Genomic DNA, 118,975 nt, shown 5'->3' on the forward strand with positions numbered 1-118,975 from the left:
TCCTGTACCCATGTCAATACAACATGGATATGGGTATGAAAATCGAGTCGAAGCAGCCAAACTCTTCCACGAGAATGAGAAGCAAAGCACCTTCTTTTCGATGACACAAGCAATGTAATCCACCTCCCATCATGAGGTCGTCAAACTCTTGTCACCAACGCAAGCAACAGAGATGAAAGCTTGATGAACCCACGATGGGAGGTGTATAGAACTTGTGTATATTGTGGAAGGGAGTGATGAGAATTTGATGGACCCATGATGGGAGGTGTAATGAACTTGTGTATGTCATGGAAAGGAAGAGAATGGGTGGATATTGCTCTATTTGTGTAGTTGTTCTGAACAAGTTAGGACTTGGCTGGGAGTTAGATTATATAGAAAAAAAATCAACTATTATAAGTTATACAATCTACATACCTATAAGCTATATTATAACTTATAAAATCAGGTTTAATATGTTAGATAGTTTATAAGTACACATGCATACCTCGATCTTTGTTCTTTCAAAATAGTAACCCTTTGCCTGTGGTACTCTTGAGATATCTTAAGATTCTGTAAATAGCGTTCATGTGTTCTTTTGTATGACTATTCATAAATTAACTTACCACATTGATGGGAAATCTGATATCGGATGTCTGTGGGAGTTAGATTCGGTTCTGACTCTTGAACTGGTGTTGAATGTGTCTTTTTTCTTGTGTATGCACAAACTTTCTTCACTATCGGAGGAGGTGATGCAGGTGAAGGAATGGGATGTGACACAAGCGGATTGGATAGAGGGTGAATGATGTCGGAGTTTGGTCCGGAACAGTGTGATAGATGATGATATTCAAGATTCTCCTCTTGAATATTAGAACTGGAGTAGTATAACTGTTGTTTAAAGAAAGTGACATCCATGGTATTGTAGATTTTCTTGGTGACAGGTGAGTAGCATTTGTAGCCTTTTTGGAATGGTGAGTAGCCAAGGAAAATGCATTTGGTGGATCTTGGATCAAGTTTACTACGATAGTGATGGTGGATGTGAACAAATGATGTACAACCAAATACTTTTGCAAGAATGTTTTAAGGCATTACCTTGGTGTGGGAGTATGATTTGAGGAGAAGTTGAATTGGACTATAGAAGATGAGGACTTGAGAGGGTATTCAATTGATGGGATAGGTAGTTGTGGAGACGACATCACCCCAAAAAATTTGGTGCATTAGAAGAGAACATGAATGAGCGAGCTACCTCGAGAAGATGGTTGTTTTTGCATTCGGCAATCCCATTTTATTGAGGAGTGTCAATGCAAGAACTAAGGTGGATGATGCCTTTTGAGGATAGAAAAGTGCTAAAATTCGAGACAAATTATTCCATAGCATTGTCAGTTTTGAGTGATTGAATAAATGTCTGAAATTGAGGTTGAATTATAATATAGAACCGTTCAAATATGTGACTCATTGCATATTTATCTTTCATTAAAAACAACTAAGTCAGGCGAGTATGGTCATCAACAAATGAAACGAATCAACGATTTTCTACAAGAGTTTTAATACAGGACGGTCCCCAAACGTCACTATGAATGAGCGAAAAAGGTTTAGATGTGTAACATAAGCTTGGAAAGGATACTCATGTATGTTTAGCAAGTTGACAGAACTCACACTGAAAAGAACTGACATTTTCAGTAAGAAATAAGTTCGGAAATAATTTTGCAAAATAAGTAAAGTTTGACATACTTATTGCTGGAAGAGGTAGAGTGGTAGCTAGTTAAATTTTTGCATTGAGGCAAAGCCCCGTGAATATGTAGAGTCCGAAGCACAATTTAGCACTATCAATCATCTTCCCCGTTTCCATATCTTGAAATTCACACAATTTAGGAGAAAATTTAGAAAAACACTTTAAATCATGAGTCGGTTTTTCTATGGATAATTAGCTGCAATCCAATGTAGGAACGTGAAGGATTATTTTTAAGTATATATTTGGTGTTATCGTTATGGAGCCAACATCGGCGATTTTTGTAGCATACCCATTTGCAACACGAATAGTGGACATGGAACATAATTATAGAGGAGGGATATATCACCCGTCATGTGATCCAATGCGCCCGAGTCAATAATTCATCGTCCGAAAGACTTGTTTATATTTAAGGTATTAGGGAAAATATCTTCATTGTGGGATGAATAACTAGTGGGCTTTAAATGGGCTGAGGTAGTAGTGGGCCCTTTTGGGCTTAAGTAGGCCCAAATTTTAAATTGGGCTTGGTTTTTAGTGGGCTTATGTTGGGAAAAGAACCCAACATGATTCTCAGTCTTCCCATGTCTCTCGCTATTTGGTAAGTCATGAAACATCTTCATCAGCAAGTCAATGTGTTCAACGCTGAAGGAGTTGGATGTCAACGGCTGATTGTGGGTGACGTGAGCTCATGGGTGGCGCTCTGACTTGGGCTTCTAGTCATGTGGCTTCCCGTGAATCGTCCAATATTTATCTTTGGTGTGCCCAACTTTGCGACAATGGTTGCACCAAGGATGACCACGTCGCAGCTGACTATCTCCATTTTGTCGAGGCTCGTGATTATCGTCGTTGAGTCGAGGTTGGAATTGATAAGTTGCAAGTGCAGACGCTTCAGCAGCAATAGTTGACTTGAGCATAATCTTCTGTCGTCTTTGCTCACGGTGGACTTCAACAAATGCCTCACACACACTCGACAATGACTTGAGGTTGAGAATATGTGAGCACATGTTGTCTAGTGAGGAGTTTAATCCGAATAAGAACTTGAACATCCTCTTTTGCTCATTGATTTTCCGATGGAGTTCGGCGTCGGTTTTACAAGCCCATTGGTGAACATCAAAGATGTCGACTTACTGCCAATGGCGAGAAAGGGTGTTGAAATATTGTGTAATAGATAGCTTACCTTGTCTAAGGCAGTGAAGGTTTAATTTGACCTTGAATAGCTCTGACGTATTGTTCAAATGTGAGTACGTTTCCTTCACATCTTCTCATATATCCTTTGCAAATTGGTGGAGAAGAAAGTTTTCCCTGATTTCTTTGCTCATCAAATTTATCAGCCAAGACATCACCATGTGATTTTCAACATTCTAAATTTTGTATTTTGGGCTTCAGATGAGTGTGCAACAGAGGCGTTGGTGAGAAAATCCTCTTTCCCTTTGCCACAGATATACATCTTATAGGCTATAACGATTGGAGATAATTCAAATCGTTGAGTTTGTGGCCAGTGATATATGAGCCTTTGACTTCGATGGGAGCATTAGGGGTTGACATGACTTTTGATTTTTGTTGTAGCTAATAGGCGAGAACAAAACTGTGATCGCCGAGAGTTTGTTGTGCTTTGAAGAAAGAGATGACTGATGGTTTACTGTGTCGAAAGTAGCCTTCGTGACAGAATAGATTCAATGACAGATTACTCTGATACCATAAAGAATTCTACCAAGAGAGAAAAAGAAAGAACTGAGATTGAAGAATTCTTGATATTGAATTGTGTACATGAGGATCATTGTTATTTATACACTTATTCCCTACTTATTTATGGAATGAAGTACAATCAAATCAGATCTGCCCAAATCTGCATCTGTCCAAATCTGCCCTTGATAAAGCCTGTCCAAATCTGTCCATAATATCTAATCAAATAAATCTAAATCAAACTATCCATATTCATAATATATTCTGCAACACTATAAAAGCTCTGATGTATTTTCTAACAAACTGCTTCAGTTCCTATCAGCATAATGTGTTATCATGCTCTCAACCTGCTCTTTTTCTTTATTACTTCCAAAGCCTATCATTTCTCCCCAACTCTTTTTTTTTTATTTACTAAGACGTTTTCTATATTTATTTGCCATCTACTTCTTATTTAGAAAGCAAAGCTCTCTATGAAATATATATTTTTTACATGCAAAATATAAATATTGGTCGCTTGTACAGTTTAGGCAGTTTACCTTTTTATTGGACTTAATCTAATTGATCTTTGAGCAAATATAGTGTTGCAGAGCAAATATAAAGTATTAATCTGCCTGCTATGGTTCTTTCAGTACTTTGCTGCTATATTATTGACCAATTATGTTTTTTCAATGTTTAAATTGCAGGTTGAGAAATTAAAAAGGCTCCCTTTTAGAAAACCTTTAGAGGTAGCATTCACTGGTATGATCCTAGCTTCATTGGATGGTGGATTCGTTGGTGACTGCATCTCAATTTTTGAACATATGAAAGACCACTGTGCTCCTAATGTTGGAACCATAAATGCCATGCTGAAAGTTTATACTTGTGCCGACATGTTTGCAAAAGCTAAAGAACTATTTGAAGCTACTAAAGCCACACATGGTGGTTTAGAGTCCTCCGGAGATTATTCATCTCTTCAGCTGGATTCGTATTCATATAAATCTATGCTAGAGGCATCTGCTTCTTCCCAACAATGGGAGTACTTTGAGTATGTCTACAAGGAGATGATTTTGTCTGGTTTCCAGCTAGATCACAGGAAATATTCATGGTTACTAGTTAAAGCATCCAGAGCTGGAAAGGTAAGCTTCTATTTACTTTTTTTTTTTCCAGCTTTCTTAGGTTCATGAATCTCATGGTGTCTTGTTATTAAATTTTGATCGAATAGTTTTTCTTTAACTTATTTGTTGCTTGCTTCTACAGTTATCCCATATGGTACAACCTCTATTGTTGTGTCTAGGAAGAAACCATGTAACAATACCAAAAAGAAAAGACCCTGAATGGTTTCAGACATGCTTTTATATATTCATCAATTCATCAAAGGAAATTGATTAGAATCTTTTTCTTATGCTGCATGAAATTTAGATACGGACATCTATGTAAAATGTTGTAACTCTTGAAGCAGAGACAAGGGTCGAACCTCGATTATCTAGTAACAATGAGGCACCTTTGCCATGGTTCCTTGTCTTTTTTGTTTACAACTTTACATGCCGTAGATGTCAATTAAAATATTTATATAGGCCTGAGCTTGCTAGTCATGTAATCTTGTTGCAAAAGTTCTAACTATGCATACTGATAAACTTACATTTCCTCTGGTTTCTTTTCAGTGGCATTTGCTAGAGCATGCATTCGACACAATTCTGGAGGCTGAAGAAATTCCTCATACATCGCTTTTCACTGAAATGATATGCCAGACCATCACCCAAGGAGATTTTGGAAGGACAGTGAGTCTACTCAACAGTATGGCTCATGCTTCGCTTTCAGTGAGTGAAAGTCAGTGGACCAGCTTACTCGAGAGGGAGATCGCTACATTGGGCATGGGGAAGTTGCAAGACCTACTAAACCATTTGCAGAGCTGCAGCCTTGTGATGGAAGATCCCGTCCCAAATATTTTGAAATCGCTGGATTTTATTTCTGGTCGAAGACTTTTGGAGGGCACTGGCTCTTGTACACGCACAGAGTCTGTTGCAGGTTCGATCGGCAATTTGGAAAGTGACGGAAAGAATCAGGATTATCAACATGTTGACGTGCCTGGCCGAGTCGATGGCAGGCTACCATCTCTGTCATTGACTTCTAATTCTTGCAATCTCTTTGAAATGCTTGATGCAGAGAGCAGCGCGAATGCCAGTTTGCAGGAAGAAATTGACAATTTGGGAAGCCAACATTCCTGTTTTGAGCCCAACGAAGAGTCTTATTTTACTGATTCAACACTGGATTTGCTAACTTCTGGTATACGAATACCTTTCTCAGAATTGCCGCCCGCATCAGAAATACTTGAAAGATGGAGAACAAAGCAAGAAGATTAAGGTTGCACTTTGGACAATGAACAAATCATTTCCCTTTTGTCCATATTATCCATAGGAAATGATGTGATTTTTCTAAATTTTTAGTATGAAAAAGAATCATTGAAGTATTTAACAAACAATTAAGCTTAGTGTTTCATTCCTACTTAGAATTGACATTAGCTTTTATAAATCTTTTTACAGCATTCAATTTGATTCTTTAATGCATTGTTAATTATAATTAAATAAAATTTTATTTGTGATGCAGGTACGATATTGAGATGCGGATGTGATGATTGATGTGGTCTCCTACTGGGCAAGTCACGTCAAGTGGAGATTAAACTTCAGATTGATTTGACAGTGTAAGTGAACATGATCCGGTTGTGATGATGAATCAGATGTCAATCACAATCTGTCATATCATCCCGATTTCAAATGATATATTGATCTTATCTATGTCATTTTGGTTTTATATCATCGTAATCTCAGTCATTTTGGTTTCAATTATCGTAGTAATCTCATCTCAATTTCAAATATCATTTCAATCTCAGTCTGAGATACTATCTCAATCTTGGACTTTAATTTCGCATATTTTAAATATGAGTTCCTGTTCTTCACGGGCTTACCGTGGTAGTTTTAGATTCTATCTCGGTTATGTGATATCAATCTTCGACATCTTATAAGCTTTAATTTTGCATATTCTAAATATGAATTTTTATTCTTCGTGAGCTTACGAAAATTATGCAAATATTTCCAAAATACATGACAACATAAGAATGAAAAATTAATTATGAGATTGTATCTAATTACTATATTTTATATTTATTTGCATATAAAATCAAAATAAAATGATTATCGAATTTGATCTTTACATAGGCTTTTTTATTTGCCATGGAATTAATAAATATATAAAATATAACAAATATAATAAATAAACCAATTCATCCAACAGCTTGCTTTAAAGTCCATTGTCAAGGAAAAAAGCTAGAAAAAAAATATACAACATAAGATTTTTACATTTGTGGATTATACATTAAGATAAAAACAGAAATAATAATAAAAATTGGTAAATCATTGAACTTGTAAATCATCGCACTTGCTCATGTTTTGGATTACAAGCTTGGTAGCAAGCAACAGAAGTTCCACCATCTCTCGTCCGGCAGCAGGAATAGCATCACTTTTCTCACTTTTGGAGGCCTCCGAAGGATCGGATGACTCATAAAGACCTTCGTAGGCAGTAGTATCAGATTCATCCCCAGACCAACTGATAGGGAGCAAGCCATCAAGCGCAGTCTTCAATTGCTTCGTCTCTGTAATGATATTGCTCAATGCTTCCCTTGTATTTTCGATGGATGAAGCTTCAGTTTGAGCCTATGCAAGGAATATCATGTTTCATGAATTGTATTTAACAGATGAAACTTAATATCATAGTTTTCAGGCTGATACACATGTACTATGTATGTATGTATGTATATACATGTACAGAGGCAACTGAAGATGAACAGATATAGTTTTCAGGCTGATACACATACATACATAGTACATGTGTATCATTGTGAGTGTTCATCTACAGTAGTCAACATGCGGGAGGAAACCAACGCAACTGAAGGTGAACAGATCAATTGCAAGGGTGTTCATCTACAGTACTCAACAATTAGGAGGAAAACAACGATTATGATGGTGTCATTACAGAATGATGAAAAATTGGGCAAACTGATAAGATATCATCAAGCTCAAAACAAATGAGCATCACAGAAGAAAATAGAATAGCGAATGACATTTTTATCATCTCCATGACCAATTTACTAAGGTGTATCGACCATAAATAAATGATACTCTATTAAACAATAAGAGGCGATATGTTTTAAAGAGAAGAAAAAAACTAAGATCAGGAAGACCAACGGTTGGAATCTTGTCTAAAGAAATGCCAAGCGACAGCTGTATAAATTATATAGTGAAATCAGAATTATACATAAGAATTAAATGTGAACTAGATTCATCTGTCCAATGAGGATATAAAAAAGGCCATATGGTCAAAAGCACCTAAATGAAGATTCTGCTGATCAAAATTATCCATATTGACAGTAAGGACTAACCTTCAAAAGCAAAAGATGAAGTCTATGAATTGAGGAGGTAAGGTGTTCCAAATGTGCTATGCTTTCTTGGAAAGTAGCATTTTCGATTTTTAATCTGCAGTAAATGAAAAATGATCATAAAACAATTGCCTTGAGAAAACAAGTAAAAAATTAGTGCCAAACTTAACTATTGTGTTCCACTTTAATGAAAACATTGAGTCAAACTACACAGTCAATCTTAGTCCTATAAATGTCTCACATGTCTCAATAATCTAGGAAAAAATAATTTTGCTGACCTTACTAATATGTTAATATGACCCTTCATATCTGTCTGTACCTACACTTTCATATTCATAAATAATTGACAAGATTACCAATGGCATGCAAATGCATCAAGTAGTTGGTGTACAACTTGCAACTGATTGGTTATTGTGAGCATGCAAAACCATCAGCCATGAATGGCATCAATTGTGTGCCATTTTTTTCTAGCCTTTCAAAGCACATTCATATACAAGTGCAGAGTGAGTTGTACTCTGAGCTGAGTAGCTGGAACAATTGACTACACAAACATGATTATGTATATTCACAATGTTTGTTGCTTGGCATCTAAAGGGGGAAAAAAAATACTAACCTAGCAAAATTTATACAAGTAGAATGCTTAGTTTTGGCTGGGTCACTCTCTTCAATGTTTCTCGGAGAGCCATCTTGATGTTTGTGGTCAGGCACCATCCAACGCTTCAAGTATGTTTTTTTCAAAATATTCTTCAATTTCCCTTCTTGTTCTTGGATAGTAATGTTTTTATCAGAACCAACAAAACTACTGTCTTTCAAACTATGACTGTTGTTCCTGCAACGGCTAAATCATAGGAACTTTATTTGCCAAAGTTTTTTCAAAGCTGTAGGAAAAGTAGAACTGCATTTTCCATCTGGCATGGAAGAAACATGGAAAGGATAGAATAATATGTGCACATACTAAAAGTGCCATAAACTAACAAAAAAATTCAAGAATATCTTCAATGGCTTCGTAATAAACATGATATAACACTCAGGGATGAACTACAATTCTAGAATGTTCATAAAGCTAGACAGACATCTGATACTCTAGCAATGAGGTTTCAGAGTAAACCATGATATAATTGTTCAGGGATCACTTCTAAGATTTTGTTCTACCAACTTATCAATGTAGTAAAACTTGTCAGCCATGTGAAACTCGAGCAATTCAAGCTTGTACGACCATTATACAATGACCAAGTATATTTCAATGGAATATAGTACATATAGAATAATTCTATATTTTCTTTTATGGATGCTCTAATGCTGATTGCATTTTTATTGACAACCATTAACAAGTGAGTGAATTGAATGGTAATTTAAAAGTGTAAAATAGGTGTTCTACTCTTAAATAGGGGACATTTTGATAGCAAAATGGAAACTTTAGGGCATTTTAACCTTAATTAAACTTTAGGACCATACTGAAAAAGTTGTTAAACGTTTGAAGAATTTTGAAACTTACCCTAAAAATATTGTATTGCATTATTAAAGGCATAATCATTACATAAGCATATATAGACTTGTAATAAAACTCTAAACCTAGATGTACTAACTTGGAACCAAACTCACTACCTAATAATCCCAATACCCTTCACAGTTGTGAACAGTAAATATCAGCAAATAGAAACTAATAGAGATAACAGACAATGGGCAACATACTCTTTTAATAGTTCATAATCTCTTTTAAGTTCAGCCAATTCCATGAGAGCCTTGACCTTCTCACTAGTAACCTAGGAAGCATAATAGAAAAAAATCATCAACAATAGATGTATCAATTCTGGAAGGACTGTGAATGTATATCATGTCAATACAAATGCACATTGTAGTAACATGTTGAAGGATCATAATAAAAAAGTTAGTGTGTGCGTATTGAAGTCCCAACAAACAGATCCTTGTTATTTGACATTACCCTCAATTATTTTGTCAACTGTCAAAGTTAATATATTCAGTCACTACTGTAAATTGTATACAAGGTAATAAATCATCTTAAAACAAAACCTTAACACGTAAACCTAATCACACTAAGGGCATTTTGTATCACAAATGGAAAATCATCGTCTACAAGAAGAATTTCAAATAGGCACCATAATTACCAACAGGATTATCACCAGATCCTAATAAACAGCATAAAACAGAATGGATAATAGCTGAGAAAGCCAAAGAGTGTTTCTGCTAGAGACCTTGATTTCCTGAGTAACAGCTGTAGGAGGCAATCAGCACATTTTATTATTTATTTACCCAGTGAGATAAAGGAACCCAACGATCCTACATGATCCTGGAAGAATGTGGGTAAAACTTGTTGATTCCTCCCTCATGGTTAGCAATATTTAGTGTTTTGACGTTTGATCAACACACTTAAGTTAGAAATTATGATTTAAAAAAATGGATCTTAAGTGTGCAGATAGGATGATTTGTAGGTCTCATTGTGCATGTGATGATTTGAGACAACTCGATATGGACTAGGAGTTGAGTGGAGCCAAGAAAAATTGTCATTCAAGGTGCCAAGATGTCGAGTACGAAAAATTTGAAGATCCTGTGACCATGTATATTTATATTGTTTGTGCATCTTGTAATGGATAGAGCATGATGCATGATAGCATAGGTCGAAAGCTTGGTTAATTACAAACATATATTTCTTCTATGCCTTGTAACTTAATTTTATTATTGATCAAGTCCTCTCATGAAGTTATGTTTTGAAGTATCACCGTAAACCTACAGTCATATGGAATTGGATATCAGCTTTCAGGACTCAACTAATGACATAATTAAGTGATAAGTTCGACAGAGAAGGATTTTCAGTCATTTTTATCGATGGCTCAGGTCCTGCAACTTAAGGTCCCTTACAAAATTGTAAGCTGACTAAGGGGATTTTTCGACCTGATCCAGTTGACTAGACGTTATCTAATCTATTGGATTCAACCAGTTGACTTTTTATTCAACTTAGGCAGAGGTATTAAGAATAAAATGTTTCTATTCAAGTGTCAGTTGATTAGAAAACTTCATTCAATTGACTGGAGGCATTTTCAAGGTGAATGTTGCAGCTAGGTATATAAGCTTCTTTAGAGTTGTTTGGGACATTCTAACACATGAAATTCATTACTCATTCTGCTCACAAATGCCCCAAACAACTCCAAGAGCTTATAATCATCAAGGCTTAAAAATGTTCTACATTCACAAGATCTAGAAGTAATCTTACTTTCTCCTTATGCTCATCTTCATTCTCTAGGAAGAGACTCTGAGGAGAAAAGTGAGTTGTGTTGGCTCTTCTTTTATTTTTGTTCATCTTTATTGAAGAGCTTAGTTCCTATTAGGGGTGTAAACGAGCCAAGCTGCTCACGAGCTATTCGAGTCTCGGCTCGAAAAAAAGTTCGTTTGAGTTCGTTCGATTAAGTTAACGAGCCGAGCTCGAGCCTGATTTCGAGCTCGAAAATATTATCGAGCCGAGCTCGAGCTTAGCAGTATTTGGTTCGTGAGCTCGCGAATTATATATTAACGAGCCAAGTTCGAACTAAGCTCGTTTAACTTTTAAACGAGCTATTTTCGAACCAAGCTCAAACTGAATTCGTTTAACTTTAAAACGAGCCTTTTTTCGAACCGAGCTCGAGCCGTTCGCAAACTATTTAATTTCATTACGAGCCGAACTCGAGCTTAAGAATTAAAGCTCGAATCGAACTCGAGCCGAACTCGAGCTTCGGAAAAACGAACCGAGCTCGAGCTCGAGCCTCTTACTGTTCGGCTTGGCTCGGTTCGATTACACCCCTAGTTCCTATGGTTCAAGGAACTTGTTATTAGTATTATAAAGAGCAAGGTGCTTCAGTACACTCTTGGACAAGTTTATTAGGGATTAATCAGCTGCTTTATTTCTAAGGAACTTCATAGTATTTTGTTTTTGGGAAATACAAATTGACAAGATAAGGACCATGGAATAAGTGAGGTCTCCAAACCACATCAAATGTCGATGTTAGCATTATTTTATTCTAACTTTTGCGCATACTTAATTTGTTTCATCTATTGCACACGTTATTCTCGCCACACACTTGCTACTAGCATACTTCTTTAAAAAACACTATGCATCCAATGTTAACTACGACCAAATACCCAAAAGTACATCAAGCAAAACATGTGGAGGATGAAAGAAAATTAGAAAAACTGTTTAGTTTTTATTTGTTGCGTTGGTACCAAATTGGAACTAGGGCATGTTAAGTCAGTCACATACTCAGACCAAATCTTGTACCTTTGTTAATAAAGGCTTTTGTGATCCACCAAATCATGTCCCTAAGATTATATGCTGGATATGGTTTCATATCCAGCAAACATGAAGTATACAAGCTGGAGAACGCCTTAAAGATAAACTTACTTGAGACAAATTTCTTTGAAGTTCCTCTAGCTTCTTTTGCAGAGCTTTGTTAAGATCCCTCTCTAACATATGTCTCTCTTCTTGCTGTGATAAGAGCAGTAGCGCTTCAACCTGGAAGTGGAATATGGAATAAGCTTCATAAATTAACATTTAAAATATTTCATTCTTTCAAATTTGTATCTCAAGGTGAAAGTGTTGGAAACTGATATACGGATATTAAAGTGGAGCACGACATAAAAGTTTAATATTCAAGATGCAATATACCTTCTCTTGCAATGCTAGTGCAAGGGCACTTGGTGTATCACATGTGTTGTCATTGTTATGCACAACATTACTTGAAGGAATATCAATCTTCTGCAATTGAGGAGAGTGGCTTAATAAAGATCAAATTACAAAAAGATAGGAACAATAGAGTTCTTTGAGACGTAATCAACAAATCATTCATTATGTAGAATCATGAAAATAGCACCATATATTCAAGCATTCCTTGCCTCCACCTTTGACCTTTCTCATGTTATCATGTTCAGCCTAACATAAGTCATAATCAAACAAAATATATATTTTACTTTTATTTATCTACAGTTGGGATTCACATCTTAACATGTTTTTTATTTAATAAAACACCTCACAATGCTTTGTTGTATCTTTTCAGTGTTAATGGTTCCATGTAACTCATTGCTATAAGCTGTCTTATCACGTGTAAAAGACTAAAAGTAACAATGGATCACATTGCTATCACTACTTGGGGAACATTTCCTTCTTCTTTTCATGGAACTCATTTGTACTTTTGAACTTGAAAGATTTAAATCAAGGAGAGATCAGCTTAGTCTTATGCATGGTTGAATAACACAGTTAGACTGACAAACCACAACAATTGATCGTGCATGTCTGCGTGAGCTTCATCACAACACTGTCTAATGACCAATCAACGACACAAAATTCATACTACCGAATATTTTTTACCTCCAGCATTCTACAAGTGCTTAACAAGACCATGTCAAATCAACATTTTTGTAACTAGTTCACAAAATGCCTGCCATTCTAAACCAAAAGTGACCATTTTTCCATTTTGTTGTAGGTGTAGTCTCATGAATAAATATAACAGAAAGGAGACATGAAGTCCTAGTTTTTATGACAGCTAATAAATACAGTCCACTTTGAACAGGCAAAACCACAATCAGTGTTCATAATTTCATAGCATATCACCTGATACAATTGAAATATACTAAGTCTGCATAAGCACTGGAAGGTGGGCAGTGGACCACCTTATATTTAGAGTGGTCCACTATGAGCCACATGCCAACTGTAGGATGGGTGATTGTCAATACGCTGGTAATGGTTATACTAGGCGTTTTCCCTCTTTCCAGCATTATAGGCTGGTTTCAGCTTATACTTACAGCAAGGCATTCTCTACTCTCATTCTGTGCAAATTCTCTTAAATCTTTCAAATCCTTTTTCCACCATTCCTTCCATAGTACTGCTTGATCTTGAATGGCAATCCACTGCTGTCTTTATTCACTATGGATAGATATCCCAGGTTGAGGCATTATGCAAGTGAAACTACATTTTGCAGTTGACTACCTTGACACAACAAAAGCCCTAAATAATTAAGTACCCACAGGCTAGCAAATGACAAGAAACCAAGCAATGCAAGGGCCAGATAAATGAGCTGATAAACAAACCCCTAAATAATTCAAGTGCCAACAGGCTAACAAATGACAAAGAAACCAAGCAATGATAGGGATTCCTCCATGAAGCCAAGAAACAAGAAAAATGACATCGATACAGAATCAAAAGCATGAAGCCAAACAAATGAGCTGATAAACAAGAAGCCAAGAAAAATGACAGGAATTCTTCCGTAAAGTGCCCTCTCACTCAGCAATATGGAGGCCACTCAAGCATGGGACTGGTAGTGAAAGTGATAGGAGAAACACCAGAGACACCAATACAGAATCAAAACTAGTTCATTTTCATGGTAGCAGACATGCACATGGACTGACAATGCATGGGAAAAGGATAAGTAGGGAGCTATTGACAGTCATATCTAAGTGCTGCTACATGACATTCCTGTTAGGCTTTGAGTGAAAGGAAATTCGTTTCTTTAGAAGTTATATGGGAAAAAAATAGATATGCGACTTAAATCAGACCTCATGATCAAAAACAGACTGAGCCAACGCTTTGGAACCATAGAATTAAGGGGAAATTACCAGCTATGTTTCTTTTTTCTCAGGAAGATGCAAACTAAATATATCAGGAAAAAATTATGTTCACTAATAATTGGTGCAATATCTCTGTTAACACAAGCAAATGTGATCAAGTAATGCAAATTATTCAAGTATAATGTGGGCAAGAGAGCTAGGTCTCGAGTATTGTTTTTTTTCTCATGATACGAAAAGATTAGATAGAAAGAATACAAACCCTGTCCAATAAATGGGAGTTAGCATCATTCATGACATGCACATCTTTGCATTCAACGTCATCACATTGTATCTCTCCATCAGATGACACTACACTTGATTCATGGTTAATCTGAGATTCACTCAATCTTCTACAAACCTCATCAAGCATTTTGTCCATCCAAGATGATACTTCATCCAACTCTTGTATGATCTTTAACCTATGTTCCACATGATAACTTCGCAGTGCTGATAATCCTTCCTCTACCAATGAAGCCAACATAATCTGTATTCCATATCAATTTATGTTTCATAATACTTATATTTTATAGTAAAGAAAGCTATCTATGACAAAATCAAAATGCTGATATCTCACCTGTCTTTTCTCCAAAGATCGTACATTTCTCTTCAGATGTTGCTCAATTTGGAGTCCCTACAAGTCCACAAAACATTAAGATCATGGTAAAGAAGATCAAGAGTGTCATGGATTCACTTGTTTGTTCCTTTCCGTATTTAAGGCTACCATTCGCAAATTATTTTGAAGCTTGCTAATTGAATTTCTCAAAGTATCCTTCTCTTCTTCTAGGGAGGCCTGTATGACACATGCTATGTTAATTAAACAGGAAAATCTGCTAAAACTTGAGAACTATAAGGATCATTTAATATGCAAGGAAAAACAACTGATATTTGTTTAACTGTTTCATGATAAGCAGCATAACGGAGCTCTGCCCCACATGTTTGCAACCAACAGACAGGAAACCACAAGAATCAATTTCCAACTTCAACAAAAGATTTCTTCAGAAAATCATATTTTGCAACCAACAGACTACGAACCGCAAGAATCAATTTCCAAGTTCAACAAAAGATTTCATCAGAAAATAGAAGATAGAGAATTAACCTAATGTTTCAAATGACAAAGTTGATAAGTATCTAAAAAAATTAGGCGATCTGTGCAATAGGTATGCCCTTGACTGGTTTAAAGGCAGGCAAGCTTCAAATAATAAATGAAAGAACAATACTGTTGTAATTTCAAGTCAAAATAAACAAGCTCAATTTAGCTTAGGGAAGGTTGGAGCATGTTGAATTAGGATGGTAAAAGACCATGCTGCTTCATATTTTCTAGGTTCAGTAAATAAACAATCTGAACATAGCCATCGCTAAGCTCTACTTGTTAATGTTCATGAACAGATGAAACTGGGTCTAGAAGAGTGAACAGGAGTGAAAATAGTTCAACACTGGATTGGTCAAGACAAGCTAAATGGATTCAGTAATAAGATGAATGTCACACTTCATTCATATTTTACTCGATTCAAATTGATCATTCTATTAATTATGCACAAAGAAAAGGATGTAATCTGAGGCATCCTACCACGAGGGATGTTTGTACATATGCCTACAAGTATGAATACCATAATGGTCACAAACCTTGATTTGATCCAATGGAATAGGACCAGACATGGTTCAAATTCCATCCCTCACTAAGAATGTCAAACTCCAAATGGCTAAACTAAGTTACCATTACCTGTAATTCTGAACTGCTAGAAAGAACAGTAGTTATGTTCTTAATTTGTTTGGAAAAAAAATAGAACCAGAGAGATAAATGGTTACACTCTTAAGTTTTTGTAAGAACACGAACCACCAGAAATACAAATAGTTGTGCATCTTATGCTGCATTTACTCAATGGTACAAGGAAGGAAAAGAAAGAAATGAAAAGAGAGGAGAGGAAAGGAGATGAAAAGAAAGGAAATGAAATCCTCTATTCCCATTACCCTATCTTCATAGAGAGAGAGAGAGAAGAGGAGAAGTCAAATTAAAATTTAATTCCATCTTCCTCCAATAGTCGCAAATCTCTAGTTGCTTAATTGCCCGCTGTTTTCTGTTGTTGCTGTGAGAGCTGCACTGCTAGGGTTCAAGGGAGAGCCCACTACTTCCCACCCTTGCCAACGTGCTCCTTTACCCATGTTTCACCACCAAGACTCTGCTCATGCCTGCCTTTAAATCTAGAGATCCAAGTTTAGCCATCGAGTCCTCATTTGAGCTCACCGTCAAGCCCTTGCTTGCTTCCGCTGCCAAGCTCCACCCTCCAATGTCCCAGCTCCTCTAACTCTCTATGAGCTCCGCTCACCGACCAGCAAGTAAGGAGTCCTCTTTCGCATCTTATGTCAAGTCGTTCTTCTCATGGCATGCTCCTCCGAAGTTCCAACACTGTTCACTGTCCAGCATCGATCTTAGCAACAACTTCACTCAAATCAGCATGGGTGGACAACCATATAATTTCATTCTGATTCTGATGAAGGAAATGCTATTTGCACACTTTCAGGCAAACACCATTTGCCCAAAATCAATTCCATTCTTTCAAAATTTTGGAGGTAAACAGCTGAAAGCACCCATAACTTTGATTTTCTTTCTCTTCCCTCCTCAATTCTCTTAGTGCAAACACAGCATTAATGTTTTGAAAGAATAAGAATTCTTGCAACATTTTCATGGCATTAGCTTTCAGTTTTGTACTTTTTGGTGCTAGATTGATGGCATGCTTCAAACTATAAATAATACAGTATCTGTTTGCATATAATTTAAAGTAGCTTTTGATATTATGAAAACCACAAGACAATTTTTTCTGAAGCTAGTAAAGTGAAATCCAGAATCCCATATGTTATACTATGATTTGATTGTCTTTGCTTAAATATGACTTCCATTGGGTTCATGAATTTCTGAAAGTGCATGTTCATAAGAAAATAACACGGTTACTTTACAATGTATTTGGAAGTGGAGGTCTCCTCATCATTGTTGTAAATCCATCTTTCTGGAGGATCATCAAGCAGGCAACTACACATGTCTAGCAATGGTATATCTGCAGAAAGTCCAGTATCTCGTTCTCGGATCTTGTAAAACTTACTAACTACCTGAAAAAGGATACGAAATGTATAAATCAAAGAAAACATATTTATGAAGTCTATATGGAAACTATGGGCCATGCTAAACATACCAGACCATCAACTCAATAGCAATAAGAAAGAGAAAAAACACAAAGTGCTTATCATTCTAGTTTCAAAAGAATTAGTCATAACAAGGCCTCTAATTATTAGGTAATACTGAATAAAACTACATTCTAATTATAAGTAGTTTGTAATAAAGCATCTAAGCTGAAACTAGTTTTTCTATAGTTTGTTAACAATGATTTCTACCATGAACTGTTGACCACAAAATGGCCACAAAAGAAACCTAGAGCATAATATAGATCAGTAATGTCGAAGAAAAGACCACAACTGCAGCAGGAAATGGTTAGACCAAAAAGAAAAACCTCAGCAATTTCACAACCTCAGATTCAACCAGATCAACTTTCTACCCACTGAATTGATCTCAGCATCATCATATCAGTTATGGATACAAATACTAATGCACACAAAACCCTGGTTTCCTCCCTAATGCCAGCTTCAATTTTGAATTATCTCAGAATGATGGTTTAGACTGCAAAGTAACTTACAAGTTGTTCCTCAAGAAAGTTGGAGCAGTGCTACTCTTCAGATAACGTGCAAACATAATTCTCGAATGAAAATTAACCAAGCCTGTGTTAAAAAGTATTATTTCATGGAAAAGTTCACAGGTTTGAAGAATTTTGGAAATTTCAGTTCCAGAACACATGCTAGCCATTTAGTCAAGAAGCTAAAATTAAACTGAAAACAGAGGAAGTTGAAGATGATAATTGGAAAATTGACTAAATTCAAGTTGTTTTTTTAGTCATAAGGAAATGACTCAGAACATGTCACTGGTATGTAAGTAACTTGAAATAAAATTGGAGACCAAACTCCAGAAGCTAGTTGAATTTTTCTTTCAAGATAAAAGTATAGTATCTCTAGAATATTGTTTGCTGTGTGGAAAAATTTTCATTTCTCAGTCCAATGTTTAATAATTAACATGTTTCTTCACACGACCTTATATTTTACAATGAGATGCCTTTTAGTTGGAAATGGGCAAATCAGGATCACAGAGAACATTGACATTGGAGATCTATTCGTACTGTTACATCTGAATGATTTCTAGATGAAAAAAGACAAAAAGAAGTAAAACCACTAAAGCTAATATTATTGTGCAAAAGATGAAAAACATTGATAGAGTGAGCAATTGTTAAGAGTTAAGAAATTAGGGTATGAGAGGAAATTTACCTTCGGACAAGATTCACTTTGCCTTTTTAATTCTTCCAATTCCACCTGTAAGGAATTATTAAGTTTTTTTCCCTCGAGGAATGCTGATTCAAGTTCCTCTAATCTGCAAGAGATGCCAATTACTGCTTAAAATGATATTTGTACCATATCATGATCAACCAAAGAAACTAGTATATAATGTAGCAGCATGATCCAACCATTAAAAGCACAGATCACCATCGTTTCAAGATATAGGTTTCTAACTACCGGAATATGGGTTTACCCAATACTGTGTACACAAGCTGCTAGCAGATATAGAAACACATTTAAGAGTGAAGTTAAGACAAATCAGAAATGATTCGATCAGAGTATGAAGACAATCTTTTGGCCAAATTTAGTAGAAAAGCAAGAAAAAGGAATAGAAAACTTGTCAACCATCATGCCACAGAATGCCATACATTTGAATGCTATATCTGCCAAGGAAACGACTAGTAAAGCTTCATGTATTTTTCATATTATCATATTTTCTTTTGCTGCAAAAGTGGAGTTATAAAGCACTGAAGTTAGTTATACAGTCTAAGAAATTATCTTTGGTAGCAGGGCCAAGAAAGGTTGCACGATATCACAGATTTTTTTTTTCTAAAAGGAATACGTTGGTTATTTGCTGGTAGAATCTAAATTGTCACTTCGAGCTTGATGTAGAAGAGCTTCTTTTTTTCATTATACTTATTTGGTGTCCAAAAAGCTAATATTAAATACCAAAGGTTTTATTTTTCTTTTTTTGATAATCCAAGTGTCCAAGCTTCGCCCAACTAATCCTGGAGGTAGACGGCCTTCCCCCTTGGTTCACCTACTGAGTAAAAGCTAACATGTAATTTGGATAGGATGGTTGATGGTTCATCTTTTAAGTTTACATCTAAGTGACGGAATCTTCAAGCTTTGAACCCGGAGCAAATCACCATTAAATAGGTCAGTTTGTAGGCGCCAATGGTTTATATGTACAATATATTCCTGTAGGAACCAAAATGTTATATCTGGAAGCACTAGCACACATCGCACTGAAGCAATTTACTGTGAAGACACTGCATTTTCAGAGCCATATTATGTAGAACATTGTATAGCCTATTATGTGAAGGTCAGTTTGTAGGCTCAAATAAAAGTCGTCAAAACACACACCCGTAAGTAAGGCAGCCTTCTCAAAATGTAAGAATCAGATGTAATTGAAAGGCTAGGATAATCTGTAACCAAAAAGGAAAAAAAACTTTTCTTGTTCAAAGGAATTTATACTGAAGAGTAATTCATAACAGCACAAGTTTCTCAGTTTTTATGTCTTGCATGGTGTCAATTTCTTCAGAACTTTATCTTGTGACTATTAGCATGCATTAGTTTTGACATTAAACCATTAAGAAACAGATGAAATACTTCTTCTCAAAATGATTTATTTTTTCTGACATAGCTTCTTCATGATCTTTAGCCTTCTCAGCCTGTCAAAATTATACAATATATAGTGTCAAAGTATTATTTCTATTTATATCAAAAGGAACAACGAAAAATGAGAAAGACAATGAGGTTAGAACCTCCATTAGGGAGTTATCTCGTTCAGCAAAAGCAGCTACCACACAACCTTGAAAAAATTTCACTTGTTTCTCTGCTTCCTTGTTCTGTCAATCAATGTTAGAAAGCTAAGAAACTTTAAAGAAGCACAAGAACCATTCATGTCCACGAATTTAGATTCACTTAAAGCAAATATTTTATACAGGACGAAAAATAAAAATGTCACAGTTCTGAGAAAATATTAAATGCTAGACTACCTCTCTAATATTTTATAAAGGAAGAAAAATAAAAATGTCACAGTTCTGACAAAATATTAAATGCTAGACTACCTCTCTATTGATGCAACCTGTGAATCAACGGTTCACAACAAGTTTTGGATAAAAAAATTTGAGTTGAATTTTAAATTATAATTAAATTTGGAATTATATGTGGTGTTTAACACGATTTAAGTTATTTGGTAGATTCTGCAATTTCAGAGAAAAAGGTTTAGTATTCGAATTTTTTTTGGTAGACTTTACTGTTTTCTTGTCATAATTAATTAATTTCCTAAGTTGTCAAGTCTTATGAGGTAAGTGAGTATTTTTTTTAACCCATTTAATTAATTGTATTTTCCAATTTTGATTGGGGTTCACACCATTAAAAAAAAAATTCCCCAAACTCCCTCAAATATTATATATTATATATACACACACACACATACTTTTAGTTTAGCCTCTTTAATAATTTTTTAAGATGAAAATAGAACCACATTAATGAATTTTTTAGTGATGTAATATGCTGTCATAGTTAGTGCTAGATATGATATCCATCCATCATCCATGTATATGAACATCATTATCTGAAGTCTCAGATCTGTTTTTGGCCTGATTTACTGATCGAACACAAAGTTTCTTTTACAGGATAAAAATACCATGAGATTAAATTGATAGACATACACACATACTGATTAAATTGAATTTTGGAAATTTACTAATTTTATTATTCAGGAACTTAGTAATTTGAATTTTTTTTCATCGTAGTATACATAATTATAAAAAAAAAGGCAACCTGGTGCACGAAGTTCTTGCCAATGCGGGGTCCCAGGGAAAGGATTTCTTGTACGCAGTTTTACCCTACTTTGCAAGAGGTTGTTTCCAAGACTCGAACCCGTGACCACTAGGTCACACGGCAACAACTTGACCCTTGTGCCAAGACTCCCCTTCAGCTAAGAGGCATGGACACTATCATTATCTCAACAGCAATTGAACACGATATTATGCTATCTTATTTGTCTGATCTACAAGTCATATCAAATTTCAAAAGTTTGTTGTTTACATATCAACCAATTACAAAAGGCTGCCATCCCTAATAATGGAGGTAAATACATAAGGTTTAGTATGTGACCACAAACTAGATGAATATCAAATCTTAGATTAGGATATGTAGGATCTGTCTATTGAAAGAGATGTCAGTGATTTAAAGTTTCAAGTCATGTCCTTCCCGAGTTAGTCAAATGTAATTTTTTGCTAAATATTGGAACAACACTATTTTGCTTCATGCAATGAGTTGTTCTTCTAAATTCCAATATGAACCCTAAGTTAAAAGGTCACACCAACATTCATCCTGATTCCTAAATGCCAACCAGAATATTCAATGTCATCAGGACTTCAATGTTTTGAGAAAGTTTTTGAATAATAGAGCACCATATCTATAGGTTCTAAATGGAAGCAAAAATAGGAATGTGCAGTATGTAAGAACAGTTGGGAGCCTTGTGAACTACAATTTTCTGCAAGATTGTAATAATTGCAATTTTACCTATTTCATTAGTGTTTGTTCTATAGATGAACCAGACGAGTCATATCGGATTAGATAGAGGATATAGCTCTTTTACTATTTAAGAACTTTGTCACCTACACTAATCTTCAAGATAATCATATTGCAAATTACTTATACTGTTTTGATAGAGTAAATAGGTACCTTTATAACTTCAGCAGCATGTAAATCAGCTAGCTGGCTCTGGAAGGAAATAATAAAGAATAAGCAAAAACATTATCAGATTTATTATTCACAAGACAAAATATCACGAACCTTTATGTGATAAGCTTCAGAAAGCTCCTCTTGAAGGTTCTGCTTCTCTCTGATGCATCCAGCCAATTTCTTTTTCAAGTCCTCAATTTCCTGCTCTAAACCAGCTGTCCTGATAAGGGTTCCAGATAGCTGAAACTGATATTAATGAAAACCCCAAGCACCAAGCAAACTATGGGCTAAAAGATAATAATCATTCAATGCACCTCTGAAAATGCATTCGAGTTGCTACTGCAAGATAACTAGGACCAGCTTGTTGCATGCACAACTGCTCAATATCCTTCCTAAGTTGATCGCGCTCTTCAAAATACAGGTTACATGAATGTTGTTAATAAACTTATGGCTAACAGGAAGAAATCAAAACTGTAGACAGCAACAATGTAACTAATCCACACTCATACATTTTACCCCATTATTTTCACATATTACTAACATGAATACTACACATATAGGCACATCTTAGCCAGATGCATGTGTGATGTATAACCCATCATTGAAGAGGATGAATCAAAATTACAACTGAAATTTAATCTATTAATAAATAGAATGGTTGCACACACCAAAATTTGAAGAATCAATAATGAGGATAAATTGATTAATGGTAGAAAGATCAATGATCAGCTGAAGAATGAAGTTGAGAACAATAAGATCAATGAGGGACAAAATATATTATATAAATGCATGTAAAAGTTAAAGATCATACCATATTGAAGCTGTTCAATCTGGTAGCGAAGAGCGTGCTCATTGTTTCCTCTCTCATCCATTACTGACAAAAGTATATGGAAAGTATTATGTTCCTCCTAACAACTAAAAATAAAATCTAATGTCATATTTGTAGGATCCTGAATGTAGATGGAACTGAGACACTACTAGCATAGGATATTCTACTAACCAAAAATAAAAAAATTCTGAAAATAACTAAACGATAAAATGTATATTTGAATAACATAGAAGGTTGAGATGACCAATTGAACCCTCCAAGCTGTGCAAGAGTTCAAAATGAAACCAAAAATAAACAAATATCCTTCTAGACCTTTCACACTGGTGATTAGAAAAGTTAGATCTTTTGTCATTGGCTGTAATTGAAATTTATGCATCTTGTATATCTTTGCTAACCTTTGACTTCAAAAACCACCTTAACCTTTTAAATCCGATAGTTTATTGAATTTCTTACCAGACTTCCAAATCACTTATAAGTTTGCATGCATCAGATGCAATTAGACTTCAAATTTTTAGTTTATTATTAGAAGAGGATCATTGATTTTCTCGTAAAAGGAAAATTAGTAAGCACATTAAAATTCTACACAAATGACAAAATAAACTACAGTTCAAGGTTTTGTTATTAGAATATCACTCATAAGAGACGATGGTAATTGCAATACATTATACACTAATGTAACTTGTAGCCATCATATCATAAGCTAAATGAAAGTTGTCATTAAATTATTAACTTCTGAATGACATCAGGACATCTACACGTTGCAGTTTTTGACGTAAGGAACAATTTACGATGGAATAATCGTTTCATAATTTTTTAGTCGAGAAAAAGAAACTGAAAGGCTGTGATCAAAATGGACCAAAGGACAGAAAATTCTGTTTTACAGCTGAAGATAGCTTCCCCCAAAATCCCCATCCCAATTCGTAGCAATGGGTAATCCTTCACAACGTCAAGAACCCTTCTCTAGGTCTTCTTTTTATTGGGATCTACAGAGACCCTAGTTCAATAAACAACCCAAACAAATACAAGCCGGCGCCTTGATCGTATGTATACCTGCTAAACAATTACTCTACGATAACGCGCATGAAGATTCCTCTTTCTAGATGAGTCTTTTTTGTTTTGATTCCAAGAAACAAGTCTCGGTAACAACATCCAGTACGAGCCGAAGAATAGGGTAAGGGATGGAAGGGAGGGTGAAACGAGGATAAAAGGAGATCGATGTCCTCCCCAAACCGTCGGCGTCTACCAGCGGACTCTCCGGCGGAAAGGGAACGGAAAGACGGAAGAAACCTAAAGAGAGGACTTACCAGGCACGAGAACGATGAGGAGAACGACCTCGCAGACGAAGAGGAGGATTCGGCAGGAGCTCAAGATGACCGCCGCGTGACGAAACTACTATATTCTTCTTTACAGGGAATTTTTCAGCCTGCCCCTCAAAGTTAGAACAAATTGCACATGTAACCTTGGCCCATGGGCTTTAATCTCAACATGAAGAATGGGCTCGGCCCACTGGCCCATTAACTCGACGACGGAATCGCCTCCAACCAACCAGTCATCGTCCCACAAGCGTCGCGCTCCCGGCGGCGACGAGTCACCCGCCCAGGCCCTGACTCGCGACGTGGCGTCCATGCACGGTGCCTCCTCGCGAGACCCGCGCATGTCCCGGTCGCCCTTCTCCCATCCATCCCCATTCTTATCGCCCTCTCTTCTTCCTCGCAAGCACAGAGACAGAGAGAGAGGAGGGCGTACGAGATGATGTCTTCGAGAGCTCTGGTTCTGGTCGGGCTGACGACCATTCTGTGCACCCTTGCAGCGGCTGAAAATGGAGACGACGTCCACCACTTGCCGAAGTTCACTCCGCTCGTGACCAAAGAGAGCAGGGGAATCCTGGCACTGTCCGAGGCGGGGATGATAACGGCCGTCGACGTGCATGATGGCTACGGCGACTCTTATCACCTCCAGTTCATCACCATGGAGCCTGGTTCAATCTTCCTCCCTGTGCTCCTCCGCACTGACATGGCCTTCTATGTTCACACTGGTATTTATCAGTTTCTTCAGTCTCTTGATTTCGCTCTGCGTGAAGGTGTGTGGTATGAAGCTTTCGACCTTTCGTCTGCAGGTAGAGGAAGAGTGACCTTCATCAGCGAGGGCGGTGACGAAGAAGAAATGGACGTCGTCCGCGGCGACGTTTACAGGCTCGAGGAAGGCACCACCTTCTACGTGAAAAGCCACCCCGATCCAGCGAGAGAGCGGCTCCGGATTCATGCCATCTTTGACACTCCAGAGATTGATTGTTGCAGTCCCTTGGTAGGTTCGTAGATCGATCTTTTGGCATTGTTGATGAGGTTAACTGCTTCTTGGTTGCAGGGGCTTTCTGCAGGAGCTTACTCGAATGTCAGCGACTTAGTTCGAGGATTCGATGACAGCGTTCTCCAGATGGGTTTTGGGGTATCTTAATTTTGAACTTGTGACAAGATCTGGGATTGACATATGAGTGATCGATTTCTGTAATGGATATGCAAGGTTTCGGAGGAAACAGTTCGAGACATCAAATCTGGTCGGACGCCTCCTCCGATCGTGCCATCGTCTGGAAGGAATGAAATGGAGGAGCCAAACTGGAAGGAAGAGATCATGGAAGCCCTTTTTGGCGTCAGAGGAACATCCGATTTTCTGAGCAAGAAGAAAAAGATGAGCGGAAGCAAGGCGTTCAATTTCTTCAAGGCCGAACCGGACGTGAAGAACGAGAATGGATGGAGCACTGCGTTGACGCACAAGGACCTCAAAGTTCTCAAGGGCTCCTACTTTGCCCCATTCATGGTCAATTTGATGAGGGTTAGCGATCAAATTCTTGTAAATCTTGGAGAAATCTGGACTTGTGTTGATTTGCTGATGGCATTTTGAAGGGCTCGATGATGGGGCCGCACTGGAACCCTAGGGCGACGGAGGTCGCCATCGTGATAGAAGGGCAAGGCGTGGTGCAACTAATTTGCCCCGGCGATGCATCAGGAAAGAAGATCGGGGCCGCCGCCGAGATGCCGGAACACGAAGTTCAAGGTGAAGGAAGGGGACGTGTTCCTGGTGCCGCGATTCCACCCGATGGCGCAGATTTCGTACAACAACGAGACCTTGGTGTTCGTGGGATTCAGCAGCGCGACGAAGAACAACCACCCGCAGTTCCTGGCGGGGAAGAGGTCGGTGCTGCGGGTGATCGGCGCCGATGTGTTGGCGGCGGCGTTCAATGTGAATTCGAGCGTGGTCGAGGGCTTGCTGGCCTCTCAGGACGAGTCGATCATGCTTCCGTGCACATCGTGCGCCGACGAGATGGAAGCGAAGATGAAGAGGGAGGAAGAGGAGAAGAGGGCGGAAGAGGAGGCGAGGAAGAAGGAAGAGGCGAGGAAGAGGAGGAGGCGAGCGAAGGAGGAGGAAGAAGAAAGGAAGAGAGAAGAGGAAGAGAAAGAGGAGAGGAGAAAGAGAGGAAGAAAAGAGTGGAAGGAAGGGAGGAGGGAGCAATGAGTGGGTTTCCATAAATAGTAATCTCAGAATAAAAAGAAGGATGAACTTCTTTCATGCATGTTTTCTTTTGCGCGGTAGTTTTTTTTAATATTGATTTTTTAATTAATTATTTTATATGAATTACATTTTCTTTGTTATTTGGATTGAATTAGAACGTTCATGAAACGGTTTGATAAATGTTCATTTTTTATCCGTAAGAACAGTTAAATAAATAAATTTAAATAATTTATTAAATTAAATAAATTTTTTTAAATATTTGCTTACCACATAGGGGTGTTAGCACATCAAAAAAAATGATAAATCTTGGTTCAGTCTTTTTAAGTTCAAGTTCAGCTCGAGTGGCCGATTCGAGCTTTAATTCGAAAGTTTCCCACCGACCTCTAGGGTAAATAGGTTGCGAATGGTCCGGTTCCATGAAAATTTTTCACCGACCATCAAGGTAAATCGGGAAGCGCATACGGCGGCTAATCCTTTAATTGCGTTCTCCATTTGGAGGGAAATTCTTGCAAATACATCGTAGCTTAAGATCGAACTTGTCTTGGGTTACAATACGTTCGTGATGCCTACCAAACATCATTGCCCCGGGAACGAAAATTATAGTGGGTAAATTTTTTATAGTTCGAAATCAAGCTCAAACGGCCCCATATTTAAAAAACTCCCTAAGAGATTTTTTAGAGGCACGGTACCATTAAGCTGATGAGCAGCTAACATACTGCCTCAACAGAAGCTCACAAAAATGGGCATTCTGGATTCGGTCCGGCTCAATTGAGTCAGGCAATGTTCGAACCGGATCGGGTTGTAGGGTTTAACGAGAGAAGCGTTGGCGTTCAATTTTTTCCGAGCGGAACCGGCGTTTCCGTTCTTTTCGCGCCAAACCCTGGCGCGAAATCTTTTGTTCCGTTCTATTAATCATCCATATCCAAATCCTCCCGCCACTCTCTCTCTACGCTCCCGCTGCGCTGCGATCTGGCGATCGATTGTGCACAGCTAGGACTCTGTCTTCACCTCTTCCACGCTTCCGCCGAGGTTAGTTTCCCTGTTCTTCCTCCCGGCATTAGGGTTTCCTTGAGGTTTATCTTCACGTAGATTTTTGCATTTCTGTTTGGTATATAATCGAGGCAAAGTTTATAATTTTTTATCCTTTTAGGGGGTTGGAGCTTGTTTTCTCTCTCGACTGGATTCTACTTTGGTGCTTTTTAGGTCGTGATGGTTTTAATGTGTTTTCAGAGAGATCCATTTTTGTATTTCTCTATATTTCTTTTTTGATTTGAAGGAAAATCTAGTTGCTCGTTTCTTAATGTCTGCGTTATTCAAATTTGGACTGAGAAAATTGCAATTTTTCCCCTGTTTGCATATCAAATACATAGAGCATATGTCATAACCTTAACTATGTTCTCTGCATGATCCAATGGAACTACAGGAACCAAATGGAGCTGGAGCTGGAGAAGAAATTGTTCTGTTAGCTATGTTCTCGGTACGATGCAATCCAACACTATCTTCACAATTAACTACAGGAATAATCTTGGTAAGAACCAAGTGGATCTGGAGTTGAAGAAGAAATTGATCATTTTTTCCCAGGCGTTTTAGTTGCAACTTACAAATATTCACTCGTTCCCTTCAACAATGAGGAACTCAGTGTCCAGACATCACAATGTGCAGCCCACAAGACGATCTTCCAGACTCAAATTCTTGCGTGAAGTATGTGAATCAGATGTTAGAAGGGAGGATGGATCTTCAGATATTCAGAAACACGTTAACATGGCTGATCCTAGTCTTACTAAGCAGATAAAAATTGAGATGGTGGAAAAAGAAGATGAAACATTTTCATGCAAATCAGGCGAACAAGACAAATCTTATCCTTATGGTACCTCTGATGATCAAATTGACATTCCTTTGAAGGATCTACGTGAAAGGTGCAGAAAGAAGACAAAGAAGTTCCCAAAAGATGTTTCTCCTCTAAAAGTTGTCCATTATGATCACTCAAATAATGATCAATCTGTAGAACAAGAAGAGCCTGATCTCGAGGAACCTATTATTAAGTTGAAACGAAGACATTTAAAAGGATCTATTGAACACAATAAGCGAAGAAAATCTGCATCTGTATCTTTAGATCCTTTGGTTTCTACCTATTCATCATATCAACTGGCAGATATTGGACAAGGTTTTTTAGTTGCTGTAAAAGACAACACAGCAAACAAAGTGAAAGTTTCAGAGGACACCATACATCAAGACTCGAAAACAACAGGAGGTGAATCTCCTGAAACCCTAAACACCATACTTGATAATTTATTTTTTATTTTTTACCTTTTAGATATTGAAACTCAAAATCACTGTCAACCTAGTTGACAAATTCTATGCATGGCATTGTGAACTAGTTCCTTTTTGAAGAAACAAAATCTGTCCAATTTTTGCTAGTGTTTCTCAAGACAATTTTGGGGTATTGCAGGGGCACATTTAATGAAAGATGGTTCCACCATTGTCGTAAAGGAAGATCCTGTTGGCTCTGAGTCTCATAGTACATTTTGTCATGTCAAAACTGAGATTATGGAAAATTCTTCATTGAATTATCAAACTGAAGATTATCATTCTGTCTCTGCTACCTCCACAATTGGTTCATTTCAGAAAGACTATCAAGTTAGTTCAACTACCCTCTCTCTGATTGAATGCCTTGGGGCCTCTTCTGATGTGCACGTAGATTGTCCCAAAAACAACATCGTTAAAGATGATGAATTGGGTGAATTAGCTTCTGTGGTCCAGCAGTCTCCAACATTGATACACAGAGTCACTAGTAATAGCAAATGCCTGACAGTTAGTTTCACTGAAAGTCATGGTGTTCCTATGGAATCTTTTAAACTTCCACTGGATATACCTAATGAAGATGTTTTTGAAAAAAAGCAGCTTCCTCCTATGCCTAGTAAATCTCAATTATATCAAGCCGATGGAGAATCCACAGAAGATAGTGAACCTGAAAACAGTATGAGTATTCATGATATTGACAAAGAATATTCGTGCCCCTCTCCCTCGCGGTGTTGCAACGAAACAAGGAACACAGTGATGGGTCCATGAGAACTGGCTTGCAACTCATAATGTTAATACTAATAAATATTGGATGGCCTTCAGAGTGATTCAGGTTTCACCATTTCATTTGTTTTAAGTCATCACTTTGCTGTTTTTGCAAATATTTGACCGATCCATTTCCTTAGCAGTAGCAAAGTTCTTTTGCTCTTATTTCCATTTTCTGGATATCTATTAGAGGTTTATTAAATAGAGAATTTTCACCAAGCATGCATCAGAGAATGGCATGAGTTGGGAAACTTTTAAGGTTCATTTTGATAAGATAAAAATTGCGTGTGGCGTTTGAAAAAAATTGTAAATTTTCAAGAAATGATTTTTTTTTTCTTTTTTCCTTTGAGAACATATGCTGTGATTATATATATTCGTGCCTTTGCCTGGTTGAACACAAGGTGCTGCTCATTTCTCTGTCTCTTCTTTGCTCTTCCTCAATGCTGTAGAGTAGCAGAGGAGCGTCAAATTTGGGGCTGCCGTTGCATGCAAGTGTAAGCTTCTGTTCTCGGTAAGCAATTTGTTTTTGCAATTTTTTTTTTAATTCTGGTTGTTTGAGATGAAATGTTGAATGGTTGGTTTTCCTCTCAAAAGGGAGGCATTTATGAGCCTGAGGTCTTCAATCTTCAACCTCTCTTCTCTTCTCCTTTTCTACATGTTTGATGGCGTTTGTTTCTATTTGCTGCTTCTTTTGACTTAGATTTTAGTTGAAAGCTGTGCGTAAATCTTTGATGATGGCATTGTCGTGTATGCATCAATTTCCATTTAATTTCTTAGAGCTGTTCTTCGTTTTTTTGTGTGCTGTGTCGTATGATTGAAGAACCGTTCCCATCGGTTGTCTTTCAAACCGATTGTGTATTGCAAACTGCATGCTTAGGTCTTAGTGCTATTTTGAGGATTTATAAGTTCTAGAAGAAAAAAGAAAGAGAAAGATAAAAGAAAAGCCAAAATTTCTGCATGCATTACTGAATCTTTTGCTTTCCAGAAACATCATGATTTTTTTTCCCAGTTTGTACTTGTTCTTGGTAGACAATTATCCTGTTTCCCAATTGTTCTTATTGCATGACAAGTTCAGAAAATTACTTGGGAAATTATTGATTCTTTACCTCACAGGATAGAGATGATGTGGCTGGTTGATATTTCCATTGTAGATTCGACCAACAAAATTCAAAATATAGATTCGGACAATGCTACGAATGTCATTGGGTATTTGTTATTGAACTATACAGATGAGAATGTAGTGCAGCTTGCAAATGGACCTGTCAGCCAGATCATTTCTCTGATCGATGAAGCCAAATCATACCTCACTGAAATGTGGATCTTGCTAGTCCCACGCCATCCCTGATTGGTGAACAGCTTATGTACCTGCTTTCTCCCCCAACTACATGAGCTATTTATTCGCATTCCACCTTTCCCACTGCTGTTCCTTTGTTTCATCATCAGCTGACTTCCAAGGAGACACCGTTTCCGCAGAATCCAGACTTCCAAATACTTCTTCGATTGAAGAGCCTATTAGCCAAACTGCAAGTTTGGGCTTGGAGGATCAACCCAGTCTTTCTAATCCAGAGGCACCTGGGCCACTCAATGATTTGGAAACCAAGATCATTGAATTGCTGAAAGAAAATTGAGAGGCACCTGTTCCTGTTGCCTCTTTGCCCAGATTGTATAGTGAAAAATATGGTAGAACAGTACTGCCTGCTTGGTCTCTTGCGTATTGTCAGCCTAATGGGAGGGCTGGCTTTGGCTTGACAAGTCTGCTTAGCCGGTTGAATCATAAACTTCAACTTATACACATGTGCCTATTTGCTATTAGAGTTCTTCTGCTTGTATGTTGGTCTGATGCAAGATCTCTAATGAATGATTGTGAACAAATGAATTGTTATGACTGAAATGTAGGGCATGCGGGCAGCATCCAGTTCTACTTGCAGAGGATGCTACAAAGTAGATGAACTACAGTGGCCAGATTATCAAAATTCGAACTTGGAGTATCTATTAGCTCTAATCAGATATTTCTCCATTTCTTTCCTGACAGTCGATTTTCCTAGCAAAAGATGTTTCTATTATTTCAAGTAATACACTAGTCCCGCTTGTTTTCTTGTGACCAACTTGCTATGTTTGTGCATATACAATCAATGATCCTGTTCTTAATGTGATGATTCCTAATCATATATATTGGTTTGTGAGCTTCTTTCATTCGAAGACTATCACTCTTATTTTGACAAAAGAGTCTGAACATGTCATATGTGGTTCACCTGTTACGGTGAAAAGATGCCAGCAAAGATTCGATTCGGCATACAGGTAAATGGTTTTACTTTCTCTTGTTATCATTTCTATAGTTTGTTTCTGTTGTATATCTTTTACTCTTTGAATTTTGTGATTTATTTTGCCATATATCAATGAGTTTTTATTTTTCCTCTCTTTTTTGGTAATTATATACAAATTATTCATCTCAATAGTTGAGCATTTGCAGAACGAACCCTGAGGAGTTGGAGCCCAAGCGCAACAAGGAAACAAGTTGGTGGAGTTTCAGTTGTCGAAATGTGTCTCCCTACTAATTTCAATTCTTGTTCTTAACATAATGACTCCATCCATTGCCGTGCCAAATAAATCTGAAAATATTGTACTTGTTCAGAGTCAGCCATTCGAAGAACTTCACCATGCAGCTGAACCTGAGAAACTAAAAAAAAATGATAATCCCAGTAGCCACATCTCTGGGGGTGGTCGGTCAAACTGCTGAAGTTTTCCACCGACCACCTAAATCGGTAAGTACATACGGCGGCCAATCCAGATGCCCAGCATCCTTTTTGCACACTAGGAAAATTTCTGCAAATACGCCGTAGCAGCTTAGAAACTAGAGTCGGTAGAAGGTAAAATCAAACTGCTGCATCATCCCCAACCTACTATCGATGTGACTCCAGTTCTTTTGTACACTAATCTTTGTCGATTGCAGATGTGGACTAAGCAGACTGCAAAATGATCACAACTATATAGAAAAATTGGTAAGCAATGTATAAAGAAAATGCCGCAGACAATCCTTTCTCTTAAGTTGTTTCTACCCTTAGAACCTGAACATTTGCTGTTCTTCGTTTTTGCAGCGATCACATCGAACTTCCTGATGGTACTTTCATTCTCCTTGGATTATGTGGCATATCCTTAGTCACATAGAGATAGACACTGACGTGCATAGAATTATACAGTTCAAATTCCAGACTGGTACAGGTGATGTAGAGTTTTACTTTCTCTAGTCTTCAGTGATTGTGCAATCTTGACTTGCAAACTACCTATGATCGAAACCAAGGCCGCCGTTCAATTGTGTGCTCGAATGGATCCAATCAATTAGCAACCACATTGACCATGTTACTTGTGGCTCTTCATCTACAGTTAGTTATTTCCAAATTCATCCTGACCAAATATTGACACCCTGATCAATCAAATCTCGTTCAAATTTTGCTATCTGGGAGTGTTTTCAATCCAGATAGTTTTAACTCAGGAATGTAAACCCTAAACCCTATCTGAAACCCATTCCAATGCTTTACATCTCTACAGAAGGAAGCAAACTGAATGAAACAAAACAACAACATGATGATGATGATTGATCTTCATAGGGTCATACCTCCAATTAAATCTCAATTGGATAAGTTTGGCTTCACTCAGAATATAATACGTTTCATTGTGATCAACTGTAATTTTTTGATTTATCTTTTCACAGATGATCGTGAAGTTGACCGTGTGAAACTGTTGGGTAGCGGATTTTATTTTTTTACAGAAGAAAAAAATATAGTATGTCTGGGGAATTTAAATTTTTTTTTATAATTAATTAAATATATACTTGCTGGTGTTGAAGGATTGTTAAAAATATATAAAATTCAAAAAAAAAAGTCGAACAAATGAGAGACATGGAGATTTATCGAATTATTTTCTTTTGCCCCTGCAATAAATAAGTATCGAATGGTGGGACGCGAGAATGAGAAACCGAAACCGCCTCCTCGTTCGACCGATCCAACGGCGGACAGAGCTCCGGTGTTAAAACCGAGGGGCCGAGATCAAGACACGTCGACGGGCTTGCACAAGAATAGCAGCGACGCGGGGCGCTGCTGCTGCTGCTGCTGCCTCCCGCCCACGCCGCCGAGCCGCTCGTAGCAGTCGATGGAGAAGAGCGAGAGCGCGAGGGAGAGGGACACGCGGCGCGCTGCCGACGACGACGACGCCGACGACACTACTGCCGGACCCTGCCTCCTGACGCCGGCGAGCCGGTCCAGCGCCGGCCCGATGCAGAGCCGATACAGCCGCCGGTACCCGCCGAGGGCGGCCACGACGGAGCGCGTCCCGCCCGCCGCGGCCGCTCCGGAGACGGCCACGTGGCGGTGGCAGACGGCCTCCCACACGGCCTCCCGGCGGCCGACGGCGTTCCAGAGGCGGCAGACGCACCCGGCCGCCGCCAGCGAGCGGCCGTCGAGGCGCCCGAGTACCTCTGCGAGCAGGTCGGCGTTGTCATTGATGGGGAACCGCCGCCACCCTGCCGCGCCTCCCTCTTCTTCTCTGTGCGGTAGCATCACGGTCACGCGTCGATTCTCCTCCGCCCTCCTTTCCGCTGGAGAAGGGTTCTATAAATAGGAGGAGAACGAAGACAAGAAGCTTTAGCGTTTACTTGCGAATGGGTATCCTATGAAGAGGTCTCGACCGTCCGATTCCGCTGAGATTCAATCTTCACCGTCGGTGCTCAATCGAGAAATTATATTTTTAAGTTAATTACCAACGTTAATTGACTCGGAAGGTATCTTTTGGGAGGAAGGGTCCGGATGGGGCCAACCAGGAAGGGCCAAAGAGCTTGGAGATGCGCAAAAGATTTTTTTTTTTTAAATTTTGTTTCTTAAAATAAAAAAGAAAAGAAAATGCCAAGTATAACGTGACCATCAAATTCAATATTATTATTATTAAAGAAATAAGTGAGTAGCAGAACAAATATGGCAAAGCATTGGACGTGTGAGAGAGCATCTCAGTCAGGTGTCTTTATTTGGGGTTGTGGTCGGTGACGAGTCAAATCGCCCATCGTTGCACTACCAATTTCATAATCAACGTTAAATTTGCATGACAATACGTTGTACGTGACGTGACCATGTCTTTAGCTACACAGCCAATGGCCAACGATCCATCTCTAATTTTAAGCTCATCTTATCCATTTATTTATCTATTTGGAGATTAATTAATCAATTAATTCTAGTGAATTATAATTCTTTTATGATATCCGGGAGGTGACTAATTCTGCAACTACTGTACAGTTTATGTAAAATTTTCATCCATCATCAAAAAAAAAAAAATTCAAGAAGGAAAAATGAATTTTAATGGATAACTCAACATCACGAGTGATTCGAACACCATAGATATGAGATGCCCTATATGAAAATTAAATCCTTGTTGCATGATAGTCCGTCCTATTATTTACTATCACACTGTGTCCCAAAAGACTCTTTTATGATATCAATTCTTCAATAAGGTGAAATTCATCATCCCAGCTACCCTACACAATCGACCCTACGACCATCTGTGAGGAGACAAATCGAGAAGTTATAGCTGACCACTACGGGAGAGAGTATTATCTTGGCTTCGTCGAGATTTGACCTTTGTCTATTTCAGTAAGTCTGCCAGTAGTAACCAACTCAACCATATAAGGTGGAAGCTCTTTTATGATATCAATTTTAACCAAAAAAAAAAATCTATCACTCCAATGACCCCATATGATCGGTCCCATAATTATCGATAAAGAAGTAAATCGAGAAATCTAAGATGAGTGATTACGTGAAACATGAAAATCAATAGATCGAATTTGACCTAAAGGATATAATGCCCTTAGTTTAAAATCCTATTATAATGACTTAAAGGAAGAGGGGCGGCATCAGTCCTCTTTTAATTTTTTAATATAAGAGGTGTAAAAATATAATAATAAAGGGTAAATAGGAGACAACAACATGACTACTCCCTTTCAACGTAAATATACATTTTTCACCTCGTAATATGAAATTTCTAACTCTCTGTCCATATACGGGACACCTAGCAAATAAGACAGGAACTCTCATAGGATTCCTATATAATCATGCACATTGAAGGGTATATATATATATATATATATATTGTCGAAAAATATCCCTGAGAAAAACAAACGAGTTGTTACTTACCTTAGGACATTTGATCGAAAATCGAACTGATCGAACCAAACGACCAGATCCATCTGTTACACCTTCGCCTCTCTTGTCACAGTCCCTACACCTTCCTTTCCTCCAATATATGCAATGCAACAATGCCCTTCCTGTTGAAAACCAAACAAAACTGAGAGACATTTGGCTTTGGGTGTCACGTCATGCATGATTTTGTTCATACAGTAGCTTCACTTGAGACACAGTATCATTGAAGACATCCTTTTTGCAGCAGGTGATGTCAAATGGCAAATCAAAATGATGCATAAAGCTAGAGGTGCCTTCATCATGCACAGGAGCCTGTGAAGAAGCACAGTCCAGTTCAGAATCCTTCGCCCAGATGAGGAGAAATGGAGTGCATCCAAAACCCCTCTCGTGACCGTCTTCGTACCTCTGCAATCACTGCCAAAATATTAATGTCGCCCACGATAAGTCAACAGTGCAGAAACATAAATAAATTAATCATGCAAAGAGAGGCCAAATTCGAGCACACCTCCCACAGACAATCAGCAAACAACAAATTGATCTCGCAGACCTTCCAAAACCTCGGAAAACTATAAGGCTGAAAGAAAGAAACAAACAAGCAAAAAGATGAGGCATGGCATGGTTGTCACAGCAATTGTTATTGTAAAAACTGTCAGGAAAGGCAACTGTTTCTCATATGTGAGAGGTTATTGTGACTTTAGCAGGATGTACCAGGCAATATGTGTTTGAACTTGAGCCCTTGGAGCAAAGCCCGAAGCTATTTTGTATGTCCTCTTCCTCAAAGGAACTATCGCCCTTTGGCTTTATCTTTGACCACTCCAATGTCTTCACTAAGTTAATGAGCATTGGGTTTATGAGTACAGGTCAAGAACATCTCCTGCTTGTTATTATAATTGCCTTAGGCTCCTGCACGAGTTAAGACGTCAGGGACAAAATTTGAGGGCAGATAAGCACAAGAAAGAAATTATTATCCCTTTTAATTCTAGTGAATCCGATGATCAGTGACACTTATGGAACTCATAAGTTTTATTATAACAATCTGAAACTCAACAAGTTGACCAACTGGCCTCGTGGAGCATGGTATGAATATCTAATCTATCTGTCAAATGGAAATTGTCAAATAAAGAGAAGTCTTTTGTGCAAAGAATTCCATGGCCCATTCGAGGATCAGGGTGCTTGTTGTTCCAGTCCATTGCCTTTTGGGGCTTTCACTTTGATACTAACCAGCCTGCTCGTGCTCGCTTTCAGGTGCTGGTGATGGTGGCTGCTGTTTGAAAACTTTGACATGGCAGAGCTTGCCACCAACTTCATCAGCAAATGTAATTCTCCTCCTTTTTTGAGTGCTGTTGGCTGGAACAGTTGATTTGTTGTCGGTCGATCTCTGCAGTTAACACAAAATGGTATCATGTCTCAAGTTTGAGGTGTTTTGGATTGTTGTTATGAGAAGAGAAAAATAGAAGTTTTACCATTATTTTACAGAAACGAATGCAGTCCTTTTTCATTATAGATAACCATTTCCTAGTGGTCTTTTCGAGTTCAGAAGCATCTTCAGCAGCTACCTTAATCTGTCAAATTTACAGATGAACAATATGATCAGATCAAGTCATAGAATACCTGTATAACATTGGCAGGGAAAATAGCTTGCAGTAGGCTGGTAAATCAACTGTGGAACGAGTTAATACCGTGAAACAAGAAAGGTAAAGCTCGATCAGACATAAGTGAATAAAAGTTAGTAGTTTCTTAAAAGTTGAAGGCCTAGATCTGGAAGAATGTTTCAATGCAAAGTTCAAGTTCTTCATTTACAACCTAATATAGTCCTACTTCAAGAAATTATGGTAGGAAAAAAAGAGTTGACCACAATAGATAAAGATGGGAGAATTCCAGTAAAGAAATGAGGTTGTGCATCTAGACCTTGTCTTTTTTAAGTTAGGTCTATCCTTCCTTTTTCTTTCTCCAACTTACAGGAACTTCCATCCTCTCCCTTCTGCTTCCCTATCCTAGTACCTTTTCCTACAGTTTCATTGCTTTCTCTTCCGCTAATAATTGCCAAACATGCTCAGGCAATGTAATTGATGTGAAAACATACTCGTGTCCCTCTCCCTCGCGCTCTCGCTCTTCTCCATCGACTGCTACGAGCGGCTCGGCGGCGTGGGCGGGAGGCAGCAGCAGCAGCAGCGCCCCGCGTCGCTGCTATTCTTGTGCAAGCCCGTCGACGTGTCTTGATCTCGGCCTCTCGGTTTTAACACCGGAGCTCTGTCCGCCGTTGGATCGGTCGAACGAGGAGGCGGTTTCGGTTTCTCATTCTCGCGTCCCACCATTTGATACTTATTTATTGCAGGGGCAAAAGAAAATCATTCGATAAATCTCCATGTCTCTCATTTGTTCGACTGTTTTGTTGAATTTTATATATTTTTAACAATCCTTCAACACCAGCAATTATATATTTAATTAATTATAAAAAAAATTAAATTTCTCAGACATACTATATTCTTTTCTTCTGCAAAAAAAAAATAGAATCTCCATTCTAACAACTCCAACAATTCCACACAGTCGACTCCATGACCATCTATAAAGAAATAAATCAAGAAATTACAATTGATCACAATGAGACGTACTATTTTCTGAGTGAGGCCAAGCTTGTCGAATTGAGATTGAGTTGGAGGTATGACCCTATGAAGATCAATCATCATCATCATTGTTGTTGTTTTGTTTCATTCGGTTTGCTTCCTTCTGTATAGATGTAAAGCATTGGAATGGGTTTCAGATAGGGTTTAGGGTTTACATTCCTGAGTTAAAACTATCTGGATTGAAAACACTCCCAGATAGCAAAATTTGAACGAGATTTGATTGATCAGGGTGTCAATATTTGGTCAGGATGAGTTTGGAAATAACTAACTGTAGATGAAGAGCCACAAGTAACATGGTCAATGTGGTTGCTAATTGATCGGATCCATTCGAGCACACAATCGATCGGCGGCCTTGGTTTCGATCATAGGTAGTTTGCAAGTCAAGATTGCACAATCACTGAAGACTAGAGAAAGTAAAATTCTACATCACCTGTACCAGTCTGGAATTTGAACTGTATAATTCTATGCACGTCAGTGTCTATCTCTATGTGACTGAGGATATGCGACATTCTATCCAAGGAGAATGAAAGTACCATCAGGAAATTCGATGTGATCGCTGCAAAAAGAAGAACAGCAAATGTTCACGTTCGAAGAAGAGAAAGGATTGTCTGCGGCATTTTCTTTATACATTGCTTACCAATTTTTCTATATAGTTGTGATCATTTTGTTTGTAGTCTGCTTAGCCATGCAGTCACTTCTGAGTCGTCTCCTTACAGGAATTCGCATCTGCAATCGACAAAGATTAGTGTACAAAAGAACTGGAGTCACATCGATAGTAGGTTGGGGATGATGCAGCAGTTTGATTTTACCTTCTACAGACTCTAGCTTCTCAGGTTCAGCTGCATGGTGAAGTTCTTCGAATGGCTGACTCTGAACAAGTACAATATTTTCAGATATATTTGGCACGGCAATGGATGGAGTCATTATGTTAAGAACAAGAATTGAAATTAGTAGGGAGACACATTTCGACAACTGAAATTCCACCAACTTGTTTCCTTGTTGCGCTTGGGCTCCAACTCCTCAGGATTCTTTCTGCAAATGCTCAACTATTGAGATGAAGAGGGAAAATAAAAACTCATTGATGTATGGCAAAATAAATCACAAAATTCAACAAGTAAAAGATATACAACAGAAACAAACTATAGAAATGATACCAAGAGAAAGTAAAACCATTTACCTGTATGCCGAATCAAATCTTTTCTGGCATCTTTTCACCGTAACAGGTGAACCACATATGACATGTTTAGACTCTTTTGTCAAAATAAGAGTGACAGTCTTCGAACGAAAGAAGCTCACAAAGCCATATATATGATTAGGAATCATCACACTAAGAACAGGACCATACTGACTGTTAACAAGGAACATGATTTGATTGTATATGCACAAACATAGCAAGTTGGTCATAAGAAAACAAGCAGGACTAGTGTATTACTTGAAATGGAGAAATATCTGATTAGAGTTAACAGATACTCCAAGTTGTTCGAATTTTGATAATCTGACCACTGTAGTTCATATACTTTGTAGGATCCTTTGCAAGTAGAACAGCGTGCTGCCCGCATGCCCTACATTTCAGTCATAACAATTCATTTGTTCACAATCATTCATTAGATGATCTTGCATAAGACCAACATACAAGGAGAACTCCAATAGCAAATAGGCACATGTGTATAAGTTGAAATTTACGATTCAACCGGCTACTTGTCAAGCCAAAGCCAGCCCTCCCATTAGGCTGACAGTACGCAAGAGACCAAGCAGGCAGCATTGTTCTACCATATTTTTCACTATACAATCTGGGCAAAGAGGCAACAGGAACAGGTGCCTCTCAATTTTCTTTCAGCAATTCAACGATCTTGGTTTCCAAATCATTGAGTGGCCCAGGTGCCTCTGGATTAGAAAGACTGGGTTGATCCTCCAAGCCCAAACTTGCAGTTTGGCTAATAGGCTCTTCAATCGAAGAAGTATGTGGAAGTCTGGATTCTGAGGAAACGGTGTCTCCTTGGAAGTCAGCTGATGATGAAACAAAGGAACAGTGGGAAAGGTGGAATGTGAATAAATAGCTCGTGTAGTTGGGGAGAAAGCAGGTACATAAGCTGTTCACCAATCAGGGACGGCGTGGAACTAGCAAGATCCACATTTTGGCGAGATATGATTTGGCTTCATCGATCAGAGAAACAATCTGGCTGACAGGTCCATTTTCAAGCTGCACTACTTTCTCATCTGTATAGTTCAATAACAAATACCCAATGACCTTTCGTAGCATTGTCCGGATCTATATTTTGAATTTTGTTGGTCAAATCTACAATGGAAATATCAACCAGCCACATCATCTCTATCCTGTGAGGTAAAGAATCAATAATTTCCCAAGTAATTTTCTGAACTTGTCATGCAATAAGCACAATTGGGAAACAGGATAATTGTCTACCAAGAACAAGTACAAACTGGAAAAAAAAATCATGATGTTTCTGGAAAGCAAAAGATTCAGTAATGCATGCAGAAATTTTGGCTTTTCTTTTATCTTTCTCTCTCTTTTTTCTTCTAGAACTTACAAATCCTCAAAATAGCACTAAGACCTAAGCATGCAGTTTGCAATACACAATCGGTTTGAAAGACAACCGATGGGAACGGTTCTTCAATCATACGACACAGCACACAAAAAAACGAAGAACAGCTCTAAGAAATTAAATGGAAATCGATGCATACAGGACAACGCCATCATCAAAGATTTATGCACAGCTTTCAACTAAAATCTAAGTCAAAAGAAGCAGCAAATAGAAACAAATGCCATCGAACATGTAGAAAAGGAGAAGAGAAGAGAGGTTGAAGATTGAAGACCTCGGGCTCATAAATGCCTCCCTTTTGAGAGGAAAACCAACCATTCAACATTTCATCTCCAACAACCAGAATAAAAAAAAAAATTGCAAAAACAAATTGCTTACCGAGAACAGAAGCTTACACTTGCATGCAACGGCAGCCCCAAATTTGACGCTTCTCTGCTACTCTACAGCATTGAGGAAGAGCAAAGAAGAGACAGAGAAATGAGCAGCACCTTGTGTTCGACCAGGCAAAGGCACGAATATATATAATTACAGCATATGTTCTCAAAGGAAAAAAGAAAAAAAAAATCATTTCTTGAAAATTTACAATTTTTTTCAAACGCCACACGCAATTTTTATTTTATCAAAATGAACCTTAAAAGTTTCCCAACTCATGCCATTCTCTGATGCATGCTTGGTGAAAATTCTCTATTTAATAAACCTCTAATAGATATCCAGAAAATGGAAATAAGAGCAAAAGAACTTTGCTACTGCTAAGGAAATGGATCGGTCAAATATTTGCAAAAACAGCAAAGTGATGACTTAAAACAAATGAAATGGTGAAACCTGAATCACTCTGAAGGCCATCCAATATTTATTAGTATTAACATTATGAGTTGCAAGCCAGTTCTCATGGACCCATCACCGTGTTCCTTGGGGCTGAATAATACATGTCAGATGAAGCATTTAGAGGGGCTGTTCTAACTGCAAATCCTTCTCCAGACTCGTAGATTCTTGCATGTGGAATTCTGTTAGTGTTCGACAGAGAGGTTGCTCGAATTGCAGGCCCTCCGATACCACCTGATTCAGACTGATGGTGCTGAATCTGATCTGTTTCCTTAGTGTGAGTTTCATATGAGAGGTTACTTTGATTGGGGCTGATGCTAACACCAAGGTCCAGGCTAATTGTGTCACTTTTCATGTCTGCAGCTGGAAGAGGAAAGGGTCTAGTGAAACCTTTAAGAAATGCTGAACTAGGCACTGTTGGAAGACTTGCTCCATTTGTAACATGCGAAGAGGATGCTTCATGGCTGGTAGGTTTTATGGCGGGTACATCATGATTATGCTTTCCTTCATATGTCGTAATCACAGCCTTCGGATCGTGTGATGCTCTCTCGACATGTTTCCTAACAGGGCAACCAACTGATGTGCACTTGTAATAACTCCTACAAATCACAGAGTTAAATATGTCATAGATGATATATCGACCAGAAACAAAAGTCAAATTTATTGAGCCAGGAAAAATGAGGTTTAATCCCTACAAATTATTTCGTTAAAACGCGAGGGGATGCAATAGCTAATTAATTATCCTTGTCTTCTTAACAATAACATGTACACGAGAATTGCAGACACACAAGAACCCAAGTCCAAATGTAACAAGCTACATAATTGTGGTATAATGACAAACTATTCCTCTTTCAAGAGGGCATTGGAATATAATAGGAAATAAATTGTCCTTATCCATCCCTGCATGCAGGCTCACAAACAAAAGGAAAAAATAAAAAATAAAAAGACAATAAATAAATAAATAATAGAAAGAAAAAAAGTAACAAGAACTCAAACTTATATGGAATGACAATGGATAACAATCTAGAGACTTGAATGCTTGAATGGTGGATACAGTGTGTATTATCTCTTAGGTTGTACCCTCAAACGTTATGTCTTGATTCATAAGTTATCTATGATTCCAATCAAATAAAAGATGACAAGGATAACAAGAACAAACAAAACAGAGAGCCAACTCAAGCTTGTATACGTAGAACATTTCTTTTTATGGGTCTTGCTTGGGGGTCAAGCTAACAGATTGTTGTTCACAAGTGATGCATCCTAAATTCCCAATTATAACCTACAATATACCTGGAAGATGCTTATTAGACCAACTTTGTAATCCATCCTCCAGAAATACAAAATAATATAGATAAACGGTAATTCAGTTCTCTTTGTAACAAGACAATTTTCCAGAGGCATAGCAAAGAAGTTTGATTTAAAAATCAGAACCATAACTCTCCTAACTACCACTACTAGAAGCTGGTCTATGTATCTGACTAACAATAGTGCCACTCATACTCAAGAGTTGACACAAGATTGATATTGAGTTATGGTAACTTAATAGTTCTAAACAAATTAGAAATGTGTAGTAGTTTGCTAGTGGAGGAAAAATGAATTTAGCTCCAGAAGATGGACCTTACCTGGGATTAGGATTCCCTTTGACTATTTTCTGGCCATACTTTCGCCAGCGATACCCGTCATCCAAGATATCAATTTCACTCACAGTTTGGACAACAACACGTGGCTCATAGTTCATTTTGCCAAGTGAAGCAGCATCATTAACAGCTATTTCCATTTTTCTGATTAGAGTATTTCAGTTTGTTAATTAAAAATAAAAGTTAATAAGATAATCTTTGACATGTAAACTGCAAGGTCAAGCACTAAAAGATACCTGCGCTTTGACTCCATACTGTCATCTCTAACAAACTCATCAGCATTATTGAGTTGATCACCACCAGTTTCAGCATCATACTCTCTGATTGAGGCAGGAGACAACTCGGTAGTAAAATTAGGAGCAACCTGATGAGATTTGCTGGGTGCCATTTCTGACTCATCTGAAAATTTCAAGTTCAGGATGAATTAAGTTAAAAATTGTCAAAGATGAGATAACATCCATTCATTTAAATTTAAATCTTCTTACTTTCGGCGCTGATAAAAGAAGACAGATTATCAGTTTGTTCCTCATCTTGGCTGGTGAAAGTTGCACCAACAGGCATACGACGATTAGGTGGTGGCTTAGGATGATCATGGCGACCTTTGTAGATGATTCCAGCAATTTGCCCATCATGAGACCGCTCTATTTGCCTCTTCATTTCGCAGTTAGGGTGTGTGCATTTGTAATAGCTCCGAGGATATTCACTCCCTTTAACATGCTTCTGTCCATATTTTCGCCAATTATACCCATCTTCTGCAGATTTTTCAAGTATACTATATTGGTTAGATTCTCTACAATCAGATAGAATCATCTGTGTTCTATTCTCTGAACATGCTGTCTGTTGCAACTCATCAGAAAGTTCTCCAGGTGGTACACTAGCCCCCAGAGGTGATGCTTCAACCGATGAAACTGTAAGCGGTACAGGTGGAGTCAATTCATACTTATTGGTAAGTTTGTTCTGGCCTTGAGATTGACATTGGCTTTGGATGCAAGGTTGCTGTTTTTCTTGGATCAAACCAAAAGGACCCTGCAATCGATGGCATAAATTTATACTACACTAACCTAAGCTGGCTCATATGCATTGTTTGAGAGGATCCTTATAATAAAAGATAAAGCAACTGCATTAATCTAGAGAATATGCGAAAAAAATAAATAACTAAATAAACAAAGCAGAAAATTGTCAAGAATGGCATTAGTTGTATGTGAAATTTGTGCCCACATGCAGTAAAACCAAGAAACCTTTACCATCTGTGTGTAAATGTGTAGTTCCTTTGTTATCTAGATTAGGTTGCAAGGACAACAATGATTTTAGCATCTAATAACCTTTGAACTATGATGAATCTCTCTGCAAAATCTAACAAATAATCAAAACATAACTCTAGATCCAAAGAGGTAAACCGAATAGTAAGAACATAAACACAGCTTGAAATACATTCGTAACTTATTTTAAGCAACCAGATATTCCTATAGATTAGGTTTATCATGAGCAACCAGAGATTTGTATATTTGTGTAAACTGTAAACCATGATTCTTCTCTCTATGGGATAAGACCAGTCTGTGTCCTAGTCCAAGAGCAATCTTTGCTCAGAAAATATCCTGGCTAGAAATAAGAAACAAAGACCTTGCCTGAATAGGAAATTACCAAAGATCTTAATGAAGAAAAACTCAGATTATAACATGATCCAATGTGAGTTCTAAGTGCAAAATCTCCAATTCCTACATCGTGCGCACTAACATTAAGTGTATCCAAACAAACAGTTTGATCAATGAAAAGGCAGTACTGAGTATCCCAGTAGTTGGAGAAGGCACAGCCCGCACTAGAGAATGTCAAAAGGAAATTTGTCTTGTCTAGCACAGATGCCAAAGGTATAACAAATGGAAAAGGAAAAGATGCGGGCTTCATGACTAGTATTTGTGATGGTCCTGATAAACAAAGTTCTCCAGGGTGGATTGAAGCACAAGTAATAGAAATTACCATCAGCTCAGGCCCTTTACTTGTCTAGCATCTTGTTAGTTTCATTCATCCAATCTCAAATTATACTAGGATAATTGTGCATATAAAATCATGCAGACTTCTATTTTCCTGCTGTTATCTAGGTTTCAAACAATCTACAGCTACACAAATACTTGACATAAAACGACAATTTATTACAAGCATCACAAAAGTGCATGAAGGACCTTAGTGCCTTCCATTAATCTTACAACTAGCACTTTCTGGAGTTATGCTAATATTCCGATGCTTCAATTCTGAACAAGGATGACACATCATACAGAAAGGCAAAACGAATGAAGAATAATGAGAACTCTCCCAAAAAAAAGGTCACTTGAACCACAGGTCCATTGGATGAAGACAATGGAAGATTTTTATAATAAGACAAATTCCAAATAAGTCAATAGCAAAGTATCTGTTGTGATAAGATTTAACGGATAAAGGCAAGGAAACAGAATGAAATAAAGTGAGAATATGAATCCATTAAAAGCTATGGGCGATGCGTCTCTACCATCTTGCTTTCTCAATATAATATTAACATGAAGAAACACCCTTACAGGAAGAAGAGAATGGATTTGAGCTTAATAATAAACCAACTGCACAGCAAGTTAGACACCACGATTTAGAGATCACGCTAATGAAAGACAAATCTGCTTGTATGTTCACACTTCAGACAAGCTATCGACAACTATCCACGAATTGAAGATTTTTCATCAAGTACACTTAAAGGTATGACACAACCTAAACCAGAGCAAAAATCTTAAAGCTAGCAAACCGAAAGTGTAGGAAATCAGAGATTGGTGTAAAAAGCGGCTTCATTGTGCACCTAAGTGCCCACCAGATAAAAAAAAAGGACGAAATATAGCTAAAGGATGAACAAGAACTAGCAAGTGAAGAAACACCAACCTTCACGTCGGGGAGGAGGACAGGGGGTTCAAGCAGCGCGGAGGGGCTAAGCCCAGGGGGTATCGTGAGGCACGGAGCCCGCGCGATTGGGAGCCGAGCCGGCGACATCGACTTGTACCTCGCCTCGTTCGCTGCCGCGAGCAGAGAAACCCTAGGATCCGGTATCCCCTCGCGCCCATTGGCGTCCTCCCGACTCTCTCCACCGTTCCCAACGCTGCCGCACTCAAACCGTAGCTCCGACGGAGCTGAACCACCCTCAGGCGGTAGCTCACGTAGATCATCAGGCGCCGGCGAAGGATTCCTCTCCATTTACAGGTCCCAAAGGTAGCAAGCAGCGAAAGAGCGAGCTGAAATAAAACGTCGAAGCGGAAGAGAAAGAAGTGCCATAACGGCGATCAAGTGAGGACATTTCAGGAAATCCACTAGCTGTCAGAGACTATTAATGGCGGATTGATGGCGACTCAAAATGACTAAAATACCCTCATTAACCCATTTGAATTAGCCGTTTATACTTTACCCCGGAGAACTCCCGTCCATGAAGTGAAATGACCGAGATGCCCTACAAGGTCCATCGCGTAACCACACGGCTCGCACGTGATGCGCGTGACCAGTTTAAAACGGCACTATCCGTGGGAAGAAGAATGATTTGACATATTTACCCTTCCGATTAAAAATATCTATTTTTTATTCATATAAAAATAATAATAATCAATTCCATTGTTTAAACAAATAGTGACATGTTGCATTCCTTTCTACCTAAAAGTAGATTTTTATATTTTTACAATCCGATTAATTCGGAAGATAATTGATCCAACTCTCCAAGACTACAGTACAAGTGAAACAATATAAATCTCAATCAGTCTCATAGACTCAATATCTGAGGATAGCACCGATCCCATATAAATTTTCCACCGACCATCAAGGTAAATCGACTAATCCAGATACCCAACAACCTTTGATTGCGTTCTCCATTTGAAAAAAAATTCTTACAAATACGTCGTAGTTGGAGATCAAATCACGGATCTCTGGATCACAACTCGGATATCATACCGTTGCACCATTGCTCCGGAGACAACAGTGAAACAATCAAGCATTTACAGTTGAGTCTCAATTGAGACGTAAATTTTCCCTACAAAGCCTCTAAATCAGTCTAACACACATTGATCTCTCATGTGATCTAGGAACTAAGGATAAGATATGGAAGCAAACAAAGAGTTTGAACAGCAGCCGAGAGTTGGATAGATGGCCTTCCTTGATTTGCATATCAGATAAATCTGAAATACAACTTATGCATACTTAAAAATTGACCTTCAGGATAAGGATATTCGTTCAATTTCGACTTCGACGGTAGACTTTCCATTCACATAGTATTGCCTGTGGACAAACATGTAAACATCAGCCTCAGCAATGAGCTCCTAACAGAATCAGCAAGCAGAACAACATCAAGGACAAAGCCGGATAACTAAGAAATTACACAGGTTACAGCAAGCCTTGGTTTCCAGATATTGGGGACTTGAAGACACAAAGATAAGCTCAGACAAGCACAAATGGATGGAAATTCACATAGTTCTAGTTTTTCAAAAGACACACACATAGTAACTTGAGCACACACTTGAACAGTCACCATCAAGGCCTGCAACAACATCAGTTTTCCCCTCGAGATCTGCTGCGTTGCGGCAGAAATCATAGACATCTTCAAAGAATTCATGTTGCAGGGTCAGTAATAGACCAAGAGAATTTACAATCTGTGATAAAAAGCTCATTCAGACATTTCAAACATTTCAAACTCGCCAATCTGTAGAACTTGCAAAGGAAAATCTTTAAACGCTCTCCAAAAAGTTATATTTTGGTCGCCCTTTGTATATATTCATTCTTCCTGTGCCATCTATATCGACCCAATTTCCACAATCTCAGTTCAATTATTATCAAATGAGAACCAGTAAAAATAATGGCATCCAATTCAACTTCAGATCGCATATTACAGACAATTAAACAGCTACAATAATCATTCAAATAAACAATCATGTTAACTCAATCAGATGCTTATCCAGTCGTGTCTGCATACATATAAATTTGCAAGCGCTTAAACGAATGACACTAATAAAGCACAATTTTCATATACCTTGTGGTAGGCTGCATCTCCTAATTTATCTCGTAGAGCTGAAGATTTCGACAGAGCAAAGCATGGCATCTTGACACCATCATGCGGGACCACGGAGTCGCGTCCATACTGCATATCCCTCTCAGGTTTAACCATCGCCGCCAATCTGTTTCGACATAAAGGAAAGATCAAAATTTGAATGATTTTCAGGAAAGAAAACATGGCGAGGACAAACCTTCCACAGTCCTCAGCCTGGATCCAGCAGAGCAAGGCGGTGGTCTTTCCGGCGAACATCAGGCCCAGGATAACATGGATCTCTCCTGAAGGCAATCATGAACCTATCGGCACAAATTGAATCTAGATTTTGGGAGAGGGTACACGATTTATCACAGAGGGGGAAGTGGAATGGAGAGAAGAGCAGAACAGTCTCCTATCCTTTGTTGGTATTAGGAACAACTTTCTTGAGTTTAAACTAACTTTGGTGGGAAAATTCATATGGACTTTTAAAACCGAGCTTTGGCCCTTTGGAGGGAAGTAGGTAGGTATAAAATAATTTTATATTTCAAAATAATGAAATAGAATATTAATCATATTAAAACTTCATGTTACTGATATATTTTCTACATAAAGATATCTCATAAATATTATTTCTTGGAATTAAATAAATATTAGAGATGTTTGATTAAAAAAAAACTCAAGGTGTACCATGTCACTTCTACATGGATGGCATAAAATCCCAATCCATCTAATTTAACACCATTTCTACTGGACACTTATTGTGTGCTCCTTCTCATTGAGTTAGATAGTTGTCTTTTCTCATTCAAATGGGTGTATGGATTGATAAGCTTGTGGTCATTTTCCAATTCATGTGCCATGTGAACAGTCTTTTACATACAAAGTAGTTTGTCACAACTAACTACCTGTCTTAATTCAATGAATTACACCCCAAAAATATGCCCTTGTAACTTTTGCACCTTTCAGATATAAGTGGAGAATCTAATTTGTCTGGTCCAAAACTGTTTAAGATCATATAAAGTCCACAATCAACTTGAAACAATTTGAACAAGCTTTCCAATTTGTAATATTTAAAGCTACAGACTGATCGAGACTCACCTTCAGTGGCCAAACTAAATTTTCCATTTAACTTTGGCTTACTATACAATGATCAAGACCTCAATATCCAAACCAACCAAACAATACAGCATGGTCAGTAAATGGTGGAGGATGATGGTGTAACCAACTCGCTATTGCGCAATTATCACTTGCTATTTTGACCCAAGATTCAATCAACCTCACATTTTAACACAATAAATAAATAAGAGAAATGGAGAATCTTAAATGCTTGTAGTGGTGGTGGATGAGCCATCTCCATACATCAGACAAGGATATAAAATAATTATTCTATTTATGTCAGTTTATTTTGGCTTTCGTACTTCATGGTGGATCACAGCTGTTGTTGCTTTATATAATTTAAAGCAAACAGAGCCGCAAAACACATTCATACTAATTAGGCACAAACTATCACTATCTTAACTTATTCGCAAATATCTATCTCCAAAGGGATGCAGGGCCCAAAAGATTACAATAATTGTTGCAAATAATACTTGAGTTTCTGTGCAGTAAGACAATAATGACTCCTGAAATTGTTTTGTATGTCAATGGATAGATTACCAAACAAATATGCAGTGGAATTTCCAGGGTTGCAACTAGGGAATACATTACCTGACATTTGCAGGTGCTATTCATAAGCCAAGTTGTGCAAGTAAAGCATTGGCTAGCCTGTGGGATTCGATCTTATCAAGAGGCTATGAGGAAGGGTCAGTTTCTACGCATCAATGATCAATATGTGACAAAATATCTTGCTTGGGCAGAAAAAAGAAATCAATATGACAAAATTATTTGCAAACCAAATATCAATTCCGTATAGTTGTATACGAGGTATATATACAAAATATAATTGTATAGGAAGTACACAGAATAAAAAACCACTGTGATTTATCCCCAAGTCTGTCAGTTGACCAATCATTACCTGACAATGTCACAAAGTAGCAAACAAATATCTTTTACTATTCATTAATGTTGGACCCCCTATAATAATTTACAGATAAAGAAGCCCATGTTGTCTTATTGGTCAGCAGGGGAACATACCTGGAGCCCTAACAGTACATGGTTCTTATTAATTGAACATGTGTCAATAAAAGCTCATTATTCATGCTTAGTCAAAATTCTCAGCTCAATGAATTTATCAACTTATCTTAAGTCGTTCCCTAAGACTATGACCTAGACGTAGTTGGTTATTCACATCAGTCCTATTTTAAAAAGCACCAAAAACAGAGACAGCACAGTGTTAAAATAATGTCTCCCCAAGCATTGGTTTCAATGTGAAATTATTTAAAACTTTAGGAGTAGCTTTCAGATGATTCCTGTCATTAACACAACTTTGGATTGTTTAAGTTTGGTTTACCATGTAGTTAATTCAGCTCCTGCAAACTCTCCGTGCATAAAGAATGGAAAAGACAACTAAAGATGTAAAGCAAAAGTTATCATGCACACTTGATTAAAGATGAACCGAAATACTATGGGGGGACCCTCCACAAGGTTTTCATATGGAGGTCCCTTTTTCAGCTTTCTGGCCATCTCATTGGTCCAGGCCACTGAAGTGAGGGTTAATAAAGAGTGGTTATCTACAGACAGTTGAAAAGGATGCTCCATATGGGTCCCCTTCATGGGATTCCCATTCACCAAAGACGGACTTTTTACCCGAACTAGTCTAAGAACTGGCGGACGGCCATTCTGATCCCTATTTTTCTATTGCACCAGGGCAATCCTAAGGAGGGCTCCTCCATACTATTCCTGTTCGACAAAGAACAGGGTTTTAAACATGAACCAACAAGTGAACTATTGGCTGGCCCCTCCAATCTCTGATTTATCTGTTGCACCAGACGAAAATATGGTTCAACAAGTGTTTCTTTATTGAGTGAGTTCCTTTGGTCACATTGAACACTATTGTAGAGCAACAATGCAACAAGCATTGGCTACTACAAGAAATTACTCTAAACTACTAGTAAACACCATCTACTACAGACCAATCTAAATTTCATGAAAACTTTCAGTTATGCAAGATAAAAAGTCTTGTATTTACCTTGCCCAAATCAGAGAATCCTCACAAAGACCCATATTTTTTCTGTCAAAACCAATATTATTATTACACATCTGTAAAACGCAGTAGGAGTGGCCACTTACATACAAGCACACTGTTAGACTGTCAGTAACTACACAGCCAAAATTATATTCACACAACTACCTACAGTCCCACACTTGCCCTGGTCCACTCAAGACTCCATTACTTCTATTAACAGTCCCCTAGTAATGCTTAAAATGTATACAAGATAGTAAATTTTGTACAGTGCTTAACGTTACCGAATAATCTTTACCCTGCCGCCGCCGGCGCTGATTAGTTCTAGTACCGCAGCTCCCGCAAGTAGCCCAGCAGCATCGCCGCCTGCAAAGCAATTCCGATGTTGGTAAGACGATTAATAGAAAGTTGAGAGAAGGAAAAACAACCAAAGGAGATGCCTTGCGCTTTGCCCGCGATGAGCCCGACTGCGACAGAGAAACCAGCGGTGGAATTGCGCCTTCGCCCACGAGGAGCCCTTGGATACGGGGGCTTTCGGCGGCGAGCTGCAGCAGCACATGCACAGCGAATTCTCTCCCCGTTGTTGGCCCTGTTTCCATTGCCTCCACGAGCACCGCGATCCCACCAGCCTCCACCACCGCCTCCCTCCCCTCCGGTATCGCTGCCAGGCTTCCAAGCACCACCAGCGCCTTCTCGGCTGTGCCTCCGCCACGTTCCCCCACCAGCCCCACCAGTGGAGGCACAGCCCCAGCGATGACAGCCCGTTCCTTGTTCCGCCGGACCGAGCAAAGCTTGTACAGCGTGGTTAGAGAGTCCTTCTTTCCCCGGCTCGAGCCGCTCACGAGCAGAGACACCAGCGGCGGAATCGCCCCGCACGCTCCGATTGTTCCCCGGTTCTCCTCGATCATCGACAGGTTGAGCAGCGCGCAGGCCGCGTTTTGCTTGGCCACTGCTGTCCCCGTCCGCAGCGCGTATACCATCGGCTTGATAGCCCCCGCGGCCGTGATGGGCACCTTGTTATCCTCCTCCAGCGAGAGATTGAACAGCGCCGTCACCGCGCTCTCCTGCGTCTCAGGGTCCATGCTCTTCAGCAGCGGCACCAGCGCCGGAATCGCTCCCGACGCCCCAATCAACGCGCGGAAATCGGACCGATGCTTCGCCAAGAGCCTTATCCCCGCTGTCGCGGCCCGTTTCACCTCCGGGGACAACGACCCAAGCCCCTCGACGCAGGCCCTAGCCGCCGGCTCGATGCTCTCCACCGTGGCGCTCTCGAGGACCTCCAAAGACGACGAAGACAAAGCAAACACATAATGGAACGCCTCCGCGTCGCCGGGCGCCGCCTGGCTCGGCGGCGCCTCCGATGGAGAAACACAGGCTAGCCGCTGGAGCTCGCCGGAGATATCAGAGTTGAAGCTGGAACAGTCGGACAAACCCTGAGAAAGCTCAAGGATCTCGGACACAGATTCCGAGGACTTGGCGTCAGACGGGCGAGGGGGGCCAACGGCGAGCTGCTGAAGCTGGAAGTCGACGACAGAGTCAGTCAAATTCTCCGAGACAGCGGCCGATCGCGACGGCGGAGGAGCGCCAGGCGGCGGATCGTTGCGGAAGAGGTTGGAGCGGACGGTGCGCATGGACCGGCCAAGGGAGCGCTGGATGCGCGATCGCGAGGGGCTCGAGGATGAGTCGGCGAGAGAGACCATGGCGGCCGAAGAGGAGAGCAGCAGCCCGTCGGTGGAGGTGGAAGGAAGGGAGTGGAAGAGGGGGAGCGATTTCTAGAGCGAGGGTTTTGTCGATTTGTGATGAGTTGGGTGATCCTGGCAGCGTCGTGGCTTCCGCGGCTCCGCCTCCGCCTCCGACCGTCGCGGTGGCGTACAGCTGGCAGCTTCGGTCGGATGTGCACACTACACTCAAATAGGAAAATAATAATAATTAATTAATTGTGTTCAGATAATAGAAAAAAGAATACTAATGTACCGAAATTATTCTAAAAACAGGTTTTAAAGCAAAATATTATTAAAAAATAGGTTTTAATTAAAATCATTTTTAAATGTTTAAAATTATCAGAAAATTGTTATTGCAGTGGTTGTTAATTATAGAAATTTTTTACTCTTTTTTAAATCAATTTTGATCACGATTAAACAATATCATCGATCAAATTGATAACGAATTTTTTTTATGAAAAGTATTTTAATCAAATTAAAATTTTAAAAAATAATATTATTTTACACGTGGTTAAATAATACTGAAACGGGAATATTTTTAAAATAAGGGGGTTTGATTTTTGCACAATATTGATTTTGTGATAATTGTAGGTGGTTGTAAGTAGCATTAGTTGTTCATCCAGCCAAGATCAAGTGATAGGGATAGAATGACTCAATAAGTAATCATGATCAAATAGTTTTGATAATAATCGGGTCTATTTTTAAAAGAGTCGAGCTTCCAACTATCAAGTACAAAGAGATTCAAGAAAGACGTCAGAAGGATAGTCAAGTCAAGACTCAATTCAACCATTTCTATGCTCAAATTAAATTTCAAAAAATGAAAAAAATAAAGAAAAATAAGTAGGACGGAGAAAATATAAAATAATTGAATTATTTGTTTAGTACGATAATTTCTCAAAGAGCATATCTCTTTTTTTTTTTCAAGAGACGTCTTTTTGTGGTTGGTGCTTCAATAGTAACATTTGTTTGTCACAAATATTTTGATAACTATCGAGTCGAATCCGAATTTTAATTTAGGTAGATCATATTTGAATGTGATTCAAACGATCTATCAAGAACCGACTTCTTGACCTAAAGTCAATTTGACTTAGACTTGAGTTCGATTTGATTTGATCCGAGTTCCTAGCTAGCTACTTTGTGAGTGTTGACTTTCATGATTGTAAATTACTAGGGCTCAATTGCAACTTGGGGCAGCCAGCGTGTAATCATTATATTAGAGCATCTGCATTGGTGGGTTCATGGAGTGTTATAACTTCGATGAACGTTAAAACCAGTATAGCGCAAGAATTATTTGGGTGGGGCCCACACAAAGCCATGAACGCGTTCAATTCAATGAACACGTTCAATGGCGTTTTTTTTAATTTTTTTAATGCCTATGGCCCACCACAAGCTCAGTATGCGTTCATTTGTCTTTTTTTTTTATTTTTTTAATGCCTATGGCCCACCACAAGCAGTAGAGAGGAATTAACGGGTCCCACAAATAATGAAGGTGGTTGTTAAAACGAATGTGAGAGAATGGATGTGTTAATATGATGTATATGTGGCATGTGGATCCCATATTTTTTGATAAGATGATGGGTGTTATAACACCCACCAATGTGGATGCTCGAAGATGGGCCGGGCAAATGAACTGGCAACAAGCCCAATACTTGCGTTGGATCCCACACAACGAAACCAATCGCCTTCCTCACCAGCCCAATATCGTTTCAAATTTCCACTGAACGCCCAGAGTCCACTTAAGCAGACGACGCATGTACAGCTCAACATCACTCAGTCATATTGAACTCAACTTGGCCATCAAGCTTCAAGCAGGCAGGAGAGAGAGCCCAGGGGACAAAGGCATTAGGCATGGGCATAAGGTGAGAGAGGGTACGTAGAAGCCATGCCCAGTGGATCTCAAGAGCACAGCATGCAGGCATGCAGCTATCTAGTTCATCAGCAACATGTGATCGATCAGCCCCCGTGAAAACCAAAAATGATCGAGAGGTGGAACCTCAATCTCCCATAAACTCAATCAATGCCAGTCCCCTTCTTCATCCCCAACTCACATGCTCATGCATGACGATGGAATCAGGTTGGTAGCTAGGTCAAAGTTTTACCATTGCACGAACGTATACTATACCCTAAACCCTTCATGCATGCATGCTTGAGATGAACGATTTTAAACTTCAAAATTGAAACGGTCGTTGCAGAACAGTTCTTCTTCGATCCAGAGCCAAACTCCGACCGTGACAGCATTTATTTAAGCCATGCATGCACCTCATGATACACCACGCTCTGTTCGCTAGCGAACTATACATCTTCCACTCCACTTCGATTGCTCGATCGATGGAGAATCTCCGGAAGGCGCCGCTGCGGCCGTGGAAGAAGGGGCCGGCGCGGGGCAAGGGCGGCCCCCAGAATGCCTCCTGTGAGTACCGCGGCGTCCGGCAGCGGACGTGGGGGAAATGGGTGGCGGAGATTCGCGAGCCGAAGAAGAGGACGCGCCTCTGGCTCGGTTCCTTCGCCACCGCCGAGGAGGCCGCGCTGGCCTACGACGAGGCGGCGCGCCGGCTCTACGGCCCCGACGCCTACGTCAACCTGCCCCACCTCCGCGCCACGTCCGCGTCGTCCCACCTGCTCAAGCCGAGCGCCTCGTCGTCGCACCTCCACGGCAGGCCCTTCAAGTGGCTGCCCGCCTCCAAGGGCGGTCTCACTGTGACCTCCGCCGCTGGCGCCGCCGTCCCCTCCTGCGGCCTCCTCAACCTCAACGCCCAGCACAACGTCCACGTCATCCACCAGCGCCTCCAGGAACTCAAGAACAATTCCAAAAACAAAACGAGGCCGCCTCCTCCTCCTCCTCCTCCGTGCTCCTCTGCTTCCCTCTTCCTCCGCTTCCTGCAGCAATCCAGGCGGCGGGTTCCGGACGCCATTGGCTCCGATAGAGACGCAGCTGGAGATCTCGCTAGCTGGAGACCACCGAGACATCGACCACCTAGCTGTGCTTGAAAATATGCCGCCGGATCCGTTGCCGTCGAGAGCGGAGAAACCGCAGATTGATCTGAAGGAGTTCCTGCAGCAGCTAGGGGTGCTGAAGGCGCCGGAGGAGGAGAATAGCAGAGGGGCAGAGTCGGTGCTAATGCTGACGCGGGGAGAGGAGGCGAGTGGCGGTAACAGTGGCTCGGTGTCGATGGACCAGGGCAGCGCGGGAGGCTCGGAGTTGCACCAGATGGGCGGCGACTTCAACTGGGACACGTTGATGGAGATGCGGGCTTTGGAGGGCCACCCTGTGGACGAGGAGGAAGACGGCGGGGCGGCGCAGCTGGATGACGCGCACGATGACCTTGGATTGCCCGTCTCCATCTGGAACCTCTGAATCTTAACCCTGCTATAAGTTTGCATGTATTTCATCTGGGTTTTATAGTCATATATAATTACTATATATTATCATTGTAATTATATATAATTAGTGCGAAAAATAATAAACTCATCTAAGATTATAACTTCTGTTATGGGTGTTATAATTGAACTGTAGACATAGCATCCGAGTCCTATCCACTCGGTCAAACTCATATTTTGATGTCGATCCACTCGACCAAACATCGCAAAGAGTCAACCAAGTTAGGAAGGAATCAGCCGACTCAGGGAAGTGTCCATCAGGTAGAATCCATAGGCCGAATACTTAGGTCGAGTCCTTAGGCCGAATCCTCAAACAGAGTCCGCAGACCAAGTCTTCAGGTAGAATCCTCAGGCCGAGTCCTTAGGCCGAATCCTTAGGCTGAATCCTTAGGCAGAGTCTTTAGGCCGAGTCCTCAGGCTGAATACTCAGACAGAGTTCGCAGGCCGAGTCCTCAAACAGAATCCTCAGGTTCAGGCAAAGTCCTCAGGTCGAGTTCTCAGGCAGAGTCCTCAGGGCGACTCCTAACTCTAAGCTGACTCCTTTCCGTCAACCAAATTCCACCGTCTTGGTCCAGGATCGATTCATACAAATTTCACCTCTCGGTGCCCTGCTCAATCACTTCCATCATTTCTTTTGACAGTCCCACACCCCTTAATTATGATCGTCGTCCTAACACCTACGTGCGAAATGACTTTATGATCGTATGTCAACGATAAGATTTTCATTCTGATCATTCCATATCTTACTAACAAGAGCATAATCAATGACGGAACATCTGTCTTAATTAAGATGGGATGTGACTTTCTCCTCTCGCATATATAAAGACCACTCCTCTTATTCTTCAGGTACGCGCGCTCATCCACATACATACAATACATCACTGCAGTTTCTTCTTCTTCGTCTTCTCCAGTGACTGACTTGGGCATCGGAGTGGTCGAGTCAGGGCACCCCTGACTTTTCTTTTCATGCTTTCTTTGTGTTCTTAGGTCTCCTCCTTTGGTGTTGAAGACGGGTAATTGATGATGTATCCCGAGAGCTTATCTCAACAGGAACAACTATATTAATTAATTACCAACTATCTATAATTATTCAATCTTAAAAGGCAATCCAAATGAAATTTGCAGTAATTAAGTTTAGCAGTTTCCGGCACCGCCCTCGTCGCGGCGGCGCTTGGTTGACGAATTTCACTGTACTCTGATAAATTTGATAAATTTTCATTTTTATCCAAATTATAGCACCCAAGCTTTGCTCCAAGTTTTATCCTTTCGACTTCACTATTTTTTATAAAATACATTAAGGTCCTAAAACCTCAAGTTGGATCATTAATTAAATATTGTAGTTTGAGGGGCCAAATGAAAAGTTAGCCGGTAATGTCACCTTTGTCCTCAGAAACGAATTGACGCTGACGTGTATTCGGTGTAATGACCGATTTATCCTTCTGCTAATGCGAAATTTCCACTTCGACCTAACGGCCCTGATCGCGCGAGATGCTTTTTCGATGGGTATCGAGATCGGACGGTCCCGGAGCTATCACGTGTCCCAGGATAAGATTCGAGGATAAAGCGCCCTCGCATAACGGATTTGAATATCTCCGTTATCGTACGGAGGAAAATAACAGGATAAAAATCCTCCCTTTTTTTTTTCTGGATGTTTTGTTGCGATTTTCTCGCCGTCGCTTTCGATCGTCTCGTTGAATAGCGGCGATCGATCGCAGGAGTTGCGTTACTGCGGGGTTAGGGTTTGTTAACCTCGTTGGGATTAGGCAAAGCAAAGCAAGTGGCGGCTTTGAGGACTTCTCTTCGATCTGATTGGCTCGTTGACGACTCCACGGAGTCGGCGCGATTCGATTGGAGTAGACAGATCGACAGCGCCGTTTTCGGCAGTTCGTGTGAGTGCTCTTGGTCCGTATGTGATTGATTTCTTGGTGGATTTTGCACTGGCGATTCGTTGCTAGCTAGCTCGTATTTTGTTAATTAGTTTGCGAGTTATTGCTGATTTTGATTGATATGCTGGCGATTTATGCTGTTCATTTAGAATTTAGGAGGAGTTTGGAGTACGGCCAGTAACTTTTCTCGTAGTCCAGTAACTTTTCTCGGCAGTTCCCCATTGGAAAAAGATGTGTTTCCGCTTTTAATTGTAATTTTGTATAAAGAATAGAAGATGCACGTACGGACAAATCTTTAATCTTTGCAATCTGCTTCACCGCGATTGTTGGTCTCCTCCTGTTGATGAGAGTAATTCCTTAGTCTGGCATGGCGGTTTCTAGGGTTCCTCCTTCTTAATTCCTCCATAAACTATAGATTTAAATCATCTTTTCCCTTCTCTTTCATGTGCACACACAGTCGGTCATGAATGGCTTAATTAATTTGTGAGAACAGTTTCAATTTGCAAGGTTAGACGAATAATGGAATCGCATCCAGATGTTCCAAGTACGGCAGGTTCGAGCATTATGGAACAGGAGCTGTTGGCCGCAGCCAGTGTTCGACAAGGTTATTAATTGCCTTTTTTCTTTTTCTTCGTCAAGCTCAATTATGGTTAATTTCTCTGCTATCATGCCAAAGAAGTTCCTTGCTTGAAGAAGGCAATACAGGGATCGATCAAAACACGTTTTTTGTTATACAGATGGAAAAATATCAACTTGGATGATATTATGCAATTGCCTTTCTTTTAATTTCCTTTTGTCATCATTGTGCTTGAGTTCAAATCCTAGATTCCAAAACTTGAGAATAATCTCTATGTTTAACTAGTACCAGATCATGAGAACGTAGCAGGGGGGAACCTGCAGCATTATCTCCAGGGTGCTCCATCAATGGCGGGCGAGTATCTTGCACCACAGACGACGACTGATCAGCTGGAGTTTGGACATTCAAGTGTACGTTCTTTGTAGACCTTCTGCAATTCCTTAGCCAATTTTAACAGATTGCTGTTGAATTAATCCTTGTTATGCAGGTCTATGCCATGTATCCATTAACGACAGATCCTTATTTTGCTGGACTATTAGCAGCTCCTAATTATGGCACTCAAGCAATGGTAATTAAGTCCCTAATTAATTGGCAATTGGATTGAGGATGCTTAATCTCATCTACTTTTCTATTTAATTAATGAATGTTCTTCTACAGCTTCATCCTCAGATCATCGGAATGCCTCACTCTCGAGTGCCTTTGCCTCTGAACATGGCAAAGGAACCAATTTATGTTAATGCCAAGCAGTATCACGGTATTCTCAGGCGAAGACAGTCTCGCGCCAAGGCTGAACTTGAGAGAAAAGCTATAAGAGCTCGAAAGGTATGATGATATTGATCCATTCTTGATTCATAAATCAGAACAAAACAAAGGTTTTTTTTTTTTTTTGTTTTGTTTAATTTCTTCTTCTTCTTCTTCGATCTTTTCCCCACCTGTAGCCGTATCTGCATGAGTCCCGTCACCAGCATGCAGTGAGGAGAGCCAGGGGCTGCGGAGGTCGTTTCCTGAATACCAAGAAGAATGCTGATCAAAGCGACGCACAGGAAGCAGATCTCGATTCTCGAGCATCGCCTGATCGCCCAGGTACGTATAAAACATGAATTAATTGATTGATTAATCTATCCAACACTACCAAAAAATGTCTTGAAATTGTTGATTCTTTGATATGATCGATAACCAGGTGAAAGAGGGAAGGATATATAACAAATGAAGATGAGAGTCACAAACAGGCTTCTCGGCATTGACACAGTGATGGTCCAGGTGTAAATTTATGAAGCTGTCTTCAGAGTTTAATTTGTAGGTCGATGGTTGCCTAGCTATTTAATTTGATTAGGCGAGAGGATCACTTGCATGCCTCGGGCAGTAGCAGGATTCGTCCTGTTGCCACTTTTGTTAATGTATATGCTAACTGTTAAAATTAAAATTCAGTTTCAGCTTTATTTAAGAGTTTTTTTTAACCAAATGATGAAGATGACTGACAAGACGGATTTTCTACGCCGCCATTTCAAACGCACTGTGCAATCGTATCGTATCGTATCCATGCAAAACGACAACGTGAGCAAACATAAAGAAAGCATCCAGTTGGTCCGTGCGGCGGATGCTCAGATCCTTCGAGTCAATTAGGATGTATTATAGGATGAATTTATTCGACTAAGAAAATTAAATTATTAGATTATTATATATTAATCGATTCAACAAATTAAATATTTAATATTAATTATAAAATAATGAAAGAAAGAAAGCATTCATTTCAGAATCCAAACAGTGAGGGAGCGCTAGCTTGTTCATTAGGCATATTGTAGAAGTGTGATTTATGATATCGATGAACGTCCTCCGTGTGGTCATTTGTTCGTATGAACAAGAAATTTTCAGAGCATAACTAAATTGATTATGACGAAAAGAATTGTAAAAATGGATAAAAATTTGAATCTCGACGAAACTAAAATAATACCCTCCTCTATTGTATGAATCTCCTCAAATGTAACTCTCGATTTACTTCCTCAAAGATGATCATGCCGGTTTCATGTGAAATCATTAGAATGACAAATTCCACTTTTTTTTACAAAGTTCATATGAACAAGAAATAATGAGGGAGTGCTAGCTTGTTCATAGAAGTTTCAAGCTCCATAGGCCAAATTCCACACCAATCTACTTAAGTTTCTTGCATTCTGGAGGTTCAATTTTGTTGACATCGTAAAGTTGAACATTAATACGATACAAGATGAACAGAGATAGAACAAGATTGATACTACCATTAATACGATACAAGATGAACAGAGATAGAACAACATTGTGATACTACCAGTAATATACTGTCGGCCCTACGACTGTCTCTGTTTTCGTCGATTAAAATGTGGAAGTCAACGGCTGCCACACGAGCAAATATCTACATGGTGTTTTGAAAACCTAAAATCCTCACAAGATGAACTGGGACATTAGCTTGTATAATCAACAAATATAATCTGGCAAACTGCTTAAGAGACCAGGGCCTTCATTGAACACTTTCTTGGACTTTTGCAGTGCAATCAACACTAGTGTGGCTTCGGAGATTGCAGATAGAAAAATTTTCTTCCTTCTGGCGTTGCCACAAGAAGTTTGATGCTTCAATCCAGTGTGGATTGACCAAAAACTTCTTGTTCTGTGTCGCCCAATGCGCCTTTTGGGTACCTTTATCTGTCGAGATAACATGCGTCACCGATCGGTCCACTTCCATGCAGCATGTTGCTCCTAATTGTTCTGCCATCTTCCAGATTGGTTGATCCTGAGCTGGTGACTTGGATGGGAAATACTCGACTGAAAACTATTTTGCACCCTTGTAATATTTCTCGCCGTATGCCTTTAAGTAACTACAGAAAAGAAAGAAGAAAAAAAATTCGATAAGGGCCAGCTTACCCAACCGCGTCAAAAACTCCATAGGACTACATTCTAAGGTGTTAAAATTTATGGATGTCATAGAAAAAATATCAGATTAGCAGAATATCAATTCAACAGAGGAAAAAACTGGTGTGGGTGAAGAAGACAACCACAATAAAAGTAAATGAACCCTCTAAAGATGCCCACTTACCGGCCTTACATCTCTTGTTGACATATCGAAACCAAGATCCTGAAATAAGTTATTAATGAGTAACAAAGAAAGGAGTAATTGTAACACAATTCTTTTAAAAATGATGTAACTCACTGGATCGAAAAACATTTGGTGAGTTCGCCTCAGAACTTTTAGAACAGTCGCAAGTGCACCATCAGACTCTCTTTCATCTTTCATCAGTTCGGACAATGATTTAGCATTAAAGCCAAATTGGCGACAACTAGAAGCAAAGAAGTGGTATCTCTCCATCTGAATCAGATTATCTTTGTGTCTTTGCCAGACCTGCAGTAACCAGTATTTAAGCAAGAAAAATAAAAGAGTAAAGTATATGTGCAACCGCTGCAGTTTATTTGACATGCACCCTCCATTTTATTTGCTTAAGTCTCCAATTTAGTCTAAAAAGGACGAATTAATCTAATTTAAAAATATGTTAGCACATATATTATGGACAATTTCTTGACTAAATATGATCGTTATGACCATGGGACAAATAACAACTCAGATTTACATAACTTACGTTAAATTGATAAAAAAAGGGAAGGGGGGGGGGGGGGGGGGGGGGGGGGGGGGGGGGGGGGGGGGGGGGGGGGGGGGGGGGGGGGGGGTCAAATTATGGACCAAAGTGAATGTTTTAGAAAGCAAGTGAGCTGCATCAAATATCTCCATTTTAGGAAATCACAAACAGTCTAGTGGTGTACATATACACTACCCAAAATAAAAAAGGAAAAAGAAAATAACATCATGTTACAGTTGAAGCACCTAGCAAACTAGTTTGTGAAAGAAAAAAACATCTAACAAAAAAATCAGCCTATATTCTTTCAACATTCTTTCTGCCCTTGATATCACAAACATTTGCTAAGCACAAGATCATGTGCTAAAATTTTCTTTGCCTAGTAAGATATGCAGTGATTTCTATCATATTACTTGGATCAAATATCACATGAAAGAAAAAATGCAGTGTTTTCTATCATATTACTTGGATCATTTATCCTTCTTTCAAATTCATCAAACAACCCTCCTTCCCAAGTTCCATTTATTCAGACAACAACAGATCTTCCCACCTAATTATCATTTCTCAAGGCTTTTAGGCAGTCTATGGTTGGCACTTATCAAATCTCCTTTACTGCATGCCTTAAAACTGCTGATGCTGAGGTAATAACTAAGGGCGGGTAAGATATTCAGCAACCTAGAAGAATAAAGCACTAAAATAAACATAGTCACACACAGAATATTTCAGTCAAACAAATAAATAATGTTTCAGAACCATAACGAAGATTCAATCTGCATCGCACAAATCATAGAAATGCTAGATAAGATAGTTTAACACAACATGAGATATTTATACTAGCTATCATGTTATAATGTTATATATATATATATGGGTGTATTCGTATGATTTTATATGTCCTATTAGTTTCAACTTGGTAACAGCAGATAGAGCATGCCTTTTCTTCAGGTAAATTTTTTTCTCCTTCAAAATTCCACTATGGGAAGACCACATGTTTTATGTGATGGCACAACCTCCCTATAGGACTATACTTAAAAGGTTGAGAGTTTTAGCAGTATGATGCTGAATTTAACAATTTCTGTGCATCAAAAGAGTAATTTATTTTTCCTCACCTCTACTCAAGTCTCAAACTAAAGATTCTGTATTTATGAAGTATGCATGCAAAGGTGAAGCTGCACATTTGAATAGATTAAAAGGTTGTCCATATCTTCTCCTATAAGATAAAAGGTAAAAAATTCTCAACTGGTGCTACACCTTTTTTTCCTTTTCTTTTAGATGATTTTTTGAATATAAAGTTTTTTGTTTGAATCCTCTTTCAAGTAAATGGTAGACTGTAATTGTAGATGTGGCGTCGTATAAGTATAATAATATATATGTAATCTGATGTGAGTAGTATATAATACTTAATGAAACAAAGAAAACCCACTGATAATCTATGTGCCAGATATGCCATTACATTACTATTTATCATAAAATTAAAAATGTGCGGGAATAATTGTTTTGTTTTCATATGCTAAGATTATTTATTACTTTCAAATGAAAAAAGAGACCTACACAGAACTTACAGTTTCTGTGTCATCAAGAATCACAACAAGGCTTTCAGCACCAAGTACCACATCCAGGCCTTTCTGATGTCTCTGGGTGCAATCAGCTTGAGTGATTACCTTTGAATCAAAGTAGACTTTACCAGGGTCAAGCAGCTTGGCTATTTCCATAGCATAAGAACGCTCTGCCATAGTATAAATGTACATCTCAAATAAAGAACTTGCTTCTTTCAGAAAATTATGGACAAAGGGCCTCAACTTTGTCAACATATGCATAGAATCCAATCTGAATAAGCTTCTGTCTGGATCATCTACATAGCACACAAAAAAGAGGTAAAATAAAGCATCTAACAAAATTGAATGTAACACAATAAAGCAATTACTGTAATAAGAATTTGGAGAGCAAACTTCAAGAATATATTCAACAATTACTAGTTGCCTCAACATTGCCAGGTCCATATTTTAAAAATATAAAACCAACACCACAAATGTTGGTTCCAGTCTGGGAAGAAAAGGGCGAAAGGTGGCATCAGGATCTAATTGCTGGTGTAAAACAATGCCAATCCCATGAATATGGATATTAACCATGTTTTGATAAGGTTAAATCATCAACGAGCAATAAGTCCTAACAGAGTTAAATGGTAGGTTAAGATTCATGTAGTGACTCTGAATATTTAGGATTCACAGCTTGTTTGTTGTTCTAGTACATTTCAAATACTATACAACCATTACCAGCCAACATTAGTGATTTGTAGTGGCAGAAACTTGTGTCAAAAGAATTAAGTTGAAATGAATATACATGATTGCAAATTAGTTGAAGGTGAGAAACATGATAATTAATCTCAACCTATCCTATTTTTTGTCCCTCTAATCTTTCGATCTGACACATACAGTAAAACAAAATGGAGAGGAAAAGAAATTTCATAAGATCTGTAACATTATACCTTTCATCCCATCAATCTGTCTTAGCAAATATTCTTCATCAGAAATGACATCAACAAGACGTGTTGAGTTGAGTAAAGTATGGTCCAAATCTAAGATCAATATCAACTTTTTCTTATGCAACAAACTCTTCAGATCTGCACCACGAAGCCTCGCCATTTCCACATTACCTAGTCTTAAATCCTGCAAAATGGAACATGTCTTATGGTGGTACAATATCAAAATTCTTTTACCACAAAAAGGGGTATAAAAAGGCTAACAGAAAGGGTGTACAAAAGAATTCAACTCAGCATAAGATTAAACTGACTAAAGTTTAATATTAATTCTTATTTTCCAGTTACCGAAAATCTTAATGTGCGTCAGTAAAAAAGTTGTATGTGAAAAAAAGAGTGAAAATGTGTCCCGGTGTCCTATAAACAATTTTTTTTAATGCATTAAAATTCAAAACCATAAAAAGGATTCAAGAAGTTTGGCAAATGTACATTTTAATATTCTTTTTCAGCATTTTTTACTTGAGATCAAGGCATTTATTTTTATCTTGGCTGCGATTTTTGTTTCAGAATTGTAATGTGCAAAAATATGACATTATGTTTGAAAATTGAAATGATCAGCTAATGAAATTAGTTTGATAGGGAGACTACTCTGCATTGTTGCAATCCTCTCATGATCTACATGATTAGCCTATGCCTATTCGGCCATTCAACTAACATATGCATTTTCTTTGATTCTGCTTTTGCATGTCCCCCAAGCAACTAGTATAAGTAGTGAACAGCATGTGTTACCAACACAGTCTCAGGGTAGTGTAGTTAGTGACAATTTTTAGTTAACTTCCTTACCTTGTGTAGTTGTTGAAAATGCAAGTATAAGCACAAAAGTTGTTCCCTCTCACAACGGACTAGATTACCTTATGGATATAACCAAATGCGACACCTGATTCATCTTCTTCTTCTATTTGCCCGCATCTGATGCATAATCCTTTAAAGAAACCAGGATGTGGAGAACAGATTACATTCTTTCCAAGAGTAGATGTACCTGCACATCCAACAGATAAGACAGACCATCATGCAATCTTAGCTATTGCAACATTTCAAATTAATCTATCAGCCTGTAACAAGTTAAATAATAGAATGATACACAATAAAAGAAAGTTTTGATCAATTGGAAATGTCAAGACATTTCTACTGCAGAAACAAAAGTGGTTAATCAAGATAAATCACATTGTATACATCTAATCAATCGATCTTAGATTATCTAAGTATGGTGCAACTTCCCAGTGGAGCAACAAATTAGAAAGACCATTTTGTGCCCTTACATAGCTAAAAATTTCAAATTCATCTATTATCATGAGAAATTTGTAATGTAAAGTGCACTAAATATTTTTTATGAATTAAAAAGATGTTGACATTTTTATAGAAAAATTAAATTAGTTGATCAAGATATCATTTCATTATACATCTAATCACACAATCTAAAATTTTCCAAGGTAATCTTGCTTCATCTTTAGGAATGACGTTGGTTCCGATTGAACAAAAAAACAAAGTGGTCAAACATGTTGCCATGTTACATCATACAACAAGAAGACTATAGAATGGTGAATTATTTTCATGTTTGGATTACAAATTTTGAAATCTATGATCCAATTTTAAATTATTTGGCAAATTATAACAGTGTTTTTAAATGATAATAATTGTTAACTTAATAATTATCAATATTATACAAACCAATTTTATTGAACAATATGAAAAAAGCAGAAATTTGTTCAGTTGTTTGACATAACCTCCTTACGCAACCCCTGTTCCACATCAAAATATATGTCTTTTATCTAATATGTCGACAACAATCTTATAACACTAAAAGTTGAGCAACAATTTTCAAAGTCAAAGGTCATTTTTATGTCCACCCTACCCTGACAAACTGAGTCTTTTCTCTGAGTTCCTTCGAATAATATGTACAATTAATAGGAAGTCAAATCCAAACTCCCAAAGCACTGAAATATACTTATGACAAAAATTATTTCCCTTCTCAAAGTACTTAATTGTTAAATGAAAAATCTACACATTATGATAACTCATGCTTCTAGCTTGATATGTTTAGTGTGTGTTATGATAAATTTATACTGAGATTGTTCTTTCCATACTTGAAATTTTCAGCATACCTAAGAAACAATATAAGGTAAAAGCTACCATTTTTTGATAGCATTCCAATGAAATGATAACTAATCGGATATCTTCTTATGTTGCATTTAATGTTTCTTAGTATATGAAAATCCAGGTAGACTTATCGATACAAAAAGGTCTTTTCGATTGGGTGTTACACTTTTCATCCTATACTAGAGAAGAATCAGTAAGGGAATGACAACATTATCTTACTCATCAAGCTAATTAGAGATACCAATTTGTTCTTCAATTGGCTCGACCAATCTTTCAGTTTCAAGATCTTCTAAAGTCTTAAACCCCTCCAGTTTTCGTCTTTTACTCCTGCAAATGCATGCAACAAGATTAAACCCGCTATTAATTTATAGGCATAATGATAAAGGTGTAATGTATACAATGATATTAGTTTATACTTTTATCAATGTCAAACATGAACAAACAAAGTGATCGAGTAGAGAAGAATGACTATCTGACATTCCACATAAAAACATATAATAGTCATTGTTAAACTGGCAGCAACAGAAAAATACACAATGATCTGGTTAACATTATCCACTCTAAAAAAGGTGAAGATGCAGCCATAACATCAATGTGGATATAATGGATAATTAATTATCAACCAATTGTGGGAAGATCATGCAACAGATATAGGGCATGAGCCAACACATTCAAGTTCCAAATAATATCAAGCTCCCATTTTTTTCTTAGTGGGTTGTTTACGGGCAAACAAAAAATCTCTGTTCTATTTCATATGTTGTTAGAAATTAAGAATAAACCTAAAGGCTTCGACATAGAATGTAAAAAAATTTGGTGAAATTTCAATCCTAACTTATACCTTTGCTGAGGATCAATTTCCTCATTATTTGTTACATTCCCTTCGTTAGGAGAACTGTCGCAAGAAGCTAATTCCAACTCCGAGTCAAGAAAAGCTGCAAAGTCTTCACTGCTGCTTGAAGATTGCAATGGAGATTCTGCCGCTAGGCTCATGCTTAGAGCATTAAAATTATGATCCTGCCACATATTAACTGCTATCAGGAATCATTACAGTCAAATGAAAACCTAAGACAAGATAGTAAATATCATCAATGTATAAGAAAAAGGAATATATTAGTTAAGCTAAAAAAGAATCGTGTGCGGAAATCTATACTAATTTGATACTCTATGATAAAGTTTCATGGTAATATGGCATCCACAGACGTTCCTATAAGATCAGATTTAAACTACTCTCAGGAATAAACACCGAAAACTTGCAGCTACAAATTGAAAAAGAAGAAAAAAAAATACTACGTACGAGTACAATCTACCATCAAATCTTTATCCAAATCAATTTCAAAATTTTCTTCATTCTCAGTAATGTAAATCGTAGCCTTCACAATAAATAGTCTATCAAAGCCTTCACGAACGTCAACAACCTTTAAGTTTTTTCAATAATCACACAAATCAGAAACGGAAATTCGTATACGAAGGAAGAATGAAAACATAAATTTGAGGCAACACCTACACTCCAAATGAGCAAATAGCGGAGAGATGTCCGGAGTTGGAGTCGGATCGGGTGGTGCGCCGTCAGTAGGGACCAAGAAGGGGAGGTAGCTCCACCATCGGCAGGAAGCAGACGACTGTTACCTCCTACGGCGACGAGAGGTGCGGCGATGGCGTTGGAGAGGAAGCAGGTCACGCCGGCGCGTCTAGGAACAAGGGATTCGATCGGGATTAGGGTCGTTTCTAAACAAACCCGGTTCGGGTCGTCGCCAGCCGCCCCTTGCCCGGTTTGCAATCGGCCGGTTCAACCAGTTGCTGGTATAAAGGGCGACTCGCCCAATTTTAATTTTACCATAATATTTTTTATTTTTTAAATCTATCGTAATATTTTCCAATTTGCATATTAATTATTTATTTAAAAAATTAATATTTTTTAGAATTGAATTTCACATTTGACACTAAAGGCAACTTTTGAATTTTTTTACCTTATATATATATTTTAAAAAATATATAGATTAATTTGTATTATTTAATTATATAGAGCCGGATCATGTTATATTAATATATTTTTTGTCTAATATTATTGGCCATTATATTAACATATGTTTATTATAGAGGTTATCGAATTTTACAACTCTTCGTATCGTAACACTTGGTTGAGAGGATAGGACATGGCCATCAGCGTGCCCAAGCTTGCTAATTGCTACCTTGCATAACAGTCGAGCATTTCTCTTTCAAACTAAAAAATATGTTCCAACTAATGATATTCTTTTGCTGAAATTTGATATCCCGCACGACTTATCTCGCGCGATCCATACGCGACACCTCCGATCCACCTCAGCTGCCGCTGCCCCGTCCGGCCACCGCCGTCTGCCGCCTCGGGTGCAATTGACGCGCCGCTTGCCGGCACTTCGTCCGACAACGGATTCCGACCGCGATTTGGTCGGAATCCGACGAATTTGGCCAGAAACATGGTCAGTAATGGCGCGCGCACGTCGGTCCTTCCTCGACCGATCTCCGACCACGATTTGGCCGGTAGTGTTGGGCGTCGGATTCCGACCAAATCGCGGCCGGATTCCGACAAAATCACGGCCGGAGATCGACCGAGGAAGGACCAGCGTCGCACGCCCGTCCTTCCTCGGCCTGTCTCAGGCCGTGATTTGGTCGGAATCCGACCACGATTTAGCTGGAATCCCACATCCGACACTGTCGATCATGTTTCCGACCAAATTCGTCGAATTCCGACCACTATTCGGTCGGAATTCGCCGCTGGACAGAGCACCGGCAAGCGGCGTGTCGATCGCGCTTGTTGGATATGATTTTGCAAGGCAAAATTAAAGTGCCATCGATCGTTGAAAGTCTGATATGACTTCAAAATCGAAATCTACGTTTCGCGTAGATAAATCTAGACTATTAATTTGCTCAAAACCGATTATGGGTGAATGAGAAATTAATTGGCTAAAGTGGTGTCCAAAATAATATTAAGGAAAAGATGGGATTTTAGTCCCACATTGCTAACCGGCGATAGCTAATGTTTCCTTATATGTGTTGCTGTGTTAATGAAGTTAACACAAGAAGCACAGGTACTCTCTATCCATGGGCGAGCTGGTGCTCGCACCTGTGAGCCCGCCACCCGCCACGTGCGCACGTGCGCACGTGCGCATGTGCGCAATGGGCGCTTTGTAGGCGCACTTTGCACTTCGCACGTACGCGTCGTCGCGAGGAGCATTGAGGAGCTTAATTTATTGCTCCGGGTAACATTGCAGTGCCTGCGTGGCACTCGGGTGACGTGTCGGGCGCGCATGTGACGTGGCATTGCCTGTGTGGCATCCGCGTGGGCAAGTAGAGGTGACTGTGTTGTTGATTGGGCAGGCAGATGGCAACCGTCGATCAAAGAGGTGTGATGGATCGCTTGTGATGCGATCTGGAGCGGTGGATCGCGAAGAGTCACGATCAGACCGCTTGGGAAGAGACTTGATCTGAAGCGTCGGAGTGAATGGATCCAGATCCGATGGCTGATGGTAATAAGCTAGATCTGAGGGTTGTGTCCCTCAGATCTGATGGATGAGATTCGAGTGGGCTGTGTGAAGGGTTACAACCCTTCAAATTGGACGATCCAGATCGATCCAGCCCAAAGAACACATCCTCTCTTCAAACCTCTTTGATTAGTATAAATAGAACCCTCCAGATGGTGGAAAACTCATCGAATTCATCGATTCAAGCCTTCCTTGTGCATTCATCCATCTAGTGCATTCGGAGTCCAAAAAGCCTACGAGCAAGTTCGTCGGTCTCGGAATTTGGAGTGCTACTATTCCGAGGCGATCGTCGTTGTATCTTGGGAACGAGTTGCTGCTATCCGTTAGCACCAGTAGCGGAGCAATATCGTTTACGGAGATAGTGTCTAACACTAGCCTCGACGATACATATCAGTTTGCGTACTCCCGGAGCTACCGGGACAACAGTCGTAAACGATATTCGTGCAATCTGATATGGCTACCAACGACGTTCCGACGACGACGACCGTTCCGACGGCCATTCCAACCGCCATGCCGCCGACATCAATTCCGCACGGAGAGAAGCCGGAGAAATTCAACGGAGCCGACTTCAAGAGATGGCAGCAAAAGATGCTGTTCTACCTGACAACGCTAAACCTCGTACGGTTTTTGCGTGAAGACCCGCCAGCCGCTACAGATGGTAGCAAGGCTGCTAGCGATGCGTGGTCACACGGAGATTTCCTATGCCGAAATTATATTCTCAACGCATTGGACAACTCGTTGTACAACGTGTATTGTTCATTGGAGACGGCAAAATCTCTGTGGGAGTCACTTGAGAAGAAATACAAGACCGAAAACGCCGGACTGAAGAAATTCATCGTCGGACGGTTTCTGGATTTCAAGATGGTGGATTCCAAGAGCGTGGCATCTCAAGTCCAAGATATGCAATTAATACTGCATGATCTGGATGCCGAAGGAATGAAGCTGAACGAGTCATTCGCAGTGGCCGCGGTAATCGAGAAACTCCCTCCGTCATGGAAGGATTTCAAGAATTACCTCAAGCATAAGCAAAAGGAGATGGGACTGGAAGACCTGATCCTGAGGCTACGAATAGAGGAGGATAATCGAAAGTTATCCGACTCTAGAGGAACAAAGCGGACTATCGACGAGATGTCCAATCTGATTGAGCCGAACGCCAAGAAGACGAAGCAGTTCAAAAAGAAGGCTCAAGTCAAGAAGTTCAAGGGCTCCTGCTACAACTGTGGGAAGTCAGGCCACATGTCCAAGGAGTGCAGACGCCCAAAGAAGCCAACCAGCGGGCCAAAGAATGCAGCGAACCACGTCGCAACCTCTCTTGAGGACCTGGATCTCACTGCAGTCGTGTTCGAAGCCAACATGGTGGACAACCCGAGGCAATGGTGGATCGATACTGGAGCAACCCGTCACGTCTGTTCAGACAAGGATATGTTCTCCAAGTATACCCCGATAAATGGAAGAAAGCTCTATATGGGCAATTCCATGACATCCCCGATTGTTGGACTCGGGAAAGTGGTTCTGAAGATGACGTCTGGGAAGGAGCTAACTCTTATTGATGTGCTTCATGTTCCGGACATCAGAAAGAATTTAGTTTCTGGATCGGCACTTGTGAAAGCCGGATTCAAACTAGTGTTCCAGTCCAACAACTTTGTACTTACGAAGAACGGTGTCTTCGTAGGTAAGGGATATTTGGAACAAAATCTGTTCAAAATGGTTGTAATGACTGTACACCGTGATTTTCAATGGTAATAAAATAAAAGCTTCCAGCTATATTGTTGAGTGTTTCAATTTATGGCATGATCGTCTTGGGCATGTCAATAATAATACGCTGAAACGTCTCGTCAAATTAAATTTATTACCGAACGTCAATGTTGACGAAACACACAAATGTGAAGTGTGTGTGGAAGCTAAATTGACGAAACTACCTTTTCATTCGGTGGAAAGGTCAACGACTCCTCTAGAGTTAATACATAGTGATCTATGTGACTTGAAATTCGTGCAAACTAGAGGAGGTAAAAAGTATTTCATTACTTTTATCGATGACTGCACGAGGTTCTGTTATGTCTTTCTTTTAAGAAGTAAAGACGAAGCCTTAGAGGCGTTCAGAACCTATAAAACAGAAGTTGAAAATCAACTTGACAAACGAATTAAAATAATTCGTAGCGATAGAGGTGGAGAATATGGTGCACCGTTTAATGAATTTTGTTCAGAATCTGGCATTATTCATCAAACAACGGCGCCTTACTCACCTCAATCGAATGGTGTTGCCGAACGTAAAAATCGGACACTAAAGGAGATGATGAATGCCTTGTTGATAAATTCAGGCTTACCTCAGAACTTGTGGGGGGAAGCAATATTATCAGCAAATCACATTCTCAATAAAATCCCTCACAAGAAAAGTGATAAAACTCCATACGAACTATGGAAAGGCCGCGAGCCATCGTACAAATACCTGAAAGTGTGGGGGTGCTTGGCAAAGGTCGAAGTACCTAAACCAAAGCAAGTAAAGATCGGACCTAAAACGTTCGATGCGGTATTTGTCGGATATGCCCATAATAGTAGTGCATATCGTTTCCTAGTTCACAAATCAGACATTCCTGATATTCATGTGGGAACAACCATAGAATCTCGGAATGCGATATTCTTTGAGAACGTATTCCCAAATAAGAAGGGAAACGTTGAAAGTGATAACAACGGAAGTTCAAACGGAAATGACGTTACCGAACTTAGTTGTTATAAAAGAACTATTGACGATCAAAGCGAAGAGCCACGTCGTAGCAAACGGGCTAGAGTTGAGAAATCGTTCGGGCCAGATTTCATGACTTTTATGTCAGAGATGGACCCAAGAACATTAAGTGAAGCTCTCTCTAGTCCCGATGCTCCAATGTGGAAAGAAGCTGTCAATAGTGAAATCGAGTCCATCATGAATAATCATACTTGGGAATTAGTAGACCTTCCTTCTGGTAATAAACCATTAGGTTGTAAGTGGATACTAAAACGCAAGTATAAAGCTGATGGATCGATTGACAAGTATAAGGCCAGACTTGTAGCCAAGGGGTACAAGCAAGAAGAAGGCCTTGATTACTTCGATACCTACTCACCAGTGACAAGGATTACGTCCATACGAGTGCTAATAGCCATTGCAGCACTGTATGACCTTGAAATACATCAAATGGATGTTAAAACTGCATTCTTAAATGGTGAGTTGGAAGAAGAAATTTATATGGAGCAACCCGAGGGGTTTGTGGCTCCAGGAAATGAGAAGAAGGTGTGTCGACTTGTTAAGTCATTGTACGGACTTAAGCAAGCGCCTAAACAATGGCACGAAAAATTTGACAAAGTAATGCTGTCAAACGAATTCAGAATAAATGAATGTGACAAATGCATTTATGTCAAAAACACACCTGAAGGATATGTAATCGTGTGTCTATACGTAGACGACATGCTAATAATGGGTAGTAATCATGATGTAATCATGACTACAAAGAAAATGTTGACCAAGAATTTCGATATGAAAGATATGGGTCAAGCAGATGTTATATTGGGAATTAAAATTCTCAGGACATCTGATGGGATAGTTTTGACACAATCCCATTATGTAGAGTCAGTATTGAAAAGGTTCAATGCGCATGATCTCTCTACAGTGAAAACACCTATGGATCTAAGTCAACACTTAGCGAAAAACCATGGTGAACCCATATCGCAGTTGGAATATTCTCGGATAATAGGCAGTTTGATGTATCTCACAAACTGCACACGTCCGGATATTGCCTGTGCGGTCAACAAGCTAAGTCGTTTTACGAGTAATCCAAACGACACCCATTGGAAAGCATTAATGCGAGTTCTTAGGTATTTGAAATATACTATGAACTATGGATTACATTATGGAAAATATCCCGCTGTGTTAGAGGGATATTGTGATGCTAATTGGATATCGGATACAAAAGACTCCAAATCCACTAGTGGATATGTATTCACGATCGGTGGGGGAGCAGTATCTTGGAAATCCACTAAGCAGACGTGCATTGCTCGGTCAACTATGGAATCCGAGTTTATAGCACTAGACAAAGCAGCTGAGGAAGCTGAATGGCTGCGGAATTTCTTGGAAGATATTCCGAGCTGGACGAAACCTGTGCCTGCCGTACTGATCCACTGTGATAGTCAATCGGCGATTGGAAGAGCACAGAGTAGTATGTATAATGGTAAGTCACGACATATACGTCGTCGACACAATACCATTAGGCAGTTGATCTCGAACGGAGTGATTGCAATCGACTATGTCAAATCCAAAGATAATTTGGCAGATCCCCTAACGAAGGGGCTAAGTCGAGATCAAGTATACTGCTCATCAAGAGGAATGGGATTAAAAATCTACAACTGAAAACGACTGTAGCGGTAACCCAACCTTGTTGACTGGAGATCCCAAGATCTTGGTTCAATGGGATAACGAAGTTACAGAAGTTGTGTTACAGCACATGAGATATTTTATCTCTATCCCAATCCTAGGATGAATTTGTGCTGTCCTACCACATGTAGTGAGGTTAAGCTTATGCTTTTAATGACTTCTATACCTTATAAGGTGGAGTATGGTAGGATACTCTTGATAGAAGTGTCACCTATGTGAGTGTGAAGACAGGCCGCTTCAATGAAACACTCATGAATCCAAGATGGTGTCCATGGCCGAAACGGAACCAACCATGAGAACCTAAAGTAGGTGAGATAGGTCTCTGTGTGGGTGTTATTGTCTTAGTATACACCAACAGCTGAGCAGTTCAAGACATCACGTTCACTGCGCAGCCTAGTATACTCGATAGCATTCCACTACGGAAGGTTCAAAGCCACAAGCTACCTCTCCTGATGCAGTGACTTATCGATTGGACTCTTGTAAAGTGTCAGCATGCATACATACATTGCATTAATTTCCATTCATGTGGGGGATTGTTGGATATGATTTTGCAAGGCAAAATTAAAGTGCCATCGATCGTTGAAAGTCTGATATGACTTCAAAATCGAAATCTACGTTTCGCGTAGATAAATCTAGACTATTAATTTGCTCAAAACCGATTATGGGTGAATGAGAAATTAATTGGCTAAAGTGGTGTCCAAAATAATATTAAGGGAAAGATGGGATTTTAGTCCCACATTGCTAACCGGCGATAGCTAATGTTTCCTTATATGTGTTGCTGTGTTAATGAAGTTAACACAAGAAGCACAGGTACTCTCTATCCATGGGCGAGCTGGTGCTCGCACCTGTGAGCCCGCCACCCGCCACGTGCGCACGTGCGCATGTGCGCATGTGCGCATGTGCGCATGTGCGCATGTGCGCATGTGCGCAATGGGCGTTTTAAAAAAATCGATTTATTTGAGGAGCTTAATTTATTCGCGTCGCGGGCTTAATTTATTAACATTGCAGTGCCTGCGTGGCACTCGGGTGACGTGTCGGGCGCGCATGTGACGTGGCATTGCCTGTGTGGCATCCGCGTGGGCAAGTAGAGGTGACTGTGTTGTTGATTGGGCAGGCAGATGGCAACCGTCGATCAAAGAGGTGTGATGGATCGCTTGTGATGCGATCTGGAGCGGTGGATCGCGAAGAGTCACGATCAGACCGCTTGGGAAGAGACTTGATCTGAAGCGTCGGAGTGAATGGATCCAGATCCGATGGCTGATGGTAATAAGCTAGATCTGAGGGTTGTGTCCCTCAGATCTGATGGATGAGATTCGAGTGGGCTGTGTGAAGGGTTACAACCCTTCAAATTGGACGATCCAGATCGATCCAGCCCAAAGAACACATCCTCTCTTCAAACCCCTTTGATTAGTATAAATAGAACTCTCCAGATGGTGGAAAACTAATCGAATTCATCGATTCAAGCCTTCCTTGTGCATTCATCCATCTAGTGCATTCGGAGTCCAAAAAGCCTACGAGCAAGTTCGTCGGTCTCGGAATTTGGAGTGCTACTATTCCGAGGCGATCGTCGTTGTATCTTGGGAACGAGTTGCTGCTATCCGTTAGCACCAGTAGCGGAGCAATATCGTTTACGGAGATAGTGTCTAACACTAGCCTCGACGATACATATCAATTTGCGTACTTCCGGAGCTACCGGTTCCAACAGAGGTGTCGCGTACGGGTCGCGCGGGATAAGTCGCGCAGGATATCAGTTAATTGGTTTGCAATATTACTAGCTGACGTTTAAGTACTCTGTTACAATTCAAACTGTGGCTTGTAAAATATTTATCTGCTGTTGCTGCTAAATGATAATTATGGGATCCCATATTCTATAACAGAAAAAAAAAAGATTATTACATGCAAGAGAGCTCAATGAAAACTAACTTGCATTCAATATAATGACACAATCATGAAGAATTTAACATGGTCACTAGTAATGTGGATCAAAGACCCAAAAAACAAAAAAAAACCTGATTTGAATCTGTTGTTAACCCAAAACGAGTAGAGGCTGCCTTCTTCAGCTCGATCGAATACCTGATAGGAGTATAATTCAAGAGAAACATCAAATGATGAAAGGTATAGTTGATGAACATGTAAAGCAAAACACTACTGAAGATCTCAAATTTTTTGATTGATTAACTGTAGAAAATTCTACTTAATGGCCGAGCGTATAATTCTTCTCTGATGCAGGAGAGAAAGGAAATGCAAGTGTCTGCAATCAGAGACCTACTTGATATGATAATAATGAAAACACAAACAAGCAGAATCCAATAGAAGAAACTTAGTGGCCGAATGCAACCATGACACTTGCCTAAAAACTAGAAATCAAACTCAAAATGAAGAGCAAATGACAACACATTGCTAGCCTGTAAGAAGTTCAATAAAAAGCTCAATTGAGGAATAATTCATGTAACCGATCTTAAATAGTTAAAATAGTTTGACATACACATTCACATCTTCTGATGATGATGATGATGATGATCATGCCACCCTACAAAGGTCAGTCCATAAGGCAATTTGAAGTTACTAAAGCAATCTCGTCAGCCTTCTGATTGAGAACTATTAAAGCTCAACTAAATGTCCTAGACTTCTCTACAGTGATACTATGTAAAAACTTGGTATATTTGGGCGAGTTGAAGAAAACCTGACAAGACCTAAAACCCTAAAACTCATGGATCAATTAATCCCCAATAAATTTTTGAGTTTTTGTTGGATCAGCTGTGAGTTATCTGGAGTCATTATTGCACACCAGAAAAATTTATACATGCACACGACAATGAGGGTCACTAATAATTCAATTCCATGGTTAATGATACTCTTGCCATATTCCTGTGTTGCATATCAAATGGTAAAAACAAAATTCTCCTTGAACAAGTAAACTATCAGTTACATCCTGAAGTTGAGTTTCCTATTCACTACTATTGGTTATTGTTTCAATCAAATCTCAATTCTGTGATGCAAACCTGTAATGTTTTTGATTTTCCTGTGCATCAGTTCAGATACTGAGACCTTGGAGTTATGGCTCTATTAGATGAATTAGATATACCATCAGTCCCTTAATTAGAGAAAAGAACCCATCCCATAGTTGAGAGTCAAGTCCTTACTGCCCCTTTTTTTCACTGAATAGTTGTGACTTTGAACATCTAATCATAAGCACACCCCACAAATGCACAAGTTCATTCAATAAATCCAAGAAGATTGCATCTGCATTATCAAAGACAATGACAATAACAAACAGCATTTTAGCAGGTAAATATGCATTATCTTCTAAATCAAATCATAACTCACCTTAACTTGGCAAGGGTGTAGACATTGAGAAGTCTCAAGGGGATAATAAGAATCATGCCTCATCGGAGCCAACATCATCTGAATCATCCACATCCAATTCATAGCATTCTTCACTGTTGCTATCAGCATTGGCATCATCTTCGTCGGAATCACTGTACTGCTGCTCAGTATCAATGGCAATCTGATCAGTTTGCCCCTCCTTGGAATTTCCTTCCCCGAATAAATCCTCCTCCTCCAGCACCAGTTTGGAACTTCCCTTTCCTCGATACAGTAGCCCTGTTCGCATGACATAGTAGACCTTGCTCCGAAGAAGTGCAAGAGGGTGCGGCTCCACCAGCTTACCCCTGTCATAGCCCTCCCGGAGGACCACCGTAGAGGTCTTGCACTTGAGGGAGAGATAGAAGATCCCCGGGTAACGGGTAAAGACCCGAGTGAACCTGTAAGGCAGGCCGAGCTCCTCTTGGAGGTTGCGCAGGTAGTTGCGCTTGGTCTTCTTGTGGATGGTGAGGCTGAGGAGTTCATGGAGGACGCCAACCACATGCTTCTCCATGAGATCGCTTTCGGGGTCGAGTCCAGAGGCGTCCTGGTAGGGAGACACGTACGGAAGACGATGGAAGTCCTCCATCCAGGCCTTGACCTTGTTCATGTAGCCGTAGCCTCGGGGGAATTTCATGGGGAAGGCGAGCGGCGCGGCAGAAGAAGCCGAGGGCCTTTTGAGATCGTGGTAGGAGGGCTGAGAGAGGACATCACGATGGCGGAGTTGGAGGGCGGAAACGGCGAGGTGTTCTGGCCAGTCGGTGAGGGAGAGGACGGGGGCACCGTCGGAGTGGCGGCGAGAGAGGGTGAAGAGGTCAGGGCGAGCGGCAGGGAGGGCGGATGAGAAGTTCGGGGGAAGGCCGAGGTCGTAGCGGAGGGAAGCGAGGGCGGCTACTGGAAGAGCGCGGGAGCGGGCCATCATCAGAAGGCGGGCGGCGCGGTGCGCAGCGTCGTCGGGGAGGGTGGATTCGAATGAAGCCTGCTCGCGGCGGTGGAGGAGGAGGGCTGCTGGGGCGAGGGAGAACGCGGGGAGGGAGGGGAAACGAGGGTGCGGCTGCTCGAGGAAGAGGGTGGGGTAGCGGCGGAGGAAGCGGAGGACGGGGACGGTAAGACCAAGATTTTTCTGGAAGGGGGCGAGGGAGCGAGCGGGGAGGAGGCCAGAAGGGGCGGCGGCGATCGCGTCCTTGAGGAGGCAAGCCGCCTTGATGTCGGTGTCGCGGTCGATGATGTGGTCGAGGCCGCGATTCTTCACCCACTTGAGCCGCACCTTCTCCAGCCACCGCTGCGGCGTCCATCTCCACCATGGCTGCTGCCGATGACGATGGACACCGAGGGTTCCGATGCCGCCGCCGCCGCCGCCGAGCATCGCGATGGAGTCGATTCGAGACGAAGCTCCTCGCTGTGGTGAAGTCGAGTTGAGAAGAGTCCGCAGCCGTTGGATGGGATTTCCGCACTAATCTTAATCACAATGCATAAACCAACGAATCCAACAGACCAGCGCCGAGGTGGTCAGGGCCGGAGTTGATGAGGTTTACGAGTCCGGCGCGGCCGTAGAACTTGGCGAGGAAGACGGTGGCGTTGATCCACTGCAGGCAGCGGCGGAACCTGCACTTCTCGCTGCATCCTTTCCGCAGCACTCGGCGGCCATTGCAGCTCATCTTCATGGCTAACAGCGGCGGACCTGGAAATTGGAGTGTGTAGAAAGGGGAGGAGGAAGAAGAGGAGAGGACGAATTAATTGGAAACTGGAAAGGAAAAAAAAGAGGTCTTTGCTCGTGTAAGACGGCGCCGGCGACGGCGGTTTGGGAATAGGGAACGCCTGTGGGCGGCGGCTTGCTTGTAACACCGGTGTTGTAATTCTAGTAATTTTCAGGAGCTTTTTTTGTCTTCGAATTTTAATATTTATAATTTATATAAATGTAGATTTGATATTCCGTGCGACTCTCTCGTGCGCGTCCGTGAACGTCACGCGATTCACCGTCCATCACGCGATCGCGCGCTAGATCTGACCGTTAAATGTGAGAATGCATAGTATTTCGCCCTTGACCCTCGCCGCTGCCGGCCACCCTCGCTGCGCCATCCGACTACCGTCAACCGTCGACTCGGGCGCGATTGATGTGTTGCTCGTCGGTGTGTCGATGCGTCGAGATTCCGACCGGATTGTGGTCGGAATCCGACGCAATTTGGTCAGAACGCTGCCGGCAGTGGCGCGCACCACCGCGATTTGGTTGGAATCCGACCGCGATTTGGTCGGAAACAGCATGTACCACTGTCGATCGTGTTCCGACCAAATTGTGTCGGATTCCAGCTACAATTCGATCGAATCCGACGTCGACCGAAGCGACGATGGACGCGTCGATCGTGTCCGGGCCGATTGGACGGCGCGGCAAGGACGGCGTCAATGGCGATGGATCAACTGTGTCACTCACACACGCAATACGGGTAGCGTAGAATATCAAATCTCTATATAAATGGATTATTTAAGGTTATAAATATATAATTTTAATAGTTTCCGATAAATATATGATCTTTGGTTAAATTGGGTACCGTCCGTTATATATATTTAACAGCTTGTTATCTCGTAACGCGCTGATCCGAGTCGCAAACCGGTATCGGCTTAGTGAATAACGCCCGTTCCGCGCAAGAGGGAATTGGAAAGCCACTGCGACTTTTGCCCTTTCGACGCGCTCGATCCGATCGCTTGCGAGGGTTCGGAGATTTGGAGACCTTCCTGGTTTTGATGTCGACCTTGAATTCCCTCTTCAATAGGGCCTCCTTCGGCACCAGATGGTTCGTTTTACTTGGATCTTATAATCTGTGTCTTTTTTTATATGGATTTCTATGTGCTTTGTTGGTGCAATTTGATATTTCCCATTATCCTCTCATCACCGGGAAAACGTAGTTTCTATGATCTGATTGCACTGTTGATCCCGGAAAATAGAGTAATTTGTTGCGATTTTTCATCATTTCGTTAAAAGTAAACCCCTTTCAATGTCGGATGGGTGATCAGCTGCAAGGCAGTGAGTTGATCTGTTTTATAGTCATGAATTTTATGATCAATATTTATGAATTATCTCGGATGAAATTTGCTCTTAGAAGTAGCGGGCTACCATTATGAATCATTTAGGAAGAAATGCTACCGAAATCCAATTTTGCCGAGTTTTTTGGGGGCTTCAGTTATTTGGTAAGTGGATTACAGAACCTTATTCTAGGATGCTTGAAAAACTGCTAGATGAGAGAGAATGAAATTCGAATAATAATTCTCCAGCTCAAATAAATGTCAAAGCTAATGAAGCTTATCATTCTCGATCCTACATCACACTGAATATCTGGCTCATAGTAGCTTAGAAGACCTTTTCTTTGTTTTGGAAACATTCTAAAAGAAATCCTACTTTGTGTGTTTGTGGATTTTCTTTGTTAATAAATACAAAACCGTATTCATCAAGGATTAACATTATTAGACATGCCTCTTTATCATTGGAGCATATTACTTGGTGCAGCAAAACTTGCTTGAATCTGGCTATTTCACGTATAAAATTGCTTCGAAATAAAAGAGAGTTGCAGCTCAAACAAATGCATAAAGAGATCGCTCAATATATTCAGACCGGTCAGGAAGCCATAGCTCGAATCAGAGTAAGTGCATAATTACATAAGCTGAATTACTTTGTTAGTTTTTCATTTTGTTGTAAAATCTGTTTCATTTTGTCTGTTGATATGTGGATGTTTTTAGGTGGAGTATATTATCCGGGAACAAAATATACTGGCTGCTTATGAGATCATAGAACTATTTTGTGAATTTGTCCTTGCACGTGTTCCAATTCTTGAAGCACAAAGGTATTTAGTTTTATTGTATTTAAATTGAGATGAACCAAGTTTTACTGTTGTTTCTTTCTATCATTCTAGTCATCTTGTTTTCCTAGGCATTATAGCTATCGTATATGGGTCCTCATATTGATTGCACATATCTTGGTCAACATTTTCAATTTAAATATAGAATTTTCTATTGCCTAAGCTTCCGATATCAAAGATCAAGAATGGCATGAAATGGTTCACTTGCGATTTGTATTTAGTTATTCGTTGTTACACATTATATCCTAATGGTTTGCTACGATATGCAACTGATGTTATTATGCAAGTCAAAGATGCACACAGCAGTTGGTACCAACGAAAGCTTTTCGCACATATGTACAGTGGCTGTTGCAGCATATGCTATCAACCAAGCAGACGGTCAATATAGTCAAACTACTTTTTGACTGGTGGTGAACTTGGTGGGCCTTTATTGCTTGCTAAGGATCTTTTGGGAGGAGCAAGAGCAATTGTTTCTTAGTCAATTTATATAGAATCTAGCTGAGTCCTATCTAAGAGCAACTAAACTACTAAAGCATAATTCGTTCTAGGTAAAGTTTACTGTTTCAGCCTACAACTTAGATTGCAATTTGCATCGAGTTGAAGAATGTAATAGTTGTTTGGAAAGAACTTAGAAGAAAAGCTTGCATGTTAGTAACTCAACATGTCATGGGGAGGCTGTCTTTCTTTGGTTTCTCTGTTAAGTAATTTCTGTTATAGAACTTATCCTCACGTTCTTACCTTACAACATTTCTGTATGACCTATTGTTTTATAAAGTAATGCACGTGTATAAAGAGATCTAAGGAACCTGTTTTTTATTTCAAACCTAAGATGTTCAATTACTGGAATAGATTTGCAGGAAATGTCGGTTGACAATAACGAGAAATACATGGCTACTGTGTCTTTGATGAACACCCATTTGAACTTGTTCAAACTCATTTAATGTTCATTGCATTGTTATTCTATTCACAATAAACACAATTTTTGATATATAATTTTTACATGACCGTAACAGGGATTGCCCGATAGAATTGCAGGAGGCTGTGGCCACTATCATCTTTGCTTCACCCAGATGTTCTGATTTGCCAGAATTATTACACTTAAGGAACTTATTTTCTACAAAATATGGAAAGGAGTTTGTTGCAGCAGCATCTGAGTTGCGGCCAGAAAGCAACGTTAATCGCACAGTAAGGAACACAGTCCATCTTCTATTTGCTTCTTTTGCATCTTATAGTTAGCTTTCTGCTGTAACTTTTTCAGATAATTGAGAAACTTTCAGTGAAAGCTCCGCCTGCAGAACTGAAGATTAAGGTTTTGAAAGTGATCGCGCAAGAGTACAATCTTGAGTGGGATTCATCAAGCACTGAAGCAGAGCTTAGTAAAAAACATGAAGACTTACTGGTAAAGTATAATTTCAGCTTTATGATATCTTCATCATTTTATTATAAATCATCTTCTGAGATCATTAAGAGTTGGCTATTATTAACCATATGACTCCACATGGATTCGCATTATATAAGTTCCACGAATTCCAACTTAAGGCTTGTTATCTACATAATTAATTGCCTTTCCAACTTAAGACTTACAGTAGTTGTGGTTTAGGGTCCATTTGTTTTGCATAAAATTCTGATCTATGAAAATTGTTCTCTCCTTTTCCAATATATGGCATAGTGTAAAATTATTAGTCAATGGAAAATATTTTAGTTCGAAACAAAAATGTACAAGAAAATGACTTTCACTTGCATCAAATTTTGGTCAACAGAAAATATTTAGTTGATTAACTGGAAATGTGAGATAGCCCTCTACACAAATAGTGGAAAATAATCTATTTTCCAACAATCGACTCTTATTTTTACCTCCAAAAATTATTTTGATCTTTGATGCCTCTTGTAGAGCATCCTTACTCTTTTCCTGACATGATTTTGCTTTTTTAAGTTACTATTTCAACTTCAGCTACTAGTTCTACATCCCATATATCACAATTTTAAATGATAGATCAAATTGCGAGTAATACATATCGTGACACAACTATCAGTTACATCATTGATAGTAGCGAAGCATAAGATTTCCTTCAGCATATACTCATGCATATGCTATGGTCCTGCTTTAGGGAAGAAAGAGAAGTGAAATTGTTACGCATAGGAGTGAAATTGCTATATCTGACAATTTATTACCTGCAGGGTGGTCTGAATCCTACAAACTCACAAGGATTGATTGAGAGATCCTCTGTTACTTCCCCGAAGGAAGGAGTTCCCACATCCACTGCCACAGAGGACCAAAATGATCGACTGCCCCAGTCCCTGACCCGTCAGGTCAGCAACACACCCATCGTCTCCACTCAAACGAGCAAAGTCTCTTCAGCAGATGCTGTGACAGTGGATGTTGTAAATAGTCAAACTGAAGCGATATCGATACATGAAAAATCACAATCCCCTCAAAGCTCATCAGATATCCTGGAGAGAGCTCGAGCTGCAATTGCTTCCGCCGAGCGTGCATCTGCGGCTGCACGGGCAGCAGCTGAGCTTGTAAAGGCCAAATTGCCGCGCTAATCCAGCAATTTAAGCCATGAGGCAGCTGTTGTTTACAGGACTATTCCTAAATGTGAATGTGGTTGCCTGGATGGAGTGATGTTTATATTGCTTTCATGGATAAATTAGACATGAGAGAGATGGCCATGTCTCAAGATCTTGTTAAGATTGTGAGTGTAGTGATATTGCAATGCAGTATTATATTGTGGCTTTCCCGGCAATCTACTTGCTTGCTGATGATAAAATCGCGACTAAATCTATCTAGATGAACTTCGACGTGTATGAAGAGATAAGCATTGATCAATGTGATTATAAAGATGAAATGATATTTCTGATGACAATCATAACTCAAGCTCATCTCAGTGTTGATCTCAGAATTTCTAAAACATCCATATGTAAGAAGTATTCAGTATTGTTAGGGGTGTAATTGAACCGAGCCAAGTCGAACAGTAACAGGCTCGAACTCAAACTCTGTTTGTTTTCCGTAAGCTTGAGTTTGTTCGAGTTCAATTCGAGCTTTAATTCTTAAACTCGAGCTTGGCTCGTAATGAAATTAAATAGTTCGTAAACGGCTCGAGTTCAGTTTAAAAATAATTCGTTTTAAAGTTAAATGAATTTAGTTTGAACTTCAGTTCGAAAAATAATTCGTTTAAAAGTTCAAAACTTGTTAATATATAATATTTATAATTCTTAATCCCTTCGACTCCGGCTTCTCCTCCGAATTTGATGCTAGTTAATATACACACACGTTCGTGAGCCTTTATACAAACATGCACCCTCCTCTCCCCCGTCGTTGTGCACACCGTTCGCGACTGCCATCGCGCCCCCTGCTCGCCCCCAATCGCGGCCACCGTTCGCTCACCGTCACGGCCCCTTGCTCACATACTTTTATATGAATATGTTCGCGAACTCACGAATCAAATATTGTTAAGCTCGAACTCAGCTCGATAATATTTTCGAGCTCGGCTCATTAACTTAATCATTAACAAATAAAAAATGAATTTTTTTTCAAATTGAGACTCAAATAACTTGCGAGCAGCTTGATTCATTTACACCCTAAGTATTGTTCCTAATACATACTCTGCCATTCTAGTAGAATGATTGTGTCAGAATATAGGATGAATAACAGATAGGAAGAAAAAAAAGAGACAGCATAGAAAAGCTACTCAGATGGTGAAAAGCAAGAACAAGCCTTTAATTCAATCACAAGCATGTTAAAACAGAGGCCCATCGACAAGTCTAAAGACAAATTAAGCCAATCAATTCTATTGAAAAGCAGAAAAAGATAGAACATGGAAGAATTTGCATGTGTCAAGAAACAATGAATTAATAGCTTGCACAGTGAGAATCTAGCCATGATATAATGTCATGAATAACACTTGCGATTCTTTCGTCTGGCTCGCCTTCTAGGATGGCATGGTAGCCTTCTTCGTACAGCTTTAGGGTTTTATCTTTTGTGCTAGCTTTGCTGTAGAGGAACTTGCTAACTTTTGGGTCTGTAACTTTGTCCGCGGCGCCATGGAGAATGAGCAATGGAGAACAAACCTGAGAAATTTGCTGGGGTCAGTTTAGAAACTTGTTTTTTCATGTAATCATGATTCACTTAATCTAGTCCTGTGTCAAACATGCTAAAGGCAAATACAATAACAGAAACAAGTCGACAATTTGAAAAATTTTATCAAGTGAAAAGAAGTATCGGGATTACGTAAGTCATGGTTAACAAGATATTGCCCTTTTGGATGTAAGCATTGATCAATATTCGTTTAGTGGCACGCGAACATTGATAGAGAAAAACAGTAAATGCATTAGTTTCCTAGTCTCTAAATAAACATTATCGGGTAGCATGGATGACTTAGAAAGTGTGAGTTAGTTTATAATGGACAGGGAAACTACATTAGATACTTGGGAAGTTTCAACAATCAAACCTGATGAGGGTTACATTATACAATCAATTGAATTACCTTTTTAGGCTATATAATTCACAAGCTTTTCTCTTTTTTTCTACAAATGCAGTATCTTGCAAGTTCAGTCAAGGAATATGTTTGTGACAAATATTCAAGTAAAAGAAATGTTGAAGGAAAAGTAAAAAAATTACCTTGTCCAGTTGTGATTCGATGTCATGTGTAGCCTTTATTAGCTCAACAGCTGTTCTTAGCCGCATTTGGTCAGAATATGAAATCACATTGAATTCCGTCTGAAAAATCATTTGTCTCCGGGCAAATAATTGTTAAGAGAAATAGTACAAAGTAAAGAAAAATATGGCAATCTAATTAATTTAGTAAATGAGCATTTAGATTTTTCACAATCACTTGATTTGGAAGTCATTATATACGATAATCATAAACATTCAGATGCTGTTCAAATCCTCTGAATGAAAACATGAAAAACAAAATTTATTTCTTCTTTCCCAGAAAAGCCATCAGAATTGAGATTGAGATGAAATGATCTAAAACATGAAACAAATTCAATAAACAAGAGAACAAGAACAAACAATTAATACTCCAATGACCAGACAAGACATCTAAAATTAAGTGTTGAATTAAAATATTATAGATCACATGCTGAATAATAAATGTACAAGTCTAACCGTGTTTCTTTTCAAGGGATCTCTGAATGCTAGATCTCCTAGATCTTTCTGGGGGAACAACTTTGCCTCAGGTAGAATGTATGACATGAGACTTAATGCCTTTAAAACTGGTCCTGGTGGTGTCACTTCTTCTGCAATCTTACCACTTCAACAGTTAAGATTGAATTGAGAGATTCACACAAGAGAAAGATCAAGATAGTACGATGAATTATATCAGATTGTTTCACTACACACAAGACTAAAACCAAGAGTACAAATAAAGATCATCTATTCAGCATTTCAACATTTGTTTGAGAAGATATGAAACAATAATAATAATCCCATATTCCAATCAATTGCATCAAGCATCATATTTATTTGGTTACGATTGCCACATGCAAAATACCATGTTCAAACTTTTAAAATAATATTAGGGAGATTTACTAAGAAAAAAATAACAAGTTTCAAAAATTCATGCTCAGATTCAATCTGATTTCCACAGGAGGATTCCAGCAAGGCTGCTAACCCTCTTGAGCAAATACCAGGAGCTGCATTTTGAGTTTGAAATAGTAATATTAGACATATAATAGCTGATCTTGTTAATACAATAAGCAGTATGTTGTGTGGCTGAAAATGGCTTCGATAATGGAGATGCTTGTGTAGTCAGATAGGGACTATTGAGTAAGATATCTAAACAACTATCTTCTTGTAGGTATCTGAATGCAGTCGATAGAACAGGATCTTATGCTATGTTTATCAAAAGCACATTGATTTTCTCCTTTTTACATTTTTAGAAGAAAGAAAGGGTTCAAACACAACCAAGTAAACGATGATGGAGGATTTTATCTCAAAATCTTGTAATAGAGGTGACTAATCCAAGGATCCACACGCACGCACACACCCGATGCACTATGAATCTTCTCCTTCTCGAAAACCTCGAAGGCGGAGAAACCTTTACAACTCTTTAGATCTCCTCAAATATGATATGAAATATTGTTTAGGAGGAGAGGAAGAAAGTAGAGAATGGAGAACAAAAAGTTCTCAGAAGAAGCACAAAGAATGAAAGAATAGCAAAAAGATTGAGTTGTTCTCGTGCAGGCTTCTTTTATAATCTCTGCAACATCAGTCGACTGCTAGCAGGGCCAGTCGACTGATGCCTTCAATCGGCAACAAAATCTCGCATTAAAGCGCATTAAATGCTTGCCAATTTTATGCAACGTTCAAATAGCAGTCGACTGTCCAAGACCAGTCGACTGGAAACAGTCGACTCACCATAACACCAGTCGACTGACCAGTCGACTCCTGTCTTCCTCTGGCTCGACTGATCTTTCTGTGTGCGTCTGATTTATGAGCAGTCGACTCCCCTCTAGCGAACGTCTCGGTCCCAACATCAATGAATTACAAGTTCTCCTCTCTAACTAGTGGTGGTTCTGAACGCAAACGAGGCCAGACGTTTACAATCGGGGAAGATACAGGAGGAGTACGCGATGCTCAGGACTTCCAGATCGACGAGTTGTTTGGTTACACTATTTCTTTACTTGTCTTGCTTTGTACTTTCATTTATATATTTATTTATACGGACTATAAGACGGGTTTTTTCGCCTCCGAACAACGTTCAGAAAGGAGACCACTAGTGGACGGGTGCCTCCCATATATAGGTCTTGGACGTACTAACCTTGGGGGTTAGGAACCAAGTAAAATCCGTGAGTCCTCTGCATCTGTTTCTAATATCTGTTGCAAGTTTTCTGATAGAGTGAATGATCAAAAAAGCTATAATATGCTATTCACTCCCCCCCCCCCCCCCCTCTAGCACGTTACAAGATCCTATAGAATCCGATGGCACTAGTAAAGGATCGCAAGAGGAATCCGACGGTGCTAGGGTTTCAGCTCATGCTTCTCACCCACGCAACTGACGCTAGGGATTTTATCATTCTCTTCATGATCTTTTTGTCGATGGACTCGAGACTCCATCTCTGACAGAATTGCGTTGGTGAGAAAATCGCACGATGTGCGCGTGTGGCGAGTGGCTGAGCAAGGTGAACTGGACTGAATTTTTAGAGTTTACTGTAGCAAACCGGTCTGGTCACCATAGCAAATCGGACTAGGCACTGTAACAAATCAAGTTTAATGGAGTTTAAGGTTGGAACGGTAGTTGTAATTGATCCTAACCATTAGGGTTTAATGCCAATCATTCATTCCTTTTAATATTATATCATATATAACATCTTATTGGGTTTTGGGTCCAATCTAAACTCCAATTAGAACCTATACCGATTAACTTGAGTTCGGTTCAAACGAAACCAAGTTAGTTTAATTTGGTTTAAAACTAAATTGTTTGGTTCAATAAATAAACCACCTCTGATTTAACTCAAACTAGTTTTGTTCATTTCATCTTCACAAGACGAAGCTCCTCATCGCTTCTGATTTGCCAAAATATTTTCCATCAGGAATCAAACCAATTTAGTTCATTTTATCTTCGTAAGACGAAGTCTATTATTTTGTCCTTTGTCTGATCGAACCAAATTATCTTTCTCTTGAACTAAGAATCAAATTCTCAAACTAATTTTAAGTCCTTTAGAGAAACTTGTAAGCGTGTGACCCAATAGGTTTTCTGTTATAATGGTCGTTCGTAATTAACCAATAATTACGGAACCATCATAAGTGGCACCTAGTAATACATCATGATCCCCATTTGACTAAAAAATCAATGATTGATTCCAGAATTATTTCTAAACCCTTCAGCAGCTACAATGAAATGTGTCTCGTTCCTTTCACCATCTTATACCCGTTTAGTTTAGGACATGATTTATTTGTGTCAATCCCCACTAGGCTGACTATGTTACATCTAGCCTAAGCTTGCTTTCTTGTCCTATGGATTCAAGTTACTCTTGACATGTAATGCTTTAGCAAAGACTTTTAGTAACAATCCTAACAAGCGGTCACAGAGTATACATCTCCTTTTTTAAGAAGCGATGAATCTTCTGTGGGCTATCTAAATACCTTTGAGCACTTCGACTTATACCCAATCATTCGGGTCTACACCTCCTTGGGGATGTTTGCTTAAGATGTCAAAGTATAAGCCTCCATAACCAAGGTGACTTGAATACCGTAAGTCAAAGGAAACTCGTGTAGGATCTTGTACGCGCTAGAGGGGGGTGAATAGCGCGTTGGAAGTTTATGTAAAATCGTTTGTTCTATCAAAACTCACAGCGGAATGTTAGACAACAATAAAGAGGACACACGGATTTTACTTGGTTCCTAACCCCCCAGGGTTAGTACGTCTAAGGCCTATGCACGGGAAGGCACCCGTCCACTATTGGTGTCCTTTCCGAACGTCGTTCGAAGGCGAAGAAACTCGTCTTACAATCCAATATAAATAACACAAAAAATAACTTGAAAGTAAGATAGAAAAGTAAATCAAACTCTTAATCACCGATCCGGAAGTCCTGAGCACCGCACACTCCTCCTGGATCTTCCCGGTTGCAAGAACTTAACCCCGTTCGCGTTCCAAAGCACTACAGAATGAATATGGAGGCTTCTGGCTTGAATGATCTTGTTTCTGCACGTTCACCTCCTTTTATACTGCTCCTGAGTCGACTCCAGGATGATCTGAGTCGACTCCAGCCGACGTGGCAGATAGCACTTCTTACCGCCGTTTATCCACTTTTCAGTTGACTGGAGTTTACAATTTCAGTCGACTGGCCCTTCAGTCGACTGGGTTCTTCCAGTTTCAGTTGACTAGATCCCCTGGACTGGTTGGTTTGGCTTTACTTTGTTTGCTTCACTTATGTTTTCTCCATCTTGCTTCCATTTCCTGGTTCCTGCAAGACAAACATGCAAATATATAAACAATCCTAAGCCTTACCTTATGGGTCTAAGTTCGGATTTCTACCGAAATCCTAGGTTAGTCTGACGCCTCCTGTTCCACTCCGGGAACGCGCCCTTACCCACTCCACTCAAGAGAATTTAGGCTAACCAAGTCCTCTTGACTTGTTGGACTTTTGCTCGGCTCTGTCCTCAGCCCCTAGGATTTGTGTTGCGGTTTGGTTCTCTCTAATTAACCCAGACTTCTGCTATGACTCGGTCACCCAGATCAGCCCAGACTTCTACTACGACTCGGTCACCCAGATCAGCCCAGACTTCTACTGCGACTCGGTCCTCCAGACCAGCCTAGACTTCACCTAGTGCTTCGACTCTGCCAAGACTTCCGCCTGATCCTCCAAACCAAGACTTCCCTTTGCCTAGCCTGCAACTAGGACTTTCCCTTGTCCAGCTTCACTCACTAGGACTTCCCTTGCCCAATCTTCCAGATTAGGACTTCCACTACCTAGTCTAACCGACTAGGTCTTCTCGCTAGTCGTCTGACTAGACTTCACTCACTTTCACATATCCAAACATCAGATCCTGTTTGGGTCAACCCTTGGTCAAACTGACCAGACTTAGGTGTATTGTCAAACATCGAAATTCTAGGCAAGATCTTAGTGCATCTTGCACCAACAACTCGCACTTAAGTTGCACCGAGATCTTCATTAATATATTTATAGAATCATATGAAGTTTCATGGCAGGTCACTTCAATGAACTAGTTACCTTTAACTAGCATCCAAGTTTAACTCTCAACATTAAATATCTCTAGCTAGTGAAAACAGCTACTTGGTAAACCAAGAAATTTAAAATGTATTAGTCTCAACAACATCGGTGACATCCATGTTCATTAATTCCTCGACTAGGGATAATTCAATACATTCATAATTGTATATGTAGAGATGCTCACTAGTGATCCAATCATAAATTCTCTCATACTATGAATTATATTATGGACATTCAGTAAATGAGTTTAAGATTCAATCAAACACATAGAGAATGTACACTCAAATAGTAAATTTTTATTTATCCAATTAATAGTACTACCATAAAGCATTGTCTTAGGACACCTCTCAAATATAACAACCCAATATGTTCATGTAATGTTGGCAATATCTCTAAAATAATATTTTAGATACATAAATAATGAGTGATATCTAAAATGCATCATTGCTACCCAAGTGATAAGAATGTTGAGATCCAACCTAACCTTTCTATGTCTATTATCTTATATAACTTAGTCTTTTTATCTTCGATATTTAGATTGATCCATGAGGTATAGATCGTGTCATCCCCTTATCAATCTTTGTGTTTCTTGATCTCTAAGTAGACTGACTCACTTAACCAAATGAGTTTAATATCTTATATTGACTTATGTGAGCATAGTCATGCATGTTAGTAGTCCTACTTAATCAAGGAGCCCATAGATATCACTTCTGTCATATGAAATGGATAGATTACATCTCCATCACTCACATCCCTTTGCATAACTTATTATATACTCAGTGATCGAATTTATAGTCCACCTTATTACAGGTGATGTTTGTCGATACTAAAATACACAACTCTTTATATAGGGAACTATAGTGATTTCAGGTTTAAGGACTATTTATACTAATAATCACAATAAGAATATTTATTACACTTATATAATGATCCATGAAACATTTTCATGGTGGGTCAATTCAGTACATATTCTCTAACATATATTCATGTGTCAACTTGATATCTTATATCCATGACTTGTGAGATTAAGTCATCGTTGACCTACATGTTAGTCTCAACACATTAATATTGCCCTTGTATATTAAGTTTGATTATGAATAGTTAATAGTAGTGTTCTATATATATCTATAACCTCCCACTATTAATTCAACTAATTAATATGTTGTAGATTAGAACCTACTACCCTAGGATATTATTATACTTATTCATCTTGTACCGATCTGAAATAAATATAATAATCATAAATTTTATCTTTTATTAAGGAAATGTGATATAAAAGTTTCCTTGTCAATCAACTCATAATTGACTCTAAAGGCTAACACTAATAGCTTCTAACCATGGGATATGGATGCCGAACCTTATCATATGGTTATAGATTATTTGGGGCATTGATAGGCTATTGAAGATCAACTATAATAATAAAGCTACAGAATTATATTCCAGAATAATCGTAGTTCATCGAAGTCTAAACACATCGATATAAAATTTATGGTGGTTAAAGAAAGGACTTAGAGTAGTCAAATTATGATAGAGCATATAAAGACGGATTCCATGTTAGTGGATCTGCTACCAAGGGTTTTCCACTGAAGGTGTTTCATCAAATGTGTTGAATATGGAGGTTCTTCATTTTGATGAAATACTCATTTGGTAGGAATATGTATTTTAGTGTAATGCTCTACATTAATAAATACATGTATTTTTGGCTTATTATATGTATTAAAATTTTACATGTATATATGATTTTGACTCTCTGAACATAGGACATCATGATTTACTATTACAGTTTTACATACAGTTTTATAAATATGATGTGTGACTCTATTTCCTATTATGGTTTTGCATATGATTTTGTAAATATGAGACATAATGTTGAATTATGGTTTATTACTGCAGTTTTACATAAAGTTAAATAAATATGATTCAGACTTGTTTTGGATCATAAGAAAGACTCATAAAAATGGGCATATACAGATCATATTTCATGTTATTTTTATACTACACATGCACATTTAATTTGTCATTAATTACATTAGAACTATGATTACTATTGAGTCTTATTACAGCTATAGTAATTCTGACTTCTTTAGTCGTATGCTAATTGAATTAATGAGTCAGATTATTTAAGAGGTTGTTTAACCCATAAAGTTTGACATATTGAGCTCAACTAAGGTTGCATAGTATATAAGGGATCAAATATAATCCAAGTGGGAGATTCAAGGATTAAGTCCACATTAATGGCTTAAATCTCCATAAGATGGGGTTACACTTGATTAACACACACAATTAATTGCTATTAAGGAAATTAAACCTTAATTAAGTGATATAATGCTTGTAACTTAAAGGGGGTTTAAGTTAAATGAATGTGGATTGAATGTATAGATCGAATAACGTGGTTTGTTAACATTGATGCACTGTTAATGGGTATAGGCTTTATAATGGATGGCCCATATAGGATGGTCTAAGGTATATAAGAGAAAAAGCCTCATTCACTAGAGCATCTTGCTGAATTGAGCTTCTTCATCTTCCTGCTCTCTTCCCCATTGAAAAGGACTAAGAATTGTTACCTCCCATTCCTATAGAAGGCTTGCGCTGAATTGCAAGAATTCTTCTAACGATAAGTAAGAATCAATGGCTCTTGCATTGAATTCAAATTAGTCTTCGCTTTCCATGACATACAATTTTCAATTTAGCCTTATTGATGATGATAAACTTGATCCTATTTAGATGCGTCATTGATTTATCCTATGCATCGTATTATTATTCCTTTCAGTACAAGCTTCCTCCTTATCGACTCCTGATGTTGAAGTTCTTCTCATTCCGGTGATAATGGCCTAACCTCCCACTTCTTAAGCTCATTCTAATCTTGTGTCAGTGAGGGTTCATCATGAAGCTTTATTAGCATCATTCACAATTCCTTGGCATATTAATATTTACCTATCCTACACTTCATTAGGTAAAAAATTGATTAATAATTTAGTTATCTTTTCATTTATGTCAAACTCAATAATTTTTTTTTTGAGGTGTCTTCCTTTGCTATCAATTTAGATTTCAAATTCTCTATCAAGATGAATAAACTATCAATATCCATCACGATGAAATATTCATACATGACTTCCACTATTCAAAATTTTCAATTTCAAATGGTGGAGGCACTTTGATGTGAAATCCGAATCTGTCTAAGAAATTTTTTCCAAAATCACACCTTGTTCCCTCTAGTGCTAGGTTTTTTGGCCATCAGCCCAATCATGAACCAATCGGGGTAACATCACTAGAGGGAGAATGAATACAAATCATTCAATTTCTTAAATCATATGGTCACCTACCCAATGTTAATACAACTTTAGTCTATCACTAAGTTGGATATGAATACTTAAATATATTTCTGTGCCTGACCGGAATGGCTAGATAAACTTTAAATGGCATACACTAAACAAAGCATGAAATCTAAGAATCCTTAGAACAATATAATACCTATACCATAAAACGCATCAAACTTGATGCTAACTTATGAACAACTCTTTACAATGCTCCTTGTAGTTTAATCAGAAAGAATGACAATGGATTGACAACAATGGTCGTTGAAACTAACAAGCAACAGAAACACTACAGTGTGAGGGAAACTAATTTTCTCAAAGGTCCAAGAGTGATGGGGAACCAAAGCTGGATGGTACAACTTCCGATCGACTTTTATGCGTGGCAGATTTGAGCACAACTAATTGGAGAATCATGTTTAGAGAAAAATAGAAAATAATTGGAATATCATTCTAATAATAAATTAGAAAACACTATTTTGATTATTTTATTAAAAGGACATTGTTTCACCTAGAGTCTCCATAAATAATCAAATCCAGAAAAAAAAAAGTATTTGAGAAAGATGAGACAGATTAATTAAGCTTTTCCTCTATAACAACAGTCTCTTTTTCTAGTAGTTGATGGGTTTGTCAGCAAATCTTGTTTTCGTGAGATACTTCAGACTGGTTATAGTGATTTTAATTGACTATTGAATCAAATTCTGTTTTCGAAAAATTTCCGCTTCAAAAACTCGTCTAAATAACATATTGGGAAGGCACACATGAATGCAGCATCAAACAACAATTCATGCTCAACTCAGTCATCACTGTCCAGTGGATTTAGGCTCTTTAAGCATAAAATCATAGATCTCTGTAAAAAGAAATAAAAATAAAAAAATTATAGACCTACTCCATGTGAGAACTACACTTGTTAGAAATTAATAAAGCCACAAAATACATTTGCTTAACAAAGTTGATAGCTTCTCTCTGGTTGCAGATCTCCCACGGACTTCTGGAACATGAATTCAGCATCCACGAATGAAGAAACTCAACTATACAGTTGGCAAGATACTTATGCTACCTTGCTAAGTTGTCACTCCCTGAATCAGTTAATATTGTCAGTCTCCTGACTGTTTTCATGAAATCACTGCAAAAGATGAATGTGAAAACATAAGCTGTCTTTAGAACAATTGGTACAAGCTATACGATAGAATACCCTCTCCAATTGTTTTGGATAGAAAAAGTCAATTGGAAGGAAAAAAAATTGGAGTGATCAAAAAATGAGCTTGCAACTTCAGTTGAAGTATTAGGAAAAGGATTAGCAAAAATTCATGCAAATAAGAACAGAATGGTTTTAAAACAGTTATAGGAGATCCGAACCTGAAAGGTTCATCTCCTGTGTGTTTAATTGCACCAGCTGCATCCTTGTAAAGTACATGGCTCATCATCCTTGATTCTTTTATCCCAAACATGTCGGCTAGTTTTCGATAAAGTTCCTCATATGAACCAAAGTCTGAAAGGTTGAGGGTGCGGCCAACATCATCTGATTCCATAAAAACCTTACAGTGGCCAGTTCCAATCTCAAGCTCCAAAGTTCGGTGATCATCATGAAATGGGAATGCCACAAGAGACGTCTTCTGAATTACTGCAGATACCAAACCATCAAATTTGTTCACTTGCTTCTTGAGATTCCCTTCAGATGAGTTGTTAACAGTAGCACCATGGCATATCTTATTCTCCAATTTGCTAAAAAATACCTGTTGCTCAGTGAGTATTGGCTGCCCAAAGAGAATCAGTTGCGGTGACTTAGCATCAAATGATTTTGTCAGGCTCTCGGAAGGATGACCAAAACAAGATATATTATCTTGAATAATTGGATTGCCAACGCTAACACCAGCAGAAATTTTCGAGGATGGAGTAGCTTGATCAAGCTGGTGAATCCCTGGATGGAACAGATCCGTCTGCATTTTGTTAAGCTGGAGATTTGGTAAAGATACACCAAACTGTGTATGCCTGGCTCCCTGTATGCCTGCAGGAGGGCTATCAGAGAAACAGCTAAAGAGGCTGTCCCTTGGGAAGAGGTGGTTTCTGGGGACCACTGAACTCTGAAACTGGGCTGCAAATGGAAAATCAGGGTGCTGGGAAAACCGTGGCCTTTTCCTTGGCGGTGAGAGATGTGCAAGATGTATGGTTGGCATGCTCGAAACTAGTTCAACTAGCCATGGGTTGACACGTTTCACATTCTGTAAAATGTCTGGTTCGTCCCATGTCACCTGAAAACCATTCATAAGAACAGTCAACTTGTACACAAGGAAGACCACAGATGGGAAGACCATAGATGGGAAAGAGTGGAATGGTTGAGAGAAAGTAGCATAGAGAAGTGGGAAAATTCTTCATTACCAAGTGGCAACTTATGTGATGCAACGTCAAAATTAAGAAGCTTCAGCATTTTCACAGAAATAAAGCAAGTGTTCTTAGGTTTTCAGAAATATTTTCAACTGAAGATAAACCAGAAAGTTGGAATGTACAATAACTATGCAAGTTTAGTTATCATTTGTATAGTTGCTAAAGTTGCAAAAACGGAAATGTCATTTCACCCCAAGGTTAATGAAATATTGACATGGCAAAATGACAGCAAAAAATAGTCCATATCCACGTAGTTAGAAAACCAAGAATTATTAAGTTAATCTAAACTTTATGAAACAATGAAAAGTTGACTTCTGATTACAATAGTCCATTACAATATGCAAATGCAAAATGGATGTGAAAATGAAGAGAAAAGAAGAAAGTTTTTAAGTTGGATTTCTGATTAGGAGGGCATTGTTAAGTTTTAATCAAAGGTTTTAAGACAAATTTCACTCGACATGCATTAGAAATGCAATAGATGAACAAAAATACTAATGTAAAACCAAAAAATTGCTTTATTAGATCTAATGGAAACATACAAAATCCATAAAAGAATACCTGAAGAAGTCTCCACGGTGAACTAGGCCATCTTACAGGATCTGCAACCTGAACTGAAGATATAGTTCCCATGAACCAACTGATCCTTGATGAATCCTCAGTTTCAAATGCCATCTTATATCTCATCCCAGGGCACCATTGGATCCTTATTGCCGCTTTTACATCTCCAGTGCTTACAAAAAACTCTGGCGTTCCTGCTCTTGGGTAATACACAATCTCAAATGGTTGACAATTTGCAGCATGATTTGCTGCCTCAATGACAGAATCTACCCTTACCCTACTCCTTCCCCTCATACTGCCATCAGAGCCAAAATTACCTCTCATCAATTTGCTCTCTTCCTCCCTCAAAAAGACAGAAAAACTGTCATAGCTGGACCCACTACTTCCACAAGGGAAATTCCATCCTGTCCTAGTTTCTGGGCCGTCACCGACCCCAGCTGTTTTAGCACGTCGAATGCCAATACAGAGATCCCCATTTTCTGCTCTAAGAAAAACAATTGAATCCCCTGCAACAAGCTTCTTCTGATTTACAAAGTTACTCCATCCTGTGGTTAGTAGATGTCGTCGAGGTGTTCCCCTGTATATGTGCCTAAACTTCCACGCTTCACCATGCACATCCTTTGCAATCACAGTCTGCACAGGAGGATCAGCAGAGTAGTCCAACCTGGGAAAGATGGTCTCGGCACAATACCGAGGGATGGAAAATCCACCACCATTATTGGCATCTGATTGAGTCAAAGTCTTGGCAAAAGATACAGGCTTTTCTTGTGTGACAATTTTTTTCATACCAAGATGCAGTCCATCATCTTCGCTATTGTTTGGATCATTTACCCTAATGGGGGCTATCTGGATCTTAGCAAATACCTCGTCATTCACATGATCAGCCATGAACTTGATTGCAGTGACTCGACAGGGTATGAATGGTGGCATGGGCTGCAATGTGCCAAAGTCCACAACCCCTTGAGCATGTTCAGCATGGCCTTGGGGAAAGTAATAGATCATGGAGTTCACAGTCGGCATTTTAACCATACCACCAGCACAAGCATGCCAGAGCTTGGAGTCAACACACTTGTCTTTTTCCTTCATTGATGGCTCTTTTATGAATTCTTTGATGGGAAAAATGAGCAACTATATTTAATTTCACCTTGAAAGTCTCTGTGAACAGAAGCAAAATATTGATCTTAAATTGAGAAAGAAGATGAACATCTCCCCTAACAAAATTAATTATGTGGCCAAGAAAAATATTGCTATTGGAGGTTATAACTGTAAACAGTTTCAATTGCTAATGATATTGGATCACAATTACTTGAGTTTCAAAACTTGAATTTGCAAGCACAATTAGTAGCAAGTGAATGTAATATTCAACCCCACTGGATAACTTGGTAATGACTTTCACCTTGAAAGTTTATGTGAACAGAAGCAAAATATTGGTCTTTAATTGAGAAAGAAGACGAGCATCATCACCTAACAAAATTAATTATATGACCAAGAAAAAAAATTGCTATTAGAGGTTGTAACTGTTAACAATTTCAATTGTTAATGATATTGGATCACAATTACTTGAGTTTCAAAACTTGAATGTTGCAAGCACAATTAGTAGCAAGTGAATTTAATATTCAGTGCCACTAGATAACTTGGTAATGACTATAAGTAATGCATGCCAAATATTTTAAATTTATGTAGTCTTTATAATGCTTGATATTAATACAAATATTTCAGGGGGGAAATCAGTGAAAAAAATAGAAAATATGTAGATAATTAGAGTTCTTGTTTTTCATAGTAGATCGCGGATAAATAACTTTGGGATTGTTATACTAAAAAGTGATTGACTACTCAATTCAATGAATTTTCATAAATCAACTTAAAAGGACATGAAAATCAAAAACTAATTCAAATCACTCGGGAAACATCACCAAGATTCTTTGCTAAAAATGATGTAAAACTGAAAAATCCCAAAGAGAAAAGAATTCAATCCAACCAACCAAAAATGTAAGGCACTGAGGTAAGGGATCTATTGGTATTTTAAATTCACTCAATTGCAGATGTGGGACTAAGTAGTGGACTTTATACTCTCCTCTTACATCCACTCCTTTTAACATGCCCCATCCAGATGCTGTTTTTCAAGAGGTGAGGGAATACCATGTGAATGACCAAAATAAAGATCAATCCAACCCAAATACCAAGAAACTTAGGTGAAGGATCTCTTGTTGTCTAACCATATTTTAAAATCCATCAGGTAGAGATGTGAGATTAAGTGCTGGAGTTTATCCTCTACACTCACATCCACTCCTTTTAACAAGAACAAGATGGAAACCTCATGAAATAGAGTTAACCAAATAGCAACAAAAAACGAGTTATTAATCATTGAAGACGAGATGGATAACACCACGAATAACAAATTGACCAGGGGATTAAAGAAGCACAGCGAGAACTATCTGTAACAAAACTGTCATAAACTTGGTCTATTTACTCCATCAGTGAATTCATGGCCCAAATAGCACATCAAACCAAATTTTCGATGAAGCAAACAGAGAGCATACCCCTTTCCGACACTATCTAAAATAACTGTCCAGCACGGTCAGTTCTAAATATCTTAGATCCAACAGAAGCTAAGTGAAAACACAATCACACACATATTGAAATTGCAAGAATTCTATCAGACGAGAGTGAAATTGAAGTACAAAGATCCACTCGTGGATTAAGAAATAAACATAAAAAGACAAAAAAAAATAAAAAAGGAGAAGAACAATTACTGGTAAAACAGTTATGGAGTTCCCGTCCGGTGCGAACCACCGACGTCTCCAGCCGGCAATCTGACGGTCTAGCCGGAGTGCAGAAGTAGTTCAAATCAGCATCACCAGTCTCCCCTTGCTGCAAGGGAGGCACAAGGATTTTTTTATAGAAGAAAAACTTTTTCATCAGATCTGATCGGAGGAATCTGACCCGTCCATGTCATTCAAACTCATCCAACGGCTACAGCCTTCTGTTGGGTGGCGTGTTCTTAGACGGGAGAGGGCCCTTCAACGCTGACATCTAATTTGGCTCCTTGCCCTCCCTCCCATCCCACACAAATACTTAATTAATTAATTTATATACGTCACTTAATGCATGATATATAAATTATTTATCCATTAAGCCGGATCTGTCACCTAAGATTAATCAATCTTATGGTTAGAGCCGTCAAACGGATCAATCCATGATAAGATGGATCAACTCATACGGACCCATCATTTAGTGGGGCGGGACGGACCGACTCATCAATTGAGCGGGTTGTGAAATCTTCAACCCAACCCAACTTAAGACGGATCGCGGGTTAGGCGGGTCAACCCGTGGACCTATTAAAAAATAAAAAAAATATTAAAAATTTTAAATTTTAATTATAATTTAAATGGATTAAGTTGAAAATTTTAAATTTGAATTATAATTTTTAAATTTAAATTATAATTTAAATGGATCAAATCCACTAATTTATTGAGTTTTCTACTTTAATTTTAAAATTTAAAATAAATAAATAAATTTTCTCAACCCGTGGGCCAACCCACGTGGATCGCGGAGCTAGGCGCCGGGGTGAGCCAATCCGACGAATTTAACCTAAATTGATGGCTATACTTATGGTTGGATATCCAATGTCAATTAAAAAAATAAATTATTTATCCTTACTTATTCCATGCCAAACTTAATTATTTTCGGGTTAAAATTAATCGCTAATCGTCTCGTCTGTTTATGACGAGTTATTTAATCAATTAGCAATTTAAATAAATGACAACTCCAAGGCAGTGGATTTGACTTGTTGTCTTCAATACGCATATCGTGAGCTGGATCACGAGGCAGCTAACGACGGCTGCCTGTGTTTCCTGCCTTCGGTTAAGTTTTAAATTATTAAACTTAAACCAATGGAATATATATTCAAACGACATTTTCATATGTTAAATTTGGAGAGAGAAAAACGTTTTATTAATCCAGGAAAATGAAATAGAGTCCACATCTTCATTGACGACACTAAAGGCTTAAATAGGACAATAATAATAAAAATAATAATACTGGGAAATACTTTATAGAGTAGTACAAATTACTAAACATGTTTTTCTTGACCATTCAACTCGCTTTCAAGGAATTTAATTAATTAGTTTCGGATGGCAGCGGCAATTAATATATTTCTGTTGTCGTGACACTTGTGGAATTTTTGTTCAATTTTGTAGTTTTGTGGACCTTTGCTTACAGGATTTATTAATTGAAACTTGCGTTGCGCGTTCGGCGATGACCCTTTAGCTTTACATGTCTGTTTTTTTTTTTTAAACTTTTGTGAAGAAATTAGAGTGATTAGGCGAGCAGTGGCGGAGGGAACCGACGAGTTTCGAAGACGGCATCGTGGATGCTACGGTGGCGGAGGTGGTGCAGACGGAGGAGGTCGAGGCTGACAACCCACCGTCGATGTGCCAACCACCTTATCGTGCGCCGACCCGGCTAACGTTCGCCGAATTACCTACACTAACGATTGATATAATTATTTATTTATATATTAAAATTGCTCTTGTTTGTTTGAAGATAAAAACAGCCGTGTGATTAATCTCGTAGCTTTGTTAATTTCATTTTCGGGGAAATGAAAAATAGTATTGAAAATTTTCTGTTGATTTGTGCAGCTAAGTGCATTGCAACTCTCGCCGTGCTTTAAACCGCCGAGTCCCTCCGCTTGGGCACTACATGTCGTCGTTTTCCTAACGAGACCGAGACCACATTGGTTGGATGTGACAATGAATAGGTCAACAAATGATGTTGGGTGCCCACTTTGTCTTATAAATTCAAGAGGATGGAGACGAGCTTATCGATACCTAATCATACTGAAACCTTTTTCTCAAATGTTAAAACTCATGATCAATCTGAAACCTAATAGGTTTCAAATCTGTTGTTTCTTTAGTATATATTTTTTTAAGCGCAATGTAAAATAATAATTAAGGATTGAATTAAAAGGGGTGGAATTTCCGATTCCCAATCTCATCCCAACTTTTCTTCTGCAAAAAGGTGGAATACATCACCCCAGCACCCCCACACGGTCGGCCTCACGACTATCTGTGAGGAGGTAAATCGAGAAACTGCAATTGATCATGACAAAAGAGGATATTGCTCGACTTCGTCGAGATTCAAACCCTTGTCCTCTTCTGCAAGTCTACTCCATTGTAACCAACTTAGTTATGTCCCAATCTCATCCCAACAATACTTATAGAGAAAGTGAAATGACACAATCGAACAAAAATCATACCTCATGTGAATCCTGTTAATATACATGATCATTATATTTATTTTATAAAATAAGTTTTGAAATCTATATATTTTATATACCAAACTATAACAATCTAATTATTTTACATATATATATTGATTTTTTTTCTTTCTACACTTAATATTATTCGTAATGGATTATTATGATATTTTCTATTTATAAATAAAGATGATATATATATATATATATATATATATATATATATATATATATATATATATATATATATTATTTTTATTCCATTATTTATAATTATTATTATTATTCACATCTGTCATAAATAAAAATAGTTAATATTTTAGAGATGAGTTCATTTGATTAGTAACTTGCATGAAATTACTTTAATTTCTTTTATTTTTTGTAAGGTCAATAATAATAATTATCTAACATTCTTCCACTTGACTTACAAATTGAATAAATTAAAACTTAAAGCATAAGTACAATGCCTTATAACATTAAACATAAAAAAGTTCACCCTCTTAAAACATCATAATCACCTTAATATAATAGAATATTAAATGTAGATTATAGTGGTTGTACATTATACAACATACTTCCTTCCTTCTATATACCATAAACATTAGCATCTTATCATACTAGGTCTATCAATGGACATATAATTTCATAATGGTCCACAATAATATTTTTAGGTAATTCATATTAGAATGTCAACTTAATACATCAAGGACAACTAAGACTCATTCGATGTATATGTTTCATAAATATCTTTAGTTGTAAACTTTTAGTTAATGGATTTGCAATCATGAGATCCATTCTGATATAATTAATGGACACTCTTTTTTATGAACTTCTTTAATTACAAAATATGTAAGATACGAGAAATTTTTAGGGTTAATTATAAATAATTTAGCTCTAATTGATTAACAAGGATTAAGAGGGTTAACTATTACCTCTAATGAATATTATTAAGGGCTAAATCATTATTGGGTTTGGGATGTAAATTGGGTTTATTATTGAAGCCCAATTAACCAGCCTAATTAGGTCAGATCCGGATTGGGTTAAATCCGTTAACCCGTTAGGAATCCTTTTAAAGTTCCCGATCACGATCGTCTTCTCTACCCGAGCTCGTGATCTCCTCTCCTTTTCTTCTCCCGATTGACGGACACGCTCACTCGAATCTGGAGTAGACATCGCAGTGATTGCTGATGACTAAGAGCTCCTGCCGGCGGATCAGACATGCTCCGAGGGTGTATTTGATCTATTCGGGCGACGGCGATCGGCACGACGCGAACAGGGAAGATTGGATCTAAGGATCTTGATCGGTAAGAGTTGATTCCTAGTTTAGTGTGGTTGCATTGGGATTTCTTGGATCTCTGGGTTGTTGATTTCTGAATTGGATTGAACTCACAGATCGGTGGAGTTGACGGTGGTGCTCAGTAGTGAGGGAAGAACCAAAGCTTAGCTAGACTATTCTAGGGCACAATCTGATCTGTGAAGTGAATTTCCTTTGTGAATCCAGTTAGGTTTTGTACAGATTTTTGGTGGATTATTTTGGATGTTGAGATTTTGATTTGGTTGGGTTTGCTGTGTTGTTGAGATTCTGTGAGATTGGAATTGGTTCTATTGGATTGATCGAATTTCATAGATGGTGTTGAGATTTCAATTTTGTTAGGTTTAGTTTGTTTATTGTTGGATTTCGATTGGATTATGGTTCTGTAGTTGATGGATTATGGTTCTGTGGTTGATTGATTTGTTGATTAGGATTTTATTTCAGTAGCTGATTGATTTGTTGAGGGGCTTGTTTTGTTAAAATTTTATTTTGGATTAGCATGAGGTTAATTGGATTTGGGTGTGATTAAGAGTGAAATGAGTTAATTGGATCAGTTAGATTGGATTAGGTTAAATCCGATTAAGGTTAAGTGTGGAATTGTGTATGAGATTTACTTTGTTACAAAATTTAAATATATTATTATATTTAGTGGATATTATCTATTTTAATTTGTAGGATCGTGATTTGTGATCCTGTTATATACAAAGTTTTGCATTTGGGGGTTCGTATTGCGATGTACATCATATCATATCAGGTGGGTACTCTTGTACTCGATCCATACAGTTCTTAATTGTAGTGCACAACTTATTATAACTCAGTTGTTCGATATCTTGATCTTATTCTTATTATTACACTCGATGCTTAATACATAATTTGCAAGATCGAAAGAAACACGCTAGAGGGGGGGGTGAATAGCGCGTTTACGCTTTTCAACTGATTTTTGATTTAACGAGAAAGAGATAATGCGGAAGCGAGTAAAAAGTAATGCGAAAGTAAAAGCACACAGACACAGTAGTTTTATTTGGTTCACAGCCCAAGGCTGTTACTCCAAGGCCTACAGTCGTTGAATGTTTTCGACGGGCGATCCACTAATAGGAATTGTTCCTTACGGACACAAGTCGATCAATTACAAAAGCTGATAACAAGAAATTGATTAAACTTTACAATAAATACTTGTTACCAAAAACACCGAAGCTTGCTTGATTGTTGTTTCCTTGCGAATTCGACGTAGCGACGACTTTAGGGTTGCACGAAGAAGCTTAAGGCGTCGTCGTCTCGACAGAGTGCTCGTATAGGTCGTAAGAAGTGTTATTCTGAACCTCTGGTCGAGCTGTTCTTTTATATCGTGCTCAAGTCGACTCAAGCAAATCTCAAGTCGACTCCAGCTCAACTTGATCCCCTTTCTTCGCGGTGACTTTGTCCTCAGGTCGACTTGAGTCCACTCTCAAGTCGACTCTAGTCCGACATGGCACCTCCCGATAACCTTCGCCTCTCTGCGTGATTATCTGATGCTCAAGTCGACTCTAGTCCTTTCTCAAGTCGACTTGAGTCCGACGTGGAAGAACAGAATGCGCAGACTTCTGTTTGCGATTTGACTAGACTTCAGGTCGACTTGAGTTTCACTCAAGTCAACTCCAACATTGAAAAATTGGTTTTTTTCGTTTGGAGTCTATTTGTTCATTCTCTCCAACCCTGCATAAAAAGTTAGCCAAATAACATGTAAAATAAGGGTTTTGGAGAGTCAATTCCTAGAACTGTCTCTTGATCTTAACTTCAGGTCTCCAGGGAGACCCTGGGTTAGATCGACACCTACTGTTCCCCTTGGAAACGTGTCCTGACCCACTCCTCTTAGGAGAATTTTACCTTTGCCAACCAAGTCCTCTTGACTTGTTGGACTTTTGCTCGGCTCTGTTCTCAGCCCCCAGGATTTGCTGCTATAGCTTGGTCCTCTCTGACCGCCCATACTTCACCACGTCTTCCGGTCCTCCTAACTGTACTTGACTAGAGCCACGCCCTTGGTCCTCCTGACCTTGCATGGACTTTTCACTTGGTGCCTTGACTCTGCCAAGTCTTCTGCCTAACCCTTCAAATCATGTCTTTTCAGTGCCTAGTCTCAACTAGGACTTAGATCAACCTGTGCTCCCTGCACACTTAGAATAACAATATCAGCTCAGTAACACACTTAACTTGAACCTAGTGCTATTATCAAAATTAAGGTTCGATCGTCTGGTGCTCCCTGCAGTAACAATCTTCCCCTTTTTGATTATGACAACTAAAGTTTCAAGTTAAGTTAAATAACTTAAAACAATAAGTTAAGTGCATGATTAACTTAAAATAATAAGTTTAGTGCATAAATAAAATATGCATGATCTGTATCACTCACAACTCCCCCTGCTTTAGTTCTTCCCCTAAATTTATGCTTAATTAAAAACAAGCAGGTTTTACAAATTTTAGTTCTTCCCCTGAACTTGATATTGCTTGGTTTAAATAAACTTTGCAAAAATTTCAAGTCCTTTAAAATTGTTTCAACAAAAAAATTCAACTTAAAGATAACTTTTTAAAGTTGAAGATAACTTGGAAACTCAGATATAACTTTTCAAATGAATTTTAAATTTTAAATTTGATAACTTAAAAACTTAGAAACTCTCCACCTTTGACATAATAAAAATAAAGTTCTAGTTGAGTCCAAGCTAATATTAAGTAACATAGTTAGACAAAAAAATTATATCTGTGGGGCACGTGTCCAACTTGGGTTTTAGCTAATTACTAGAAAGTAATAGCTTGATCCAGTTAGCCAAGTTTAAGTATATCATCCCAATAATCTTTTGGACTTAAGGATACTTAACTTGATCACTTTAAATTAAAGTTTAAGTAAGGTTCGATGCACAGAATAAGCATCTTATACTTAGACTAGAATCCTATACATCTCACACCGGTCTATGTTTCACAAACACAATCAAGTTACCTAGTGTGCTTTGTGAGATGTCCATTTAGATCTATAGGTACATGCTTTCTAGGGGATTGAGTCTAGTCTAAGGCTAAATCATTAATTTCTTACTTTTTGAAAAAAATAAAAATTTCAAATAGGTTTTTCAAAAATAAACAAGTAAAGATTTTTAAAACCTTTTGAAACTTACTTATAATAGATTAAAAATAAAAGTGAATTTTGAAATCAACATTTTACTAGTCTACCAAGCATAATTCTAACCGTCAAAAGTAGACAAGCAAAATAAGCAACCAACCTTTTGAAGCATAAAGTAAAGTTGTACATACATGTCTAAGCAGTAAGTTAAAATATAGACAGCAATACATGCATGCCTAAGCAGTAAGTCAATATAGACAACAATATGTCTAAAATCCAAAACTACACAAAGATACAACTACTATGGTGGTGGTGGTGGCTACATAGCCCTAAGCAACTGTAGGATCTCTGCTAAGCTAGCATCTTGGGCATCGAGTCTCCCTACCACAGTCTGAAGTGAGTCCTCTAATTTGGTCAATCTCTGATCCGTGGTTAGGGGAGGAGGTGGAGCAGGTAAATCTGGAAGATTAAGGAATGCCTCTAGCTTTGCTCCAAGGTCCATATCATTAGTTGCTGGCTCGGGCTTGGGCTGGGGAGGTGGCTGAGGCTGAGCCTGAGGCTGAGGTAGGTGCCTCCAGGAAAATCTCCCCTCATCATCTACATCTATTCCCCTTAAGGAAAGGTTCCTAGCCCCTATGCAGTCAAAATCACTAGGAGGTAAGTATGTCACCTATAGTGATATCCACCCCTAGTGTGCCTAGCAGTCCTGTCAAGATGTGACAGTAGGGCATGTGGACTCTCCTCCTAGTCATCACAGATGATGCATAGATGATGGTATAGAAAATGAGTAAACCTAAGTCTATATCTAGTCTATGGATAAATGCATATACCAAAAATGAATGATATGACCTCATCCTGGTGAGATCTCTAGTGGCAAGTGGCAGAATGCAATTTACAACAACTCTATACAGGACATAGTCCTGTATCCTAAGCTTGCCAGAATGAAATGACACTAATCCAGGAGCTTGATCTTTCTAGATGAAATAGGTATGCATAACATCTAGGGTAATGTTAGAATAAGGATCTCCAAAAGGTAGATCCGTGGGAGGATAGACTATGAAGGTGGACTGTGAGGGACGAAACCCTACAAATGTGCTAATCATGGATGGTGTGATGGTGATGTCCCTCTGTCCGACACGGGTGGTGAATGAATGATCATCGAGCTAGACCAGATTATTGTACAACTTGGCACACAAAGTAGTGTTGTACTTATCATTTATTTTCTCAGTAACCCTTACCGGTCTCAAAGGGGTAATTGAAATACTTTCACTCCTGAAACTTTTTTTTTCATCCTTTATTGTTTTATTTGCAATGTATTGAAATCAAAGCAAAGAAGCATTTGAGTTTTTTTTCTTTCTTCTTCTTCTCTTTTTTTTCTCTTTTTTTCGGGATTTAAGATTTTTCCAAAAGAGTTGACATTACTTGAGTTGGTCCAGTAACCAAAATACAATGGAAGATCACTATAGAAACATTAGTACTAATCAGGTCTCATGAATCATGACTAATTTCAAAATTAATCAACCACCTAGATTAGACAATAGTGTAAGGAGATCCTAAAACTAGGCCAAAACTCAAATTCTTTCAATAAGAACATAGCTCACTTAATGCTGCCAAGGATAGGAAAGATCAATCACCAAACATACTAGCTCCAAACATCAAATCATGAAATCTAAAATAAGCATGCTAGCATTTTTACAAGAAGATAAACCATCAATGATATGATAAGTGATGCCACTAGCTGAAAAAATTTATTATGCATAAAAAACCAAAAGAGATATGACTAAATCTAACTAAGAACCCAAAATATGTACACCCCCCAGACTTACATTTTTCTATGTCCCAATGAAAACAAAGAAATATTAATGGAGCAAAAGTATGATTGGAGAGAAATTACCCAATGAAGCTCAAAAGGTGTTTGGAGCCTTTAGTTATTTAATCCCTCTCCTCAAGGTAAGCACACTTCTCCATATCAATGAAACCTTCAAAAGAAAATATAACAAAAAACAAGTAAGTAGAGGGTTTATAGGTTAGCAAACAAAAAAAAGCATAAAAGAAAATAAAAGAAGAAACCAAAATGATGCAAAAAGGAAACTTAGGTTGCCTCCCAAGGAGCGCTTGTTTAAGATCTTTACCTTGACTTTTATTTTTATTACTTAAACCTCGACCGTGGAGGTATAAGATACTTCAGAACCCTACGATTGAGGGTCCTGAGCTTGTCATTAAATATGCTCATAAACAAATGGTTACATCTAGCAATCTCATATAGTTGCTATGAAAGATTTGTATGCCAATCAAAATCAAAATATTTCCTACCACAAATATGCTTGAGAAAAGATAGATTAGTAAGCATAGGTATATCACAAGAAATAGTATCTTTACCAATCATAAAGTTTAGTAAGTCATCAAACATATTTGAGGGTAGAGTGCGCTGTGGTGCGGTTGGAAGATAAACTAGGAGAAATGATTCTTGGGGCTTGGCCTCTAATGCACAGGTCCCTACACTAACCCTTTCAACGTCTCCTAATCCTACAATATCCACAACCCTTACTGGAACATAATGTGGAATATTGGAAAATGATTCTTGGGGCATTCTCACCTTACCTCGAGTCCCTACATATCCTCTTACAACATCATTATCCATCATATCATCAATAGCAGGATTGAGTAAATTTTTAAATAAATTCTCAGTGAGATCTTCAACCCTTTTATAATCAGCCTCTTCAATCTTTTTGCCACAACTTTCACAAAAGGAACCTATCTTAAACAATCATAACAAATGGGTGATGACTCTCATTCCTCACGTGGAGGGATTTTATAGGCAGGGTGAGATAAAATAGATAAAGTTGGACAATTCTTAAACACATGGCTGTCAGCACTACAAAACACACAATAGTCATCGGCATATAACACAGCTGATATTACTTTTTCTTATTGGAGTAACCTCTTTGTATAAGCATCCATTTAATCCTCAAGAAAAATATTTTGAGTTTTCTCTATTTAAATTTTTTTTATGTTTTTCAGAGTCTATAGTAACTAAAATTGCTAGTCACTAAAGCTAATAGCAACAGTCCCCAGAAACGGCGGTAAAAACTTGATGAAAATCGCAAGTATACGGTTGTCGGCAAGTAATAAAAAGATCAAATCCACAGGGACTGTTGTTAGCTATAATGATATCACAGAGCTAGTTGTCTAGACTCCAAAGGAAGTGGAATGGTTGAGGATTTTGGATGTGGTAGAGAGAGAAAGATTGGCTTGAGGGTTTATGAATGAGATGGATAAGTCTAGGATTTCGATTTTACATCAATGCTAGGTGACATCCCTAATTCATGTTTGTTCTCTTACTCTCAATGTTTACCACCTTGTAGGGATTCTAACCAAGATACTGATGACTTAGGGTTTTTACGAATTAAATTGATTCAATTTTGGACTTTTACATTGAAAATAATTATTTATTGAATAAATTTGACTCTAATTGTCCTATATTGCAGTATTTGAGGATTGTTATAATTTTTGTGATTTAATGGTGAATTTTGGCATTAATTTGATTTTTATTGATTTTAGGGCTAAATCGGACCCAACTCGAGCTAAACCGTGGTCAACTCAAGTCAAAATTGCCAAACTGATCAAGCCAACATGGAGGACATGATCTAGATCGAGCCCGATCAAAATTTCAGAATTTTTCGCAAATCCTAAAGCCCTAGATCAAGCTCAGATCATCAAAGTCAGAACGGACGGCCAGGATGCACTGATTAATAAACCCTTAACTATATAAACAGTTGTTTAATCGAGAAAAAGATGGCGCGGCTACTGTTCTTCTCCCCGACGCCGTCCCCTGCCTTGCGACGTAACTCCACGGGCAGCCTAATCCTCCCAAATCGAACCCATAGCATTCCCTGATCTCTGAAGAAGCTGAAGCCGGCCGTTTGGGCATTTTCCGGCGGCCAGAGTTGAGCGGCGGAGAGGGTTTCTTCACCGGCGAAAACCCCTGTTTCCACGAGTTCCGACCAACCACAGCACACTCCAGCTTCGCGTCTCCTTGGAGGGGTTCTCGTAGGATCGTGGAGCCGCCCTACATCATCATCAACCCGATCGGAGCACAAAGAAGAGAGGAATTCCGCTTTTGCCATCTGAAAACACGCTGCACAGTACTGTTCTTGACCGGAGAGGGTGTTTCCGGCCAATTTCGCGGTGCTGGCAACGAGCAACCCACCTAACGATCTAGCCGAAGCTTCCCAAGGGGTTTAACAGCTGATTGACAACCAGACAGGAGAATCAAGGGAGAAGTTTGGCTGGAAATTCATTGTTTCGTTTCTGCATTTATGATTCAGTTTCTGAATTCACTTCCTGCAATTTGATCTTGAATATTCCGTTAATCTCATTTGTTAGCAACTTTGTTTAATTGTTTATTAGGTAAATTCTTGGCTTCTGTTTGGATTTTTAGAGTTGTTTAGTTGAGTTTAGAAATCTGGTTTTGATAGTTTCTGATTTCGGCAGTGTTTAAAGTCTGAATTTTGTTACTGCAATTCAATAAGTGTTTGATCCATTTTGTTTCAATAGAACTTGAATTTCGGGTAGTTGATTAATATTTCGGTAGTTGTTTGATTATAGAGTTGTGTTAGAGATTTCGTTAGATTAGTTGTTAAACCTTCGTTAGTTTCTAAAACTTGGAAAAGCACTGTTGCGTGCCATTTACAGGTTCTTCGTATCAGATTGATAAGCTTGAATAGGTTAATAGGTGGACTTGATGTTAGTTGCTTTAGGTTGAATAGTTACATTGCATAGTAATCTTGCTAGTTAGGGTTGTTGCATGATAGATTAGTCTATACTTTAATTCAATAATTTTAGTTATAGTTTAGCAACTTGCAGTTTGTTTAATTTACGGATTTCAAATTTACATTTCATTACAAGACACCAAAACCCCCATTTTTATAAGAAAACCCAAAAATACGACACCTAAGCTAAGTTAAGCAATTATCTACTAGTCCTTGGAAAAATACGACTCGAGGCCCCTATACTCCCTTTTTCTGTATTTATCGCGGGTTTTCGATAAAATCTATAAATTCTAATTTGAAGCCCTATCGTGACACCTAATCTAGGGTTATCAGATACCAACTCGACCTCGTCAGACTTTGTCAAAATTAAATCATGATACTCTAACGCTACGATCATTAGTTTAGGACGTACCTAGATAGCCTGGTTCTATAGCTCTCCCACTATCACCGGGCACTCTAGCAATACTACTGGTATACTACTCTCTGTCACTGAGCACCCAATTAAGGGACCCTTTCCTAGTCATCAATAGCCGTTAACTATCCCCTAAGGGAGTTTACTACTATATAAAGGTCACATCGGAAAGTGCGATTAATAGTTCACATTCTGTCACAAGGCACCCCGGTCATACGATCCTAAGATCTCCCTATACAGTAATCTATTCCTCATAATCATGCACATGCGCTCACACAAACATTACATCAAACACATTCAAGGCACACAATACATGAAACAAGTGCAAACTCTTCATTGAATAGGAAAAAATAACATGAACTAGTTCTTATATCACCATCATTACATTAATGTTCATCCTACATCCTAAACTCATGGATCTACTCCATTACAAGAAGATTACAATAGGAGTGCAAGAAATAAAGCATCATCCACATGAAAGGGAAGGACTTATCTTGAAGCATGGGCATCCTCTTGAAGATCTTCTTGCTCCAGTGTAGGATGGATCGATGGAGAGGAGTTGGAGAGGGCGGATCAGCGTAGATGAAGCGTTTAGGGCCTCCCAAAGAGTGGGGAGGCGCCGCCCCCAAGCCAAAATCCTAGGGTAACCTAAGATACCTCAAAAGGTTGCAAAAAGATATATTTATAGAGTCCAGGCGTGACACGGTCGTGCCTGGTAGGCAAGGCCTCAAGCTGGTGCAGCTCTGGAAATGAAGCATGACCGTGCCTCCTAGGCACTGCCTCAAGCTGTTGCAATTTTGGAAATGAGGCACGGCCGTGCCTCTTAGGCACGACCTCAAGTTGTTGCAGTTCTGGAAATGAGCCAAGTAGGGGTGGTTCTGGAAGTGAGACATGACCGTGCCTCCTAGGCACGACCATGCCTCCTAGGAATGCCCAGCTGGTCTCAAGTGGGCACGGCCATGTCTCCTAGACACGGCCCTAACTTGGATTGAATTTGGAAGGTAAGCACGACCATGCCTTTTAGCACGGTCTAGAGATGGAACCAATTGAAATACCCTAAATCAAAGTTGTAGATCTTGAAGTTGGCTCCATTTTGATAAGTGGAACGACCCATGATTCAATCGAAACTAAAAGCTATGCTCGTTTTACTTTTAGTCTGTAGAGTTGTCCGGATGGGAGACACGGCCGTACCTCTTGGCACGGCCTAGCCGTGTCTAGACCCTGAAAAGGTGAGGCACAACCGTACCTAGCTTGACACGGCCATGTTGGACCTGGCATGGGCATGCCTCACCCCGGGACACTCTCTGGAAGCCTGAAAACTGGTCTGGATGATAAGATACAACCGTGGCACCTTTGGCATGGTCATGTGGGCCTCTAAAGCTCTTCAAATGACTTCCAAACTCATCAAAATGTGCTTCAATCTCCACTTTTTGCTCCATCATCAATATTGCATCGTTTTAGCTCTGAATCATATCCTATCAATCAAAATATACAAAGAGCATATCTCCGAGCAAAAAGTAGAAATCAGCAATACTAAATGAATAAGGTGTGATAAAGTAGAGCATATGCAATGAATTACAAATAGATGAGCGTTAAACAAGGCTAAAAAATTATATATGACCTACGCTCATCATAAGTCCCATTTGCACCAACAATTATAGTATTCCTATGGTCATAACTTAGTCTTTGACAATTCTTGAAAGACCATAATAGATTTCAAATAATTTTGAAAGAAGTTTTTCACAAAAAATACTTTGTTAATATAATTTACAAAAATAATTTTATATAGAATTGTTAAATCAAAATTTTAAAATAGTTTTTCAAGAATAAGTTTTGAAAGTATTTTTTAAAAATATATTTTCAAAATGGTGTTTTAAAAGTATTTTCAAAATAAGTTTTGAAATAATTTTTAATGTAGTAAAGGATTTTATAAAATAGTGTTTTCAAAATAGATAATTTTTGAAAAAATTAGTTATTATTCTTTTAAGTCAGAATCTCTGCCTTAACCTGACACGTCCTCAGGACTCATTGTTAACCACAAAGCAATCTCTCTATGTGTCTTAGGGTTTGACCCAAACTAAAAAGATAATAGATAATATTTAAAATAATTTTTAAAATATGATTTTAAAATTATATTCAAAGATTTTGAAATATTTTTTAAAGGTTTGAAATATTTTTTTAAAAAAACAAATTTTGAGGAAGAATAATTTTAAAATAATTTTACTCTTTCGATTTGGACCTCCCCTAAATCTGACACTTTCTTAGAGCTCCTTGTTAATTACAAGGCAAACTTCCTAAGTGTCTTAGAGGTTAATCTAAATCAAAATAGAGTAAATAATTTTATAATTTTTTTAAAAAGGCTTTTCAAAGTATAATTTTTAATTGGACTTTTAAGTTTGGACTCCCTCTAAATCTGACACTCCCTTAGGGCTCTTTGTTGACTACAAGACAATCTTCCTATGTGTCTTAGGAGTTGTGCTAAGTTGAAAGCACAATTTAAAATATTTTCCAAAATAAGAGTTTTCAAAATAATTTTAGAATTTTTAAAGTTAGCTTTTAAGAGATCTTTTAAATATAAAGTCTTTCAAGAATGACCTCGCTCTTAACTAGATACTCCCTTAAGAAATCCTTGTTATCCACAAGGATTTTCTGCCTATGTGTCTTAGGGTTCTTAGACTTAGTATTGACCTAAAAGTTTGTGTCTAAGTATTGGTCAATCAATTTTTAAAAAATATAAAATTTTGAAAACTATATTATAGATACACACAACAAGTATGAATTTCAAGTAAATATCAAGTTTTCAAAAATAGTTTTTATAAAAATATTTATAATAATTTTTGAAAAAGTTTTTCAAAACTTTGTATTTTAATGTCCTTATCATCTCACACATTCTAAGTACCTCAATACATGGCATACAAGGGTTACCTTAAGAGTTATGTGAGATGAGTTGTCAATTTTATCTGTAGGATCAAATAAAGCACTAGAGGAGAGGTGAATAGTACTTTAGCATTTTCAATCAGTTTTTAAAGTTTGATTGCGAAAGTGTAAAATACGAGTGCAATAGCGGAAGACTTAGATTAAAATAGAGAACTATAAAAGAAAGAGAAATGGGATGCAAGGTTTTTTTACTTGGTTCACAGCCGAAGGCTGTTACTCCAAGGCCTACGGTCTTTGACCGTTTTCGACGGGCAATCCACTAGAAAACTTGTTCCTTACTGAAACAAGTTGAACAATACAAAGATATCTCGATAAACTTTATCGGATTTACAATATGCACTTAAAGAAAATGTTATCCAATAGCCGGAGAAGTCTTGATGTTTGATTGCGTGTGATTCCGACGTTATAGCAGCTTTAGGGTTGCTGCTGGTTGCTCAGGGTGCCATCGTCTCGACAGAGTTTGCTCGTGGAAGTATCGAAAAGTTGTGTGTCGAGCTCTGATCGAGGTTGCTTATATAAGATGCTTAGGTCGACTTTAGCCGATCTCAGGTCGACTCTAACTAGGCAGCGATCCTCTTTCTCCATGCTGACTTTGCCTTTAAGTCGACTCGAGTCCCTACTCAGGTTGACTCTAGTCCAATGTGGAGCTTGCCGATAAGTTTTGCCTTCCGCTGTATTATCTGGTGCTCAGGTCGACTGGAGTACCTACTCAGGTCCACCCTAGTCCGACGTGGAGCATTTTTGATATACGTCGACTTCCGCTATGGTTATCCAAGCTCAGGTCGACTTGACTATCACTCTGGTAGACTCCAACACCTGAACTTTGGATAACTTAACCCGGAGTCTAAGTACTTAACTTCTCCAACCTGCACTAAAAGTTAGCTCCAAAAATATGCAAAGTAAGGTTGGAGAGTCAGTTCCTAGAACTGTCTCTTGGTCTTAAGTTTAGGTCTCCAGTGAGACCTTGGGTTAGATCGAAGCCTAATGTTCCTCTTAGGAACGCGTCCTAACCCACTCCTCTCAGGAGAGTTTACATAATGCCAACCAAGTCTTCCATACTTGTTGGACTTTTGCTCGACTCTGTCCTCGGCCCCCAGGGTTTGCTGCTATGACTCGGTCCTCTAGACTGCCCAGACTTCACCACGTCCTCTGGTCATCCTGACCGTACACGACTGGATTTGAGCCATGCTTCCCGGTCCTCCTGACATTGCATGGACTTACACCTGGTGCTCTTGACTCTGCCAAGTTTTCTGCCTGATCCTCCACATCAAGACTTGTCCGTGCCTAGCCTCCAGCTAGGACTTAGTCCATTTCCTAGCCTTAACTACGACTTTACCAGTGCTCCCTACACACTTAGATCAACAATGTCAATCTAACACACACTTAACTTGAACCTAGTGCCATTATCAAAACTAAGGTCCGATCATCTGGTGCTTCCCGCATCAACAATCTCTCCCTTTTTGATTATGGCAACTCAAATTTCAAGTTAAGTTAAAAATAATATTAACTTAAAGCAGTAAGTTAACAGATAACTTCATAAAGAAAAACTTTATAATAGAAAAGAGTTTTAACAATATGTGATGCATGAAAGTGCAAGTGTCACTCAAATTTTCCCTGCTTCAGAACTCCCCCTGAATTTATACTTAGTTTAAAACAAGGAAGTTTGAAAGATAGTGTTTTTCTAGTTCTCTCCCCCTGAACTTGGTATTGCTTAGTTTAAACAAACTTAGCAAAATTTTCCAAGTCCTTTAAGTAAAGCTTTAAGTTTTGAGAACTTCTTTTGAACTTTCCAAAGAATTTAGATTTAGAACTTAGGTTCAAAACATTACTTAATTTTCAAAACATGTTATTTTCAAGTTCTTGAAAAATATCTAAGTTAAAGTTTTGAACTCAAAAATATTTTTGAAAATATTTTCCTTGAATACAATTGAATTTGAAAAATTTTGAATACTTAACTTTGAAAAACAACTTGAAACTCACAATCTCTACCCCTTTGACATAATCAAAACTGTAATCTTAGGGTTTTGAATCCAAGCTTTTAATAGAAAAATAGTTAGACAAAAAAATAATCCATGGGGCGCGTGTCCAACTTGGGTTTTAGCTAACTACTAGAAAGTAGTAGCTTAACCCAGTTAGCCAAGTTTAAGTGTATCATCCCATTAAATTTTTAGACTTAGGGACACTTAACTTGATCACTATGATTTAAAGCCTAAGTAAAGTTCGATGCATTGATTTAAAGCATCTTGTACTTAGGCTAGAATCTTATACATCTCACACCGATCTATGTTTCACAAACACAAGCAAGATATCTAGTATGCTTTGTAAGATGTCCACCTAAATCTATAGGTATATACTTTCTAGGGGATTGATTCTAGTCTAAGGCTAAAACATCAATTCCTTACTTTTAAAAAAAATAAAAATTTTGAAAATAGTTTTTTCAAAATAAAGAAATAAAGTTTTTAAAACATTTTGAAAAACTATTTAATAATAGATTTAAATCAAAAAAATGTGAATTTTGAAAACTTTGATTTTACTAGTCTAGCAAAGAAAGTTTTAACTGTGATTGCATATAGATAAACAAATAAAGAGAAATAGAACTGATATATGCATAATAAGAACTATACATGCATGCCCATAGTATGTGTTGAAATAAGTTCAAGTCAAATCTAAGTCAAGTCCAATTACAATAAAAGTAATCTACTGTGGTGGTGGTGATGGATGTCCCATAGCTCTAACTAGCTGTAATATCTTTGATATGCT

The 118,975-nt window shown here is 38.8% G+C and overlaps 15 protein-coding genes across 16 annotated transcripts; 6 read left to right on the plus strand and 9 right to left on the minus strand.

Moving 5' to 3' along the window:
• Window positions 1–4,075: 4,075 nt before the first annotated feature.
• On the plus strand, window positions 4,076–6,106 carry LOC141836537 (pentatricopeptide repeat-containing protein At5g67570, chloroplastic-like). Its single transcript, XM_074724051.1, has 3 exons — window positions 4,076–4,503; window positions 5,029–5,728; window positions 5,972–6,106. Exons 1-2 carry the CDS (start codon window positions 4,129–4,131, stop codon window positions 5,725–5,727), a joined length of 1,074 nt encoding a protein of 357 aa, XP_074580152.1. The 5' UTR covers window positions 4,076–4,128; the 3' UTR covers window position 5,728; window positions 5,972–6,106.
• Window positions 6,107–6,661: 555 nt separating this feature from the next.
• LOC141836346 (uncharacterized) lies at window positions 6,662–24,410 on the minus strand. Of its 2 annotated transcripts, none has more exons than XM_074723813.1 (18): window positions 24,369–24,410; window positions 23,047–23,109; window positions 22,550–22,643; window positions 22,347–22,455; window positions 22,236–22,274; window positions 20,303–20,386; window positions 20,148–20,209; window positions 18,747–18,849; window positions 17,337–17,486; window positions 15,106–15,174; window positions 14,959–15,015; window positions 14,605–14,868; window positions 12,451–12,540; window positions 12,187–12,297; window positions 9,489–9,559; window positions 8,410–8,625; window positions 7,800–7,893; window positions 6,662–7,074 (listed from the first exon to the last, which is right to left on the minus strand). In XM_074723813.1, exons 2-18 carry the CDS (start codon window positions 23,105–23,107, stop codon window positions 6,775–6,777), a joined length of 1,974 nt encoding a protein of 657 aa, XP_074579914.1. In that variant the 5' UTR covers window positions 23,108–23,109; window positions 24,369–24,410; the 3' UTR covers window positions 6,662–6,774. The 2 variants fall into 2 exon arrangements, with proteins under 2 accessions (XP_074579914.1, XP_074579913.1); XM_074723812.1 differs by having other exon boundaries at window positions 8,410–8,634.
• A 403-nt stretch (window positions 24,411–24,813) lies between these two features.
• LOC141835584 (vicilin-like seed storage protein At2g18540) lies at window positions 24,814–26,574 on the plus strand. The gene is given in 6 exon segments (XM_074722973.1): window positions 24,814–25,099; window positions 25,181–25,368; window positions 25,429–25,509; window positions 25,585–25,893; window positions 25,965–26,090; window positions 26,092–26,574. Coding segments are annotated over 6 exon segments (1,473 nt in total).
• Window positions 26,575–28,197: 1,623 nt separating this feature from the next.
• On the plus strand, window positions 28,198–29,640 carry LOC141835585 (uncharacterized). The gene is made up of 3 exons (XM_074722974.1): window positions 28,198–28,822; window positions 29,021–29,333; window positions 29,400–29,640. The coding sequence occupies exons 1-3, from the start codon at window positions 28,198–28,200 to the stop codon at window positions 29,638–29,640; spliced, it is 1,179 nt and encodes a 392-aa protein (XP_074579075.1).
• A 4,040-nt stretch (window positions 29,641–33,680) lies between these two features.
• Window positions 33,681–34,190, minus strand: LOC141836760 (F-box protein SNE-like). Its single transcript, XM_074724286.1, has one exon. It carries the CDS (start codon window positions 34,188–34,190, stop codon window positions 33,681–33,683), a length of 510 nt encoding a protein of 169 aa, XP_074580387.1.
• Window positions 34,191–41,515: 7,325 nt separating this feature from the next.
• Window positions 41,516–46,661, minus strand: LOC141835781 (WRKY transcription factor SUSIBA2-like). The gene is made up of 5 exons (XM_074723152.1): window positions 46,353–46,661; window positions 43,943–44,483; window positions 43,694–43,856; window positions 43,443–43,601; window positions 41,516–42,419 (listed from the first exon to the last, which is right to left on the minus strand). Exons 1-5 carry the CDS (start codon window positions 46,659–46,661, stop codon window positions 41,885–41,887), a joined length of 1,707 nt encoding a protein of 568 aa, XP_074579253.1. The 3' UTR covers window positions 41,516–41,884.
• Window positions 46,662–47,318: 657 nt separating this feature from the next.
• On the minus strand, window positions 47,319–48,774 carry LOC141835784 (thymidine kinase-like). The gene is made up of 3 exons (XM_074723154.1): window positions 48,689–48,774; window positions 48,475–48,619; window positions 47,319–47,726 (listed from the first exon to the last, which is right to left on the minus strand). Exons 1-3 carry the CDS (start codon window positions 48,745–48,747, stop codon window positions 47,682–47,684), a joined length of 249 nt encoding a protein of 82 aa, XP_074579255.1. The 5' UTR covers window positions 48,748–48,774; the 3' UTR covers window positions 47,319–47,681.
• LOC141835783 (uncharacterized) lies at window positions 48,293–53,463 on the minus strand. The gene is made up of 2 exons (XM_074723153.1): window positions 52,030–53,463; window positions 48,293–51,955 (listed from the first exon to the last, which is right to left on the minus strand). Exons 1-2 carry the CDS (start codon window positions 53,287–53,289, stop codon window positions 51,914–51,916), a joined length of 1,302 nt encoding a protein of 433 aa, XP_074579254.1. The 5' UTR covers window positions 53,290–53,463; the 3' UTR covers window positions 48,293–51,913.
• A 2,175-nt stretch (window positions 53,464–55,638) lies between these two features.
• Window positions 55,639–56,665, plus strand: LOC141835660 (dehydration-responsive element-binding protein 2E-like). Its single transcript, XM_074723029.1, is given in 2 exon segments — window positions 55,639–56,172; window positions 56,174–56,665. Coding segments are annotated over 2 exon segments (1,026 nt in total).
• A 1,636-nt stretch (window positions 56,666–58,301) lies between these two features.
• LOC141836595 (nuclear transcription factor Y subunit A-4-like) lies at window positions 58,302–60,595 on the plus strand. Its single transcript, XM_074724098.1, has 7 exons — window positions 58,302–58,577; window positions 59,068–59,178; window positions 59,443–59,561; window positions 59,639–59,719; window positions 59,809–59,973; window positions 60,090–60,234; window positions 60,332–60,595. The coding sequence occupies exons 2-7, from the start codon at window positions 59,094–59,096 to the stop codon at window positions 60,352–60,354; spliced, it is 618 nt and encodes a 205-aa protein (XP_074580199.1). The 5' UTR covers window positions 58,302–58,577; window positions 59,068–59,093; the 3' UTR covers window positions 60,355–60,595.
• A 692-nt stretch (window positions 60,596–61,287) lies between these two features.
• LOC141836073 (RNA polymerase II C-terminal domain phosphatase-like 4) lies at window positions 61,288–69,053 on the minus strand. Its single transcript, XM_074723484.1, is given in 10 exon segments — window positions 61,288–61,936; window positions 61,938–61,997; window positions 62,216–62,254; window positions 62,330–62,518; window positions 64,310–64,599; window positions 65,233–65,413; window positions 66,135–66,262; window positions 67,622–67,707; window positions 68,219–68,394; window positions 68,885–69,053. Coding segments are annotated over 9 exon segments (1,419 nt in total). The 5' UTR covers window positions 68,371–68,394; window positions 68,885–69,053; the 3' UTR covers window positions 61,288–61,642.
• An 8,156-nt stretch (window positions 69,054–77,209) lies between these two features.
• Window positions 77,210–80,324, minus strand: LOC141835586 (protein WHAT'S THIS FACTOR 9, mitochondrial-like). The gene is made up of 3 exons (XM_074722975.1): window positions 80,196–80,324; window positions 78,625–80,113; window positions 77,210–77,370 (listed from the first exon to the last, which is right to left on the minus strand). Exons 1-2 carry the CDS (start codon window positions 80,322–80,324, stop codon window positions 78,677–78,679), a joined length of 1,566 nt encoding a protein of 521 aa, XP_074579076.1. The 3' UTR covers window positions 77,210–77,370; window positions 78,625–78,676.
• Window positions 80,325–81,304: 980 nt separating this feature from the next.
• LOC141836287 (uncharacterized) lies at window positions 81,305–85,281 on the plus strand. Its single transcript, XM_074723741.1, has 6 exons — window positions 81,305–81,449; window positions 82,160–82,292; window positions 82,390–82,493; window positions 83,522–83,693; window positions 83,767–83,907; window positions 84,687–85,281. The coding sequence occupies exons 1-6, from the start codon at window positions 81,400–81,402 to the stop codon at window positions 85,053–85,055; spliced, it is 969 nt and encodes a 322-aa protein (XP_074579842.1). The 5' UTR covers window positions 81,305–81,399; the 3' UTR covers window positions 85,056–85,281.
• A 985-nt stretch (window positions 85,282–86,266) lies between these two features.
• On the minus strand, window positions 86,267–90,292 carry LOC141835587 (caffeoylshikimate esterase-like). Its single transcript, XM_074722976.1, has 4 exons — window positions 90,279–90,292; window positions 87,622–87,766; window positions 87,130–87,228; window positions 86,267–86,579 (listed from the first exon to the last, which is right to left on the minus strand). Exons 1-4 carry the CDS (start codon window positions 90,290–90,292, stop codon window positions 86,361–86,363), a joined length of 477 nt encoding a protein of 158 aa, XP_074579077.1. The 3' UTR covers window positions 86,267–86,360.
• Window positions 90,293–96,556: 6,264 nt separating this feature from the next.
• Window positions 96,557–99,529, minus strand: LOC141836474 (auxin response factor 18-like). Its single transcript, XM_074723974.1, has 3 exons — window positions 98,444–99,529; window positions 96,860–97,752; window positions 96,557–96,626 (listed from the first exon to the last, which is right to left on the minus strand). The coding sequence occupies exons 1-3, from the start codon at window positions 99,527–99,529 to the stop codon at window positions 96,557–96,559; spliced, it is 2,049 nt and encodes a 682-aa protein (XP_074580075.1).
• Window positions 99,530–118,975: the final 19,446 nt, after the last annotated feature.

This window comes from Curcuma longa, chromosome 10, assembly GCF_044706935.1.
Source record: "Curcuma longa cultivar G26 ecotype Majalengka, Jawa Barat chromosome 10, ITB_CL_G26_1.1, whole genome shotgun sequence".
Lineage (NCBI taxonomy): Eukaryota > Viridiplantae > Streptophyta > Magnoliopsida > Zingiberales > Zingiberaceae > Curcuma > Curcuma longa.

Bases quoted from the DNA above. Each gene is read 5' to 3' on its own strand.
- LOC141836346 (XM_074723812.1), bottom strand. From the start codon at position 23,107: ATGGATGAGAGAGGAAACAATGAGCACGCTCTTCGCTACCAGATTGAA. The intron at 12,541-14,604 runs GTTTGTATTCTT...CCTCAATTGCAG, and splicing joins ACTCCCATTTATTGGACAGG to AAGATTGATATTCCTTCAAG. The intron at 7,075-7,799 runs GTTAGTCCTTAC...TTCCTTGCATAG, and splicing joins TTCATCTTTTGCTTTTGAAG to GCTCAAACTGAAGCTTCATC.
- LOC141836537 (XM_074724051.1), top strand. From the start codon at position 4,129: ATGATCCTAGCTTCATTGGATGGTGGATTCGTTGGTGACTGCATCTCA. The intron at 4,504-5,028 runs GTAAGCTTCTAT...GTTTCTTTTCAG, and splicing joins AAGCATCCAGAGCTGGAAAG to TGGCATTTGCTAGAGCATGC.
- LOC141835585 (XM_074722974.1), top strand. From the start codon at position 28,198: ATGAGGAACTCAGTGTCCAGACATCACAATGTGCAGCCCACAAGACGA. The intron at 28,823-29,020 runs GTGAATCTCCTG...GGGGTATTGCAG, and splicing joins AGACTCGAAAACAACAGGAG to GGGCACATTTAATGAAAGAT. The intron at 29,334-29,399 runs GTCTCCAACATT...TTTCACTGAAAG, and splicing joins TTAGCTTCTGTGGTCCAGCA to TCATGGTGTTCCTATGGAAT.
- LOC141835784 (XM_074723154.1), bottom strand. From the start codon at position 48,747: ATGTTCGCCGGAAAGACCACCGCCTTGCTCTGCTGGATCCAGGCTGAG. The intron at 48,620-48,688 runs GTTTGTCCTCGC...ATGTCGAAACAG, and splicing joins CAGGCTGAGGACTGTGGAAG to ATTGGCGGCGATGGTTAAAC. The intron at 47,727-48,474 runs GTATATGAAAAT...GTTTGTCCACAG, and splicing joins GAGATGCAGCCTACCACAAG to GCAATACTATGTGAATGGAA.
- LOC141836760 (XM_074724286.1), bottom strand. From the start codon at position 34,190: ATGCTACCGCACAGAGAAGAAGAGGGAGGCGCGGCAGGGTGGCGGCGG.
- LOC141835781 (XM_074723152.1), bottom strand. From the start codon at position 46,661: ATGGAGAGGAATCCTTCGCCGGCGCCTGATGATCTACGTGAGCTACCG. The intron at 44,484-46,352 runs GTTGGTGTTTCT...CATCGATTGCAG, and splicing joins TCCTCCTCCCCGACGTGAAG to GGTCCTTTTGGTTTGATCCA. The intron at 43,602-43,693 runs GTATCTTTTAGT...TACTCTAATCAG, and splicing joins AGTATGGAGTCAAAGCGCAG to AAAAATGGAAATAGCTGTTA.
- LOC141836595 (XM_074724098.1), top strand. From the start codon at position 59,094: ATGGAATCGCATCCAGATGTTCCAAGTACGGCAGGTTCGAGCATTATG. The intron at 59,179-59,442 runs GTTATTAATTGC...AACTAGTACCAG, and splicing joins CGCAGCCAGTGTTCGACAAG to ATCATGAGAACGTAGCAGGG. The intron at 59,562-59,638 runs GTACGTTCTTTG...CTTGTTATGCAG, and splicing joins TGGAGTTTGGACATTCAAGT to GTCTATGCCATGTATCCATT.
- LOC141835586 (XM_074722975.1), bottom strand. From the start codon at position 80,324: ATGAAGATGAGCTGCAATGGCCGCCGAGTGCTGCGGAAAGGATGCAGC. The intron at 80,114-80,195 runs GTAAACCTCATC...GATTAAGATTAG, and splicing joins TCTACGGCCGCGCCGGACTC to TGCGGAAATCCCATCCAACG.
- LOC141835783 (XM_074723153.1), bottom strand. From the start codon at position 53,289: ATGGTCTCTCTCGCCGACTCATCCTCGAGCCCCTCGCGATCGCGCATC. The intron at 51,956-52,029 runs GCATCTCCTTTG...ATTGCTTTGCAG, and splicing joins CATCGCGGGCAAAGCGCAAG to GCGGCGATGCTGCTGGGCTA.
- LOC141836474 (XM_074723974.1), bottom strand. From the start codon at position 99,529: ATGAAGGAAAAAGACAAGTGTGTTGACTCCAAGCTCTGGCATGCTTGT. The intron at 97,753-98,443 runs GTATTCTTTTAT...AATGGTTTTCAG, and splicing joins CACCGTGGAGACTTCTTCAG to GTGACATGGGACGAACCAGA. The intron at 96,627-96,859 runs GTTCGGATCTCC...CATCTTTTGCAG, and splicing joins ACAGGAGATGAACCTTTCAG to TGATTTCATGAAAACAGTCA.
- LOC141836287 (XM_074723741.1), top strand. From the start codon at position 81,400: ATGTCGACCTTGAATTCCCTCTTCAATAGGGCCTCCTTCGGCACCAGA. The intron at 81,450-82,159 runs GTTCGTTTTACT...TACTTGGTGCAG, and splicing joins GCCTCCTTCGGCACCAGATG to CAAAACTTGCTTGAATCTGG. The intron at 82,494-83,521 runs GTATTTAGTTTT...TGACCGTAACAG, and splicing joins CCAATTCTTGAAGCACAAAG to GGATTGCCCGATAGAATTGC.
- LOC141835587 (XM_074722976.1), bottom strand. The intron at 87,229-87,621 runs GTTAGACTTGTA...ATGATTTTTCAG, and splicing joins ATCCCTTGAAAAGAAACACG to ACGGAATTCAATGTGATTTC. The intron at 86,580-87,129 runs GTAATTTTTTTA...CAAATTTCTCAG, and splicing joins TCGAATCACAACTGGACAAG to GTTTGTTCTCCATTGCTCAT.